The sequence below is a fragment of the Scyliorhinus canicula genome, chromosome 10 (assembly GCF_902713615.1).
Source record: "Scyliorhinus canicula chromosome 10, sScyCan1.1, whole genome shotgun sequence".
NCBI classification, from domain to species: Eukaryota; Metazoa; Chordata; class Chondrichthyes; order Carcharhiniformes; family Scyliorhinidae; genus Scyliorhinus; species Scyliorhinus canicula.
The window spans coordinates 54,577,245-54,692,515 of NC_052155.1; the positions used below are offsets into that span (position 1 = coordinate 54,577,245).

At 46.3% G+C, this 115,271-nt stretch overlaps 1 protein-coding gene across 1 annotated transcript; it reads right to left on the reverse strand.

Annotated features, from left to right (window-relative positions):
- Positions 1 to 15,318: 15,318 nt before the first annotated feature.
- On the reverse strand, positions 15,319 to 83,254 carry LOC119972377 (transmembrane protein 241). Its single transcript, XM_038808964.1, has 9 exons — positions 83,020 to 83,254; positions 73,045 to 73,091; positions 72,862 to 72,942; positions 72,108 to 72,189; positions 49,574 to 49,651; positions 42,755 to 42,780; positions 40,412 to 40,463; positions 33,312 to 33,360; positions 15,319 to 15,498 (listed from the first exon to the last, which is right to left on the reverse strand). The coding sequence occupies exons 1-9, from the start codon at positions 83,083 to 83,085 to the stop codon at positions 15,449 to 15,451; spliced, it is 531 nt and encodes a 176-aa protein (XP_038664892.1). The 5' UTR covers positions 83,086 to 83,254; the 3' UTR covers positions 15,319 to 15,448.
- Positions 83,255 to 115,271: the final 32,017 nt, after the last annotated feature.

Below are 115,271 nucleotides of genomic sequence, written 5' to 3' on the forward strand. Positions count from 1 at the left end.
TGGATGACCTCAAGTTTACGAAGGGTGGAATTTGGAAGATCATCCAGTTGTCCATTAGAATAGTTATGTCGAGAGGTAACAAAGATACGGTTGAAGGTTTCAGCAGCGTAAGAGCTGAGATGGGGGTGGGAGCGGTCCAGCAATATTACGTAGGTGGAAACAGACCGTCTTTGTCATAGCATAAAATTGTGATAGGAAGCTCACCGAGATCAAATATGACACCGCGGTTTTGAACTGACTGGTTTAATCTCAAGACTTGTTGGCAGGGAGAGGAATGGAGTCAATAGCTAGGGAACAGAGGTTGGAACGGGGACAGAAAACAATGGCTTCAGTTTCCCCAATATATAACTGGAGGGAGTTTCTGCTCATCCAGTAGTGATAGAATAGAATAGAACAGTACAGCACAGAACAGGCCCTTCGGCCCTCAATGTTGTGCCGAGCAATGATCACCCTACTCAAACCCACGTATCCACCCTATACCCGTAACCCAACAACCCCCCCTTAACCTTACTTTTATTAGGACACTGCGGGCAATTTAGCATGGCCAATCCACCTAACCCGCACATCTTTGGACTGTGGGAGGAAACCGGAGCACCCGGAGGAAACCCACGCACACAGGGGGAGGACGTGCAGACTCCACACAGACAGTGACCCAGCCGGGAATCGAACCTGGGACCCTGGAGCTGTGAAGCATTTATGCTAACCACCATGCTACCCTGCTGCCCCAGATGCTAGACAAGCAGCTTGACAATATAGAAGAGAGAGTGGACGAGATATGCAAGTATTTGCATACATGTGGAAACTGACATTGTATTTTCAGATGATGTCACCGAGGGGGTAACAGGCAGATGAGAATTAAGATGGGTGCAGGAGACTCTTGGCTTGGTTTTATGAGGTGAAAGCTAATTTGAAGGGGGCAATGACACCGGAGGGGGGTGTCAGTTGTTGAGTGGGAACAAAGTCAGGAGAGCAGGAGATGGGCCCTATGGACAAGGTGAATTGGACGGCCATCGGGGGAGGAAGGACAGAAACTAGAGAAGGAAACAAGTTTCGGGTCGGGCAGAGGGAAGACTTGGAGGAAGTTTGGCCACGTGGGCCATCAAGAAGAGAGAAAGCGACAGAGCAGACTACCGTAGAACATGTCACCAGCAAGGAAAATGCTACATCATTTAAAATGCAATTGGACAAATATTTGAAAAAAGAATGAGAGAGAATATGGTGAAAGAGCAGGAAAACAGGATTAGATATATTTTTAAAATTCATTCTTGGGTCTGCATTTTTTGCCCATCCCTAATTACCCTTGAACTGAGTGACTTGCTAGGCCATTTCAGCGAGGGGCAGTTAAGAGTCAACTGCATCGCTGTGTGGGCCTGGCGTCGCATATAGGCCAGACCGGGTAAGGACGGCAGATTTCCTTGAACCAGATGGGTTTGACGGCAATCAGCAATGGTTCCACATCATTAGACTTAATGCCAGATTTCTTTTATTGAATTCAAATTCACTATCTGCCGCGGGTGGGATATGAACCTGGGACCCCGGAGCATACCCTGGGTCCCTGGATTTCTAATCCACTGACAATAACAATATGCCACCGCCCCTTTACTTCAACTGAGTGGGACAGGGGATACAGGATTAAACTATTTAATAAGTAACTATCTTTGCCAACAGGAAGTTTTTGCAGAGAATAATCAACTTGGAATCTGCTTTGGACAGTGGTGGAGCTGAAAGGTCGTACGTCAGGGGCAGTGTTTTTACGATTGACAACTAGAACAACTTGCATCTATACAGTGGTTAAGCAGTAAAACATCACACAGCGCCCGACCAGAACGCCATCAAGAATTTGACACCAAGTCACAGAATGAGTTATTAGGATAGGTGATCAAGAGCTTTGCAAAAGATATAGACTTCAAGAAGCACCCCAAGGAGGCGAGAGGTGGAGTGTTTAAGGGAGAGATTTCAGGATCTTAAAACCAAGGCGGCTGAAGGTACAACTGTCAAGGATTAAAATAGGGGGTGCAAAAGAGGGCAGAATTAGAGAAGCACAGATATATCAGAGAGTTTTGGGGCTGGAGGAGGTTACAGAGGTAGGGAAGTGCAAGGCCACCAAGAGATTTGAAACAAGGCGCAGAATTTTAAAATGAAATCATCGTCAGATTGGAAGGCACTGTAGGCTAGTGAGCTCAGCGGTGATGAGCGACCGTGACTTGGGGAGATTCAAGAATTTTGGATGAGTGTGTCAAGTATCCAGAGGATGCAAGGTGAATGACCAGATGGGAGAGCATTGGAATAATCATAATAATCTTTATTAGTGTCACAAATAGGCTTACATTAACACTGCAACAGAATTACTGCGAAAATCCCCTAGTTGCCTTACTACGGCGCCCGCTCGGGCACACAGAGGGAGAATTCACGCCCAATTCACCTAACACCACGTTTTTCGGTACTTCTGGGAGGAAACCTGAGCACCCGGAGGAAACCCACGCAGACACGGGGAGAACGTGCCGACTCTGCACAGACAGTGACCAAATCCGGGAATCGAACCCAGTCCCTGGTGCCGTGAAGCAACAGTGCTAACCACTGTCCTACCAATTCCGCCCATATAGTCAACTGTAGAGCTAACAAAAATGTGGATGAGGGTTCCAGTAGCAGATGAACAGAGGTAGAGGAGGATACGGGTAATGTTAAAGAGGTAGAACTTGGTGATAGAGTGAATAGAGGTTGGAAGCTCAGACAGATGGCGAATTAAGATGTACCGAATGACCTTCTGAATGTATTTACTGATCTAAAATTGGCATATTCAATGATCAGAAACTTAACTGGACTAGCCTTATAAATAGTGTAGCTAGTTAATCTATCATTGGGAAAATGGGAGAAACCATGATTGAGGAGATAATACCAGGACACTTAGAAAATTATAATGCCGTCAGGCAGAGACGACAGAATTATCTGAAAAGGAAACAGCATCTGACACATTTACTCGTGTTCTTTGAAGGTGTGCCTTCAAACCGTGGGTAGCATGATAGCACAGTGGTTAGCACTGCTGCCTCAGCGGCAGGGACCCGAGTTCAATTCGAACGTTGGGTGACTGTCTGTGTGCAGTTTGCAAATTCTTCCCGTGTCTATAGTCCAATGATGTGCAGGTTAGCTGGATTGGCCATGATAAATTGTCCCTCAGGTGTCCAGGGATGTGTTGGTTAGGTTAAAGGGTTATAGGAATCATAGATTATCATAGAATTTACAATGCAGAGGGAGGCCACTCGGCCCATCGAGTCTGCACCGGCTCTTGGAGAGAGCACCCTACCCGAGGTCAACACCTCCACCCTATCCCTATAACCCAGTAACCCCACCCAACACTAAGGGCAATTTTGGACAGGGCAATTTATCATGGCCAATCCACCCAACCTGCACATCTTTGGACTGTGGGAGGAAACCGGAGCACCCGGAGGAAACCCACGCACACACGGGGAGGATGTGCAGACTCTGCACACCCCAGTGAATCAGGTGAGGAAGTGGGCTTAGGTGGAGTATTCTTTCATAGGGTCTGTAAAGACCCAATGGGCCGATTGGCCTCTTTCTGCACTGTAGGGATTCTATGATCCAGGGCGTGATTTTCTGGCTGCTTCCCGCTGGAGTTGGTTCGGGATACGGCTGGTAAAGGACTCTCCCGAGATTACCTAAGGTTGCTACATCTCACCCATAATGGGCAGTGGGCAGGATCCAGACCTGCATAGTTAAGCGAGTTTAGAAACTCACTTAATTATGTTTGTGCTGGATGAAACAGCCACCCGGGATCTACAGGCCTCGCTAAGGAAGCACCAGCCGGGCATTATTCAACACTGGCCCCCATAAAGGGGAGCAGGTGGAATGGCACTTGGGGAGGGGTCACCCAGGCAATCGGAGGCCCCCCGAGCGGTCGGCCTCGGGGCAGGGTGGCACCCTGGCACTGGTGTCACCTGGGCACCTTGGCACTGCCAGCCTGCCACGCCAGCAGTGACACAGGCATCAAAGACGGGAAAAAGGTCCCAGTTAAGCTAAAAAGCCGGAAAAGGGCTGCAGTTAGCAGGCCGACCGCTCGGGGGGCCTCCGATTGCCTGGGTGACCCCTCCCCGAGTGCCATTCTACCTACTCCCCTTTATGGGGACCAGTGTTGAATAATGCCCGGCTGGTGCTTCTTTGGCGAGGCCTGAGATTCCGGGTGGCAATGTCGCTGGACTAGTAATCCAGACTTCCAGGGTAAGGCTGTGCGCTCAGGTTTGGTAACTCCATGCTGCAGGATTTGGGGGCAAAAGTACACTTTTGCAACAGTACTGTTCTGCTCAGCATGGCGAAAGAGCTGAAAGTGTGCTTGTGTGTTGATGTTTGAGTGTAGACTTGAAAATTCAGGGGAATGGGATCTTGGGGGATGAGATTGAAGCACTGCGAGGTCAGCATTTGTTTATGCGGTCAGAGTTGGGAGTGATCTGTGGAGAGAAACCCTTGGTGAGAGAGACAGAGTTTCATTGAGATTGGTTGACTCTGTATTTACTAACATCTAGATACGTTTTTGAGACATCTATGGTGTCTGTCTTGATCACAGACCATTTAGTGTGCAGTGTGATGTGTCTTGCTGAGGTCTAGGTCTGAGGCGTTCAAGCCAGGTGACCCTGACCTACACAAGAAAGCCTGATAGGATTTAAAGAAATCCATCAAAGATACCAAAAGACAGTACCGGACCAAGCTTGAGTCCCAGGCTAGCCACGCGGACCACCGCCGTCTATGGCAAGGTCTGCAAGACATAATGGGCTACAAGATGAAGGCATGTAAAATCGGCGGCTCCAATGCACCCCTCCCTGATGAGCTCAAGGCATTCTATGCCCGCTTTGAGCAAGAGCCCTCCACCCCAGAAGCCGTGGATGAACTTGTATCTGAGATCACCACTGCAGACGTCAGAGCAGCCTTCTCGAAGGTCAAACCTTGGAAAGCCACTGGCCCGGATGGGGTACCCAGACGAGCACTCAGGTCTTGTGCGGATCAGCTGGTGGGGGTATTCGCAGACATCTTCAACCTCTCTTTACAACAATCTGAGGTCCCTATCTGCTTCAAGAAGACGACCATCATCCCTGTACCAAAGAAAAGCCAAGCAGCGTGGCTTAATGACTATCGTCCAGTGGCTCTGACATCCATCATCATGAAGTGCTCTAAAACGTTAGTCACGGCACAAATCAACTCCAGTCTCCCGGATTGCCTTGATCCACTACAGTTCGTCTACCGCTGCAACAGGTCCATAGCAGACGCCATCACCATGGCCCTGCACTCTACCCTGGAACACCTAGATAACAGAGACACCTATGTCAGACTCCTATTTAATTGACTACAGTTCAGCCTTCAACACCATCATTGCTACGAAACTCGTCTCCAAACTCCATGGCCTTGGCCTCGGCTCCTCCCTCTGCAACTGGATCCTGAACTTTCTCACCCACAGGCCACAATCAGTAAAGATAGGCAACAACACCTCCTCCATGATCATCCTCAACACCGGTGCCCCACAAGGCTGTGTCCTCAGCCCCCTACTATGCTCCTTATACACCTATGACTGAGTGGCCAAATTCCTCTCCAACTAGATTTTCAAATTTGCTGATGACACCACCGTAGTGGGTCGGATTTCAAACAATGATGAGACAGAATACAGGAATGAGATAGAGAATCTGGTAAACTGGTGCGACGACAATAATCTCTCCCTCAATGTCAACAAAACAAAGGAGATTGTCATCGACTTCAGGAAGCGTAGTGGAGAACATGCCCCTGTCTCCATCAATGGGAACAAAGTAGAAAGGGTTGAGAGCTTCAAGTTTTTAGGTGTACAGATCACCAACAGCCTGTCCTGGTCCACCCCCATGTCGACACAGAAAGTCCACCAACAACTCTACTTTCTCAGAAGACGAAGGAAATTTGGCATGTCAGCTACGACCCTCATCAACTTCTACAGATGCACCACAGAAAGCATTCTTTCTGATTGTATCACAGCTTGGTATGGAGCCTGCTCTGCCCAAGACCGCAGGAAACTACAAAAGGTTGTGAATACAGCCCAGTCCATCACGCAAACCAGCCTCCCATCCATTGACTCTATCAATAATTCCCACTGCCTCAGAAAGGCAGTCAGCATAATTAAGCACCCCAGACATACTCTATTCCACTTTCTTCCATCAGGAAAAAGATACCAAAGTTTGAGGTCACGTACCAACCGACTCAAGAACAGTTTCTTCCCTGCTGCCATCAGACTTTTGAATGGACCTACCTCGTATTAAGTTGATATTTTCTCCACACCTTGATATAACTGTAACATTATATTCTGCAGTCTCTCCTTCCTTCCCTCTGTACGGTATGCATTGTTTGTACAGCATACAAGAAACAATACTTTTCACTGCATACTAATACACGTGACAATAATAAATCAAATCAAAAGTCTGACCATAGTCTTCTGGTTAATTCATATGTATGTCACATTAACCCTGAATGTGAAGATCACAAGATAGATATTGTGAATGGTTTTGTCTTTCTGACCTTGTATAGTAAAGTTTATTTTTGTTTGATGATAACCGTGGATGATTTTAATCTACATACAGATTGAACAAATTGCATTGGCAAAGGGTAGTCTAGATGAAGAACAGAATGTTTTTGGACAGTTTCTTCGAACATCATGTTTTAGCATCAACCAGGCAGCATGCTATACTAGATTTGGTAACGTGCAATGAGACAGGATTTCATCGTGTTGGCGTCCCTTGGAAGCAATGATCATAATATTATTGAATTTCACATTCAGCCCGGGGGAGAGAGGAGTGGATACAAGATTAGTGTCTAAAACTTAAAAAAGAGCGATTATGAGGGCATGAAGCTGGTTAGAATGAACAGGGGAAATCAGGTTATGGGATAGATCAGGAGAGATGCAGTGCCAGACATTTAAGGAGATATTTCAGACTACACAGAAAAAATATATTCCAGTGGCAGACTCTCAGGGAAGGGTGAACTGCCGTGGTTAACTAAGGAAGTTAAAGATTGTATAAATTGAAAGCAAATATTACCACAAAGATGAGTGGCAGGTGAAAAGATGGGAAGGAACATAAGACAAAGAATGACTAAAATATAAATAAGGAAAACAATCAGAGTATGTGAGAAAGCTACGTAGAAGTATAAAACATGGGAGTTTATATAGGTTTATAAAAAAGAAAAATAGTAAACAAAGTGTCATCTGGTCCTCTAGAGAGGAAGTCTGGGAAATTGGTCATAGAAAATAAAGAAATGGCAGATGAATTGAACAGCAATTCTCCATCTCCCTTCACATACAAGGATACAAATAACAACCCAGAAATAATTGTGCATCAGGAGATGGAAGGCAGGGAAGAATTTAAAACAAATTACAATCCCCAGGAAAAGGGTACTGAGAAAACTATTAGAACTAAAAGCTGACAAAGTCGCCGGGTCTTGATGGACTTCATTCAGTAACTGCTGAAATAGTAGATGGATTTGTTTTAATTTTCCAAAACTCCCAACATTCTGGAAAGGAACCCTCAGATTAGAAAATAGCTAATGTGACTCCCTATTTGAGAGAGGAAGGAGACAGAAAGTGGGAAATTACAGACCAGTTAGTTTAACATCTGTCACAAGAAAACCTCTGGAATCTATTATTGAGGGTTCTTAGAAAATCTCAATGCAATCTGTGTCAACATGGTTTTGTGGAAGGGAAATCATGTTTGAGTAATTTATTAGAGTTCTTTGAGGAAGTAACAAGTTCACATGTGAATGTGTATTTGAACCGGGCATTTGACAAGCTACCACTTCAAAGGTTACCACAAAAATTAATAGCTCATGGTGTTGGGGGGGGGGGAAAAACATATTATTAGCATGGGTGGAGGATTGGTTAACGGGAAGCAGAGAATACGGATAAATTAGTCTTTGTCGGTTTGGTAAGATGTGATGACTGAATTGTCGCGGGGTCAGTGCTGCGGCCTCAATTATTTGTATCAATGACTTGGATGCAGGGACCGAATGTCTGCTACTAAATTTGCTGATGACATAAAAGATAGGTAGGAAAGTAAGTTGCGAAGACAGCGCAAGATGTCTGCAAAGAGACACAGATCAGTTAAGTGAGTGAACAAGCATTTGGCAGATAGAAAATGGGGGGGGGGGGGGGGGGGGGGGGGAGATTTGGGTATTGTAGCACGGGAATCAGGAAAAGTTAGTGTGCAGATAAAGCAAGTGATTAGGAAGGCAAATGGAATATTGTCATTCATTGCAAGGGAAATGGAAATGAAGGTAGGGATATTTTCCTACAGTTGCATAGGGCATTGGTAAGACCAGATCTGGAATACTGCGTACAGCTTTGGTCACCCTATTTAAGACAGGACATAATTAACTGTTTAGAGAAGGTTCACCCGATGAAGGGGCTACCTTATGAGGAAAGGTTGGACAAGTTGGACTTTGATTGAGAGGTGATCTTATTGAAACATACAAGATCCTGAGGGGGCTTGACAGGTTAGGTGCAGAAAGGATGCTTCCTCTTGCGGGAGATCAGAACTAGGCAACATAATTTAGAAGGAGTCCCCTATTTAAGGCGGAGATGAGAAGACATGTTTTTCTCTCAACTAGAACATAGAACAGTACAGCACAGAACAGGCCCTTCAGCCCTCAATGTTGTGCCGAGCCATGATCACCCTACTCAAACCCACGTATCCACCCTACACCCTATACCCATAACCCAACAACCCCCCCCCTTAACCTTACTTTTATTAGGACACTACGGGCAATTTAGCATGGCCAATCCACCTAACCCGCACATCTTTGGACTGTGGGAGGAAACCGGAGCACCCGGAGGAAACCCACGCACACAGGGGGAGGACGTGCAGACTCCACACAGACAGTGACCCAGCCGGGAATCGAACCTGGGACCCTGGAGCTGTGAAGCATTTATGCTAACCACCATGCCACCCTGCTGCCCTGCTAACCACCATGCTACCCTGCTGTCGTGAATATTTCAAACTCTTGTCTCCAGAGAGTTGTGGAGTCTAAATCAATAAATATTTTGTCGTGTGAGAGTACCTTTAAGAAATGGGTGTTTATAAAAATATCTGTAGTGGATGTACCTTTAAGAAATAGGTGTTTATCAGTGATGTCAGAGTGTGGGTGGAGCTGGGCTGTCTGTCCTGCTTTTACTTTCGCTTTAGGCTGTTTGCTACAGGGTGTGTTTCGTTTCGTTTTAGATTTGGAAAAGCTGCAATCACAGCAAGATGTGTATGAATCTTTGAAGCTGGGGAATGTTTATTTGGTGATTTTAAAGTGGTAACTATTCTCAGTAGTGAAGTTAAACCTGATGTCTTTCTGTACAAAGGGTTCTGTTTGTCTTATGGATTTGCAAGGAAAGATTAAGAGTTCTTAGAGAGTACTGTATTCTTTGGGGGATTTATTGGTGTTGATAGTTGTTAAGATGTTTACTGTGGATTTATAAAGTGTTAACTGGTTTCATAAATAAACAGTGTTTTAATTTAAAAGTACTGTAAGTCTCTGAAACATCACACCTGCAGAGTAGGGTCGTGTGCTCCCCATAACCACAATCTATTCAAAGTTGTGGGTCAGGTGAACTCCATGATACACTCTGGGGCTCTCTAAACCCTGGCCCATAACAATTTTTAAGGCAGAGGTGGATATGTTCTTGGCTGACAAGAGAGAGTGATAGCTTGTCGTGGGTAGGCTGAATGTGGTGATCACAATCAGATCAGCCATGATCTTTTTGAACGGTGTTGCCTTGCATCATTGACATTGTCTATGTCTACATATGTGTTTCTGGAACCCACCTCTTCATTAACCTGAGGAAGGAGCTGCGCTCCGAAAGCTAGTGATTTGAGACAAACCTGCTGGACTTTAACCTGATGTTGTAAGACTTCTTACTGTGCTCATCCCAGTCCAATGCGGGCATGAGGCATGACCACATTATTCAATGGATGGTGGAGCAGGCTCGAGGACCCAAATGATGTACTCCTGCTTGTAATTCATATGTTTCTATGATTGTTAAATTCAATAATAGGATATGATGAAAGAATAATGCAGCAGCTCATCTTTTACCTTCGCTAAGTTTATTCTACATACAGCACAGTAGAGATTCAAACTCCTTGGTTCTTCCACTCCAACTGTTCCAGCATGCCCATTTTATACTCTTGGTGATTGAGCCAATAACCATCGCCTGCTTAATAACGTAATTGCCAAAGCATGCACTGGCTGGTCCGTTGACAAGCTTGTTCAAAACCCGCGGTATCTTGTGGCTTTATCACTGATTAAATGTATTTGGAGAAATACAGCACAGAACAGGCCCTTCGGCCCACGATGTTGTGCCGAACTTTTGTCCTAGGTTAATCATAGAATTTTGGACACTAAGGGCAATTTTTCATGGCCAATCCACCCAACCTGCACATCTTTGGACTGTGGGAGGAAACCGGAGTACCAGGAGGAAACCCACACACACTCGGGGAGGATGTGCAGACTCCACACAGACAGTGACCCAAGTCGAAATCGAACTTGGGACCCTGGAGCTGTGAAGCAATTGTACTATCCACAATGCTACCGTGCTGCCCTTAAGAAGTTAACCTACACTCCATTATTCTACCCTAATCCAAGTACCTATCCAATAGCCGCTTGAAGGTCCCTAACTTTTCCGACTCAACTACTACCACAGGCAGTGCATTCCATGCCCCCACTACTCTCTGGGTAAAGAACCTACCTCTGACATCCCCTCTATATCTTCCACCATTTACCTTAAATTTATGTCCCCTTGTAATGGTGTGTTCCACCCGGGGAAAAAGTCTCTGACTGTCTACTCTATCTATTCCCCTGATCATCTTATAAACCTCTATCAAGTCGCCCCTCATCCTTCTCCGTTCTAATGAGAAAAGGCCTAGCACCCTCAACCTTTCCTCGTATGACCTACTCTCCATTCCAGGCAACATCCTGGTAAATCTCCTTTGCACCTTTTCCAAAGCTTCCACATCCTTCCTAAAACGAGGCGGCCAGAACTGCACACAGTACTCCAAATGTGGCCTGACCAAGGCTTTGTACAGCTGCATCATCACCTCACGGCTCTTAAATTCAATCCCTCTGCTAATGAACGCTAGCACACCATAGGCCTTCTTCACAGCTCTATCCACTTGAGTGGCAACTTTCAAAGATCTACGAACATAGACCCCAAGATCTCTCTGCTCCTCCACATTGCCAAGAACCCTACCGTTAACCCTGTATTCCGCATTCATATTTGTCCTTCCAAAATGGACAACCTCACACTTGACAGGGTTAAACTCCATCTGCCGCTTCTCAGCCCAGCTCTGCATCCTATCTATGTCTCTTTGAAGCCGACAACAGCCCTCCTCACTATCCACAACTCCACCAATCTTCGTATCATCTGCAAATTTACTGACCCACCCTTCAACTCCCTCATCCAAGTCGTTAATGAAAATCACAAACAGCAGAGGACCCAGAACTGATCCCTGCGGTACGCCACTGATAACTGGGCTCCAGGCTGAATATTTGCCATCCACCACCACTCTCTGTCTTCTATCGGTTAGCCAGTTTGTTATCCAACTGGCCAAATTTCCCACTATCCCATACCTCCTTACTTTCTGCACAAGCCTACAATGGGGAACCTTATCAAATGCCTTACTAAAATCCATGTACACTACATCCACTGCTTTACCTTCATCCACATACTTGGTCACCTCCTCAAAGAAGTCAATAAGACTTGTAACGCAAGACCTACCCCTCACAAATCCGTGCTGACTATCCCTAATCAAGCAATGCCTTTCCAGATGCTCAGAAATCCTATGCCTACCACCGAAGTAAGACTAACTGGCCTGTAATTCCCAGGGTTATCCCGATTCCCTTTTTTGAACAGGGGCACGACATTCGCCACTCTCCAATCCTCTGGTACCACCCCTGTTGACAGCGAGGACGAAAAGATAATTGCCAACGGCTCTGCAATTTCATTTCTTGCTTCCCATAGAATTCTTGGATATATCCCGTCAGGCCCGGGGGACTTGTCTATCCTCAAGTTTTTCAAAACGCGCAACACATCTTCCTTCCTGACAAGTATCTCCTCGAGCTTATCAGTCTGTTTCACACTGTCCTCTCCAACAATATGGCCCCTCTCGTTTGTAAATACTGAAGAAAAATACTCAATTTAATACTCAATACTCAGTATAAATCTCAAACTGTGTCTACTTTAAACAAGAGGTTATTAGTCCCTAACCAAATCTTACAAAAACCAAGGACCATTATTACGCATGCTATACTTGGATTAGTAGACAGTCTTCAATTTTGACCCCAGAGTTACCAGTACTTTATAACTTGGTGCAAGTGATCAAGCAGCTGATACGGGCGAAGGTGTATGGGTGTTTAAGACATGCCCACAGAGCAGAATCTGCATGGTGAAGAACAGGATGGTGACCGTTCATACCCACACTGGTGGTTCTCTTTGGCACTTGCCATACAAGACAACCCCTGCTTTTGGAGGGATGTTAAAAGGTTTCAAAGGTCGACTTAAACACAACATCTACAGTATTTGGATTTCCAAAGGCATTTCCTGAGTTCCAAATAGAGTAACTGCACAGAGTAACAGCTCATGGTGTTGGGGCTGATATATTACCATAGATGAAGGATGACTAACTGGAAACAGAGTCAGAATAAATGGGTCAATTTCAGGTTGACAAACTATAATAATGAGTGGAGTGCTACAGGTTCAGTGCTGGAGCCCCAAGCAATTTGCAGTAAAGACGGCTGAAGGGACTGACTGCATTGCAGTGTCAAAGATTTGGGGCTGGTTTAGCACACTGGGCTAAATAGCTGGCTTTTAAAGCAGACCAAGGCAGGCCAGCAGCACGGTTCAATTCCTGCACCAGCCTCCCCGAACAGGCGCCGGAATGCGGCGACTAGGGGTTTTTCCACAGTAACTCCATTTGAAGTCTACTTGTAACAATAAGCGATTTTCATTTTTTCATTTCAAATAGGTAACAAAGCAAGTTATGAAGAAGGGGTTAAGTCAGTGGGCCAAAATTTGACAAATAGAAAATAATACAGGATAAAGTGAGGCTGTTCACTTTGGCAGGAAGAATAAAATCTAGAAATATTATTTAAAAGGAGCGAGACTGCAGAACGCTGTCGTCCAGAGGGATCTGGATGACCTTGTACATGATTCACAAAGTTGGCACGCAGGTACAGCCAGTAATTAAGGCAGAAAATGGGACGTTAGGTTTTATTGTAAGGCGAATGGAGCACAAAAGTTGCAAGGATTGCTACAACTGTTGGGGGCACAGTTACGACTGAAAGGAGAGTACGGTCTCCGTACTTCGAGAGGGATATACTTGCATTGGAAACAGTTCAAAGAAGGTTCACTAGGCTGATTCCTGGGATGAAGAAGATGTCTCAGGAGGACATGATACAAGATACAAGATTCTTTTTTAAAAATAAAGTTAGAGTACCAAATTTTATTTTTTCCCCAATTAAGGGGCAATTTAGCGTGGCCAATCCACCTATCCTACACATCTTTGGGTTGTGCGGGTGAGACCTACTCCAGACATAGGGAGAATGTGCAAACTCCACATGGACAGTGTCCCAGAGCCGGGATTGAGCCCAGGTCCTCGGCGCTGTGAGGCAGCAGTGCTAATCACTTTGTCACCGTGCCACCCCTGAATGGTTCAGGATTCTTAGGTGGCTTTGCAGAGCAGATGCTGAGAGGGTTTTCTCCTTTGTGGGAGAGACCAGCTCTATTGGACAGTGTCTTAAATAGGAGGCATTTTATTTTAAAATTCTAGAATGAGAGGTCATAGTTTTAGTATAAGGGGTAGCAGGTTTAAGACAGAGATGAGCAAATATTACTCTGAGATTCGTAAATCTGTGGAACTCACTACCCCAGAGTGCAGCGGATGCTGGGACAGAGTAAACTTTGAGGAGACAGACAGATTTTTAATTCGTAATGGGCTGAAGGGTTATGGAGAATGGGCAGGAAAGTGGAGTTGAGGCCGAGAGGAGGAGATCAGCCATCATCATATTGAATTGTGGAGCAGGCTCGATGGGCTGAAATGCTTAATCCTGCTCCTGGTTCTTATGCTCTAATCCGGAGGAATTTCTTCTCCCACAGTGTTGTTAACGTCTGGGAAAGTCTTCCACAAAGAGCACTGGAGGCTGGGGATCACTGAATATATTCAAGGCTGATTTGGACAGATTTTTGATCGACAAGGAAGTCGAGGGTTATGGGTCAGGCAGCGAAGTGGAGTTAAGGCTCGAGTCAGATCAGGTATTATATCTTGGATTATTATGAAGTGCAGTTCAGGGGCTGGGAATTCCCCAAAGTGTGTCCACCATCTGCAAGGCACAAAGGCAGAGGCGCAATGGAGTACTCTCCACTTGTCTGGATGAGTGCAGATCCAGCTCAAGAAGCTCAATACCATGCAGGACAAAGCAGCCTTCCCACCTTAAATATCCACTTGCTCACGATGACTGCAGTGTGTACCATTCTACAGGATGTACTGCAACAACGAGTCTTTGTCAACACCTTCTCAAACCCACGATATTGGCCTCCCAAGGGCAGATAGTGCACCACCACATGCAGATTTCCCTGCCAAGTCTCACACCAACCCGCCTGGGAAAAATATTGTCGCTCCTTTGTTACTGCTGGATCAAAATCCTGGATTTTCCCACCCTACCATAATAGAACTTGAAGAATACCTTCACCACAGGACTGCAAGAAGACAGTCACCATCCCATCACCTTCTCAAGGGAAATTAGAGATGGGCAATAAACTCAAGTGACACCCATAACTGAATGATACAATATTATACATGGTAGACTGGATATTCTCCAATCCTTTAGATAATATGAATTACAGAAGAGGACAGTATTATACGGAATGAAAACTCAAATGTTTAGATTGAACAAGTACACCAGCGATTTATAATGACTGCGTGCATCACCTCAGGAATATCTTGCCACTCATGATTGAAGCTCAGTTTGAAATAGCACTTAGGGTGGAGGGGATCACAGGATATGGGGGGGGAAAGCAGGATTAGGCTATTGAGTTGGATGATCAGCCATGATCATAACGAATGGCTCGAAGGGCCGAATGGCCTTCTCCCACTCCTATTTTCCATGTTTCTATGAAGCCTTTTTTTTTTACAATCTCCACAAAATTTTTTCTACATAAACAAAAACCACAGATCAAAAGCAATTCACTGAAAGGATTTAAAACATTAACAATATAAGCAGCTATATAAATGCAAGTATATAATTGAGTAAATAGGATTTGAAGCGATACAATTACTGTATTATATGTTCTATTTAATATGATTCCCCTTATTTACAAGATTCCTGAATGTTGTTTCATTAGGGGACAAAAGCTGAAATGCTTATCAGATGAACGTGTACTGTAGTCTGAATAAACTTACCTCAGCGAATAAGATTTTGATAATTTCTGAAATACTTTGTATCCACCTGCAGAAAGAACATTTTCAGTAAACTGCACTCATAAATACCACAATATCACATGGGAGCAAAATTGCAATACGTGTTTTGCTGGTAAATAAAGCATTATACTGCTGTGTCCTTCTCGTATCTCAAATAGCAGCTGGATAAAAGTGCACTAATGTAGTACATTCAAAACAAAAATTAGCACATCCACGGTGACAATGTAAATAATCCACTGTCATTAAAGAGTAGGAAACCGTTAATTATTATTTCAAATATAACATCCGTATCATGTTCACAGCTGAACTTTCAGTTAACCATCCAAATAGCGTTCCAATGTCCCACACGTGCAATTTACCAACAGACAATCTAATCCTGTGGAGCACTGAGGTAGTGCTTCATCAGCGGTTCTGTCCTTCACATTAATGATCAAGGTTCCATAGCACAATTTGGAAAAAGCGGTTTTCCTTGAATTTCTGGACAATATTTTGCCTCATCAGCTGTAATAGATATAAAAACAAAGCCATTGTGTGCAAAGAGCTTTGAGAAAGGCGAGAGATCCATAGTATCCTTACAGTGCGGTAGGAGGCCATTCAGCCCATCAACACTGCACAGATCCTCCGAAGGAGCACGCTATCTCGGCCTACTCGTTGCATTATCCTCCAAATATGGGGATTAATCTTGGCCAACCTACCTAATGTGCACATTTTTGGACTCTGGGAGGAAACCGGAGCACCTGGAGAAAACCCACGCAGACATGGGGAGAATGTGCAAACGCCACAGTCACCAAAAGCAGGGATTGAACCTGGTCCCTGGCGCTGTGAGGCAGCAGTGCTAATTACTTAGCCGCCCATGTGATGGGTACTGTATAAATCCCAGACTGTACGTTTATACAAGATGTTTGGATGATATGTATTATAGGTGTCAAAAGTCACACTTAAGCAAGCATTATAAACTAAGATCTTAGCTCCCGAGATAGTCAGTGTGTACCAGTATTGCTTTGTGGCACTGACCCAGACTTGGTAGCTCCCTCTGGTTTGCAAACAGCATAGGGGGCAAAGGGTAAAAACTGCTCGTGTACCACTAGAATCTATTAGCTCAACATTTTCTATGGTCCCACTCTTAATCAGTATTCTTCTTTTTTTTCCTCTCTCTACAATGTTCCTGAATGATTTCAAAATCAGGACACAAATACAATGGCTTAAATTTGCTAAACAGGGTGGGTCAGTGTTGCAAAGAACAGGAAGAGAGTGACCCAATAGGTGACATTCACACAGCTTGGAGGACTTGGCTGACAAAGTAGCAGGTATCTTGGAATTTTGATAAATTCAAGACACTGAAATTGAAGAAGAATAAGCGGTAGGGATATAAAGTAGACACTTAAAAAAAAAAAAACTGAAATGATGTATGTGTGGAGTTTGCATTTTCTCCCCGTGTCTGCGTGGGTTTTTTCCGGGTGCTCCAAGTCCTCCCACAGTCCAAAGATGTTCAGGTTGGTGGATTGACCATGCTAAATTGCCCCTTAGCGTCCAAAAGGTTAGGTTGGGTTACTGGGTTAAGAGTATAGGGTTGGACTTGGGCCTAGGTAGGGTCCTATTTCCAAGAATCGGTGCAGACGTGATGGGCCAAATGACCTCCTTCTCCACTGTGGAGATTCTATGATTGTATGTTTGAGCAATTAAGCAGAGCAGTGGAACATATCATTCTAAGTGTAAAGGTGAACTTCTGTGGGGCAATGGCACATGCCCCTCCGGGATACTGGGGAAAAGATTCATCACCGTAATATGTGAATGCTTCATGGCTTTGGACAGGAGAGAGGAATGGAACTAAACTGTGATTCAAGGTAAAGTCTAAGCTATAAGGGTACAGCAAAGAATCTGGCAATATTTCACCCTAAAAAAAAACACAATTGAGGTTTTAAAAATTCTGAGGATTGTAAATAAACTAATGCGCATAATATTTAACAAGATCAGAAAGTGAGAGATTGGGGAGCATGAGCTCAAATCAAGCGGGAAGATCAACAAATAAACTCCGGCGCCCAGGTTCGATCCCGGCTCTGGGTCACTGCCCGTGTGGAGTTTGCACATTCCCCCCCTTGTTTGCGTGGGTTTCACACCCACAACCCAAAGATGTACAGGGTAAATGGATTGGCGACGCTAAATTGCCCCTTAATTGGGAAAAAAAATGAATTTTGTTCGCTAAATTTATTTTAAAAAACTAAATAAACTCGATGTGTATAGAAGTTGCTGAATGTGTGCAGTTCAGACAGGAAGACAGCAAAGGAAGATAGTGTCAGCAAAGGAGGAAACTGGCAAAAGAAAAATAGGAAACACTCTCCTGAATTGTATTTTATAGTTCTGTACCTGCCCGCACGGGATAAATTCTTACTTACTACTTTCACAAACCTGTGCAAATATAACCAAACTTGCACCAAATTTCAAAATATGTTTCTCCTGCCTGTACAGACATTGATTGCACTGACCAGAACAGCATTATCAGACCCAAGGTTGGTTTTGTTACTGGGAAGTAATTACAATAATTTCTGTCATACAACCTGCTGTGCATTGGCTCTTAGGTCACTGTATTACCTTTACCAATTATAATGGAGCTAGCGCAATCATAGAGCAAAACTAAATCTATTCTTCATCTACAAACTGGGGAAAAGTCTATTCAGAGGTGACAACGACCACAGAGACAGACTTTTCTCTCCCACACGCCAGTGTGGCTTTTCTGAAAGAAAATGGTATTGTGTCTCAAACATCAAATCGAGGTTGTGTCACGACCAAACCTGGCTTAATTATTCTATCTTTACCAACTATTACTGCCTCCATCATCTCAACCCAGCCCACTTAGAAACAACAGCACATCCCAACAGCCTCAAGTGAATTCTATGATAGCTCTTTCCTTCCCTGCAATATCATTACCCCTGCCCGCTCAAATTTTTTTCAGACTGAAATGCAGACAGCGATTCCAAGTACGAATATTTGAAATTGGCGTATTTTTTTCTTCTTGAGTTCACTGTGAACCTGATCCAGTCACAGTCAGATTTCTTGGCAAAGCGGCAGCACCTGTATCAGGTTGCACTGGGACCCTGTTTCGCAAGCAGTTGGGTACAGGCCAGTCACTATGTTGGTTGGATTTACTATTGATTTTATTTTAAATCAAGGTGCTCGCTTTTTAAAATCAAAAATGAGATCTTCAGAAGCAGCTCTGTACGTAAAGGGAGACTTTGAATTTGACATCTATTGGCTGCACCTCAGTTGGCCAGTTCCCAGGACTAGTCCACTTTATCAAAAAAAGATCAAGGTAGATTGTCGAGCAAGCAGCAAGCAGCTGTAGAAAATGAATATATCAATCCAGCCATGGCTTCAGGTTTTGCTTGCAATTAGTCAAGAGTTACTTTGAGTTTTAAATTGCCAATGGAATTTTTTTTCCCCCTTTCCTTTGCTCCCTGCATTAACTCACGACAGCTCTGCAAAACACAGTTTTTGAATAATGACCCTCAGCAAAGAGTAGAAATTGTGCAGCTCAGAACTTGGGCTTTATATTAACCTTGAAGCAATAAAAGGGAATCAGTGTCAGAGACTGGGTGTTGAAAAATTGTGCACATTGAATAAGTGCCTGGAATTTGAAGGTTCCCTTGAAGGTGCTGATGAAACATGATTTTGGAGTGACAATATTTCTTATCGAGACAGCGAGTGCTGACAAATAATTTGATCATGGCCACACATGCACACACTCACTATTCTGGTGGATGCAAAAGATCCCATGGCAATATTTCCAAGTTCAGCATGAGTGTTCTTCCCCGTGTCCTGCTCAAGGTTTATCCCTCAACCGACAGCATTAAAACAGGCTGTCTAATCCTCATCGCAATGTTATTTTTGGGATCTTGCTGCGTACAATTTGGCTGCTGCATTTCTCATGTGACAAATAACAGCTTCACAAGTATTGTTTTGCCTGTGAAGTGTTTCGGGACATATTTGAAATGATGCTGTACAACTGAAAGCCTTCCTTGCTGATTCTTTGGCAGGGATCACTGTCCAACAAGGGCAATTTTTCCAACCTTCGGTGCCAAAGCCAAGTGTGCAGCTCTTCGGCCATCTTGGCTGAGATCATTGACTGAATTTATAGTGAGAAGCTTCCCAGTTTCATCAGCTCAGCATCACGATACGTGGCATGTTTAACCCGAGGTATTAACGCAATGCAATTCAACCAGCTGTAAACTGTATGACATTATCATCAGGCAATAAAAGACCCCAAACCTTGTTTTCCAAATTGGATAAGGATTCCAACCAAGCAGAAGAAATAGTACAGCCCAGGAGTTGGGTTTTATATTATTGTTGAGGCAATAAAAGGATACGAGTAGCAGACTTGATGCTGCAAAATTGTATGTGTAGAATGAGAGTTTGAAATCTGAAGATTTCCTTGAAGGTGCTGATAAAATACGATGGGTGGGGGAGTTCCTGCTGGAACTCGACTTTTCTTGTAATAAAGGCAGAAGATGTGCAGGTTAGGTGTATTAGGAATGCTAAAATTGCCCCTTAGAGTCCAGATATGTGGCCCATTCGGTCCATTATGTCTGCACCGACCCACTTAAGCCCTCACTTACACCCTATCCCCATAACCCACTAACCCCTCGTAACCTTTAATTTGAACACTAAAGGCAATTTAGCATGGCCAATCCACCCAGGCTGCACGTCTTTGGACTGTGGGAAGAAATCGGAGCACCCGGAGGAAACCCACGCAGACACAGGGAGAAGGTGCAGACTCCGCACAGACAGTGACCCAGCGGGAACCAAACCTGGGACCCTGGCGCTGTGAAGCCATAATGCTAGCCACATGTGCTACCGTGCTGGTTGGGTGAGGTTACGGGGACAGGATGGGAAAGTGGGCCTGGGTGGGGTGCTCTTTCAGAGGGTCAGTACGGATTGATGAGCTGAATGGCCTCTTCCTCCAGGAAGCAAAAAAGGCTTGTTCCTAACTTCTGTGTAGCTCCTGCTGCCGAATACACAGGAAAACTTTTTATCGGGTTTATGCCTCTGTGAAGAGGTCTGCGACCTTTTGCTATATTAAACACACTATAGAAGTGAAAGTTGTTGAAGAGTTAAGAACTCATAACTGCCCTCACATGTTCAATGCTGCTGTCCAGTTACGGAGGGTAAAGAATGACTTTAAAAGTGCAAGAACTGCCATAAGGAAAGAAAACAAACTTTCTATTCCATCTTCAATGAAAAAAAATCAATGTTCTTTCAGAGGACTAAAGACGTGACTTTCACCTCTGGCACATAGTCCAAGGCAAACCCAGAACAATGGAATGAATAGACTCTTCTTGTGGTTGCAACGGTTTGATGTGAAATAAGTTGGCAGTTTCGAGTTGACACAGATTTGCCAGTCTCACAGGATGGCAGTGTTAGATGCTCCTGAACATTCTTCCCTCAGATAAGGATAGGGTTTGTTATAAAACATTCCTTTGATCGGGTGTAAGAGTCCTTCCTGTTTATTTTCTTTGTTCCCATTTCTTTTATTTTATTATTTTGGTCTGTGGACCTGTAATTCGGATGTGCCTTCTAAGCAGACGACGCAAAGTTGAAACAGCTTGCCTGCCAAGATATTGTTTTCCCAGGTTTTGTATTTCAGAAAGAAGACTGACTCTTTGGCACCAAGTGGATCTTAGGAACCAGCTTTGGAGGGAGTCGATTTGATTGGTCAACTGGCACGGGTGAGTTGGCTAGGGACAGAGTTCTGCCTGACAATGGTTAGAGATTGGTTCCTGTGTGATGCTTTCGGAGAGAACTGGGAAGAAGTGTTTAGACCTTGGAAGTGAAAGGAACTCTCACTTCAGCGAACAGGAGAGAGATAAAGAAGTGCTCCACTGTTCAAAAATCAGTTGAGTGCCTGGTATATCCTTTGCTGTAATCCTGAGATGATGCAGAGTCTGCAAAGAAGGCAACCTTGCCATGGAAAACAATCTTAAGCCCAGAAGGAAGCAGTACCAAAACCCTTTCCACCAGCCAGTTAGCCTGACTTTGGCTGTTGGTAACATTTTGGAGTAGGGTGAGACGGCGGAGTACTTGGAAATGCATGGTAAAATAGGACTGAGTCAATGGGAGGTCATGCCTGACAAATCTGTTAGAATTCTTTGAGGAAGTGAGACACTATTTAGATTTCCAGAAGGTACTGTATAGGAGATTGCTGAATAAGATAAGAGCCCATAGTATTAGGCGTAAGGTACTGGCACGGACAGAGGTTTGGCTGACTGGCAGAAGGCAGAGAGTGGGGATAAAGGGGCCTTTTTCAAGATGGCAATCGGTGCAAGGGGTGTTCCGTAGGGGTCAGTGTTGGGATCACAGCTATTCACGATATAAATTAATGATCTGGAAGAAGGAACTGAGGGCATTGTTAATAAGATTTCAGGTGGTACAAAGATATGTAGAGGGACAGGATGTGTTGAGGAAGCAGGGAGGCTGCAGAAGTTCTTGGATAGATTAGGAGAATGGGCAAAGAAGTGGTAGATGCATTTTAATGTGGAAAAGTGTGAAGTTATACACTTTGTTAGTAAGAATAGAGGCATAGACTATTTCCTAAATGGGAAAAGGTGGTGAAAATCAGAAGCACAAAGGGATTTCGGAGTCCTAATTCAGGATTCTCTTAAGGTTAACATTCAGGTTCAATGGGCAGTTAGGAAGGCAAAAGAAATGTTAGCATGCATGTCGAGAGGGCCAGAATAAAGAGCAGGGATGCACTGCTGATGCTGTGCAAGTATCCGGTCAGACCCCTCATGGAATAGGGGCTGCCGCTACATTTCCTTGTTCCTTTTCTGGTTGTACAGAGGTTGAAGAAGTAGATATTCAGAGAGAAATTGCCGGGTGCATGCTGGTTCTTTACTCAGTGAACACCGACATGTAGACATGGGCTGAGAAACACTTACACTTGGCTGACATAACACAACCTGACGGAGCGCCAATCCATTTAAAAAAGATTAAGTGAGAGTGAGAATTTGTAAAAAGATTCCCAGAACATTTTTAACAGATGGAACATCACTGTTCTGTTAGATGTGACTGGAATTTTCGGTCAGAGTGTGATTTATTTTCGTAATATTTAGAGCTTGTGGAAATGTTGAGAAATCTGGCACAGTAACTCATCAAATGGGCAACTAGAATTGGTTCGAAGAGGAAGTCTGGAAAAAGCATTCTGCAAAATGCTTTGATCACTAAATGTTGCAGATTAACATCCAAGAATGAACTGCAGCAGATTTATGTAAGCGTAGGCAAGCGTTTTCATTTGTGACTGCCACATCAAACTGGTCCAAAAGGGCAGCAGTGGTTAGCACTGTTGCTTCACAGCTCCAGAGTCCCAGGTTCGATTCCCGGCTTGGGTCACTGTCTGTGCGGAGTCTGCAAGTTCTCCCTGTGTCTGTCGGGTTTCCTCCGGGTGCTCCGGATTCCTCCCACAAGTCCCGAAAGAAAGTAACGTCATAAAACACTTGCATTTTCTTACATAAATCTGCATTAAATGTGAATAGTTGAGGTCCTAGCACAGATCCCTGCGATACTCCACTAGTCACTGCCACCAATCAGAAAATGACCCATTTATTCCAAATGTTTTCTTTTACTAAATAATCTGCTACGTGAGAGCCTGTCGAAAGCCTTCCGAAAGTCTAAATAAACCACATCCACCATCTCCCTGGTCAACTCCACTAGTTGCATCTTCAAAGAACACTAATAGATTAGTCAAGCATGATTTTCCTTTTAAAAATCTATGCTAACTTTGTCTGATTACACCACTGCTTTCCAAATGTTATGCTCTGAAATACTTGATAATGGACTCCAGCTACTTCCCTACTACCGACGTTATGCTCACTGGTCTATAATTCCTTGTTTTCTATCTTCCTGCTTTTTTGTACAGCGGGGTTATATTAGCTACCCCCCAATCTGCAGGAACACATTCCAGAGTCCAAAGAATTTAGAAAAATGAGTACCAATGGATCTACTATTTCTAGAGCCACTTCCTTAAGTACTCTGTGATGAAGATTATCAGGCCCTGCAGATTTGTCTGCCTTCAATCCCACCAATTTCCCCCAAACTGTTTCTTTACAAATACTAATTTCCTTCAGCTCCTCACTAAAACTTGTGCTTCTCAGAACTTCTGCTACATTATTCATGTCTTCCTTTGTGAAGACAGAAGCAAAGTACAAATTTAGTTCCTTAGCCATTTCTTTGATCCCTGTTATGCATTCCCCGTTTCTGACTACGTTTTTATTAATTTATTACTTTTTAATCAATCTTTTTCTCTTCACATTGCTATAGAAACTTTTACAGTCAGTTTTTATGTTCCCCGTTAGCTTACTTTCAAATTGTATTTTCCCCTTCTTAATCTATCCCTTGATCCGTCTTTGCTGGATGTTAAACTGTTCCCAATCCTCAGGTCTATTGCTTTTCTTGCTAACTTGTATGCCTCTTCTTTGAATCTAATACTATCTCTAGTTCGCCTTGTAAGCCATGGTTCAGCCATGATTCCCTTTCTACTCTAAAACAACCTTTAGAGTTCACCTATTCGTTCCCTGAATGGCTGCCATTGCCTGTCCACTGTCCTTCCTTTCAGTAATGTTTCCCAGTCCGTCATAGCCAAGTCATGTCTCATACCATCATAGTTACCTTGATTAAGGCTCAGGACCCATGTCGCAGAATCAACTATCTCACTATCCACCTTGATAAAGAATTCGATTATATTACGGTTACTGACCCCCAAGGGTTCACTCACAACTAGATTGCCAACTAATCCTTTCTCATTGCACAACACCCAGCCCAAGATCACCTGTTCTCTTGTTGGTTCCTCAATATATTGATCCAGAAAACCATCCCGTAAACACTCAAGAAATTCCTCCTTTATTGTACTGTGACTAATTTGACTCACCCAATCTATATCTAGATTAAACTCTCCATAATCACAGCTGTTCCTTTATCACCTGCATCTCTGATTTCCTGTCTAATGCTATTCCCAACAGTACCACTGCAGTTTGCTGGTCAGTATACCACCCCTATAAATGTTTTTTGCCGCTTGATGTTTCTTAACTCGACCCAGACAGATTCCACATCATCTGTACTGATATATTTTCTCAATATTGTATCAATATCTTCTTTAATCAATAATGCAACTCCACCACCTTTTCCTTTCTGTCTGTTCTTCCTAAAAATTGAATAACCCTCAATGTTTAATTCCCATCCTTGGTCACCTTGGAGCCATGTCTCCGTTAATTCCAACTATAGCATATCCCTTTACATCTATCAACACAGCTAATTTATCCATTTTATTTTCAATGCTCCACTCGTTCAGCTACAAAACCTTAAGTCTAAGTCCTTTTAACGTTCCTCGTCCAGTCCCTATTATTTTTCTACAGTGTCATTATCTGGTATCTTTGAGGAGATAACGAGGAATTTAGACAAAGAAGAATCAGTGGACGTAATCTATTTGGATTTCCAGAAGACCTTTGACAAAGTGCCAATCAGGGGCTGCTAAATAAGATAAGGGCCCATGGTGTTACGGCATAGTACTAGCATGGATAAAGGATTGGCTGACTGGCAGAAGGCAGAGAGTGGGGATAAAGGCATCCTTTTCAGGATGGCAGCCGGTGATCAGTGGTGTTCTGCAGGGGTCAGTGTTGGGATCACAGCTACTCACAGTTTCCATTAATTAGGAACTGAGTGCATTGTTGCTAAGTTTGAAGATGATAGAAAGATATGTAGAGGGACAGGTTGTCTTGAGGAAGCATGGAGGCTGCAGAAGAACATGGGCAGCATAAAGCTGTCCCACAGTTTCACCAGCCAACAATCCATCACTCGTCTTTAACTTGTCATACCATTTCCACAGGGCAAACATGCACTCGGGGAGAATGGAAAAAATGGATATTTGAAATAAAGTTGATGATTCTCAAACATTGAAAATACCTTTGACAATGTTACAGTGAAACACTCAAGCCAACCACAAACCTTTTTCTATTACTCCTACATTGGACAAAACCTTTGGCTCAAAAGAGCAAGAGGCAGGTTGCTTGTTTCCTTGCTAACTGCTCAAATGCTCTTGGCTAACATCTGCTGGGTTGTGAAGGCCCAACAAATACTGCTCCACCTGCACCAGGGTAGACTGGGTCATCAGGACAGAAGGCAGCATTACAGGACCCTGACTGAGGGTCAATGGGGGCAAAAAGCTTTGAGCAGAGTTCCAATTGCATCTACCCTTTCTTCATCTTCCCTTACAATGGGGGGAGGGGGGGGGGGGGAAGAGAGAAAGAGACATTGGTACAGTCTGAATGCCACTAGACTCGTAACCGAGGGGCCCAGGCTAATGCCCTGGAGACACTAATTCAAATCCCACTACGGCAGCTGGTGGAATTTAAATTCAATTAATAGGTTAATAAATGAACTCTAGTCTCAATAAAAAAAGTTGCCATGAAACCATTGTCAATGGTTGCAAAAACCTACCTGGTTCTCTCATATTTTGGGGAAGAAAATCTGCCATCCTTACTTGGTCTGGCCTATATGTGACTCCAGATCCACAGCAATGTGGTTGACTCTGAACCGCCCTCTGAAATAGCCTAGCAAGCCACTCCATTCAAGAATGGGTAGCAGATGTAGCAACGGCCACATCCCACGAGAGAAAGTAAAATGGCCCACCTGCATCACTACTAGCTAAGAGCAAGACAGCATTTCACCGCCACATTTCACTGTGTCCAGCTGAGCAAAACTTGGAGGATCCACTGTTGCCTCTTGTTTCCTGCTCGTGTTGTGCGCTCACCATTTGGTAGCCCAACTGCCTGGGCTGAATTTTCGCTTTGGATGTTACGCATTGGTATTTTGACTGGGGAACCCCCTTGTGAGGTTCCCTATCCAATTAAGAAGAGCGAGCAGCCACGCCACTATAGTGGAGGAAGTGGTTGCCGGGGGTGGGGGGTCAGCAGGGTGACTTTTGATTCCACCGATGCCTCAGCAGTCAGACAAAACTTTAGGCTTGTCTGAAGTACTGGCACCCCATGAACTACCACTGGGTCCAGCAGGTCAACTGCTGCTCCTATTGTGTTGGGAACTGGAGGCCAAGAGGAAAACCCTGTCAGCTCCTTTCACTGCCCTTACTGAGCTTAATCGTCTGTCCGCCTTAATGGGTGATGCTGGGTCCGAACCTACCTCAACAAAATGGCTGGTGCCGGGAATAAGGTCAGAAAATCAGCAACCGCTGGGAGGCGTTGTTTCAGGCCACATGCATCCCTGTTAAAACGGCCAGGATCTCACATCCGAGTCTGCTGCAGAGAGCTGCTCAGGAGGGTCCAGGACAGGACAGAGCAGTGCTAGTAGTGCTAGTTAGGGCAGCACGGTAGCATGGTGGTTAGCATAAATGCTTCACAGCTCCAGGGTCCCAGGTTCGATTCCCGGCTGGGTCACTGTCTATGCGGAGTCTGCACGTCCTCCCCGTGTGTGCGTGGGTTTCCTCCCGGTGCTCCGGTTTCCTCCCACAGTCCAAAGATGTGCGGGTTAGGTGGATTGGCCATGCTAAATTGCCCGTAGTGTCCTAATAAAAGTAAGGTTAAGGGGGGGGGGGTTGTTGGGTTACGGGTATAGGGTGGATACGTGGGTTTGAGTAGGGTGATCATTGCTCGGCACAACATCGAGGGCCGAAGGGCCTGTTCTGTGCTGTACTGTTCTATGTTCTATGTTCTAGTGTTAGCTCTTGAGGTATGGTTTCGCCAATTGCGCAAATACAAATAAGGATGTAAAGCCCTATGTGTTATTTGCAGGAAAGTACTGGTAAAGGAGAGGGGACGTTTCAGATTTTGAAAGAGAAGTGGGTGAAAAATTCCTTTTGATTTGAGACCGGACAGCCGACTCCAAAATGAAAAGACTGCACCACTGTACTTAAAAATGAACCAAAAGTCCATGAGGTTGTCATCAATCTGGAGTTGCATCTCCCAGGATTATCCAGGGCTGAGTAAAATGAGCATTGTTGTTATTACCCTTCATGAGGGCCTATATACAAGATCTTGGATTTTCCATTCTCACAAAGATGAAGACAGCACAAAGGAAATGGCTGACATCTGCACCGATATGCTCACTGCTCTCTCCTCATCTGAACCTGATTACACTGAGATTGTGAAGACCAAATAGGCTCCCCTTTTGCATTAAATGTAAGTGAACGTGGCGAGGGCCACGAATGTCGGCCGGCGTGGGTCCCGGAAAAGAGGTTGAAAAACACTGCTCTAGAGTGTGCTACACTACTTTGCCTGAACCACAAATCACAGTGTAAAAGCTCCCAAAGTCTGTGGGAAAGCACAAGTGTAATGACTGACCTCAGGCTAATCCAGACGGAAATCGGTTTTGAAAAACAAACCAGCAGGCAAACGTGGCACCTTTACATTCTGTTTTACCCATTCATATCAACAGCATCTTTACACAATAGGATTTAAAGATAGAAGCAGCAATTACTTCCAAACGCATAAAAATTATAAACACTCACAAAACACGAATGCACTTTAGCAATTACTGGTTCTGATGTAGTGGACAAAAGCTTAATGAGTTTGCGTAGTGTTAACTAGTTTAATTTTAAAAGATTAATGTCTCTGCTAAAATAGCGAGGGGGGGGGGAAATGTTGCACAAACACACCAACTATTTATTGAACATTGCAAACAGAAAATTCTGGGCTGCAACAACTGTGTAATCCCCGCTAAAGATTTATTTAATCTATGCTACTGTCGGGTGGTGGTTACAGTATTAGCAACCCAAATCCATCAAGGCCAATTGAATTCAATAGAGCTCCTAATTTTGTAGGATATCAGCGGTGAAAATAACTTGATGAGCAAGTTTGCTGGATCATCATAAAAAACTAACTGGTTATTTGATGTCCTTCAAGGAAGGGAACCACGACCCCCATCTCTGACTTCAGTTCAACCCAGACTCTGTGCTTGATTCTCCATGCTCTCTGAAGTGGTCCAGCATGTCACTCAGTTTCACAACGCACAGGAGGTCATCATTTGGCCCACAGTGGCTGCGTCAGATCTTTGAGAATGCTACCAATTAGTCCCACGACCCTGCTCCTTCTCCATAATTGTTTCTTTCTCAAGCATACATCAATTATTCCCTTTTGAAATCTACTACTGCACCCTTTAGCACACTGAGGGGCTGGTTTAGCATAGTGGGCTAAACAGCTGGCTTGTAATAGAGAAATACAGCACAGAACAGGCCCTTCGGCCCACGATGTTGCGCCGAACTTTTGTCCTAGGTTAATCATAGAATTTTGGACAATTTTTCATGGCCAATCCACCCAACCTGCACATCTTTGGACTGGGGGGGAAACCGGAGTACCCGGAGGAAACCCATGCAGTCACGGGGAGGATGTGCAGACTCCACACAGACAGTGACCCAAGTCGAAATCGAACTTGGGACCCTGGAGCTGTGAAGCAATTGTGCTATCCACAATGCTACCGTGCTGCCCTTAAGAAGTTAACCTACACTCCATTATTCTACCCTAATCCAAGTACCTATCCAATAGCCGCTTGAAGGTCCCTAACTTTTCCGACTCAACTACTACCACAGGCAGTGCATTCCATGCCCCCACTACTCTCTGGGTAAAGAACCAACCTCTGACATCCCCTCTATATCTTCCACCATTTATCTTAAATTTATAACCCCTTGTAATGGTGTGTTCCACCCGGGGAAAAAGTCTCTGACTGTCTACTCTATCTATTCCCCTGATCATCTTATAAACCTCTATCAAGTCGCCCCTCATCCTTCTCCGTTCTAATGAGAAAAGGCCTAGCACCCTCAACCTTTCCTCGTATGACCTACTCTCCATTCCAGGCAACATCCTGGTAAATCTCCTTTGCACCTTTTCCAAAGCTTCCACATCCTTCCTAAAATGAGGTGACCAGAACTGCACACAGTACTCCAAATGTGGCCTGACCAAGGTTTTGTACAGCTGCATCATCACCTCACGGCTCTTAAATTCAATCCCTCTGCTAATGAACGCTAGCACACCATAGGCCTTCTTCACAGCTCTATCCACTTGAGTGGCAACTTTCAAAGAACTATGAACATAGACCACGATCTCTTCGCTCCTCCACATTGCCAAGAACCCTACCGTTAACCCTGTATTCCGCATTCAGATTTGTCCTTCCAAAATGGACAACCTCACACTTGTCAGGGTTAAACTCCATCTGCCACTTCTCAGCCCAGCTCTGTATTCTATCTATGTCTCTTTGAAGCCGACAACAGCCCTCCTCACTATCCACAACTCCACCAATCTTCGTATCATCTGCAAATTTACTGACCCACCCTTCAACTCCCTCATCCAAGTCGTTAATGAAAATCACAAACAGCAGAGGACCCAGAACTGATCCCTGCGGTACGCCACTGATAACTGGGCTCCAGGCTGAATATTTGCCATCCACCACCACTCTCTGTCTTCTATCGGTTAGCCAGTTTGTTATCCAACTGGCCAAATTTCCCACTATCCCATGCCTCCTTACTTTCTGCATAAGCCTACCATGGGGAACCTTATCAAATGCCTTACTAAAATCCATGTACACTACATCCACTGCTTTACCTTCATCCACATGCTTGGTCACCTCCTCAAAGAATTCAATAAGACTTGTAAGGCAAGACCTACCCCTCACAAATCCGTGCTGACTATCCCTAATCAAGCAATGCCTTTCCAGATGCTCAGAAATCCTATCCCTCAGTACCCTTTCCATTACTTTGCCGACCACCGAAGTAAGACTAACTGGCCTGTAATTCCCAGGGTTATCCCTATTCCCTTTTTTGAACAGGGGCACGACATTCGCCCCTCTCCAATCCTCTGGTACCACCCCTGTTGACAGCGAGGACGAAAAGATCATTGCCAACGGCTCTGCAATTTCATTTCTTGCTTCCCATAGAATCCTTGGATATATCCCGTCAGGCCCGGGGGACTTGTCTATCCTCAAGTTTTTCAAAACGCGCAACACATCTTCCTTCCTGACAAGTATCTCCTCAAGCTTATCAGTCTGCTTCACGCTGTCCTCTCCAACAATATGGCCCCTCTCGTTTGTAAATACTGAAGAAAAATACTTGTTCAAGACCTCTCCTATCTCTTCAGACTCAATACACAATCTCCCGCTACTGTCCTTAATCGGACCTACCCTCGCTCTCGTCATTCTCATATTTCTCACATATGTGTAAAAGGCCTTGGGGTTTTCCTTGATCCTACCCGCCAAAGATTTTTCATGCCCTCTCTTAGCTCTCCTAATCCCTTTCTTCAGTTCCCTCCTGGCTATCTTGTATCCCTCCAGCGCCCTGTCTGAACCTTGTTTCTTCAGCCTTACATAAGTCTCCTTCTTCCTCTTAACAAGACATTCAACCTCTCTTGTCAACCATGGTTCCCTCACTCGACCATCTCTTCCCTGCCTGACAGGGACATACATATCAAAGACACGCAGTACCTGTTCCTTGAACAAGTTCCACATTTCACTTGTGTCCTTCCCTGACAGCCTATGTTCCCAACTTCTGCACATCAATTCTTGTCTGACAGCATTGTATTTACCCTTCCCCCAATTATAAACCTTGCCCTGTTGCTCGCACCTATCCCTCTCCATTACTAAAGTGAAAGTCACAGAATTGTGGTCACTACCTCCAAAATGCTCCCCCACTAACAAATCTATCACCTGCCCTGGTTCATTACCAAGTACTAAATCCAATATGGCCTCCCCTCTGGTCGGACAATCTACATACTGTGTTAGAAAAGCTTCCTGGACACACTGCACAAACACTACCCCATCCAAACTATTTGATCTAAAGAGTTTCCACTCAATGTTTGGGAAGTTGAAGTCGCCCATGACTACTACCCTGCGACTTCTGCACCTTTCCAAAATCTGTTTCCCAATCTGTTCCTCCACATCTCTGCTGCTATTGGGGGGCCTATAGAAAACTCCCAACAAGGTGACTGCTCCTTTCCTATTTCTAACTTCAACCCATATTACCTCAGTAGGCAGATCCCCCTCGAACTGCCTTTCTGCAGCTGTTATACTATCTCTAATTAACAATGCCACCCTAATTAAGAGCCGTGAGGTGATGATGCAGAACAAGGCCAGCAGCGTGGATTCAATTCCCATACCTGCCTCCCCGAACAGGCACCGGAATGTGGCGACTGGGGACTTTTTCCACAGTAACTTCAATGAAGCTTACTTGCGACAATATGCGATTATTAGTTAAATTATTTCCACCACCCTTTCAGAAAGAGTGTGCATTGAAAGAAAAATGTCTCATTTTCTCTCCTGAACTCTTGCCAATGATCTTAAAGCTGTGTCCTCTGCTCCCTGGCTCTCCCGCTAGTGGAAACAGTTTCTCCCTCAGCAGTTAGGCAAAACAAAAAGACAAATGATACAGAAGGCATCCCTCATCCTTCTCAGGATCACCATGATGAACAATATGCCAACAATGCTTACAACCTAAACAGAAATAAGCATAAAAGCAAAACAAAAGATTTAAATGCAACTTTAGATTGTGACCTTTCTCCTCCCTTCCCCCTTTTTAAAATATTCAGCACATGCAAATTCCCCCTCCTTTCTCATATCAGGCTATCAGTCATTTGTTCTTAAAGTTGCTACTTTTTGTTGTAGTTTCTGCAGCTCCAACACACTCTCCCTCCGTTCGGTTCTAATGAAGAGTCAAATGACTCAAAACGCAAACTCTTGCTTCTCTGCTGATAGATGCTGGCAGTCCTGATGGGGTTTTCTGGCGTCTTCTATTCTTACATGCAGTATGGATAATGGGGTGTTATTGTAGCAAATATGCAACAATACTGCAATATTAATTCTAAACTCAGGTGGCAAAGTGACCCAGATTAATTTTGCTGGTTGTGTGAGTTTCAATAGTAAGATTTTATGCAAGCTTTCAAAATAAAACATTCAAATCGATCGAGCACTTCAATATCATTGTTCACGCACCACGGTTATTTAAAATGTGCAACACTCATATTACAGGTTTAATCATATAGTTTAGTAATACTATGGTCTACTGCAATACCAACCAATATGTTCTAAAACAAGACTGTTTTTGTGTAAAGCCACTGTGATTAAGACAGTCTTCTTTGAACAGGGCATGTTAAATGATTTGACCGGAAACATTATTGCCCTTAGCTCCTTCTTCAAGGGGTCAGATGAAAGTGCTCCACTCATTCACTGTCTTACAGTAAAAATAGCTTTTCAGTGTGGATTGATCTGTGTATTTTCTTTCGGTGGGTTCATCGTTCAAAGCATTCAATAATTTCATGAAACAAAAATCAAATGCAAGTAGCTATCCGGCAGATTTAACAGGTAAAATCATAATCTGATAAATTGGGTTAGCCGGTTGCAGTGAGGATAGAAACTGGGACAACACAATAGCCAGCCAGTGTTCCTGATCTCAGGGGGAGGAGCTGGTGAGAGAAGGGAGAGGAGAAAATCAAGACAGGTTAAAACTTCTCAAAGCCATTCAGTGGCTTCAGCTGGAGAGTGCATCTGTATGGATATTAAGTGGGAGCAGGGCTATGCTTGGCTCCAATGTTGCCCCTCCTCTCTCTCTCTCTCTGGTAAAATAGCTTTCCGACAGCTGACAGCAACTTGGACAGCAACCTGTGGAACTGTCTGCGACAATAACATTGATGGCTTTACAAGGGTAGGAAATCAGCAAAACTAAACATACCAAACTTAAACTAAGATATAGAATAGCATAATGCAAGTATACATTTCTCCTAAAAAAAATACAGAATGCCTGGACTATAATATGGATCTCAACTCCGGTAAAGGTGCACTGCAAGGACATGGTAAAATCATTCAACTCACCAACACACACACAGTGTATCGTTGCCCAAAAATAGCCTCCTGGGTCAAACTGAAAGAGAGGAAGTACATTTTATTTTGTTTGTGAAAATTCACTCATTGCTCTGTAGCTCCCTCACATGGGGATTTAGAGAAACTGCAGTAGAAACAAACTACAAAATAACAAACTAAAAAAAGGTTAGCGTCTTATGAAAAGGTCACAGAACTGAAATGTTAATGCTTTCTCTCTCTCTCTCTACACAGACACTGCTTAACCCGAGCTTTTTTGTCTTTGTTTCAGACTTTCAGCATCCTTGGATTGTGCTTTTAGATGCCCAGTCTGCACTTTGCTCTCAAAATACTGCACATAAATTTTAAGGATAAGAATAAGCCATTAGGGCCAACAAACCCATCCCTTTCTTAATAAATCAGTCCTACTTGGCGTCTTGCCACAACTTAGCAATACCACATTAACTGCATCAAAACTCTTCCGCTAATGTGCGGATTCATCAGAGAGACCAGAGGCCAATAAAAAATTAATTACTTTCTCTACAAGGAACAATGAACACTTTGGAGGAGGGGGTGATTAGAGGGAAAATAATCTACAGAAATTTGTTATACTGGTCAGAGCATAAGTGAGCATACTTTCTTCATGCAAGGATCTCCAGAACATTTAAACCCAAAATACACTGTCGTGGCTTCAATTTAAATATCCCAACCATATCAGCTAACAAATCTAAAATCAATAGATACTGCTAAGCCACTGCCTGAAATAAGGAAGAGAACACTTCAAACATTAACTCATCCCTCCTGGGCACAGTAACTGGCTGTATACATTATTACATCATGTATACTTGTAACCAGTGATCAGAGGCCCTGGAGATTAAACATTCCTCAATTTCCCCAGTAAGGTTACCAGTGCTTGACCTTGTGCAATTAGAACGAATCCTAACCAGGATCAGGTTTTCACAAACACCAATAAAAAGAAAAGAATAACATGGTGCTGAAACACCCAAAACCTGAACATCTGTGGACCCAAGTTAACCTGGGACCTGCCATAGCAACCCCATTCAAAATAATTAGGCAATTAAAAGAGACGGGTACATTGGCTTGCCAAATGGTCTCAGGCTTCAAAGCAGTCAACTCGAGACAGTGGCAGTCTGCATCCCAGAGTCAAGGGGTGGCAAAGCCAAGGGGGCAAGTCTCTCACTCCCATCCAGGAATGTTCGTCAGAAAAAGAAGCCGAGGCTCGGAATCAGCTCATACTCACACAGGAAGTGGACTGGGGCATAGGGAGACATGAATTGATGGTATTCGAATGTCACATTATACATGAATAATTATATATCCAGTGGTATTCTCAAGGCTGGATTAGAATAATTTTGGCTGTGTAATTAGTACTTTGGGTGTATGGGTTTAGCAAGGTCTGAAGTAATAAGATGCTGCTTCTTTAATGTAATTGCCGACACAAGGTGCTCCTGTTCTCAGCTGAGGTCACATTGGGGGCTTGAGGGGAGGGGAAATTGGGGGGGCTGGAGATTAGGATTAGCTCTTGTGTCAGAAATCAGTTCAAATCGACAGTGCAATTAATTTAGATAGCACGGAAATGAATATTAATGCATTGCCAACTCGGCTCAACTTTTCTCAACTCTGCTCCTGCGGGCATGAGTCAAGTTCATTCAAGGAGCTTGTCTCCTACTGAAATATCATCGTTAATAAGGTTTGGTGCCAATCTGGGCATAATTTATATCTCCATAACAAATTGAGCACAAAGCATGCTTAACCCTTCCAGTGCTGGAAACAAGATTATTCTGGATGTTGTGAGCAGCCTTTGCCAAAGGTACTCGGTGGTAGATATCTATTCCCTGTTCTGCAAGGTGAGAAAACCTCAAACTTTTAATTCGGTGCGTTTTGAGTTTTCTAATGGGTGATAAAAAGTTTGAATATTTTTTAAACAAAAAAGTTGATTCCACCTCAGTAATTGAATAGTGGGGGAAAAATTGCATTATTCTTGGAGATAAGATAGTTTCACATTGCAATGACACTGCAAAAAAAGGATCAGCAAAATAAAAATATGGCAAACAGTCGGGGAACGAATGAAGGAGCAAGCTGAATTAGTGCTGCGAGTACTTAATGGCATTTTAAAATGTTTCTTTCAGATTGGAAGGATTGATGTTATGGAAATAAAGCCACTCGTGGTGCTAGTGGAGCCACTTTATTTTTAAAAAAAATATTTTTATTCTCCGTTTTCCACATTTTCTCCCGAATTTACACCCACCAACAATAAACAATAATCAGCAACAGATATGTCAATCCCCATATCGATCCCATCTTCCCACCAACCTCCAAACATCAGCCTGCATGTTTACATAAACAAATGACAAAAAGGAATCAGGGATTACCCGTAGTCATCCTTACTAAACACAACCCCCCTCCCCCCAACCCTCTCACCATCCCCCCAACTAATGTTCGATGTTATCCAGTTCTTGAAAGTGCATAATGAATAATACCCATGACTTGTAGAACCCCACCGTCCTTCCCCTTAGTTCAAACGTAACCTTCTCAAGGGTCTAGTATTCCAACAGGTCCCCCCACTACGCCAGGGCACAGGGTGGAGAGGCTGCTCTCCAACCTATCAGGATTCGCCTTCAGGCGATCAATGAAGCGAAGGCTACAACATCTGCCTCCGCACCCGTTTCCAACCCTGGCTGGTCCGACACCCCGAATATGGCCTCCCGGGGACCCAGGTCCAGTTTCACATGCACCATCTTGGAAATTACCCTAAAAATCTCCTACCAGTAATCCTCTAGCTTTGGACAGGACCAAAACGCATGAACGTGATTAGCGGGGGGCCCCCCGCAACGTTCACACACACATCTTCTACTCCTTCAAAGAATCAGCTCATTCTTGCCCTCGTGAGGTGTGCTCTGTCTACCACTTTCAGCTGTATCAGCCCCAATCTCGCACACGAGGTGGAGGCATTTATTCTCCGGAGCACCTCACACCAGACCCCCTCCTCTATAACCTCTCCCAACTCTTCCTCCCACTTTGCTTTGATCCCTTCCAGTTGTGCCTTATCCTCTTCAAAAATAGCTACGTACACCGCTGACACTACCCCCTTCTCTAGTCCCCTTGTCGTCAGCACCTCCTCCAGCAATGTGGAGGCCGGCTCTACCAGCAAGCTCTGTATCTCCTTTCTGGCAAAGTCTCGAACCTGCATGTATCTAAACATTTCTCCCTGCTCCAGCCCATACTTCGCTTCCAGCTCCCTCAATCCTGCAAACCGACCCCAAAGAAACAAATCTTTTAGCGTCTTAATCCCCATCTCTTCCCATTTCCGAAAACTTCCATCCCACTTCTCTGGCTCAAATCGGTGGTTCCCCCGAATCGGCATTTCCCTTGACCCTGCCCCCAGCCCGAAGTGTTGGCGAAACTGCCTCCAGATTTTCAATGAAGCTATTATTACCGGACTCCCTGAGTATTTCCCCGGAGCTATCGGGAGCGGCGCTGTTGCTAGTGCTTTCAGTCCCGACCCCCTGCATAAACTCTCCTCCATTCTGACCCACTGGGAATCAACCCCTCTGACCCAGCTCCGCACCTTCTCCACATTCGCCGCTCAGTAGTAGTACATCAGGTTCGGGAGACCCAAACCCCCTGCCTGCCTTCCCCTCTGTAGCAGCACCTTCCTCACTCTGGCTAAATTCCCCTCCCCATATGAACGAGGTAATCCTTCCCTCAATCTCCCTGAAAAAAGCCTTTGGCAGGAAAATTGGTAGGGATTGACAAATAAACAGAAATCGCGGCAACACATTCATTTTAACCGCCTGTACCCGACCTGCCACTGACAGAGGGAGACCATCCCACCTTGCCAGATCGGCTTTCTGGAGCCGCTTTATAACTATGATCTTAAGCACTTATCACAGATGCTGGCGGGGCGGGGGAGGAGGGTCATTTGCTTTATTCTGCCAATAGGATCAGAATGAACAAAGTTTCAGATTAAAAAGCAATACAGTGCAGAATGTGGAAAGCTGAAGAGGAAACAGAAAAGGCTGCAAAAACTCAGCAGATCAGGCAGCATCCGTGGAGATCAGGAGAGTCAATTTTTCAGGTTGATGATCTTTCCTCAGAACATTGGGCTGCATTTCCGCCCCAAGTTCTCAGTGGCAGATTAGAATTTTAGGCTGCGAGTCCGGAGACGTCGGTAATTTTGGAGGTGGTCGCCAATAAAGTGGTCGCCTCAGGAACCCTGTCCAAGTTAGGTGAAAGACTTCCCTATTTTTATATTCCATTCCCTTTGAATTAAAGGCCACCGTTCCATTTGCCTTTCCAACTGAACGTGCATACTAGCTTTTTGTGATTTATGCACGAGGGCCCAGATTTCCCTCTGGGCTGCAGTTTTTTTGCAGTCTTTTGACAGGTAAATAATATTCAGCTCCTTTATTCTTCCTACCAAAGTGCATGACTTCACATTTTCCTGCATTATACTCCATCTGCCAGCTTTTACCCATTTGCTTATCCAGTCTATATCCCTCTGTAAACTCGGTCTTCCTCACCATTTGCCTTCCTACCTTAAGTGACAGCCGTAAACTTGGCAATAGTGCACTCACTTCCCCCGTCCAAGTCATTAAAATACATTTCATATTTTAAACAATTGTGGCCCAAGCATTGATCTCTGTGGCACTCCACTAGTTCCAGGTTGCCATTCTGAAAATGTCCCTCTTATCCCAACTTCTATCAGTTAGGCAATCCTCTGCCCATACTAATATACTGCACCCAACATCATGGGCTCATCTTATTTCGTAGCCTTTTGTGCAGTACCTTACCAAATGCTTTTTGGAAACGTTACATTTGGAATGGCCTAATCAGCAGCCTGTTACTTGTAACCGGGCAAGTTGTCATCCTGTACCTGCTCCAGCCCAGCCCGTTTCAAAATGGCACGGAGGCAGGTGGCAAAATGTTGGTAACCTGGCATGGCAACCAGTAAAGGGAATCGTCAGGCCTGCCCGCTCTTACAGCCGAAAAGAAATTTCAGCTCATTAGCTCGCCACAGGTGCTGCCAGATCTGCTGAGTATGTCGCGTATTTTCTGTTGTTATTTATCCTGGTTTAGAAAGTGTTGCCCTGTATTGAATTCCACAAATGAAGCAAATTCAATTTACTGCACCGGCAGTTAGTGAAGCTCCAGGGAGAACTGTACATCTTGCTGCCCTTCTAATCCCTGAAGCATGAGTCCAGCAGACACAAAGGGCAATTTATCATGGCCAATCCATCTAACCCTCACATCTTTGGACTGTGGGAGGAAACCGGAGCACCCGCAGGAAACCCACGCTGACACGGAGATAACGTGCAGACTCCACACAGACAGTGATCCAAGCTGGGAATTGAACCTGGGACCCTGGAGCTGTGAAGCAATTGTGCTAACCACTATGCTACCCTGCTGCCCACTGCAATTCATCCCACGTTACTCAGTCCCGTACTCTTGATATTAAACAATTCATTGACTTATTTGAAAAATGAAATGAAAATCGCTTATTGTCACGAGTAGGCTTCAATGAAGTTACTGTGAAAAGCCCCTAGCTGCCACATTCCAGCGCCTGTCCGGGGAGGCTGGTACAGGAATCGAACCGTGCTGCTGACCTGCTTGGTCTTCTTTAAAAGTCAGCGATTTAGCTGAGTGAGCTAAACCAGCGGAAAATAAAGCTTTACGGCTTGCACGCTCACAATAGCTCACAAGAAATTATCAACAGGGACAGGGGAACAACAATTTACACTGCTTTTTAAAATGCTTTAATGGGTGTGGACAACATTGGCAAGGCCTGTATTTGTTGCCAAACCTGTCAAAGCGATTTTCATTTCATTTCACTTGAACTGAGCGGCTTGCTAGCCCATTTCAGCGGGCAGTTAAGAGTCAACCACATTGGTGTGGGTCTGGAGTCACATGCAGGCCAGACTGTGTAAGGATGTTGGATTTCCTTCCCTAAAAGGGCAGACATGACCCAGATGGTCACCATTACCAAGACTAGCTTTACATTCCAGATTTATTGAATTGAATTCAAATTCCACCAGCTGCCAGACTGGGATTTGAACGCATGCTCCCAGAGTTTTAGCCTGGGCCTCTGGATTACTAGCCCATTTTCATTTCGTTCAGTGATATTACCATCTCCCCATGAGAAGAGCACTGAATGGTTGGCAAACGGGGTGGTTGGGTGCCGTCAACACTTTCTTTGCCTGTTGCAAACAGCCAAAGGACGAGATGTTTGATATATAATCCTCCAATCATTGGAACATACATCCCAACCAGCCCGTGCTTGCAAAAACCCAAATCGTATTATCCAACATTAGATGCGATTCCTCGATAGGGCAACACCTGCTAAACAATCCTGACTGCAAAGAATTACACTGAAAACCAATTTAAGATATGATGTGGAGATGCCGGCATTGGACTGGGGTGAGCACAGTAAGAAGTCTTACAACACCAGATTATAGTCCAACAGGTTTGTTTCTAATTACTAGCTTTCGGAGCACTGCTCCTTCCTCAGGTGAATTTAAGATTGTCAGTCAAGCTTGCATTTATACACATATTAGAAGCCACATAGAATCCACTCAGGGCCTTGTCATTTGAAGCCATGTCTGCAACTGCACAAAAATGTAAGGAACAGTCATTCCCTGGTTCATTCCCCAGTTTTGAACAAAACTGGGCCATTAACTGGGTACATGCTGCAGTCGCTACTGTAATATCTCCATCAATCATAGTCTTCTTGCCAATTAATCAGCACTCTCTACTCATGCAGTATAAATTGTTGTTCCCTGTTTTTTCTTGCACGCTATCCTGATGAGTGCAAGACAAAAGCTTTGATTGCATGTCTCTTTTTTCAGCAATTTTACTATTTAAAATCCACTTTAAGCAAACATCTTTGGTTAATTGACAACCAATAGGTATAAAGATATCACAAATTGTTTTCATAAGAATTATTGTATTGCAGCACAACGTAAAGCAGACCCTTAAATGTTAACAGCAGTACGTACATGATATATGATAGAAAACCTATTCCCCATGAACATTTGAAAGGTGATAAACATGAAGACAGAGGCAAATAGTGCATGAGGCAGAGGCTACTGACTTACCTGAGGGTCACTCAATGGCAAAATGACAGCAGCTAAGAAAATCATCAACGCACTGTAAAAAAAGGAGTCAGTTAGAAGAAATTAGCAAACTCCAGTTATGGTTATACCGCGTGTCACTGAGATCAGGAGCTAATAACGCTTTATCAATGGCATTCAGCACAATTTTAATGGTAGATGTTAGTTAAAAGGTTGCTTTCACAATATCGGCCATTTTGTCCCGCAACCCTGTCATCTTGTCACCTTGGCAGGCTTTAACTTTTTAGTCTTGAAGGGTCGATGGACTCAAAACAATTAACACTGTTCCTCTCTCCATAGATGCTGCCTAACCTGCTGAGTTTATACAGCATTTTCTGCTTTTACTTTTTGCGTGCTAATTCCATTCCAATTTTTGGCGCAAGCACCGAACCTCAAAACCATTTGTTACAACTTTCTCTGAATTCACTTTTAACCGGTACTGACTCCTGCTATGGTGCAGTTTCAAGCAGCCCTCCAGATATTGTGCTTTGGTCGGTACTGCTCGTGTTGGAATCATGCTAAGAGTGCACGCTTTAAGTTTGTAATTAAGACCAGCTGCCACCAATTGGGAAAAGAACAAAGAAAATTACAGCACAGGAACAGGCCCTTCGGCCCTCCCAGCCTGCGCCGATCCAGATCCTTTATCTAAACCTGTCTCCTATTTTCCAGGTGATGGATTTATTGCAAGCGTATAAAAACCAGTTCACATTGGGTGTTTTGGGGGAAGAAGAGGAATCTGCGGCGCCACTACACTGTTGTTTTTAAAATAAACTTGGATTAAAGGAAAAAGAACGGCCTCAGATTCATCCTTTCCTCAAAGGTATGAGCAGTGAGATTAACAGGTACACCATGCAAACCTGGGAAATGACCAATGACGCTATTGTATTTTGTATTAATGAGGAGTCCACTATATTCACCTCATCCATCCATATGTACACAAAATTTCCCAGCAACAGTTACTGTAATCAAGAGTGGAGATCCTGGGGATATTTTCTTATCCCCTGTCCATTGGCACCCATGACAACAGCACTGGGATGAATTGTAGCCGCCACAGCTGTAATCGGAGGTCAGCTAACTCAGCACTCTGAGTTATGTAGTTCAACTGCACGCCCAATATGGATTCACCCACTGACCAAGGGGAAGCCTGATCAAATTGAATTCAACAAATATGCTGCTGAACACAGTGTGGAGAAATAGGACAATGGCGGCGATATAAAACCTTGGTTAGGCTGCATTTGGAGTATTGCGTGCAGTTTTGGTGACCACATTATCAGAAGGATGTGGAAGCTTTGGAGACTGCAAGAAAGGTTTGCCAGGATGTTGCTTGGTCTCGAGGGTGTTGGCTATGAAGAGAAGTTAAATAAACTATGATTGTTTTCACTGGAAAGATGGTTGCCGAGGGGGGGACCTGATCAAGGTCTACAAAATTATGAGAGGCATAGAAAGGGTGGACAGTCAGAGGCTTTTTCCAAGGGTGGAAATGCCAATTTCAAGTGGGCTCAGGTTCAAGGTCGGGGGGGGGGGGGGGGGGGGGGGGGGGGGGTGTTTCGGGGAGACGTGCGGGATAAGTTTTCCACACAGAGTGGTGGCTGCCTGGAACACACTGCCAGAGGATGTGGTAGATGTAGGCACATTAGCAACATTTAAGAACGGTAGCACATATGGATAGCACTGTGGCTTCACCGCGCCAGGGTTCCAGGTTCGATTCCTCGCTGGGTCACTGTCTGTGCGGAGTCTGCACGTTCTCCCAGTGTCTGCGTGGGTTTCCTGCAGGTGCGCCGGGTTCCTCCCACAATCCAAAGATGTGCAGGTTAGGTGGATTGGCCATGCTAAATTGCCCTTAGTGTCCAAAAAAGGTTTAGGAGGGGCTATTGGGTTATGGGGATAGGGCGGAAGTGAGGGCTTAAGTGGGTCGGTGCAGACTCGATGGGCCGAATGGCCTCCTTCTGCACTGTATGTTCTGTGTATCTATGTAAGAGGCATCTGGATGGGGATACATGAATAAGGAGGAATTAGAGGAATATGGACTGAGTAAGGGCAGAAGGTTTTTTTTTGTCAGGGCATCATGATCAGAACAGGTTTGGAAGGCCTGGGGTTTGTTCCTTTTCTTTGTTCTAAAAAGGGCACAGATTGCACCCATATTTTAATTGCCGGTTCCAAAATCCCTTTAGCCATCAATTTGAACTTGTACCTAGAGGTCGCTCAGTTAGTTTTTCCTCACCTCTGGCATTTTCCTGGGTTTAAACTCAGTTTCAAACTAATAATATATATATATATATATATATATATATTATATGTGTGAAAAGCAATAGTAGTGAACAAACTTACCTGAAGAATTTCGTCAAAGACAATTTCTGTGCAAAATGAAATAAAAATCACAATTAAAACTGTAGAATGTCAGTATTTTTTTTATATTTAGGAAGCACACGGTCAACATTCCAGATGGAATATGTCCAAATGTGAAACATTGAAATCAATACACAAAGAGAACACCTGGCCGGTCGAGCTGGTGGGGATGCTGACCATATAGCAAATCCGCCTGGTCCAAACATACTCCCTTAACTCCTCTCAAACAGCTTAACCATTTTCTTGAAGTAATCCCCTGTCATAATTCACCCCCTTTAAAAGCCACTTGCAGTAATGTATTCCATACTTCAATAACCCTCTGCCAGAATGATTTATTCTATCCATCCCCACAGCTTCATGACATCCGGGGTTCACTGGGGAAAGGAATGTTAGTAGAGAAAGCAACGTTGCTCTAAATTTGGGATTTGTCATCACAACGTAAGCAGCTCAACAAGATGAAGAGCAAAGTATCTTCTGGGCTTTGCAACATCTTCTGACCCCACTCACAGGGAAACACCTAGAGTCATACAGCACAGAAACAGGTCCTTCAGCCAACCATCAGATACCAATCTATACTAATCCAACCTACCAGCTCTTGGTCCTTAGCCTACTATGCCATGGTGATTTAAGTGCACGTCCAGATGCTTCTTAAATGTTGCAAGAGTACCTGCCACCACTATCCTCTTAGGCTGCACGTTCACTTTTTCTACCATCCTCTGGGTGAAAAAAAAATGTTTCCTCAGGTGTAAACCATCTACTATTCACCGTTTAACCTATGCCCTCTGGTCTGGGTCACCTCTGCCATCTCGTACAATTCAATCCTGGCCTCTTGCGTTATTTTGTGCAGTTGATTGGTGGAAACTAAATTGAGGCGGTTTCATTTTAATTTGATCCTAAAAGTCCTGAGTGAGAGAAAATGCTGAGTAAACAAGTGGAGCAGATTCAAAACCATGCCCTATAATCATAATGGTGCATTCATTTCCTGTACACTTTAACAATGGGCAACAAAGTGTACAATTCTGTTATTGGCATATGAATGGTGTTGGGGAGAGCATTCTTTCCTGTCCTCTCTAGCCTCTCCAAAGGCAGTGATCGTGATGACTGCTGTCCTGGTGATCTTGTGAGCATTGTGATATTAGATAAGAAACTTCAAGCATTGGACCCAGTAACAAAGGAATGGCAGTATATCTCCAAGTTAAAATGACGTGTAACTTGCAAGGGAGTGGAGGTGTTCCTATTATATTGCTTCTTCTATCATTTTTGGTGGGACTGTAATGTGTCGTTGAATTAAGCTTGGCGAGTTGCTGCAGTGAGTAATGCAGTACATGGTGCAGCCTTATGTTCAGGGGGAGGGCGGGGAGAAAGTGAGTTGGCAATCAATTACTTCTTTGACCTATACAGTGCTGAGTTTCTCAAATTTTGTTGCAGCTAGACTAATCCAGGTAAGTGGTGAATACTAATCATACTCCTGTGTTGAGCCTTGCAGATTGTTTAGAAACTGTGAAGATTAGTAAGCAGTAATTTGCTCATTGCAGAGTACCCAAGTTCTGTGCTGCCCTTACATAGAAGATAGGAGCCGGAGGAGGCCTTTTGGCCCTTCGAGCCTGCTCCTCCACTCATCACGATCATGGCTGATCATCCAACTCAATAGCCTAATCCTGCTTTCTCCCCATAGCCTTTGATCCCATTCTCCCCAAGTGCTATATCTAGCCGCCTCTTGAATACATTCAATGATTTAGCATCAACTACTTCCTGTGGTAATGAATTCCACAGGCTTACCACTCTGGGTGAAGAAATGTCTCCTCATCTCTGTCCCAAATGGTTTACCCTGAATCCTCAAACTGTGACCCCTGGTTCTGGACACACCCATCATTGGTAACATCTTCCCTGCATCTACCATGTATAGTTCTGTTAGAATTTTATACGTCTCTATGAGATTCCCCCCTTATTCTTCTGAACTCCAGGGAGAGCAATCCCAGCCTAGTCAATCTCTCCTCAACTGACAGTCCCGCCATCCTTGAAATCAGTCTGGTAAACCTTCGCTGCACTCCCTCGAGAGCAAGAACATCCTTCCTCAGAGATGGAGACAAAACTGCACACAATACTCTAGGTAGGGCCTCACCAAGGCACTGTACAATTGCAGCAACACATCCCAGCCTCTATACTCGAAACCTCTCGCAACGAAGGCCAACATACATCAGCCTTCTTTACCGTCCGCTGTACCTGCATGCTTAAGCATTGATATGGCTGGTCCAATTAACCTGGACAATGGTGGTTGCAGGATATTAATGACAGGTGATTCAGAGATGGTAGTACCACTGAAATTCAAACAAAAGGTGGTTTGGTCTTTAGTTGTTGAAAATGGTTATTGCTTGGCATTTGTGCTATAACTGTTACTAATCACTCGTCCGCCTGTGTGTGTTACTAGCTGCTGTAGACTGGCATTGGTTACTTCATTATTGATGGAGATGTGAATGGAATGATGAGTGAATAGCTCAACTTCTCACCTCAGCTCGGACTTTCCCACAAATCCCAACACAGCAATCATTCTGCACATTTTACATTTTAAACTTTCTCATGGGAAATGCCTCATTTTAGCTAATTGCTTTTGGGATTCTTAATGATTATCATGGCTTAGTAGTAAATAATAGCTTTGCTGAAAATGGCATTTTACTCTCAACAATTTTGATCCTTCGCTCAGCTTTCTATAGTTTACACCCATCCCTTTTTGAAAATAAATTTAAAGTACCCAATTCATTTTATTTTCCAATTAAGGGGCAATTTAGCATGGCCATTTCACCTGCCCTGCATATCTTTGGGTTGTGGGGGTAAGACCCATGCAGTCACGGGGAGAATGTTCAAACTCCACACAGACAGATACCTGGAGCTGGGATCGAACTGGGGTCCTCGGTGCCGTGAGGCAGCAGTGCTAACCACTGCGCCACCGTGCCACCCTACTGTCCCTTTCTTTCATGTGCTGGACTTCTTTGGCAGTGGACTGCCTGCAAACATTTGACAAGCATACAGACATGAACAATTGTCAAGATCATACAACCATCATATTTCCTGCAATAGCAGACACCTGGGAACACCATCACCTTTTTAAAAACTCCACATTCTTTGCCCAGCTGCTATTTCCATGTTGTATCTATTCATATAACCTCACTGTCTGCTACAAAGCAAAAGAAATGTTGTTTTACCAGGACTGGATTTATCCTGGTCATTAGTGTCTTCACCATTTCACAATGGTTTGCTTTTACTTCGCTCTCTCTCCTCACCTTCCACATATCCAACCTCCACATTTGTCTGAACATTGTCGAAATTTCCACCAATATGATCAGCCATCCTGTCATTGTCGGCTGTCCCTCAGTTTGAGGATGATGTCTGTTCACGGTCGCGAGTTTCTGCCACGGGTTTTAATGTGACGGAGCAGGGCAATTTTTGACACACACATCTTAAGGCACATGGGATCTAAAGTGCAGGATTTGCTTTTTGTTCCTTCTCTGCCGCCGCTCTGCCTCATCGTTTAAACATTGTGACTCCAAGCACGGTGCAGCTTGATGGCCAGTTGTTGCATTTCTGAATGATTGGTAGCAAGCTTCTGCCAGTCATCACCACCAATGCTGCCCTGCTACAAGGAGAGCTTCAGAGTGTCTTCGAAACATTTTATTTTATCCTCCCCTGCAACACTGGCCGTTCAAAAGTTGATAAAACAGGACGCGACAGGGGACACAGTTTTCAGCTATCCAGACAGAGTAACGAGACCATCAAAGTTAGTTTTGTAGGAGCTGTACCTGAACGCTTGTGGTGCCGGCTTCAAGGACACGAGCATTTGTTCGATGGTCTTTTCATTGAATCTGGAGGATGCGGCAGAGGCATTGCTGACGGAATTTCTCTAGCGCTATGTGTTGTTGATACACAGTCCAAATCTCACTGCAGTACAGGAACATGGTGACAGCAATGTCTCTGTACATAAGGACCTCTGCTGACTTACGGAGGTCGCTGTTGCCACGACAATTATTTGTGGAAGGTTGAGCTGATGTAGTTGATTCATCGTTGGGATTTCCTCCTCAATGATGGTCTTTTCAGAGAGGTAGGCCGTCAAATTAGTAGAACTGCTTCACATATTCCAGAGTCTCTCTTTCAACACATATGGGTGGCGGAATATTTGATTGACCAGGTGTAGGTTTATACTCATTGTGGACCAGTAGTTTTGTTTTATCAATGTTCAAGGACAGGCAAAGTCCCTTGCATGCAGAATTTAAGAAAGCAAGGGCGGCTTCCAACTCTGGTGGAGAGTGGGCATCGAAATTGCAGTCATCTGTAAACTGTTGAACATGTTATCCATGGTGATCGGTTTAGTTTTCTTATGGAGGCGATTGAGGTTAGAGTATTTCATCAACTCAGTATTTATTACTGGCAGCAGAGTTGATCTTTAATGAGACTACCAAGTAGATCCTATCCACTCTCATTTCTGTATTTGTGCTCCCTGCACAATATACTTATTGAATCTTCTATGACCCCAATTTTTAACTGTCATCAGGAAAATCAGGTAATTTTAAGTAATCTACATTTGCATTTGTGGGTATTAGAAATAGGTAAAGCTTTAAGTAAGTTTAATTTTGTGTTTCTGGGTAAGAAAGAGTTGAACATTTAGTTTGAATCCTGTTAAACAAAATGCCTGCAGATCTGCGGGAGGTGTCCACATATCTGCAAGGTTAGGTTTGATCACTTTGAACTGTGCCTGCATTGTAATTAAAGGGTTAATGATGTGAAAGCAAACAAGATTGAAAGGAAAACTAGGCTGTTGCTTAGCAACCAGGGAATGTTCTAGGTTAAAAAGAGCTTCTGAGTTTATTTTGAAGCTAGACCAGAAGAAACTGGACAGGACAAGGGAGCAGACTTCCCAAAGGAACAAAATAAAGTCCAAAAACCAGGGAGTTGGGACAAAAGATATGTCTCAGGAAGACAGTTAAATTAAAGCAACAAAGAACAAGTTGAACGAGGTCCGACTGGGCGAAGTTCCAAGCATGTTTTTTTGAGAGTGGAGTTTGGGAATACTTGCGTGGCAGTTAGAGTTCCAGTGAGACCAGTTGTCTCTCAGTGAGATAAACATAGAACATTACAGCGCAGTACAGGCCCTTCTGGGAGGATTTGATGAGAAATCTACAGAAGCTATATTGGGTGGTATCTGTCGCTTGGTTTCAGAGTGTTATGTATCTGGTTTGCCTATTGGTTTTCATGGAGCGTGTACTTACTGAGAACATTATAGTACAAGTTATACTTTGTAACTTATTCTATCCTTAAAAAAACAGTGTGCGTCAGTGAAGATATAGGTGGGGTGAAGGACTATTGTATTACAGTCAATCTTTTCATGTTTAATAACTCTTTTATCCTTTGGTTAAAAGTTAACCGGCAGTGTTGCGACTCTGTTCATCAACGTCCCTGAACAAAATATAAAAGTTATGACCTATCGAACCAGGGTTCTGCTTGGGGATTTGATTGCCTAGTAATAACATCAGCTGAGATTATGACACTGTCCGTGTCCTCGGATTTTCCCCAACAATAGCAAGTACTTAATATTTGCCCACTTACGTATTTCGATACTATAGTTCACGGTCCCCAAACTGCTCAAGTCTACGGCATCAAATTGCATGGATTTCCTTCAATCTGATATATTTTATTTGATAGTCACAGTGCTGGTCATCTCTAACCTGGCCAGGTCAAGCATAGGCTCATGTTCCATTCACCTCAGTTTTGAATATTTTGCATGCGTGAGCCAACCTTTAGTTATCTTATGTGAGCTAATTTCATGCCCTTTTGTTCTTCAAATACCTTTCACTCCTATAGGTACTTGTATAGTACCTATCAGTTTTAATGTCATTAGAAAAGCTGCTTATCATTCAAACTAATCATCCACTTGCTGACCGGGGACATCACTCCCAATTCTTAATTTCTACTTCGCTTACTCTCTCTCCCTTCCCCTTTTAATTTTGTTCAGCACTAATAAGGATGTCAACTACTTACCGGTTCACGTTCTTTCAAACATTCTAAACTTAAAATACTAACTTGTCTTTTTTCTTCACGGCCGTGGCCAAACTTGCTGCGTCTATCTGCAGTGTTTCCAGTTGGGATTTGTCTTTTCAGTGCCACAGCGTTGGGTCATTAAATATGAAATGGCATTTAAAGCTGGCAAATTATATTGACCCACTTTGAATATTGGATCGGATTAATACTTGCAATGGGTTGGAGTCACCTTCCCCAGTGCACTTACATCAATTTATGACCAGCATCGGTCTAGCAGCCCAAGGGTGGCAGATTACACTTGTACTTTTAGTGAGCTTCATGAGACTCCATTCACGTGTTAGCAACAGCTGTTACGGTGGAGCTGGCATTACACAAAAGGATTTCAAGCTATTATTTGCCGAGGATGGGACAGAAACTTTAACCACGGACAAAATTGTCAGCAGGCGGGTACAGCTAGCTATACCAAATTAGATGTTCGATCTATGCCGACACGGGGGTCAATGTGGTGACAAATTGTTAGCGCATCACCACTTTGGATATTTAGACCATCAAAGCATCATTCTCTAAAAGCACTCAATGTATTCAGGAATTTAAATTTGGTCAGTAAAAAATTACCTCATGTATGTTGGGGGAAATGGCAAGCGCTGAGATAGCACTGCCTATCATGGTGTGGGGTAACTGGTCTTTTCCTGCCCAATCTCATTAAATGTTTAAAACAAAACATATCCCAATATAGTTCAAAATATCGAAAGGAAAAACACCATCAGTCCATACCTCTTTCCTGGTAATTTTCATCAACATAGCAACAATAACCACTGATGTATTCTGAAGCAGCAAGAAGAATGGAATAGGCTGGAAGACACAAATAGAAGTTAATGAACAGATCAAGGTCATCATATTCCAAACTAACAGTAGCCTGCTGGAATTCTACCGCACGCTCAAATCTCAAAGAGAGCAGCTGAATGGTTTCTGAAGAGAGAGATTGAAAAAGGATTCATAACCTAACAGGAAGCTACACTTGCTCTTTGAATCACGGAAAGGGAAGTTGGAAGAAAGAGCTATAATCGCACTTTGATATGTACATGCATGCACAATTAAGCGACCTTACATAAACCCAAGCTATTTTCATTAGAGTATCAGCATTAAGGAGGCCTCTTGAATTGAGAGGAAGTTAAGCAGTCAGGAGTACTTGGCACTCCATCTTATGGCGCTTCGAAGAACTGAAAGACCAAAATAAGGTATTTGTAAAATGGGATTGGAACTGGGGCTCTCTTGTCTGCATGGTTTCTACATTTGTATTACTGGTCATTCCTTCTCAGTTTTCTACCTTTTTTAAATTCAGAAGGCAAATGGTAGATATCCAGCAACAGTCAAGGCAAACAGAGACATTTATAGTGCTGACAGCCAACAAGAGGGACAGCCTATCCAGACACAGAGTAACTGCAACTGGCAACAAGAAACTGGCTGCATGTGCAATGTGAGAAACATGGCCAGGGACACTTTAATAACCGCTAGCTCAGAAGGAGTATAATAGAATTAGAACAACAGAAGTATGAAACGTGAAGTATTATTACAAGGAGGTTAAAAATGGAAAATGCAAGTACTCCATGAATAGTGCTGACATAGCTCAACACATCCAAATAACAATCTACAAAACTAATAGGATCTCAAATAACAAAGAAACTGCAGAGTACAAGTCAGAGAAAGTCTGTGCAGATCTCTGGTCAATCTGCACCTCAAATATTGCTTCTTGTTCTGGTCATAGAGGTATAAATGAGAGCAGTACGGAGGTGGATTGGCAATATCAACAGTCTGAGATATGTGGAAACTTGTACTTTTCTGTCTGACAAGGAGCCATCCCAGCGCAACTTAATCCACAATGTTTTAAAAAAAATTTAGAGTACCCAATTTATTTTTCCAATTAAGGGGCAATTTAGCGTGGCCAATCCCCCTACTCTGCACATTTTTGGGTTGTGGGGGCAAAACCGTGCAAACACGGGGAGAATGTGCAAACTCCACACAGAGGGGCTGGTTTAGCACACAGCTAAATCGCTGGCTTTTAAAGCAGACCAAGGCAGGCCAGCAGCACGGTTCAATTCCCATACCAGCTTTCCCAAACAGGCGCCGGAATGTGGTGACTAGGGGCTTTTCACAGTACCTTCATTTGAAGCCTACTTGTGACAATAAGCGATTTTCATTTTCATTTTCACCGACCCAGAGCCGGGATCGAACCTGGGACCATGCGCGTGAGGCCGCAGTGCTAACCCACTGCGCCACTGTGCTGCCCCTTAATCCACAATGTAAAGGATGGTTAAGGGACATGAAACTAACTCCGGCATATTAAGAAACACAGGATCGGTCCAGTAAAAAAAAGTTAATTCAGGACTGACCAGGATATGCTCCTGCACACCAGAGATATCAATGTATGGAAAGATCATAAATTACTGGAATCATTGAACAAATCCGTGACCTTTTGCCTTCATCTTTACCTTTTTTTTATATCCCTAACATTTTTTGTTCCTATGCAAAAACCCTCCCTCCACGCCTGGGCCATTTGCCACTTGTTCTTCAGTTTTGCTACATCTTCATTGCAATCTCTCCCAACTCCCACTAATTACTCTTCCAGCTGTCCTACCTCCTCTTATGCAGTATATAATCCAACACAGGCTTGAAATTTTAACTCTTTTCTCTCCACAGATGCTGCCAGACCCTCTGTTTTTTCCAAAGTTTGCTATTTTTGTTGGAAGAAATGTATCGTTACATTGGGAGATTTTAAGGTCACCTTGGCTGGGTGCATTACGATGGGCTGAATGGCCTCACTCACCTACAATAATCTTGTGAGATCAATTGTGAGAGGAGATGCTGTCTTTACATTTGTAGCTAAACAAGTCTGCTGTTCTTACCAGGTTCCTGCTAAGTGACGCACTTAAACACATATTTCAAAGTGAAGCTGTTCCACTTGTGACTGCAGATGGGCATCTTTAATATTCATCTTTGAAGTGGGGTATATAATATGAACAGTTTAAACAAAGAGTTCTTTCCTACCTTTCAAAAGCAGACCTTCAGACTGTCAAACAATTCAAATTTATAAGGCTACTATAAAAGGAGCTTTCCAGAACAACCCTTGCGTTAGAGAAACAAGAAGCATGGAGTAATTCAGCACAATGTTTGACTCAAGAGTTTGGCTGATTGGATAGAGGATGTGATAGAAACACTGGGCGGAATCTTACCAGAATTTGGCAAAGTGCCAGGCTCAGGTTGAAAACTACCGTGCAACACTTCTGTTCCAGGGTGGCTTGGTGGTGCAGTGGTTAGCACTGCTGCCTCACAGCGCCGAGGACTCAGATTAGATCCCGGCCCTGGGGACATTCGTGCACATTCTTCCCGTGTCTGCGTGGGTCTCACCCTTACAACCCAAAGATGTGCAGGGTAGGTGCACTGGCCACGCCAAATTTCCCCTCAATTGGAAAAAAATAATTGGGTACTCTAAGGAGAAAAAAAAACACTCTCCAGTTGCACAGACCAGTTTTCACTCCAAATCTTGAGCCTCTGAAGATAACAAAAATGAGTGGCCGTGGTTTCTGCCATCACTGTGGCAGGGTGGGGCCTGATAGAGCCGGCAGCGTTCCTCATAGAAATCTGGGCACCATCTTTAAGGGCGCCCCGACCAGCACTGAAACCCAACAGCCCCAGCTTTCCACCACAAAGGTATCGGAGGCTCTCCTCTCAGTCCCCTGACAATGATTGCTGGCGTTCCCCATCCCAGCCCCGACAATGGTCATCCCCACCCCACCCTGCAGAGGCCTCCACACATGGCCTGCTCTCTCCCCCCCCCCCCCACTCTGTAAAAATGGGTGTTCGCTAGAGCCTACCGCTGGCACTGTGTTGGCACATTGTTGGCACTGTGCCAGGGCAGCATCTCCTGCACTCTGAGAGCAGTCAGTCGGTGGGGCTTAAAGGAATGGAACCAGGTCAGCAGGAGCCTGCCATGGCCAATCAGGATTGGCTGGACGGAAACATGACATGGAAAAAAGATGCGCTGTCAGTTCACAAGATGCTTATGGATTAGGAAGGCCATTTTGCCCATTTTAATAAATTCATTCGCAACAACTTATTGCCTCCTCTTTGCTACATCTAATTGATTCTTAATGATTCCGTTTTGTTCAAAATCCAGATTGCATGTTTCATCTCACTCCACATAAAGAAGCATCTCTTAATGCCTCTGCTTTTACCAACTTGAAGCTGCATCCTTTGACCTAATAGAATCATAGCATTTGTTACAACACCCTGGGAAAGTGCACCGTCAGTTCCAGCTCCACTCATCCCGGAGTCACCACACAAGTGAATTAACCAATAATTCTTATAAAAAGACCTGATGTCTTTGGCCCTTGGTTACCCAATGATTACAGTGACCAGGTTTGTAAATTTTTATTTTTTTCTATAAATTTAGAGTACCCAATTCCTTTTTTCCAATTAAGGGGCAATTTAGTGTGGCTGATCCACCTACCCTGCACATCTTTTTGGGTTGTGGGGATAAAACCCACACAAACACGGGGAGAATGTGCAAACTCCACGCGGACAGTGACCCGGGGCTAGGATCGAACCTCGGTCCTCAGCGCCGTGAGGCAACAGTGCTAACCACTGTGCCACCGTGCTGCCCCCACCAGGTTTGTAAATTGAAACACATTTACTGTTTATTTATACCAGGAACTGGGGTGAAATGTGCAGTAAATGCAACTGGACAAGCTAAATACTAACTATCCCCTTTATCTGTCCCATCCCGCCCACCCACACACACACCACACACCAACACAGGCGGGGGGGGGGGGGGGGGGGGGGGGGGGCTGAAAAATAATAAAGGATGAAAGTCAAAAGATAAGAGCCTTTGCTTCGATGGTGGTGCTTTAGCACTCTTTCTCCACAGCACGCTTGCTGATTAAAGTTTCTGCTCACAGCCAATCATTGGTGCCAGTCAGTCTACAGCTCCAGTTTGAACCAGCAGTGATTTCTCTTGCTACTGAATTCCTGTGCTTGAATTAAAGGCACAGCCCACTTGTCTTAAAGACATATGACCTTTAATCATCCACAAATCAAAAATGTAATGACAAAAATAAAAGAAGTGAAGAAATAACCTAGAAAGACCCTTACACATCACAGAAGGTGGTTATTTGGCCTATCGTGTCCATGATGTCACTCCCCTGCTCGCTCTCAACGCATGCTGCCTTTTCTGATATATTTTTTGAAAAATAATTTTATTCAAATTATCAACATTTTTTACAACACAGAACCCAGAATATGGCCTCCAGGGGCGCTGGTTCCACATCCACATGCAGAACCTCGGACATGGTGCTGAAGAACTACCCCCAATATTTCTCCAACTTCAGGCAGGACCAGAACATGATTGGCTGGGCCCCTCCCACAGGGTTTGCAGCTCTCCGCCACCCCCCTCAAACAGCCGGCTCATCCTTTCCTTCGTTAAGTGCGCCCTAAACACCAATTTTTAGTTGAATCAATCCCAGGCTCATGCACAAGGTTGAGGCATTGACCCGTTGCAGCACTTTGCACCATAATCCTTCTTCCAGTCCCATCCACACCTTTTCCTTCTACTTGGCCGTAATCCCTTCCATGGGCTCCTTCTCCATGATCCTACTGTAGATCGACAAAACGAGTCCACGCTCCAGCTCCAGCCACTCCTCTCTCTCCCCCCCCCCAACCCCCCACCGACAGCTGCTCCTCCAGTAACGAGGATGACGGAGCCACCGGAAAGCTCATGAAGACTTTTCTTGTGAAATTCCACACCTGCAAATACCTGAAGCACTCCTCATGCTGGAGCCCATACTTCACCCCCAACTCCTCCAAAGCCACCCATCCAGCAACAGATCTGTTCGATCCCTTTCTCCTCCCATCCTCGGAACCTTGCATCCACCTTTCCTGGCTCGAAAATGATTCCCTCTTATTGGCATCACCCTCGAACCTGCTCTCAGTTTGAAGACCTGTCGGAATTGCCCCTAAAGTCCGACTAGATTACAGCTTAACAGCGAGGAGTTCTAGAGAAGAACAGGGCCATTAACAGTGAGAGGAGTCTGAAAATAGCACGAGGAGAGAGTAATGATCAAAGTGTGAAATTGCAGGGAAACAGGTGAATGATTGGTTGGTGAGCTGTTTACTTCCATATCTTTCAGAAAGGTGTTGTTTATTCATAGAAACATAGACATAGGAAATAGGAGCAGGTGGTGGTAATTCCCTGCTCCGCCAATCATCATCATCCAATGCAATAGTGTAATCCCGCCTCCCCTCCCCCAATATCCTTTGATCCCCTTCACCCAAGTGTTATATTTAACTATTTCTTGAAAATATACAGGGTGGGATTCTCTGTCCCCCGCACCCGTCTCCCGGTATGGCGCTCCTCGCCGGCAGCGGGATTCTCCATCCTGGCAGCCAGCAAATGGGGTTTCCCATTGTGGGCACCCCAATCCATTGGGAAATTTGCGGGCACGAGTGCACTCCTGGCGACAGCCCACAGTGTTTTGGCCACAACAACTTCCTGTGGAAACAAATTCCACAGGCTCACCACACTGCTCATCTCAGTCCTAAATGGTCTACCCTGTATCCTCAGTCTGTGATCCCTGGTTTTGGACACCCCCCAACATCGGGAACATCCTTCTTGCTTCTACCCTGTCTAGTCCGGTTAGAATTTTGTAGGTTTAAAATGAGATCCCCCCCCCCCCCCCCCCCCCCCCCCCCCTCATCCTTCTGAACTCCAGCGACTACAACCAACACAATCTGTCCTCATCCACCCATCCTGCCACCTCAAGAATCAGTCTGGTAAACATTTGCTCTACTTCCTCTGTAGCAAGATTATCCTTCCTCAGATAAGGAGACCAAAACTGCACACAATATTCCACATGTGGACCCACCAAGGCCCTGTATAATGGCAGCAAGACCCCGCTCCTGTACTCAAATCCTTTCGCCATGAAGGCCAGCATACCATTTTCCTTTTTTAAAAAAATATATTTTTATTCTCCCCCTTTTTCACATTTTCTCCCAAATTTACACCCACCAATAAACAATAATCAGCAACAGATATGTCAATCCCCATATCAATAACAACGATGCCATCCTCCCACAAAACCCCACACATCAGCCCGCATGTTCACACAAACAAATGACAAAAAGGAATTAGGGATTACCCATAGTCACCATTAACACACACAGCCCCCCTCCCCCCAAATCCCCCCTACCCAGACATCCCAACTAATGTTCGATGTTATCCGGTTCTTGAAAGTGCACAATGAATAATACCCATGACTTGAAGAACCCCTCCGTCCTTCCCCTCAGTTCAAACTTAACCTTCTCAAGAGTGAAGAATTCCAACAGGTCCCTCCGCCACGCCAGGGCACAGGGTGGAAAGGTTGCTCTCCATCCCAGCAGGATCCGCCTTCGGGCGATCAACGAAGCGAAGGCTACAACATCTGCTTCCGCACCAGTTTCCAACCATGGCTGGTCCGACACCCCGAGTATGGTCTCCCGGGGGCCCGGGTACACTTTCACATGCACCACTTTAAAAATTACGCTAAAAACCTCCTTCCAGTAATCCTCTAGCTTTGGACAGGACCAAAACATATGAAAGTGATTAGCGGGCCCTCCCCCTGCAATGTTCACACTCATCTTCTACCCCTTCAAAGATTCGTCTCATCCTCGCCCCCGTGAGGTGAGCTCTGTCTACCACCTTCAGCTGTATCAGCCCCAACCTCGCACATGAGGTGGAGGCATTTACTCTCCGGAGCACCTCACACCAGACCCCCTCCTCTATAACCTCTCCCAACTCTTCCTCCCATTTTGCTTTGATCCCTTCCAGTGGAGCCTTATCCTCTTCCAAAATAGCTCAGTACACCGCTGACACTACCCCCTTCACCAGTCTCCCTGTCGTCAGCACCTCCTCCAGCAATGTGGAGGCCGGCTCCACCGGGAAGCTCTGTAGCTCCTTTCTGGCAAAATCCACATGTATCTAAACATTTCCCCCTGCTCCATCCATATTTCGCTTCCAGCTCCTTCAATCCTGCAAACCGACCCCTTAGAAACAAATCTTTCAGTGTCTTAATCCCCTTCTCCTCCCATTTCTGAAAATTTCCATCCCACCTCCCTGGCTCAAATCTGTGGTTCCCCCGAATCGGCATTTCCCTTGACCCTGCCTCTAACTTCACACTAAAGCTATTATTACCGGACTCCCTGAGTATTTCCCCGGGGCTACCATTTTCCATCTTTACCGCCTACTGCACCTGCACGCTTACCTTCAGCAACCAGTGTACGAGGACTCCCAGGCCTTGTTGCACATTCCCCTCTCCTAATTAATGACCATTCAGGTAATAGTCAGCCTTCCCACTTTTCTACCAAAGTGGATAACCTTGAAGTTATCCAATAATACTGCATATACCGTTCATTTGCCCACTCACTCAACCTGTCCAAATCACATTGAAGGATCTCTGCATCATCCACACAGCTCACCCACTCACCCAATTTTGTGTAATCCACAAATTTGGAGCTATTACATTTTGTTCCCTCATAAAAATCAGTAATATATATTGTGAATACCTGGAGTCCTAGCACCCATCCCTGCATAACCCACTGCCAGTTTGAAAAAGACCCATTAATTCCTACTCTTTTGTTTCCCGTCTACCTCAATACACTACCCCTGATCCCGTGCGCTTTAATTTTCATGCTAATCTTGAATGTAGGTCTTTGTCGAAAGCCTTCTGAAAGTCCAAGTAAACCATAGTGTTATGGGCCAGGGTTTAGAGAACCCCAAAGTGTACCATGGAGTTCACCTGACCCACAACTTTTAATAGATTGTGGTATGGAGAGCACACGGCCCACTCTACAGATGCGGTACAGCAGAAATGTAAAAGTATGATTTAAAAGCAAAACAATGCTTATTCTATGAACTCAAGTTAACCTTTTTGAAACATAGTGAACATCTTAGCAACCATGAATTCAAATACAACCCCCAAAGAATACAATACTAAGTAATCCTTAATAACTTCCCAAACAACATCCAGAAGACAGAAGAAACACCTTTCAACAGAAGCACATTAGGTTTACTTTCACTACTGACAACATTTATAATTCTGAATTCACCAAATGATCAAGAGATGGTCTTTTCATGGCAGAGAGAACAGCAGTACACCTGCTTGGCCTGGCTTCAGCTCCAACACTGAAAACGAAACTAAAACACACCCTGCAGCAAACAGCCTAAAACAAAAGTAAAAAGCCGACAGACAGCCCAGCTCCACCCACTCTCCGACGTCACTGCAGTAATAAACACACATTTCTTAAAAGTACTCTCACATGACACCTCCGCCAAGAAAAAAAAATAGCCATCAACTTCAAGATGGAATCATTTTTCACCTTTTCACTATCCTTAGTAAAAGTAAATATACTTGTTGTTTAAAAAACAACACATGCAAACAGGTAGAATAATATAGTCAATTTTTTTTTCCTTCTTCCTCCAACTGGAATCCTTCTCGATTGACAGTCTCTTTGAACAAGAAGGTCTCTACATGACCCGTCCATTTCTCTACGCCTTGGCATTTCTCTTTAAAGTCAGATACTTTAGTTCAATCTGATCAGAGTCCCTTGTAATTCTCCAAAACACGAGCTTTCAGGCCGTCCAATGCCTGTTGAAATTCCGCTGTCCACTGGAATTTGTTATGCTTCTTGAGCAAGTTCGTCAGGGGACCAACCACGCTACAAAATATTTGCACAAATGTTCGATCAAATCCACTCATGCCAAGAAATCGCATTACTTCTCTTGGTCTTGAGGGTATCGGAAACTCCTCAATAACAATTGTATGGCCAAGGAAAGTGACTAGGGCTTTGCAAAATTCACTTTTGGCTAGGTTTATCACCAAACCCACCTCCTGAAGTCGATTGAATAACTCCATCAGACGTTTGATAGTTCTTTCCATGTCTGGCTGAAAATGACCAGATCATCAATGTATACGAAGTTAGTTAACTGTTGAAATGTGCCCACGATGTTGTGCCGAACGTTTGTCCTAGGTTAAGAACAAATTAATCTACACCCCATCATTCTACCGTAATACATGTACCTATCGAATGTCGCTTGAAGGTCCCTAATGTTTCCGACTCAACTACTTCCACAGGCAGTGCATTCCAGGCCCCCACTACTCTCTGGGTAAAGAACCTACCTCTGACATCCCCCCCTATATCTTCCACCATTCACCTTAAATTTATGTCCCCTTGTAATGGTGTGTTCCACCCGGGGAAAAAGTCTCTGACTGTCTACTCTATCTATTCCCCTGATCATCTTATAAACCTCTATCAAGTCGCCCCTCATCCTCCTCCGTTCTAATGAGAAAAGGCCGAGCACCCTCAACCTTTCCTCGTAAGACCTACTCTCCGTTCCAGGCAACATCCTAGTAAATCTCCTTTGCACCTTTTCCAAAGCTTCCACATCCTTCCTAAAATGAGGCGACCAGAACGGCACATAGTACTCCAAATGTGGCCTTACCAAGGTTTTGTACAGCTGCATCATCACCTCACGACTCTTAAATTCAATCCCTCTGCTAATGAACGCTAGCACACTATAGGCCTTCTTCACACCTCTATCCACTTGAGTGGCAACTTTCAAAGATCTATGAACATAGACCAAGATCTCTTCGCTCCTCCACATTGCCAAGAACCTTACCGTTAACCCTGTATTCCGCATTCATATTTGCCCTTCTAAAATGGACAACCTCACACTTTTCGTGGTTAAACTCCATCTGCCACTTCTCAGCCTGGCTCTGCATCTTATCTATGTCTCTTTGTAGCCGACAACAGCCCTCCTCACGATCCACAACTCCACCAATCTTCGTAACGTCTGCAAATTTACTGACCCACGTTTCAACTCCCTCATCCAAGTCATTAATGAAAATCACAAACAGCAGAGGACCCAGAACTGATCCCTGTGGTACGCCACTGGTAACTGGGCTCCAGGCTGAATATTTGCCATTCACCACCACTCTCTGACTTCTATCGGTTAGCCAGTTCGTTATCCAACTGGCCAAATCTCTCACTATCCCATGCCTCCTTACTTTCTGCATAAGCCTACCATGGGGAACCTTATCAAATGCCTTACTAAAATCCAAGTACACCACATCCACTGCTTTATCTTCATCCACGTGCTTGGTCACATCCTCAAAGAATTCAATAAGACTTGAGGCAAGACCTACCCGTCACAAATCCGTGCTGACTATCCCTAATCAAGCAGTGTCTTTCCAGATCCTATCCCTCAGTACCCTTTCCATTACTTTGCCTACCACCGAAGTAAGACTAACTGGCCTGTAATTCCCAGGGTTATCCCTATTCCCTTTTTTGAACAGGGGCACGACATTCGCCACTCCCCAATCCCCTGGTACCACCCCTGTTGACAGGGAGGATGAAAAGATCATTGCCAATGGCTCTGCAATTTCATCTCTTGCTTCCCATAGAATCCTTGGATATATCCCGTCAGACCTGGGGGACTTGTCTATCCTCATGTTTTTCAAAATGCCCAACACATCTTCCTTCCTAACAAGTATCTCCTTGAGCTTACCAGACTATTTCACACTGTCCTCTCAACAATATGGCCCCTTACTTAACCTTTAAGTAAATGCAGTTTGGAAATAAAAGCTGATTGTCCCACTTTCTCAATGCAATCCTCCAAACGTGGGTAGGATAAGAGTCCGTTCTTATAACTGCATTAACCTTTCTATAGTCCACACACAACCATTGGGTACCGTCTGGTTTAGGTACCATCACTATGGGTGAGCTCCATTGGCTGCAACCCATTTCAATTATGCCATTTTTAAGCATACTCTCAATCTCTTTGTTAACCTGTGCCAATTTTAAAGGGTTATGTCTGTATGGATGTTGTTTAATTGAAACAGCATTTCCCACATCTACATCATTTATAGCCATTTTAGTACTTCCCAATTTATCTCTACAAACTTGCCCATGTGATATCAATAACTCTTTCAGTCAGTCCGTTTTTCCTCTGGAAGGTAACTCAACAATTTATCCTAATTTTTAAGAACATCCTCATTTTCCAATTTAATTTAAGGTATGTCAAATTCCGTCATCTGGATTTGGTTCTTCACTTTGAGTTAGAATCATTAAAAACTCCTCCTTTTCCTCTCCTTCCCTTTCAAAGTACCTTTCAAGCATATTCACATGACACACTCAGTGAGTCTTCCTTCTATCTGGTGTTTTTACCACATAATTCACTTCACTTAATTTCCTTTCAATCTGATAAGGTCCACAAAACCTTGCTTTTAAAGGTTCACCTGCCACTGGTAACAACACTAAAACTTTATCTCCAATGGAAAAACTATGAACTTTGGATTTCTTGTCCGCTACCCGTTTCATCACATTTTGTGCAACTTTTAAATGTTGTCTAGCCAAGTCACCTGCTCTATTTAATCGTTTCCTAAAATTTGACACGCAATCCAATAATGTAATTTCCGATTTCGCACTCATCAATTTTTCCTTAATCAATTTAAGTGGTTCGCTTACATCATGACCAAAAATTAGTTCAAAAGGACTGAATTTGGTTAACTCGTTAAGTGTATCCCTAATTGCAAACAGTACGAATGGAATTCCTTTATCCCAATCCTCTAAATAATCTTGACAATAAACCCTCAACATTGTCTTTAATGTTTGATGCCACCTTTCTAATGCCCCCTGCGATTCTAGATGGTACGCAGTTGATTTAAATTGTTTTATTCCTAAGCTATCCATAACTACTTTGAATAACCTGGAGGTAAAATTCGATCCTTGATCCGATTGTATTTCTGTGGGTAGTCCATATTTAGTAAAGAATTTAAGTAGCTCCTCCACAATCGTTTTAGCTGTAATATTACGTACTGGAATGGCCTCTGGAAACCTAGTAGACACATCCATTATAGTCAAAAGATATTGATTCCCACTTTTTGTTTTAGGAAGCGGTCCTACGCAATCAATTAGGACCTGTGTGGAAGGTTCCTCAAATGCTGGAATGGGTATCAAGGGCGTTGGTTTTATCAACTGCTTGAGGTTTCCCTATAACTTGACATCTGTGACAGGATTGACAAAATGTAACTACATCTTTATGTAGTCCAGGCCAATAAAAATGTTTCTGGATTTTAGCTCTAGTTTTTCTTATTCCCAAATGACCTGACATTGGTACCTCATGTGCAACTCACAACACCTCCTTTCTATACCCGATCGGCAATACTATTTGATGAACTTCTGCCTATTTTTCATCCGCCTGCATATGTTAAGGTCTCCATTTTCTCATCAAGACATCACTTTTACGGTAATAACACTGGTATACACGCAGATTCCTCTTCCATGTATGCTTTCTGATACATCCGTTTTATTTCTACATCTTTTTGTTGTAACTCCGCCAATTTTCCTGAACTAAAATTTTCCTGAGCCTCATCCTCCACCTGTTCTCATTCTTTTTCAACAATCCGATCAAAAATTGTTCCTGATAATTGCACTTCAACTTCATTTTCACTCTGATTTCTCCTCGTCTTAACATGTGACTTTGCGACCTTGTTACGCCACAATCTGTAAAATCCCAGGATATTCGTCAACACTTCAGTTGTCCGATTTTCCACTGTTTTAGCAACCACAGTAGGCATCACTCCCACCTGCGATGCAGGTATCCCATTACCCAAGATAAACTGTATTCCTGGACAAGATAGTTTCTCTCACCCTGAATTCCATATATTACCACCTTTTCTGGCAACTCCTCATCTCTTACCATTAAAGACTGACTAGCTCCCGTATCTCTTAAAATTGCGACTTCTTTACCTGCTCCTCCTGATACACGAGTAGACTTTACCCACACAAGTAAATTCTTTAAAAGAGATCTGGCATCTTCTTATCAATCACCTCTTGATCAGGCTGTACAATATTTCGCACCTCCTTTGTTTCACTTGGGCTTTCCTTTCCCACTTTAACAAATCCCACTGTCATATCCTGTTTTACCACATCAGCCTTCCCAGTGCTTTTCTTCAACCACCTACACTGTGGCTTCACATTATTACAGTGAAAACATTTGAAACTTTTCATTTCCTTTCCACCCTCCTGGATTTCTTTTTTAATCGGAGGTACACTCTCCTTATTATCTCCCATCAGATCACCTTTGCCTCTACCACCCGAGTATTTCTCATGTCCCCAGTTTCTCACAGGCTGAAACTGATGTCGGAAACCAAGCTTTGATTTATGAACTAATTCATAATCATCTGCCATTTCTGCTGCTAATCTTGCAGTTTTAACCCTCTGCTCTTCCACATGAGTTCTCACTACATCAGGAATTGAACTTTAAACTCCTCCAAAAGTATAATTTCTCTGAGAGCTTCATACGTTTGGTCTATTTTCAAAGTCCATATCCACCTATCAAAATGACTTTCTTTCACTCTTTCAAACTCCATGACCTCCCTTTTTAAAAAGTGGGGTTATGTTAGCTACCTTCCAATCTGTAGGAACTGTTCCAGAGTCTATAGAATCCTGGAAGATGACCACCAATGCATCCACTATTTCTAGAGCCACTTCCTTATGTACTCTGGGGATGTAGATTATCAGACCCTGGGGATTTATTGTCCTTCAATCCCATCAATTTCCCCAACACCATTCATCTACTAATATTGATCTTCTTCAGTTCCTCCCTCCAACTAAACCCTGCATTCCCCAACATTTCTGGTATCTTACTTGTGTCCTAATTTGTGAAGACAGGACCAAAGTATGTATTTAGTTGCTCAGCCATTTCTTTGTCCATTATAAATTCCCCTGTTTCTGACTGTAAGGGAGCTACATTTGTCTTCACCAATCTTTTTCTCTTCATGTACCTATGGAAACTTTTACAGTCAGTTTTTATGTTCCCTGAAAACTTATTCTCGTTCTCTAATTTCACCTTCGTAATCAATCCCTTGGTCCTCCTTTGCTGAATTCTAAACTGCCCCCAATGCTCAAGCCCATTGTTTTTACTGGCCAATTTATATGCTTCTGTCTTGGATTAAATACAATCTCTAATTTCCCTTGTATGCCAGATTAAAATTCATCCATAATTACAGATGTTCCTTTATCGCATGTGTCTCTAATTTCCTGTTTAATGTCATTACCAACATCATCGCTACAGATTGGGGGTCTACACACAATGCTCACTAATGGTTTTCACCCCTTGGTGTTTCAGAATTATAAAGTTTTATTGGTAGTAGAACTTTTCAAAAGCAGTAGTACAGGTGATTAGGAGTTAATTAGTTATAAATTAATTAGGGAAAAGTAATCAGTGAATTAATTAACACATAATAAAGATGGAAAAGCAGGTAACACATCACCACTGCAGAACGTGGAATCCTTAAGACACCAGTGCAGATCCAAAGCAAACAGGTCTGCAGTTAAGTGTCTGAGAGTTGAGGACCTTCAATTCAGAGTAATTGAGCTGGAAGCTAAGCTACGGGCATTGCAATGCATCAGGGAGGGGTAAATACGTTTGGACATTTTATTCCAGGAGGCAGGCATACCTCTTAGGATAGGAACTTTTGAGTTTGTCAATGGTCAGGGACAGGAGTATGTGACTATGAGTCAAGCAGGTATAGGGCCCAGTATGTAGTGATGGAGGAGCAGCATCTCCTAAATTAAACATTTTTTTTTTTTTAATTGTCACAAGTAGGCTTACATTAACACTGCAATGAAGATATTGTGAAATGCCCCTAGTTGCCACATTCTGGCACCTACTCGGGTACACTGAGGGAGAATTCAGAATGTCCAAATTACCGAACAGCACATCTTTGGGGACTTGTGGTACTTGAGAGGAAACCGGAGCACCCGGAGGAAACCCACGCAGACATGGGGAGAACGTGCAGACTCCACACACCCAAGTTGGCAATCAAACCTGGGACACTGGCGCTGTGAAGCAAAAGTGCCAACCACCGTGTTACCGTGCCACCCAGATATCCAATGTTTTCAAGGTACTTGCTACCTGTGTGGATGAGGAGAAGGACTACAACATGGATGAGTGGACTGACCATGGCACTGTAGAGAAGGATGCCATTCAAGTGGGTGAAGTGCAGTGGAATATGGTCGTGATAAGAGAAACTTATCACTGTTACTATTCTTTGTACTCATGACAGGTTGTGCTGCCTGCCCCCATCTCCAGTTTAAGGACATCTTCTAATGGTTGGAGGGGAACTTGGAATAGGAGGGGGAGGCTCCAGTTGCTGCTATCCATACAGGAACCAACGACGTGGGTAGAACCAGGAATGACATTCTGCTACGGGAATTTGGGATTCGAATTGAGAGACAGAACATTAAAGGTAATCATCGCTGCATTACTACCCGAGCCCGAATGCCAATTGACAGATTAAAGAGTTAAAGACATGCCACAAAGAATGGTATGGGAAGCAGGGGTTTCAATTCATGGGACACTACTCTGGAACAAGAGGTCATAGTCTTAGGATAAGTGGTAGCAAATTTAAACTAGAGCTGAGGAGAAACTACTTCTCTCAAAGGGTTATGAATTTGTGGAATTCACGACCCCAGAGTACGGTGGCTACTGGGACAGGGAATAAATTTAAGGAGGACTTAGGCAAATTTTTGATGGGTTGAAGGGTTATGGAGAACGGGCAGGACGGTGGAGTTAAGGCCAGGATGAGATCAGCCATAATCGAATGGGTCAAATGACCCAATTCTGCTCCTATACCTTATGAACTTCTGAACTTAAGAGGCAGCTATTCCGTTGGGATCGGCTCCATTTGAATTGGAACAATGATGTGGGTAAAGACAAACAGAGCGGAACAGATTTTCATAAAAACTGTACATCATTGTAGTGAATAGAAGTTAAAAATACTAAATAAAAATACTAAATCATAGGTTCTTTATATGCAATAAGATAGATGAATTAGTGACACAAATAGAGGTAAATAACTTGGATCTAATCATGATTACAGAAACATAGTTATAAGGTGATTCAACATTGGTGAATACATTTTCCATGGTTCACAATATTTCAGAAAGACAGACAGAATGGCAAAGGAGGTAGGGTAACCCTGATAGTGAAGGATGACATAAGGACATTAGTGAAAAGCATCTGGCCTCTGAAGGTCATGAATTAGAATCAATATAGGTGGAAATTAGGAACAGCAAGCCAGAAAACACTGGTGGGAGTAGTGCTTAGGCTCACGAACAGTAGTTATACCTTTGAGCAGAGCAATACGCAATAAATAATTGGAGCCTTTAACAAAGGAAATATAATAATTGTAGGGGACTATAATCTTCATATGGCCTGGGATAATCAAATTGGCAAGAATGGTCCAAAAGATAAGTCTGTAGAATATTTTTGTGACAGTTTCTTGGAGCAGTACATAGTGGAGCTGACCAGGGACAAAGCTATCTTAGATCTATTATTGTGCAATGACGCAGGATTAATTAGAAATGTCATAGCAATAGATCCACTGGGAAAGAGTGACCATAATACCATTCCATTCTGCATTAAGTTTAAAAATGACATATTCCAATCGCGAACAAAAATCTTAAACATAAAAAAGCCCATGGCATAGGTATGGAGAACTAGCTAAGGCTAATTGGCAAATAGACTAAAAGGTATGGAGGTAAATGAACAGTGAGAAATATTTAAGGAAACTACTCAAAATGTTCAATTCTATTGAAGAAGAAAAACTCAGCAAGAGGGAGCCGTCCATAGCTCACTCAGGAATCGTTAAAGAGGCTTGCAATGTTGTGAAAGAAAAGTAGCAAGTCTGAAAGTTGTAGGTGTTTTAGAAACCAAGACCATCAAAGGCTGATAGAAAGGGGAAAAAATAGAATATGTAAGCAAGTAAACTAGCCAGAAAGATTAAAACAGATACAAATTGTAAGTCCATAAAAAAGGAAGAGTAGATGTAGAGAACGGAACAATTATCATGGGGAATGAGGGAATGGCACAGACGTTGAACAAATGTTTACTGTCTATCTTCACAGTAGAAGATAATTTCCATACCTGAAATAGGGGATAACCTAGGAACTAAAAGTGGGGAAATTAGGAAAATTAATATCAGCAGAGATAAAGCTTAAAGAACGAAATCTCCAAAACCTGATCACCTATATCCTAGGATGAGGCGGTGGCATAGTGGTATTGTTGCTGGACTAGTGAACAAGAGACCCAGGATAATGATCTGGGGACTCAGGTTCGAATCCCACCATGGCAGGTGATGGAATTACAACTCAATAGGATATCTAGAATTAAATGATGACCATGAAACAATTGTCGATTGTAGTAAAAATCCATCTGATTCACTAATGCCCTTTAGGGGAGGAAATCTGCTGTCCTTACCTGGTCTGGCCGACATGTGACTCCAGACCCACAGCAATGTGGTTGACTCTTAAATAGCCTAGCAAGCCGCTTAGTTACGAAAACACACAAAAACAAGGAACTAACAAGGACGGACTGCAGCGGTTCAAGGCAGCAACTCACCACCACCTTCTGAAGGGCAACTAGGGTTGGGCAATAATAGCTGGCCTCACCAACAAAGCCCACATCCCATAAATTATTATTTTTTTTTTTTAAATGAAGGGGCAGACAATATGCATCTAAATTTTGTTAACAATACCAAGCTAAGAAGCTGCATAGAGATACAGATAAGTTAGGTGAGTGGGAAACAAGATGGCTGATGGAGGATAGCGTAGGGAAGTGTGAAGTTATTCACTTGGTCATAAGAATAGAAAATATGTTTCGCACCTTTAAAAAAATCTTTAAGTGTTGATATTCAAAGAGATTTGGGTTTGCTTGAACAAGGAACGCAGAATGTTAGCAGGCAGGTTCAGTAAGAAATTAGGAAGGCAAATGGCATTTTTTGGTCTTTATTGCAAGGGGATGGAGTACTGGTATAAATAAGTCTTGCTACAGTTGTACAGTTTTGATGAGGCCACATCTGAAATACTGTGTGCAGTTTTTGTCTCCACATTTAAGAAGGGATGTACTTGCTTTGGACGTGGTACAGCAAATGTTCATTTAATTGGCTCCTTGGATGAGGGGTTGTCCAATGATGAAAGGCTGAGTAAATTGGGCTTATATTCTCTGGGGTTTAGGGGAATAAGAATGATCACATTGAAATGTCTAAAATTCTAAAGGAGTTTGACTCACCTCCTGCCTCTCCAAAGCCTGTCCACCATCTACAAGGGACAAGTCAGGAGTGTAATGGAATACATCCCAGTTTTCTAGATCAGTGCAGTTCTACCAACACTCAAAAAGCTTGACACCAGAGGAGCTGAAAACGAAGTGGGAGGGGGAACTGGGGGAACAGATCGAAGACGGGACATGGGCTGATGCCCTGGAGAGGGTTAATTCTTCCTCCTCGTGTGCGCGGCTTAGCCTCATCCAATTCAAGGTGCTGCACCGGGCCCACATGACTGGGACGAGGATGAGTAGGTTCTTTGGGGGTGAGGACAGGTGTGTCAGGTGCTCGGGGAGTCCAGCGAACCATGCCCATATGTTCTGGGCATGCCCGGCACTGGAGGAGTTCTGGAAGGGGGTGGCGAGGACGGTGTCGAGGGTGGTGGGATCCAGGGTCAAGCCAGGATGGGGACTCGCGATTTTTGGGGTTGGGTGGAGCCGGGAGTGCAGGAGGCGAAAGAGGCCGGTGTGCTGGCCTTTGTGTCCCTAGTAGCCCGGCGAAGGATCTTGCTACAATGGAAGGATGCGAGGCCCCCAAGCGTGGAGACCTGGATCAATGACATGGCGGGTTTCATTAAGCTAGAGAAGGTCAAATTCGCCCTGAGAGGGTCGGTACAAGGGTTCTTTAGGCGGTGGCAGCCTTTTCTCGACTTTCTGGCTCAACGATAGGGTACGGGGACAGCAGCAGCAGCAACCCGGGGAGGGAAAAGGGGAGGGAAAAGGGGGGGGGGCCGACAATGACTATGTTTGTTTATTTAATTTTAATATTTTTTAAGTTCTTTTGTTGTTCATTAGGGTTGGGGGGGTGGGGGGATGTGATACATGCGCCGATACGGTCTGGGGGTGTCACAGTTATTATGGGTTATTTTGTTGCATTTCATTGTTTGTCGTTATGTTTTATATTTTCTGTAAAAAATTCCAATAAAAATTATATTAAAAAAAAGCTTGACACCACCCAGAACAAGGCAACCCGCCCGATCAGCGTCCATCCAACTACCTTAAACATTCACTCCCTCCACCACCAGCACACAGTGGAGGAATATACAAGATACACTTTGACAAAGTACCACGTAGAAGGCTGGTTAACAAAATGGAGGTTCGTGCAGTAGGAGGATCAGTGTCAGCGAGGATAAAACAAATGGCCAAAGGGCAGGAAGAAAACACTGGGTCGTGGTAAATAGTTGTCTTTCCAGATTGGAGGACAGTAAATGGATGTGTTCCCCAAACTTCAAAGCGAAGATCGCTGTTTTTCAAAACAGCGAAATGATGCTGAACCTTTATAAAGTTCAGTTTAGGGTATAATCAAGACAATTACTTCCTCTTCCAGTCACCATAATTTTAAGAAGGGTGTGAGAATCTTTTAAGTGTGCAGGGGAAAGATTGATCAGAATGGTTCCAGGAAAGAGGAGTTTTAACTACACGGTTAGATTGGAGAAACTGGGACTGTTCTCCTTGGGTCAAAGGAGGTCATCGGGAAATATGATAGAGGTGTACAAAATCATGACAGGTTTAGATAATAAGGTAGACAAAGAAAAGCTGTTAGGACGGGGACTGAGAGATTTAAAGTTTTGGGCAAGAAAGAGGATGCGAGAAACTTACTTATGGAAGCAAAATTGATCGACGATTTTAAAAGGAAATTGGCACTTAAAGGAAATAAACTTGCAGGGCTATGGAGATAGAGTGGGGCAATAGAATGGACTGGATTGCTCAGATTGGCACAGACTTGATGGGCCAAATGGTCTCCTTCAGTGTCATAATGGCTCTGTGGGCATGTTTAAATGGCTTTGTCGTGCCCGACTTGGTGATGTGACCAGGCCATTAAATCTCACAAGGTTAGCAACGCTCAGAACGCCTCGCGAGATCTCATTAGATCTCACCAGACGTCGTGATCTGGATCTCACCGTTGCTAGGTGTGATCCAGATTTACATATTTAAGTGAGCAGTTCGGCTGACATAAATATTTCAGCGCCCAATGCTCCCGAGGCCTGGGCACGAATGCTCATGCCTGGGAGACCACACCATGGTGCTGTTTAGCACTGGTCCACACAAACGTGGACCAGACTTAATGGTACCTGGGGCTCTTCCAGGCCTTTGGGGGACCCGGGTGGTTGGGCTCTGGGCAGAGTGGTACCCTAGCTCTCCCACTGCCCAGACGGCACTGTCAGGCTGATGGAGGCACTGCCAGGGTGCTAGGTTGGCAGTGCCAAGGTGCCCAGGTTGCCAGTGATCAAGCCTGGGAGTGCCCTGACCTTGTGGGGCAAGGGGGGTTGGGGGGGGGTAGCCCTTGGGGCCTCCAAGCAGATAAATTGGGGACGTCCAGAGACTGTGGTAGGGGGTCGAGAGAGCAGAGCAGCATTTAGAAATGGTGCCCGATCTCTTCTTGCACTGACGAGCTGAGCCAGAGTTCCATTTGATAGCAGGGTCATTCAGCACCAAGACCCACCCCGCTGAAAGCGGCCAAATTGGACTTGTTTTTCCCATTAATTCACGCTCTATATCTCTAGTACTTAAATGATTAAATGGAAACGCACTTCAGTGGCTGTAAGGTACAAATGGAGTTTTGGTTTGCAATTCTAATATAATTTAAATTCAATATTACCTTAGTGTCATCGAATTTACAGTGTAGATGGAGGCCATTCAGCCCATCGAGTCTGCACCAGCACGTGGAAAGAGCACTCCACTCAAGTCTCATGCCTCCACCTCTATCCCCTTTATCCCCGTAACCTAACCTAACCTTCTTGGACACCAAGGGCAATTTAGAATGGCCAATCCACCTAACTTTTGGACTGTGGGAGGAAACTGGAGCACACAGAGGAAACCTACGCGCACACGGGGAGAACATGCAGACTCCACAGAGTGTGACCCAAATCGAACCTGGGACCTTAGAGCTGAGAAGCAACTGTGCTAACCACTATGCTACCATGCTGCCCAACTTCATTTTTATATTTTGTCCACAACTTTCCTGTATATGAAATTTTCAATGCAAGTTACACTGCAATTCAGCCTTCAGGCGGTGAACATGTTTCCTGAATAAAATACCAGTGTTGTATTATTATTGTCATTGGACTGGTTTAACACGACGGGTTGCTATGCTGAAAATGTTGCTGCACCCAGTTTCGGAGTTAACTCCGAATATGTTGAATCTAATATTACAGAAAATACAATTAGAAATTAGAGCACAGCAACTCTGAAAAATTCCAATTTACCACAGCTTAAATTCAAAGCCACTCGCAAAACATTACGTTTGTGCCACTTGACTATATTGAGAGAGAAAACAAAACGAGTGAATTGTGCAATACTTCCAAATTCACACCTGCACAAAACTGACAGCTGAAGAGCTGGTTTCTAGTGTTTCCAGCGACCAAACGTTTGTTCAATCTACAAGTGAATCAGCAACGGACACACTCCAGAAAATTTAATTGCTGATTTTTCAAGTTTCTGCTGCTGGTGAGGGGTTCACCCAGAAATGCGCGCGCCGGGAATCGCTGGTGTGACGCTTACAATTTTGGTGTGCAGAAATTCATGGCCAGTAGCCCTTGATTTTCTTATAAAATGTTGGGGAGCAAAGCTTCCTGCTGACAGCGCCAATTCCACAATTCTATCAATACCAAACCTAGTGACTGGCATTCTTCCATCTGTGAGGTACGGTGGGAATGCCGCCTCAGAACCTGGGTTAGATCAGAGGAGATCATCTGCTGCCCTTCTTTTGACCAATAATCAGAATCATTTTTGTGTTTATGTAGTGTCTTTAACCTGATAAAACAGCAGGTGAACCGCTGGACCTGGCCACTCTGATGCAGCTAGCTTCAGAAGAGGTTACAAGATGATTTTAAGTCACAATGTTTGAAACATAAACACTCCATTTAGCATTCAATTTTCATGTGCGCAAATTGGCTGTCTCATTTATGACTTTACAACAGAGATTACATTTACTTAGTGGATCATCCAGAGGCCTTAAAAGGCCTTGTAGAAATGCAAGATTTAAAAAAAACTACAGCATGTATAAATATAATTAAACTGCCTAAATATGGTTTTCAAATGCCCAATACAAAACTTCATTGAAGTCATCCTCCTTATCCCAAAGCTCCCCTTCCTAAACCAAAGAAAAGTCCTTACCAGTTTAGATAATGCCCGGGAACCTGCATAAATATTACCCACAAACAGTAATGCACCAGGGATCCAGGAAACCTTGGCAGACCTATCAAAGTTTAAATAACAAGGTTAGCTACAAAATCAAATGTTATTGCTGTAATGCAACTAGATGTGTCATTCCTTGGATTTAATGTCACTCACCTAACAATGTTATTGAGAAGTCAATTTCTCAGTAATATTTTGCTAACAACATTGCACTTTCTATATTCACTGGGGTAAAGGCAAAGAATTTCCTCAAAGCTCTTCCAATCAGCCACCAGAACCTCAGCAGATTGGCCAACTCCCATCATGGGAGTCAATCTGGGCTTTCAACCCTGTCAGATTCACGGTGGGAGACTCGGAAGAAATCCCCAATGAAAATCCATCTTCCTCTTGACTATCTAAAATAATAGATGGGCTGCTAGTGATGGATCCCAAATATGCACAAAATGTGCTACACCAGACATGACTTTAATTAACTTGCAGGGTGTTCAGAGACTCTGGCATTTATTGCCCATCACTAACTGTCCTGAGGAGGTAGTGGCGGGACTGCCTTCTTCAAAGCGGTTCGATACAACTGAGTGGCTTGCTCGGAATTGGAAATTTATGCTTAAATTTGTAATTATATATAGGCTTAATCCTAAACAATGAAGTTGAAAGGTGTGTAATTGCTGGACTCAAAGCCTGAACCCAGAATGGTCTTTATCTGGAGCGAATAGTATTGGCAAAGTTTCCTTACCATAGGACATTACTGCTCATCTCCACCCTTCCTAATTTCCAGGCTATCTGAAGAAATACACTTCCCACAAACGTCTGCCAACTGTAAAAAAAAAGGGAGTGAAGAGGTAATTACAATTCAATCTAAATTATGGACAATTCAAAAATTCTAAATTCTACAAAATTACCTGTGGAACATACTCACCCTTGGAAAATTGTGGGATAGGTAAACTTCAGGAGTGAAAGGACATACTGGAAAATAAATGAAGGATCAATAAGATACTTGTGTGCCGCAGTAAGATCAACATTTGAAATCAAAATATTTACGTGGTGTAGGCCAGGAAACATGACAGCCAATTGGGTGTGGTTTATTAACTGGAGTAGTGTTATCGAAAAAGGTAAAATCGCCATAGTCCCTGATGACCATAGGCTGCTTTCCCCTTTTGAGGGGGAGAGCTGACTGGTGGTGGTTTAACCTGAGGATCACCACACCTCAGGGGAGGGGTAATGTTGATAAGGCAGAGCCTTCATGAATGACCTCAGTCGGTACGGGAATTGAACCTGTGCTGTTGGCCTTGCTCTGCATCACAAACCAGCTGGTTAGCCAACTGAGCTAAACCGGCCTCCGAATGCTATCGACTGCCCCGAATTTAGCACAGGAATTAACCACTAGATTTACTCAGTGCTGCATAAGAGATTATCCAGAAATTATCAGTAGCACATGCTTGAGCGTACAAACACAATTATCAGTTTTCAGTGGCCCAACTAACGATATAGTGCTTTTAATGTCGGGAAACGTTCCAAGGCACTCCACAGGAAAAACTGACACCGAGCCGAAGGAATTATTAGGCCTGGTGACTGGAAGCTTGGTCAAACCACAAGTTCCAAGTGCAGAGGGAATGTGGAGAGATTTAGGGAGGGAGGTCCAGAGTATAGGGCCGAGACGATAGGAGTGAGAATGACGCATTCATAGAAAGACAGATTTGAAGAAAAGCATTGCCCCTCAAGAGCTTTGGAGTGTCAAAGCCATGGAAAGATTTGAACAGGAGGCAGAGAATTTTAAAATTGAGACATTACTTAACCGAGAGTCTGATGGGGAAAACGGGACTTGGTGTGAGTTAGGGAATGGGCAGCCCTGTTCTGGGCAAGTCAGGATTACAGAGAGTGGAAGATATGGAGACCAACCAGGAATACATTGTTTAGCTCCAACAATATCGTAGCATTGTACGATGAGGCTAAGTCTAGAGGCTTGGGTTAATGATCCGGGGAAGCAAGTTCAAATCCCACCACGGGGAATTTGAATTCAATTAATGAAATACATATGGAATACAACACTAATGGTGACAATTAAATTACCGGTACAGTGTCTGAAATCCAGTTGTTCAAAACTTGGAGTTAATGTTCTGCATATCAATTTTGATTAAGTAAAATTTAAAGACAAACCTTACTCGGACAATCCAGCTAGATTCTGCACTGGCAGAGTGTGGCTCCAGTTAGTTACCTGGCCAAATACAAAATCCAGCATGGCCTCAGTCCCGAAGCTGCTGGGTTTAAAGTACTGTGCCTGTACCAGGTTTTTGTCAAAATCCATCTATCTCACGAATATCCTTTAGGGAAAGAAATCTACTGTTCTGGCCTAAATGTGATTTCAGACCCACAGGAATGTGGTTTACTCCCTCAACTGCCCTCTGAACAGCCCAGTTAAGCCACTCAGTTGTATTCACAAAGGCAGCTCTCTAGCAGCTTCTCAAGGACAAGAAACAATGCTAATAAATAAGAACTACAGTAAGAAGTCTTACAACACCAGGTTAAAGTCCAACAGGTTTGTTTCAAACACGAGCTTTCGGAGCACGGCTCCTTCTTCAGGTGAACACCTGGTGTTGTAAGACTTCTTACTGTGCTCACCCCAGTCCAACGCCGGCATCTCCACATCAAATAAGAACTAGGAACAGGAGTGGGTCAGCTGGCCCCTCGAGCTTGCTCCACCATTCAGTAAGATCATGGTTGATCTTTTTGTGGACTCAGTTCCACTTACTCACCTGCTTACTGTGGTGAATTATACTGTATTGTAATTCACACTGTATTGCATTGCATTATATTATGTCCTTCTGGTCTCTGTATGTGAGCCGTTGCGCGGCTCTGCCCATAGGGGGAGATGAGGAACTTGCACAGGGCTCCACCCTTGGCTCCTCCCATGGCCCCTCCCACTACCGGAAGTATAAAGTGATGCAGCCGTAAGCCTGCTCACAGTTCCTCTGGTCGCAGGCAGGCTCAGTGTAAGACTATTAAAACCACAGTTTACTTCCAATCGTGTCTCTAGTGAATTGATGGTCACATCAATTTAATAGTCTTGAAGAAAACTACTATGGAATCAACCCTCAAACCTGACCGACTAGAACTCGACCCGCAGGCTGCAGAGGCGAAGGAAATCTTCCTACACTGGCTTCGATGTTTCAAGGCCTATCTGGCTGAATCAAGCACTTCCGAGACTACAGAGGAGCAGAAACTCAGCCTGCTGCACGCAAGGGTGAACCATCGTATCTCTACGCAACTCAATTGTACCACCTCATATACTGAGGCTCTAGCCATGCTCGACCGACTGTACGTGCGGCCGTTTAACGAGGTCTGTGCGCGGCACATTTTCACGACCCACCGCTAGCGCCCCGCAGAGTCGCTACAAGACTTCCTGCGCAATTTAAAAGCCCTTGCTCGGGACTGCAATTTTCAGGCTGTAACAGCCTCACAGCATATGGAACTCGCTGTACGTGATGTATACGTTGCAGGGCTCAGGTCTAACTATGTGCGCCAGCGATTGCTTGAAAAAGGGGCCTAGAACTTGGAGGACACTTCGAGTTAGCCACGACTATGGAGGTCGCGTTCCGCAGTTTGAACTCATTCCCCGCGGACCAAGCGACCCCATCGTGGGCCCCCGACCAGCGACTGCCCCAGGCCTGTGCCGCGCGCCCACCCACCCACTTTGGAGCACCAGCGTGCCATTTTTGTGGCCAGCCCCAACACCCACGGCAGCACTGCCCGGCCCGCAACGTGACCTGCAGCAGCTGCGGGCGCAAAGGACACTATGCCCGAGTATGTCTGGCAAGATCGAAAACTCCAAACTCCCCCGCAGTCGAGAGCATCTGCCTCCCAAACTCACAGGCCCGCAGGCCCCGTAATGCTGCAGGGTGTCTGCCGACTCCGCCCCCACCCGACATGTGCGACTCATGGGGGCTGCTATCTTGGCAACCCTCCTCCACGCGGCCGGCCACGTGCGAGTCATGGGGGGGGGGCGCCATCTTGGACGCCATCTTCTCCAGCACCCGCCACGTGCGATCAACGGGGGCCGCCATCTTGGCCATCAACCGAACCTCACCTCGACGATCACGACCTCAGCGGACAGTCATCACGGGGCCACTCCAGCACAGCTGATAAAGCCGCCGACGACCCGCAACTCAACGCAGTCACGTTGGACCAGTCGCGTCCAAAGCACCTCCAGAGCTCGATGATATCCGTTAAAATCAACGGGTACAGGACACCATGCCTCTTCGACTCCGGGAGCACCGAGAGCTTTGTACATCCTGACCTGGTAAGACGCTGTTCGCTCCCTATCTTCCCTGCACGGCAAACTATCTCCCTCGCCTCGGGCTCACACTCAGTCCAAATACAAGGGCGCACCGTCGCGACCCTAACGATTCAGGGCGCCAGCTATTCTAATTTCCAGCTCAACATACTCCCCGAACTCTGCGCCCCACTCTTACTTGGACTCGATTTCCAATGTAACCTCAAGAGCCTCACACTCAGCTTCAGCAGACCCCTACCTCCACTCACTATCTGCAGTTTAGCGACACTAAAAATCGATCCCCCTCCACTCTTCGCTAACCTCACCTCAAACTGCAAACCCGTAGCCACTCGCAGCAGGCGATATAGCCTGAAGGACAGGGTATTTATTAGAGCCGAAGTCCAGCGGCTCCTACACGAGGGAGTCATAGAGGCCAGTAACAGCCCCTGGAGAGCCCAGGTGGTGGTCGTCAAGACCGGGGAAACGTTCCGGATGGTGGTTGATTACAGCCAAACCATTAACCGGTTCACGCACCTTGATGCGTACCCCCTCTCCAGAATTGCAGACATGGTTAATCAGATCGCCCAGTACCGCATATTCTCCACGGTGGATCTGAAGTCTGCTTATCACCAGATCCCAATCCACCCAGAGGACCGCCATGACACGGCGTTCGAGACAGATGGCCACCTCTTCCATTTCCTCCGGGTCCCCTTTGGCCTCACGAATGGGGTCTTGGTTTTCCAACGAACAATGGACCGAATGGTGGACCAGTACGGGCTGCGGGCCACGTTTCCGTACTTGGATAATGTCACCATCTGCGGCCATGATTAGCAAGACCACGATGCCAATCTCCATCGATTTCTCCAAACCGCTCAGAAACGGAGAAATGCGTTTTCCGCACTACCAGACTAGCCATCCTTGGCTATGTCGTAGAAAACGGAGTCCTGGCCCCGACCCAGACCGTATGCTTCCCTCCCTCTCCTTCACTGTCCCAGGGCTCTCAAGAGGTGCCTGGGATTTTTCTCTTATTATGCCCAGTGGGTCCCCCAGTATGCGGACAAAGCCCACCCACTATTTAAGGCCACACTCTTTCCTCTGTCAGCCAAGGCCCGCCAGGCCTTCAACTGCATGAAGGAGGACATCGCCAAAGCCGCCATGCGGGCGGTGGATGAATCCGTCCCCTTTTCAGGTGGAGAGCGATGCCTCAGAGGTCGCTCTCGCAGCCACTCTGAATCAGGCAGGGAGACCAGTTGCCTTCTTCTGCCGAACCCTCTCCGCTTCGGAACTTCGGCACTCCTCAGTCGAAAAGGAAACTCAAGCCATTGTGGAAGCCGTAAGGCACTGGAGGCACTACCTCGCAGGTAGGAGGTTTACCCTCATCACCGACCAAAGATCGGTTGCCTTCATGTTTGACAACTCGCAAAGGGGCAAAATTAAAAATGATAAAATCTTGCGGTGGAGGATCGAACTCTCCACCTATAATTACAATATCATATATCGACCGGGGAAGCTCAACGAGCCCCCAGATGCCCTGTCCCACGGCACGTGCGCCAACGCGCAAGGCGACTGCCTGAAGGCTATCCACAATGACCTCTGCCACCCAGGAGATCACCCGGCTCGCCCACTAGACAAAGCCCGAAATCTGCCTTTCTCCACCGAGGAGGTAAAAGCCATCACCAGGGACTGCCCGATCTGCGCGGAGTGCAAACCGCACTTCTATAGACCAGACAAGGCCCACCTTGTAAATTCATCCCGGCCCTTTGAACGCCTGAGCATCGATTTCAAAGGGCCACTCCCCTCGACCAATCGAAATGTGTACTTTCTGAACGTCATCGATGAGTTCTCCCGCTTCCCCTTTGCCATCCTGTGCCCCGATATGACCTCCCACACAGTCATCAGAGCCCTGCACAGTGTCTTCACCCTGTTCGGTTTCCCCAGCTATGTACACAGCGACAGGGGTTCGTCCTTCATGAGCGACGAGCTGCGTCAGTACCTGCTCGACATGGGCATCGCCTCGAGCAGGACTACCAGCTACAACCCCAGGGGGAATGGGCAGGTGGAGAGGGAGAACGCGACGGTCTGGAAGACCGTCCTACTGACCCTCCCGTCCAGGAATCTCCCGACCTCCCATTGGCAGGAGGTCCTCCCCGACACGCTCCTATGGACCGCCACCAACCAGACCCCTCACGAACGACTATTTGTTTTCTCTAGGGGCACTACCATGGGGACTTTGCTCCCATCCTGGTTGAGGACACCAGGCCCGGTTCTCCTCCGGAAGCACATCCGGACACACATAACAGACCCGCTAGTGGAGAGAGTGCTACTGCTTCATTTGAACCCCCAACACGCCTTCATTGAACACCCCGACGGCCATCAGGACACCGTTTCCCTCTGGGACCTGGCGCCTGCAGGATCCACCACTACCACCACCACCGCCGAGGTACCCCTCACACTACACCCCACCCAACCCCCTACGCACTGCACCCCTGTGCCCATAGGTTCCCTGCCCACGCTCGGCGCCCCCGCACCTGTACATCTCCTGTCCCGCCCGTCGCCCGGGTCAGATACGAAGCTCAGATCGAAACACCCCCCGAGTCCGCCCCCATACCCACACCGGTCGTCACCACCCAGCCACTCAAAGAGGCTGCAACCCCGGTGCTCCGCCGATCCCAAAGAACGACTCGGCCACCAGACCGGCTCAACTTGTAGACTCGTCACCCCTGCCGGACTTGATATTTTTACAGGGGGTGATTGTGGTGAATTATACTGTATTGTAATTCACACTGTATTGCATTGCATTATATTATGTCCTTGTGGATTCTGTATGTGAGCCGTTGCGCGGCTCTGCCCATAGGGGGAGATGAGGAGCTTGTACAGGGCTCCACCCTTGGCCCCTCCCACTAACGGAAGTATAAAGTGCTGCAGCCATAAGCCTGCTCACAGTTCCTCTGGTCGCAGGCAGGCTCAGTTGTAAGACTATTAAAACCACAGTTTACTTCCAATCGTGTCTCTAGTGAATTGATGGTCACATCACTCACCTTAACCCTCAATTCCTTTTACTGTTCAAAAATCTATCTTTGCCTTAATAACATTTAACGAGGTAGCCTCAACTGCTTCACTGGGCAGGGAATTCCACAGATTTACAACACTTTGGGTGAAGACTTTCCACCTCAACTCAGTCCTAAATCTGCTCCTTATTTTGAGGCTATGTCCCCTAGTTCTAGTTGAACCGCCAGTGGAAACAACCTCCCTGCTTCTATCTTAGCTATTCCCTTCATAATTTATGTTTCCATCAGATCCTGCCTCATTCTTCTAAATTCTGTGAGTATAGTCCCTGTCTGCTCAGTCTCTAGCATAAACCAATCCTCTCAACTCCGGAATCAACCTAGTGAATTTCCTCTGCACCCCCTCCAGTGCCAGTACATCCTTTCTCAAGCAAGGAGACCAGGTGTGGCCTCACCAGCATCCTATACAGCTGCAACATAGCTTCCCTGTTTTTCAACTCCATCCTTCTAGCAAAGAAGGACAACATTCCATCTGCCTTCCTAATTACCTGCTGCACGAGGACGGCACAGTGACTATGGGCCACTGTCCGGGTGGAGTTTGCACATTCTCCCAGTGTCTGCGTGGGTTTCACCCCCACAACCCAAAAATGTGCAGATTAGGTGGATTGGCCACGCTAAACTGCCCCTTAATTGGAAAAAAAATAAAATAATTGGGTAGTCTAAATTTATGAAAGCCAAAATTACCTGCAAACCAACTTTTTTGCGATTCGTGAACAAGGACACCTAGGTCCTTCTGCATAGCAGCATACTGCTGGCCTTGCACACAAAATGTTTTTTTCCTATGAATGAGACTGTGGCTGAGGAAGGGAAATCAAATCGCCAGTGACAATAATAATAATAATAATAATCACTTATTGAACCCACACTGCTGGTGGTGTTCTTCATTGCAAGCCAAATTGGGAGTTCGGGGCAGGAACTGAAGGAAATGGCTTTGGTCTTCTCAATATTTCATTGACGGAAACAGTGGTTCATCCAGGACTGAAAGTCAAACACTCTGGAAACATCGATTTGACAAAGAAAGGTCCTGCCTGCCTTAAGGAAGTAACAAGGAAGACCACAATCGGGGCTGGTTTAGCTCACCAGGCTAAATCGCTGGCTTTTAAAGCAGACCAAGCAGCCCAGCAGCACGGTTCAATTCCCGTACCAGCCCCCCCCGGACAGGCGCCGGAATGTGGCGACTAGGGGCTTTTCACAGTAACTTCATTGAAGCCTACTCGTGACAATAAGCGATTTTCATTTCATTTTCACAAGTGTAGTGAATTTGCTGTAGTTGACATGGGTTTTATCAAGGCTTTTGATAAGATTAAGCATGGTAGATTGATCTGAAAATTAAAGACAGTGGGATCAAAATCAGAGTGACATATCGGATCCAAAATCGATTCAGTGGCTGAAAACAAAGGCTTATGATCAATCTCCATTTTTGGGTCTGGAAGGCCGTTTCCAGTTTTACTGTAATAAAAGCAAATTATTGCCGATGCTGGAATCTGGAACAAAAACAGAAAATGCAGGACAATCTCAGGAGGTCTGACAGAATGTGTGGCGAGAGAACAGAGGTAACGGCTCGAGTCTGGATGACTCTTTGTCAATGTGACAGAGAATTGGAAATAGGATCAGATTTATACTGTTGTGAGGGGGTGGTGGTGTGGAGCAATGGGGCTGCATAGAGGTCCAGTGAAAGCTGGAGATTGACAAAGATTTCATGGACGAAAAGGCAAAGGGAATGTAAATGGAAGTGATAATGACTAAGGGCACAGAGGCATTATCAGCATTTCCAAAACAGTATAAATCTCATCCCATTTCCAATTCTCTCCAGCTTTGACAAGGGTCATCCAGATCGAGACGTTAACTCCATTTTCTCTCTACATAAGCTATCAGACCTGCTGAGACTGTGCAGCAGTTTCTGTTTTTGTTTGGGCTCACTATATGGTGTTACTTGCTGTTTATAGAACATACCGTGCAGAAAGAGGCCATTCGGCCCATCGGGTCTGCACCGACCCACTTAAACCCTCATTTCCACCCTATCCCCATAACCCAAGAACCCCTCCTAACCTTTTTGGACACCAAGGGCAATTTAGCATGGCCAATCCACCTAACCTGCACGACTTTGGGAGGAAACCGGAATACCCGGAGAACGTGCTGACTCCGCAGACAGTAACCCAGCGAGTAATCGAACTTGGGACCCTGGCGCTGTGAAGCCACAGTGCGAACCACTTATGCTACCGTGCTGCCCATGGTAAGTCAATAATAATATTTTATATAGTTGTTGCCATTTGTATCACTGCTTTTTCTTTAAGGTACTCTGCAATTTTCAGGCCACAGAAGAAATTGTCCCACTTCCATCACAACATGTCAATTTTTCCCTCCCTCCACTTTGACACAATTCACAGTGTTTCCCAAACATTCAGCTAGCAGCACACATTAGAAACAAAACCTCACAATCCCAGCACCATTCTCTCACCCCCCCACACAAAGACTTGGCTCAACATTGTCCACCTTGTTGGATTATTCTGCCTTGCTGAGGAACACATGGCAGATTTCAGTTGGGGGTTGGGGGAGGGGGGCTGCTCCCACTTTTTTGCTAAATGCTGAGGCAGATTTGGCAGGACAACTGACGGGTGAACTGGACTGAGCTTAAAGCTCAGGGTGAAGGTGGGCTTGGCTGGGCCGGGGGATGACTCCGGGGTTCGGTGGGGCTAGAGGTGACTCGGGGGCAGCAGTGACTGTGGGGTTGGGCTGGGGGTGTCTGGGGGCTGGGCTGGGGGTGTCTGAGGGAGGTGTCTGTGGAGCTGGGCTGGGCGGGGGGTCTGTGGGGCTGGGCTGGGGGGGGGGTTATCTTTTGGGCTGGGCTGGGGGGGGGGGGCGTCTGTGGGGCTGGGGTCTGTTGAGCTGGGCTGGGAGGGGTGTCTGTTGGGCTGGGCTGTCTGTTGAGCTGGGCTGGGGGGGGTCTGTGGGGTTGGGCTGGGAGGGGGGTGGTTGTCTGTGAGGCTGGACTGGGGGGGTGGTTGTCTGTGAGGCTGGGCTGGGGGGGTGGCTGTGTGGCTGGCTGGGGGGGGGGGGGGTGTCTGTGGGGCTGGGCTGTCTGTTGAGCTGGGCTGGGGGGGTCTGTGGGGTTGGGCTGGGAGGGGGGTGGTTGTCTGTGAGGCTGGACTGGGGGGTGGTTGTCTGTGAGGCTGGGCTGGGGGGGTGGCTGTGTGGCTGGGCTGGGGGGGGTGTCTGTGGGGCTTGGGGTGTCTGTGGGGCTTGGGGGGTCTGTGAGGCTGGGGGGTGGTGGTCTGTGGGGCTGGGCTGAGGGTGTCTGTGGGGCTGGGCTGGGGGTGGGGGTGTCTGTGGGGCATGTCTGTGTGGCTGGGCTAGGGGGGGGGGTGTCTGTGGGGCTGGATTGGGGTGGGGGTGTCTGTGGGGCTGGGGTGGGGGGGTCTGTGGGACTGGGCTGGGCTGGGGGTGTCTGCTGGGCTGGGGGTGACTGTGGGGCTGGGGGTGTCTGCTGGGCTGGGCGTTTCTGTGGGGCTGGGGTCTGGGCTGAATGACTCCGACTCGAATCCTGCTCGCAGCCTCTCACCTTGTTGGTAAAATAAGAAGCGAGGAAGAGGAGCGAGAAGCAAAGTGCGGGTCCCTTTAACCACATCTGGTTGTTGCATTGGCCCGGGCGAGCCCAGCCTGAGTGTCAGGCCGGATCCCGGAGCTCCTGATCGGCTGTGAATCGCATCCTTTACACCGAGTATAAACTCTCTGAAGCCATTTTTACAGACACGTCGCTCCCTGATGAACCAATAAGCATCACATCCTACTCCGGGCCGAGAGCTCTTAAAGGGACAGCACGACTGCAGGCAACAAGCTACGGAGAGCAGTCACCCTGGGCCAGCACTGTCAAAACCAGCAGAGCCCTCTAAACCAACACCATCAAAACCAGCAGAGCCCTCTACACCAACACCATCAAAACCAGCAGAGCCCTCCACACCAACACCAGAATTATCAAAACCAGCAGAGCCCTCTACACCAGCACTATAAAAACCAGCAGAGCCCTCCACACCAACACCATCAAAACCAGCAGAGCCCTCCACACCAACACCATCAAAACCAGCAGAGCCCTCCACACCAACACCATCAAAACCAGCAGAGCCCTCCACACCAACACCATCAAAACCAGCAGAGACCGCTACACCAACACCAGCACTATCAAAACCAGCAGAGCCCTCTGAACCAACACCAACGCTATCAAAACCAGCAGAACCTTCTGCACCTGTACTGCCAAAACCAGCAGAACCCTCTACACCAAGACCAACACAGGCAAAACCAGCAGTGCCCTCTACACCAGCACCATCAAAACCAGCAAAGCCCTCTACATCAACACCAACCCTCTAAAAACCAGCAGAACCCTCTACACCTGTACTGCCAAAACCAGCAGAGCCCTCTACACACGACCAACACAGTCAAAACCACCAGAGCCCTCTACACCAGCACCATAAAAACCAGCAGAGGCCTCTACACCAACACTCTAAAAACCAGCAGAACCCTCATTACCAACTCTGTCAAAACCAGCAAAGCCCTCTGCACCAACATGAAAACTGTCAAAACCAGAAGACCGTGAGGAACTCAGTAATAGTGCATCATTGAGCAACAGGAGAGTTGGCTGGGGTGTCTGTTGTCCAAGAGGATCATTACTTCAAAGTTAATTGCTGTGAATGTTATATGCCAGTTGACAATTTAAAGAAGGAGGTTGCCTAGATCCTGCTGAAAGTTGCCTCTGGTGGAACTATCAATTCACTAGACACGTGCTTTAAGATATGAACAGTGGTTTTAATCTACTTACAACAGAGCCAGCCTGTTCCACGTTGAACTCTCGATGAACTGAACGACTGGCTCTGAGCATTGGTATTTATACAGCAGTCCAGGGGGAAGAGTCGTGGGCGGAGCCAAGGGTGGAGCCCCGTACAAACTCCTAAGCATTCCCAGCGCTACTCCCCCTAGTGGTCGGGCAACGCAACTGTGCTTACAAATGCATGGTCTCATGTATATACAATACAGTGTGAATTACGGAGTTACATTCACCACAGTCTCATCAATAATGGAGCGTGTATGGAACTGAACACAGAAGCGCTAGAGCTGAAGTCTTCTGAAATAATCTTGTGGGCCTGTGATGGTGGTTTTTGCTAACCAGCTCCATGTTTTAATTTCAGGTCTGACCTCAGCCACCCCTTTCATAGACTCCAGTTTTGCCAGGTCCTTGGTACTACTGTCTTGATGTCAAGGGGGCCTCTCACCATGCTTCACATTTATTTCCCCCCTCGCTCTTGTCTTGATGAAGGCCAGGAGCTGAATGGTAATTATGAAAGCTGAACTGAGAATCAGTTAGCAGCATTTTGGTGAGCAGTCATTTCCCCATGGCACTAACCTTTGACAAACTGTAAGAAAGAAGCATGACTATCACAAAAAAACTTTGATTACCTCATCATTGTTTGGATAGAAACAATATAAAAGACTGAAATTCTTATCTTTCATTTTAACAAATTATGTTGACAAGCAAACTGTATGTTGAACTTCAAATCTCAATTAATTGAGTCCATAATTCCCTCAAGATAACGCAGGCTCACAGGGGCCGACCATCACTTGCAATTCAAACCACGCTCTCAAAATTAGTGACAGTAAGAATTTCAGCTTCCTAGGAAAGATGTACACATAAAACAATGGCAGGTATTTGAAACCCATAGGTACACACAACAGGAGTAATGTCACATAAACAAGAATATTCGTGCTTTCATCTTATATAGGTGAAACCTTAATTAAATAGTTTACTAGAAGGTAAGGTAGACTGCCATCTAGTGTTAAGGATGGAACAAATCTTAACCCAATTCATTCTAAAGATGAATCAAAGATATGTTTACCATAAGATTTAATTCCATTTTCATTCGTCCTTGTACTTCGGGATTAGTATCATGCTAATCGTATGATCATATTGTGGGTTTGCTTTTTCTTTGCAGTATTGACCTGGATTTTCTAAGTGGTAGCTATGATGGCTGTCGGGCTCTGCACTTCACCGACTCGATGTAGCATTTCTTCAGGGCTCTGGTCTTTGGACCTCTGGCTCCAGCCCGAATCCAACCCCCAGCAATGACAATCTGGCCTGTGTGAGCGCTTTTCACAACACGCTCTACCTTCCTCGAGGATGAAAATACAGCTTACATCTGTGCTGTACTGTTCTATGTTCTATGTTCTATCGCTGTTAAATTCACTATTGCTGGATCAATAATCGCTGACGCAGTGATGCTTACATGCCATGAATGAATTTTAAAAGTCTAGGTGTTTCTTAAGTATTTTATTAAACAAAATTTGACACCGAACCTTATAAGGACATGTTAGGAAAATGACCAAAAGTGCATGAATCGCAAAAAGCTATCAGGCAGGTGCAACAAATAGATAAAAGGCAAACAGCATTTTGGCCTTTTTTGCAAAGGGGATGAAGTTTAAAAATAGGGAGGTTTTGTTGCAGTTGTCCAGGGTGTTGGTGAGACCTCACCTGGAATATTGCACACAGTTTTGGTCCCCTTAACTAAAAAATGATACTGTAACTTTGGAGGCAGTCCAAAGGAGATTCACCAGGTTAATTCCTCGGATGAACACAGCGATTCCTTGGAGGAACACAGCGATCCTAGAGAGTTGTAGGGCTGAAAAAATTACAGAGATAGAGAGGAGGAAGGCCATAACCAGATCTGAATACAAGTATGCGAATTTTAAAATTGAGGTACTGCTGGGCAGGGAGCCAATGCAGGTCAGAGAGCACAGCAATGATGGATGAATGCAGGTCAGAGAGCACAGCAATGATGGGTGAATGCAGGTCAGAGAGCACAGCAATGATGGGTGAATGCAGGTCAGAGAGCACAGCAATGATGGATGAATGCAGGTCAGAGAGCACAGCAATGATGGGTGAATGCAGGTCAGAGAGCACAGCAATGATGGGTGAATGGAGCTCAGTGAGCTATTTTGTCAGCTTTGGAGTTATGGATCGTCTCAAGTTTATTTAGGGTGGAAGATGGGAGATGGACCAAGAGGACATTTCAAATAACCATGTTTGGAGGCAATAAAGGGTTAACAAAGGCATGAATGAAGGGTTCAGCTGCTGATGAGCTGATACAGGAGCAGAGCTCAGCATTGTTATAAGGGTGAAAATTGGTGGTTCTCAGTGACTGAGCTCACTCTGGTGATTTTCTCCTACCCAGATCCATGCCGCGGCACCCGATAGGCCCAGGTTTGCACGCCCCGTTCCATACGTTCTGCATTGGTCACATGGCCTGTCAAGGATCGCCGCCTTAAAGGGGCCACGCTATCACAAGAGGCAAGCTGAATAGTATTAGAGGGAAGGTTCTCACCCATGGCTGTCATCACCCCAGTCAAAGAGCAATGTCTCCACTCACAATTATGTGTGAACAGATCAGCACATATCGCTGGTCATCCAAAATGTCCTTCACCTGAAAGGGGTGGGATGGAGATGCCATGTCCAGATAGAAGCACAGTCTTGGTGGCTCTCATATGGAGGCAGACCTGTAAAGAATATGTTCACTAGATTTATTACTTCAATCTGGTTGCAGATCAACTGAGGCCTAGACGATGCAGGCTCCAGGCTACCCTGCCTTTCTACTGCCTCTCATCCAGGTGAGGAGAATGAGGACCTGTTGCAGGTTGGCACAGGGCCAGGAGGAGCAACAGCTTGAGCAGCAAGAGGCAGCGTAGCCTCTGCCCACATTCAAAGTTATGACTATCTTTGCTGCTCAGTACAGACAGAGTCGGATGCACCAAGCACAATCTAACGGGGCAAAAGGGGATGAGTTGGCTGAGGGGAAAATGGGGACTGAGATGTGTCCTCTAATGATGCCAACAGTGTCCATTACAATGGAAAGCATAGGTATATCATAGGCAGTGCAGCTATCGACAAATGAGCGAAGGGGAATGCTGGAGGTGATTTGGAACGTGATTGCTGACATTTGTAAGCATCTCCACGGCATCCTATGGCCACAGGTCTTGGAGGGAATCCAATGCCAGTGACATCAAAGGTCACTGCTGCCTTAAACCCTTTTACTATTGGCTCCTTCCAGAGCTCCAGTGGGGAACTGTGTGGCATCTCCCTGTCTCTCCTGTTGTGGAAAGTGCACCAATTTGTCCAATTTCACCAATTCCTTGTTCCCAAATGCCAGACCGCAGGAGTGTTGGGATTGTCCCTCAAGTGCAAGGGACTAGTGGCTGCACACATGTGGCCCTGAGAGCTCCCTGGCAACAGCCAGCAACATTCATCAAGAGAAAGGATTTCCACTCTTCGAACATGCAGCTTATATGTAAATGCTTGTGCTCAGTTCGCAAGGATCTCTCAATGCCTACATTCTGACCCACTCACCAAGGACCTCAACGATTGCAGGGTTTGTTCCTCAGGGCCAAGGGATACCTCCAGAAGACCTGGCTGATGATGTCAGTTTGCCACCCTCGGAACACTGCTGAGGAGAAGTACAATGTTGCACATGTCTCCACAAGGTCCACGGCTGAGAAGACGATAGGCCTCCAAACATTGAGGTTCAGATGTTTGGACCACCCAGATGGGGCTGTCCAATACTCACCACAGAGTGTCCTGGATAATCCTTGTCAGCTGCGCCCAGCACATTCTAACACTACAAAGGGGGATGTGTTGGCTGAGGGAGACATGGAGGACCGAGATGTCTCCTCCGATGATCTGGACGCTGAAGGGGATGGAGATGGCGAGGGGCAAGATTGTTACCGAGCCACATGCAGAGGCCATTACAGGGCTATGACACGGCAGACAGACTCGAGCCAATCTGATAGCTAGCAGATTCCAGGCAGAGTAAGCGGCTGGCACATTTCTTTAAGTTTTTGGTTTTCTATCTTCTGCTGGCTGGGAGACCCCAGCTCCTTTTTGGTGACAGATATTATAGTTTTCTCCAATATACCTTGATTTATGATAGTTGAATTAAATTTCAATAGTTACCATATGCTGTGCTGATGGTTTGATCCTGCACCAGTCTGTGCTGATATACAGAGCCCCAGCACTAAATGTGCACATTCGAACCTGCACAGCTCTCCATTTTCCCACAACCTCAGCTACCTAAGTAGAATTGTTATTTTACCTGTTCCCTCAAAGGGTCTGTGAGCATGGTCACTGGGGAGCAATATCAAAACTTACCTCAGCAGGGGTACACACATGTCACTCCCACACCTGCTCCCAATGGGGGATAGACCTTGCAGAGAGCTCTTCCGTGCAGAAACAGATATATGAGGGAACAGAGAGAAGCAACATGAGAACACCATTAGGCCCTTCAGCATCACTCCTCCCTGCAGATTGACCGGGGAAGATTGTGATTCTGCACACCTTCCTTCAGAGATCGCCACTTGCCCAGAATAAACCCATAATCCCTTGATACCTTTATCATGCTGAAACATTTCAGGGTAACTTTGTAGCCCATTCACAAAGAGTGCATTACCTGCATAAGGGGTTGCTGAGTAGCATTCATTCCGGACACTCCAATCACAAATAGTCCTACATATCCCAGTCCTAGGTGGCCTTAGCATTAGTGCAAAACTGTGATCCATCTTTGTGGACACCCCAGACAAGGTAACCATCTTTTCTGCATGGACCCTGCAGAGTCCTGTTGGAGCTGCTGATGCTTCACATGTTTAGACTCACATTTCTTGGCCCTGTCCAGCACACAGGCCCGGGTGAAACCTGACAAAGGCTTCAATCAACTGCAAACGTACCTCTCAAATCCTACACTCAATTCCTCTTGCAGTCTAGGCTAACTTGCCTATTGCCCCCTTACTTGCAGCCTCCACCTGCATGTTACTTCAATGAAGGCCATTAACGATTGGACATATCAATCTCAGCTTTCTATAGAGATGTAGTGCTACCTTTAGTTTTCTATTGTTAAGAAGATAGTGTCGAGCTTCACTCACTCAGCCCTGAAACTGCATCTACGGTATTCCTTGCCGTTTAAGTAGTAGGTTTAAAACTCCTCAAGAACTCGAGACATCCACTCACATCTCATATCAGGGTCATAGCAGCAAGAGGTGAAATATTATGCAACATTTTTAGAGGTCAGAACATAGTGGGCTGCAAATAATAGCTTAGAACATAGAACAGTAGAACAGTACAGCACAGAACAGGCCCTTCGGCCCTCGATGTTGTGCCGAGCAATGATCACCCTACTCAAACCCACGTATCCACCCTATACCCGTAACCCAACAATCCCCCCATTAACCTTACTTTTTAGGACACTACGGGCAATTTAGCATGGCCAATCCACCTAACCCGCACATCTTTGGACTGTGGGAGGAAACCGGAGCACCCGGAGGAAACCCACGCACACACGGGGAGGACGTGCAGACTCCACACAAACAGTGACCCAGCCGGGAATCGAACCTGGGACCCTGGAGCTGTGAAGCATTTATGCTAACCACCATGCTACCGTGCTGCCCCTGCTACCGTGCTGCATGATGTTTGGCCAGGCAGAACACTTACTAACAATGGTCAGTGCTTAATCATGCACATGTAGGATTATATGTTGATAATGTGAGAGAAGTGAATCTATAGGAGTTCATTATCAGACTCTGATGGGGGTGCATTCCACACCCTTAAACGTTTGTGATCTCTGAAACAATTCGAAGCAAGATGGAATACAGAAACATCCAATCAGTGCAAGTGAACAACTGCCAAAACTATGGCTGTACACCTGTGACACCTGTGTGCCTTCGTGGTGGCATGAGCGCATGCTGGCACAGTGGTTAGCACTGCTGCCACACAGCACCAGGGACGCTGGTTCAATTTCGGCCTTGAGTGACTGTGCAGAGTTTGCACGTTCGCCCTGTGTCGTCAAGTGCTCCAGTTTACTCTCACAGTCCAAAAATGTGCCGGTTAGGTGGATTGGCCATGCTAAACTACCCCTTAGCGTCCAAAGATCTGCAGGTTAGGTGGGGTTACCTGGCTAGGGTGCGGCAATGGGTCTAGGTAGGGTGCTCTTTCGGAGGGTCGGTGCAGACTTGATGGGCCAAATGACCTCCTTCTGTACTGTAGGAATTCTATAGATTCTATGGAATACTTATTAATCTTTTCCTCTGGAAGCCTGAGGCCTAGAGAAGCCGGCCTGCTAAGGGTCTCTTGCTCTCAGGTGCCGGTTACCCCTCCTCAGCTTGACCTGCTGGATGCAATGAGGTCACTGGCAGGGATGGAGTGGCAGAGAACACTTGGAGTGTCCTTGGATCAAGCTCCCAGGGTGCTTTGCTGGCACTCCTCCTCCCAATGGGTGACCAATTGCAACTCCATGATTCTTGAGGAGGAAGACCACTTCAAGGCAGGTCGAGGTGCCCTGTCCCCCTCTTTACCTAGCCTCTGTGGCACAACACCTGTTGTGTTATCTAATTTGGACACGAGAGGTGGCGGAGGGGACAATGCATCAGCGATAATGAACTCCTTGCCAGGTGTGTACACCAAGTTGAAGTCATACCTCCCAAGTTTAAGCAGGATTCTCTGCAACCAAAGCGTCATGTCGTTCAGGTCCTTGTGGATGATGTGGACCAGAGGCCTATGATCCGTCTCGACAGTGAATGTCGGCAGGCCGTATACATAATCATGAATTTTGAGGATGCCGGTGAGAAGACCCAAGCACTCCTTCTCAATCTGTGCATATCTGGTTTCAGTGGGCGTCATCGCTCTTGATGAGTAGGCTATTGGTGCCCAGGATGATGTGTCATCTCGTTGAAGCAACACTGCATCGATGCCATCCTGACTCGTGTCTGTGGATATCTTTGTCTCCCGGTCCGGGTCGAAGAATGCCAGGACTGGTGCAGTGGTGAGCTTGGATTTCAGCTCCAGCCACTCTGTCTGGTGTGCCGCCTTACACTCAAAGGCAGTTGCCTTTTTCACCAGGTTGCGTAGGGCCATGGTGTGTGTGGCCATGTTTGGAATGAACTTACCCAGAAAACTGACCATACCCAAGAAACGCAGCACCGCCTTTTTGTCCTTAGGGACCTTCATCGCCTCGATGGCCTTGATTTTGTCTGTGTCCGGGCGCACACCATGCTGTGAGATCTGGTCGCCTAGGAACTTGAGCGTCGAAGAGCCAAAACAACATTTGGACCTGTTTAACTTTAGGCCGTTGGCATGTACACGGCGGAATACCTTCTGGAGACGGGACACATGTTCTTCAGGGGTCGTGGACCATATGATGATGTTGTCCACGTGCACACGAACCCTTTCAATGCCTTCCGTCATCTGCTCTATGATGCGATGGAATATCTCTGATGCCAAGATGATGCCAAATGGCATGCGATTGTAGCAGTATCTGCCAAAAGGCGTGTTGAAGGTGCAGAGTGTTCTGCTGGACTCTTCCAACTGGATTTGCCAAAATCCCTGTGATGCATCCAATTTTGTGAAGAAGCGTGCGTGTGCCATCTCACTCGTGAGTTCCTCCCGCTTTGGGATGGGGTAGTGTTCCCGCATGATATTCTTAGTGAGATTCTTGGGGTCAATGCAGATGCGCAGGTCCCCCGTATTTTCTTCTATCTGGGGATCAATTCCTGGCCACCGAAAGTAGCTTTGTGCTAATTCTTTCTTTCAAACGATACCTGGAAGTCCTTCATGTAACTGTTCCAATAATCTTTGTTGTAGTAATTACATTTGGAGTAATTATTACTCAGCCTCCACGACAGACATCCGCACTGTGCTGCTAATTCAAATCTCCTGGAAATGAATAGTTTTAATTCAGTATGTTTCCCTTCCCTTTAATACTGTACCATTCCCGGTATCTTCCCCATCACAGGATCATTTCTGGTATGCCTTTGGACTTGAGCTGCAGTCACTGGAATATTCTCGATCACAATAAAAAATATTATCCTGACTAGGCAGTATCTGACCAGCTGGTAAAGGGAGATGTGACAATGTATCTGCATTTGCATGATTTTCAGACTGATGGTATTTGATCTCGTAGCAATGTGCAGATGGTATTCAAGACCATCGTTGGATACCTTTGTGTGGCCCAGAAATAGCTGTAAAGGGCCTGTCGTCCACCAGCAACATGAGGTGACAACCATACAGCTATTAGTGAAATTTCCAGACACTAAACTCAGTGCCTCCTTCTCCAACTGAGCACAGTTAGATCCTTCACTTGTTAAAGGACGAGCTGCAAAAGCTACTGGTCTTTTTTCCCTTGAAGGTTGCATATGTGACTCCACCGCTCTGTCGAAGCACCACAGGCAAGTTGTAATGGTAACCAACATTTCTGACTTTTCCACAGTTTTTACAGATTGATTTACCTTTTCACCTTCTGAAGCCCAATGCCATGCCTGTTTCGTGCACAACAAGGTATGTAAGGGTTTTGGTCGGGCTTCTAGATTCTGGACGGGTTTTCCATAGTAGTTGATTAACTCTGGCAATGACCTATGTTGAGTGACATTCATGGAGCCTCCCTACTAGCTTCCATCTTTTTAGGTGCTTTGTGCAGACCCTTACTGACAATTACATATCCTAGATATTATATGGATTCCTAAAAGAAGTCACATTTACCTTTCCTCACATGAAGCCCTTGTGTCTGAAAGTTTTTCAGTGTCACTGCTAAATGTCGTAAGTGTTCTTGTTCATTGTGCCTATATGTCATCTAGGTAGCACTGTAAGGCACTAAGGATTTGGTCCATTGATTATTGAAGAAAAGCTGGTGCTGACGTTATTCCAGAAGGTAATATCTTGTAGAAGAAGACACCTTTGTGAGTGCTGATGATGAGCAGGTGTTGAGATTTAGATGCCACATTCATTTGCAGGTAGGCCTGCGATAGGTCATCTTGCTGAACTTCTGTCCACCTGTTCGGCCTGCGAACAAATCTTCAATCAATGGTCGGTGGTATTGGTCTGTACCTAGTCATTGCTGTCTTAATATCTCCACAGATGTGAATCGTGCCATCCTATTTCATGATAGGTACAATAATAATAATAATCTTTATTATAGTCACAACTAGGCTTACATTAACACTGCAATGAAGTTACTGTGAAAAGCCTCTAGTCGCCACATTCCGGCGCCTGTTCGGGAACACCGAGGGAGAATTCAGAATGTCCACTTCACCTCACAAGCACTTCTTTCGGGACTTGTGGGAGGAAACCGGAGCACCCGGAGGAAACACATGCAGACATGCTACAGTGCTAACCACTGTGCTACCATGCCGCTGCAACAGAAGTTGTCTGGTCACTAGTAGTGACAGGTTCTAAGACTCCTGTTCCCGCAAGTCTCAGTAGTTCAGGTTCTACCTAACATAGAGCACTACTGTAGCCTTGAGACATTTCGGCTGGTTATTTTCCTGAATCTTCCGGGATACCTGTACTCCTTTCACGGACCCCGGTGTAGCTTCAAAAACACTGCTGTATTTTTCCATTATGGTCTGTAAGTTGGAATTTCAATCAACAAAGCTGTTTACTAAGCTCCAGTTCAGTTTAATAATTTCCAGCCAAGAGTGGCCAAAGAGAGTTGGAAACCTTCCTTGGACCACATGGAATGGTAGCTCTGCAGGTTGTCCACTTGGCTCAACCTTGACTGTGATGTAACCTCTCAGAGGCACCATGTCCTCAGTATAGGTCACATCTGCTGGCTTCAAAGGCAGGTGATTAAGTTTCCATTTGTAGATGGTCTCAGGAGTTAGGGAGACAGCAACCCTCCCCCGTATTGACATTCATTTTGATCATTTGTCCATTCCAGTTTTTGGACTACCCAAAAACGGTGTGAACTACCCTGGACTGAGAGTAGGTTCAGCTTCAGTTCTTCATCAGAATAAAGTGTTACTGCTTCACTGTGGTTGTTGTTCTTTTCTCCCGCATTGTGACGTTTCTTAGTTGAATTTGTTTTGTTTCTTCCTTTGAATGAGTTCTGTATCTTCCTTTGAGAGTTCTTCTCTGCAGAAGTTATTTTACTCCAGCAAGGTCTTGCTGTGTGGCCAATTCAGCCACAATTGTTACATTGGCTGCCCTTGCTCCAGCAATCATCCTGTGAATGGCCTGTTTTTGCACAGCGATGACACGCACATTAGCGGGTAGACTTCTTCTGGGTGATAGCCAACTTATGGATCCCCACGCTCCCTTTGAGCTGAGAAGCCTCGTTAGCCATGAACTACTTGGATTTCATTACGTTAATAATCTTCTCTGAATGGCCTAATTTTTCAAACCACACACCAAACGATCTCTATTTGTGTCATCAAATGAGTCACCGAATTTGCAAAACTCTGCAAGTTACTTGAGGGTTGTGACGAACTGTGCAATAATTTACCTTTCTAACCGGTTCCTTTGATGAAATCAAAACCTCAATGCAATAATTAACAGCCTATTGTAACAAATTCTTGATATGTCTTATCTTTGCCTTGCTCGGGCTGAACCAAACATTTTAACAAATTGAACCTTTTGCTTCCAATTTTACAATTGACCTTAATATTTTGCAAAACCTTATTGGCTAGAATATAATGAATCTTTTAGAGAGTGATTTCCAATTCTCGGAGTTTTCATAAAATCAGCCCATTGCACCAAATTACCTGCCATTTATAATGGTATTGGAATGTTCTCCCAACTGCCCCAAAATTAATCGCGAAATACAAAGTCTTCTCCACTGTGGACCTCAAGTCCGCTTACCACCAGCTCCCCATCCGCGCGAGTGACCGCAAGTACACCGCGTTCGAGGCAGATGGGCGCCTCTACCACTTCCTTAGGGTTCCATTCGGTGTCACAAATGGGGTCTCGGTCTTCCAACGGGAGATGGACCGAATGGTCGACAAGTACAGATTACGCGCTACCTTCCCGTACCTCGATAATGTCACCATCTGCGGCCACGACCAGCAGGACCATGACACCAACCTCCGAAAATTTCTCCAAACCGCAAAACTCCTTAACCTCACATACAATAAGGATAAGTGCGTGTTTAGCACCGACTGTCTAGCCATCCTTGGCTACGTAGTGCGTAACGGAGTGATAGGCCCCGACCCTGAACGCATGCGCCCCCTGATGGAACTCCCTCTCCCTAATACCCTCAAACGCTGCCTGGGTTTCTTCGCTTACTAGGCCCAATGGGTTCCCAATTACGCGGACAAGGCCCGTCCCCTCATTCAGTCCACGACCTTCCCGCCATCGACAGAGGCCTGCCAGGCCTTTAGCCGCATCAAAGCAGACAACGCAAAGGTCACGATGCGCGCCATCGACGAGTCCCTCCCCTTCCAGGTCAAGAGCGACGCATCAGAAGTAGCTCTAGCGGCCACCCTGAACCAAGCGGGCAGACCAGTGGCCTTCTTCTCCAGAACCCTCCAGGCTTCCGAACTCCGCCACCCCTCTGTGGAAAAGGAAGCCCAGGCCATAGTCGAAGCTGTGCGACATTGGAGGCACTATTTGGCCAGCAGGAAGTTTACCCTCCTCACAGACCAACGGTCAGTGGCCTTCATATTCGATAATGCACAGAGGGGCAAGATTAAGAATGACAAGATCTTACGGTGGCGGATCGAGTTGTCCACGTACAACTATGATATCTTGTATCGTCCTGGGAAGCTCAATGAGCCTCCTGATGCCCTGTCCCGTGGTACCTGCGCCAGCGCGCAGATAGACCATCTCCACTCCCTACACGTGGACCTCTGCCATCCAGGGGTGACCCGTTGCTACCATTTCATAAAGGCCCGCAACCTGCCCTTCTCCATCGAGGAAGTCAGGACAGTAACCCGTGACTGCCACATCTGCGCAGAGTGCAAACCGCACTTCTACCGCCCCGAGCGTGCGCATCTGATCAAAGCATCCCGCCCCTTCGAACATCTCAGCATTGACTTCAAGGGGCCCCTTCCCTCTAGCAACCGCAACATTTACTTCCTGACGGTAATCGACGAATACTCCTGCTTCCCTTTCGCCATTCCCTGCCCTGACATGACCACATCGACCGTCGTTAAGGCCCTCCTCTCCATCTTCTCCCTGTTCGGCTACCCCGCGTACATACATAGCGATCGGGGGTCCTCATTTATGAGCGACGAGCTGCGTCAATTCCTGCTCAACAGGGCCATTGCCTCTAGCAGGACGACCAGCTATAACCCCCGGGGTAATGGACAGGTCGAGCGGGAGAATGGTACCACCTGGAAGACCATACTACTGGGCCTCCGGTCCAGAGATCTCCCTATTTCCCGATGGCAAGAGGTTATCCCCGATGCCCTACATTCTATCCGCTCACTCCTCTGTACCGCAACTAATCAGACACCTCATGAACGTCTTCTTGTTTCCCCCAGGAAGTCGTCCTCCGGATCCCCTCTCCTGACGTGGCTGGTCACCCCCGGACCCATCTTGCTCCGGAAGCATGTGCGGGTGCACAAGTCCGACCCGTTGGTGGAACAAGTCCAGTTACTCCATGCTAACCCGCAGTATGCGTATGTGGAGTACCCCGACGGTCGGCAGGACACGGTCTCCCTCCAGGACCTGGCACCCGCCGGCGTGCGGCCTTCCCCCCCTTCACCACAGACCCCCCTCTGTTCTTTTTCCCAGTGTCCCACCCAGGCCACCCCTCCCCCATCCATGGCGTCTCCACCACCAGCCCGGGTTACGGAGACAGTTCAAGGACCATCGCTCCCGGACATCAGCGGAACCACCACCATCAGCTGAACCAGTGTCACCAACTCCACTGCGGCGGTCTTCCAGGATGTCATGGGCAACAAAAAGGCTGATCGAGTCTATATAACCTTCAACAACACCATGGACCTTGTATGGACAGTATGTACTGTTGTTAAATGTCTGGGCCAGTGGGAAGCCAAGGATACATTTTTTTCTTTCTCTCGCTACTACTCATATCACCAGTTCTCCCCTCCCAGCTCTCGTTGACACCCCCCTCCCCCCCCCCCCCCCCCCGGCTTCTTTCTCTGCAAGGGGTGAATGTGGTGGTATGATTAACATAGCTGCCTGCCATTGGTGCAGAACACCGGCTTACCATTGGCCCCGGTTGGTCATGTGCCTCTTGACCGATTGGTTGAGACCAGTCATGTGACGGCCCCCCGATTGGTCGAGAGGCTGAGTTAACCCCGCCTCCAGGGTGGGGTATAAATACCCAGTAGTCCCGGCGGTCGTCCATTTACTGTAGTGGACCGCAGGGCTAACATCTAGCTGATTAAAGCCATACTTTTGTGCAGCAGCTCGTCTCGCGTTCAATTGATGGTACATCACAGACACGGGGAGAATGTGCAAACTCCACACGGACAGTGACACAGGGTTGGGATTCGAAGCAGGGTCCTCAGCACTGAAGCCCTAGTGCTAACCACTGTGCCACGTTGCCGCCCAACCACATCGACTTTGACCTTGATCAAGCCCAGCAAGATGCCCGGGCAGCAGGTTTCTCCTCCATCGGCGGGATGCATCAGGTCCAGGGGGTAATAAATGCCACGCATGTCGCCCCGCACTCACTGGGCCATCTGGGGTGTCCTACATTAACAGGAAGGAGTTCCACTCCCTGAACATACAACTCGTGTGTGACCACTTCCCGCACGGCAGCTACATCCTGGGGAGTCGGTCATCGCCGGCCACTTCGAAGACCACCCGGTATGGGCGGCTGGCTCTTGGGGGATAAGGGGTACCCAATGAGGACCTAGATAATGGCGTTAGTACGGAGGCTGGAGACCGAAGCAGAGACCTGGTACAATGGAGCCCATGTGGCCACGTGGGCTGTCACTGAGCGGTACATCGGACTCCTCAAGGTGCAGTTTTGATGCCTCGACCACTCCCGAGGTGCCCTCCAGTACACCGCCCAGAAGTTCGCCCATTTTGGTGGTCTGCCTCGCCCTTCTCAACCTTACACAGCAGCAGGGCGGCAAGCTAGAGGTTGGTGATGAGGAACATGTGGCCACCTCCGAGGAGGAGGAGAAAGAGGACAAAGGTGAGGATGATGAGGAGGAGTCAGATCAGCTGAGGCGAAGGAGGAACCTGAGGACCATTTCCCCCCCTCCCAGGGTATGTGTGACATCACTCCAGGGTGCTGGGACTGTACCAGCACTGTCAGCGGGTCACTGTGGAGGGCAAGGGGGCGGCGATGATAACCCGCAGAGAGCTGGGCGCTGGTGCTCCTGAATCTATGCCATAGTCTGACCCCTGCCTGTCTGCTGAGTGCTCGCTCACACCCATCGCCTGCACATGGTGTGCCGGGAAAAGGGAAGATGCCTGGAGAGATGGGCCAAGGGTTTGAAGGTCGGCCAGCATTGTGGAAGAAAGTGACAGAGGCATCATGCTGGTTGTGCACAAGGGTATTTATGGTGTGTAACAATTCCTCTCTCCTGTTGGTACCGCCCCCTCCCTTCACCCCCCTCACCCCCTACCTAACCCGCACCCCCCACCCCCTACTTACCATGCCCCCATTCCATCCCCCCATCCCCGGTGCCCTCAGTGATCTTCGATGTGCTTTGCCTTCCTAGCTCTACCACTACGTCTAGGTGTGTCCCCAGGATGCACATCAGAGGTGGAGGCTGCCAGCTGCCTACCGTGTCGAATGGCCTTCGATGCCATTGGCGGGCATCCTCTGGGGGCTCTGGGGCCGGAGGGCCCTGGCTCACTTGTCGGCGGCACATGCCCAGCTGTGTCGCCATGTCGAGGCATCTGGATAGAAATTGTCCCATTGGGCAGACGCAGCATGGGTTCGTAAAAGGCAGGTCATGCCTAACTAATTTAGTGGAATTCTTTGAGGACATTACCAGTGCAGTAGATAACGGGGAGCCGATGGATGTGGTATATCTGGATTTCCAGAAAGCCTTTGACAAGGTGCCACACAAAAGGTTGCTGCATAAGATAAAGATGCATGGCATTAAGGGTAAAGTAGTAGCATGGATAGAGGGGTGCTATGTCTTTTCGTCCGACGTCATTTCGTCCAACGACACTTCGTCCACGTCTTTTGGTCCAACGTCTTTTTGTCCGCACGTCTTTTGGTCCAACGTCTTTTTGTCCGATGATTTTTTTCGTCAAAGACTTTTTGTAACTTGACTTTTTGTAACTTGATTTCTTGAGGAATGTTGCTTACAATTTACATCAATTTTAAGTAACTTCGGGAATTTTAAGTAATTAGTAAACTTTTAGATTTTTTAACTGCACTCCACTCCACTCCCCACATTAACTTTTTGTAAATAGAAATCTTCTCTAATGCACATAGCAAGGTATAATATGCAATAAAGGATTTTTATTACCGGTCTCTTTCCTTTAACGAGCCTCGTTAAAGGATAGATATTATCGTTCTCTTTCTTAATTCGCCCATCCCGAAATGGCAAAGTTCATTGTATCAACGAAGAGCAAAAGGAAGGTAGCTGATGGAAATAACTACATCTACGATTTTCATTCGAGCAGTCCAAACCTAGGAAAAGAATACTGGAGATGTGAGAAAAGAAGGCTGTGTTCAGTGCGGATTCACACGGTAACGGAAAACAATGAGCCGAAAATTATTTATTTCTCTAATGAGCACCTTCATCCAGCTGATGTTGATTCGTTAAATGCTAGAAAAGCAGTTGCAGAAATAAAGCATGAAGCTTCAAATTCTTCGGGGAGATCAGTCGACTTCATGTACGCGATATAAGAAAATAACTGAACGCCTCAAAAGATTGGTCGTTGAATATGATTCTACAACAAAAATTGATTTCTTGAGGAATGTTGCTTACAATTTACATCAATTTTAAGTAACTTCGGGAATTTTAAGTAATTAGTAAACTTTTAGATTTTTTAACTGCATTTTTAGATTTTTTAACTGCATTTTTCAACTTGCATTTTACTTGCATTTTATCAATTACTTGCATTTTAGCAATTAAATTCACTTGCTGTATTGTACTTGCATTTTATCAATTAAATGGTTTTAATTTAATTTGTAATTGGATAATTGGACAAAAAGACGTTGGACCAAAAGACGTGCGGACAAAAAGACGTTGGACCACAAAACGTGGACGAAGTGTCGTTGGACGAAGTAACGTCGGACGAAAAGACGCGACACGGGATAGAGGATTGGTTAATTAATAGAAAGCAAAGAGTGGGGATTAATGGGTGTTTCTCTGGTTGGCAATCAGTAGCTAGTGGTGTCCCTCAGGGATCCGTGTTGGGCCCACAATTGTTCACAATTTACATAGATGATTTGGAGTTGGGGACCAAGGGCAATGTGTCCAAGTTTGCAGATGACACTAAGATGAGTGGTGAAGCGAAAAGTGCAGAGGATACTGGAAGTCTGCAGAGGGATTTGGATAGGTTAAGTGAATGGGCTAGGGTCTGGCAGATGGAATACAATGTTGACAAATGTGAGGTTATCCATTTTGGTAGGAATAACAGCAAACAGGATTATTATTTAAACAATAAAATATTAAAGCATGCCGCTGTGCAGAGAGACTTGGGTGTGCTAGTGCATGAGTCACAGAAGGTTGGTTTACAGGTGCAACAGGTGATTAAGAAGGCAAATGGAATTTTGTCCTTCATTGCTAGAGGAATGGAGTTTAAGACTAGGGAGGTTATGTTGCAATTGTATAGGGTGTTAGTGAGGCCACAAATGGAGTATTGTGTTCAGTTTTGGTCTCCTTACTTGAGAAAGGACGTACTGGCACTGGAGGGTGTGCAGAGGAGATTCACTAGGTTAATCCCAGAGCTGAAGGGGTTGGATTATGAGGAGAGGTTGAGTAGACTGTGACTGTACTTGTTGGAATTTAGAAGGATGAGGGGGGATCTTATAGAAACATTTAAAATTATGACGGGAATAGATAGGATAGATGCGGGCAGGTTGTTTCCACTGGCGGGTGAAAGCAGAACTAGGGGACATAGCCTCAAAATAAGGGGAAGTAGATTTAGGACTGTGTTTAGGAGGAACTTCTTCACCCAAAGGGTTGTGAATCTATGGAATTCCTTGCACAGTGATGCAGTTGAGGCTCCTTCTTTGCATGTTTTTAAGGTAAAGATAGATAGTTTTTTGAAGAATAAAGGGATTAAGGGTTATGGTGTTCGGGCCGGAAAGTGGAGCTGAGTCCACAAAAGATCAGCCATGATCTCATTGAATGGCGGAGCAGGCTCGAGGGGCCAGATGGCCTACTCCTGCTCCTAGTTCTTATGTTTATGTTCTTATATGCTGACTGTGTAATGCGGCCTCATCAGAGGGTGGAACAAGGGAGCTGGTGGTCACCATCTCCACTCCACAGGACGGGTCCTGGTTGGCACCCAGCGCCCCCTCCTCCCAGCCAGTGCCCATAGGGCCCCCTGTTTCACCTTGGGATGGAGGGGCTGCCCCTACATCATCTGGCTCTGCCAGCCCTGGTGGTTCCCCATGGTATTGATGCCCTCGGCAATGCTCCACAGTGACTGGGACAAGCTCCCAGCTGGGCCCAGGGATCCAGCAGACCTCCCTCCGACTGCTGTCTCATCTGGCTTTCTGCCATCCTGCCTCCACCTGATGTACATCAGCAGCTGTACATTGTTCGCCAGGTTGTGTCCCAGAAGCCTGGCCACTAATATATCCCACTGAGGTGCGTGTATGTGCGCTGGTGGAGGGTGGGGATGACAGCTGTGCCTCGACTATTTTGGTGGCATCTTTGGAGCTCTCCTCCGAGGTGTTCTCATGAGAGGCTGGAGAGGGGTCAACCTGCTCTGTCCTCAGTCACTCCAGTCACCTCCAGGCCCGCTTTTCAAAAGTATCCGGCATCCCTCCGCCAGTCATGGCCCTCTCCCAGTGATTTTAGGAGAGCTTTTGCTGTGGAGACACAGAGAGGACATTGTTAGCCACACGCAGTGTGTGTGTGTGTGTGTGGGGGGGGGGGGGGGGGGGGGGCGGTGACGGAAGGGTTGGGGGGTGGTTGAGGGAATGGGGGTCGGAGGGAGGGTGGGGGTTGCATGGAGAGTTGGGGCATGGATGCTCGCGTAGGGGCAGGGAGGTCTTGGGGTGCAGGGTCCGGGGGATTTGGTGTCTACCCACACGTGCTGCCCGGTGTAGGCCGTTAACCTTTTGCTGGCACAGGAGTCCAGTCCTCCTGGTCACACTCCCCAAGCCTACAGCCATGCTACCTTGTTCCAGGCAGCACTGGCTGCCCTATGGCTGACCCTCTGGGACCCTGGGGGGGGGGGGGGGGGGGGGGAGCCGGACATCCCTCATGGCCTCGACTGCATCTCGGAGTCTCCCCAGGTCAGCGCCCCTGAATCTTGGGGCCGGTCTCCTTGGTGCCATTGTTGTGAGCTGGCTGGGGTTGGCTGAGCAAGTGCAGCTTAAATGGTGCTTGACCTTGTTAGCGGGGTGTGGCGTGCGGAGGGGGGGGGGGGGGGGGGGGGGGGGGGGGGCTGGCGAGCACGGCGCTGGTGAATCGGCTGCCGAGCCTTCATTTGCGGCGAGAAGCCCACGGGACCTCATTCAGGGACCAATTAACTTTGATTAGTGTTGCCGGTCTGGCTGGCCGAGCGCCGGGAAGCCACGACAGTTCCTGGTCGCTACCACACTGAGAAATCTTACCAGAGAATCGCGCCCTTTGTCATTCTTCCAGCCATATTGTTGCCAACTCCAAATGGTTCATTTCCTAGTCATATTATAATCCAATAGTTTTTGAATAGCATTTTCTCACTATCGTTGTGCTCTTGCTTTTGAAGATTATTCCTGCCAAGAATCTTCCCTTGAGAACTTCAACTCAAAATTGTGAATGGTGGGCCACCACAATATTTTACATAGTCCGTGATTATCCTGCAACACATTTCAACCAGAATGTCCTGCAATTTTACTCAGCAGCATTTGGAAGTATCTATGAATGGATGTGTACAAGTTGTGGAAGTGTAAAAGATGCAGTTTTGCTGACCGGGGCTGCCACCATTACTAACATCACATGGCTCGTTGCATGTAAGATATGTCTTCTGTGGATTCAATTTACAATTATTGCAACTGCACATTTCTCAGGTGGGAAGCTGATTAGAGGGGATAAACTAAAGAAAAATTAGTAGCAACTTTTCCAATCAATTTTTGTAGGCCATTTGTTGCCTGTTCAATTCAGGCTGAATTGTTGGTGATCTGCAGTTTTAGTTGCAAACAGCAGATGGCAGCAGAATGCTATCCTCTCAGGTTAGAGCTTCAGGACGGATAATTTGGACAGCCCCAAGACTGGATACCATCTTTGTGCTGTCAGTGTCCAGCCAATGCTAACTCTGCTGTTGATTCGTTGGATGTACTAACAGGGGTCCAATATTGTCAATGACAAGCACCACTTAAAGCTAGCTTACCCTGGTCAACGCTAACATTGCCAACTGTGACCAAATGTATTCCTGGAGGTTCTATCGCAGAAATTGCACCTCTTTCCAGCCATTAGTCAGCTAACACATCCATCTTGGTGAAATGCTGCCGTCCTCCGCCAATGTGGATGATGCTTGGCTGTCTGTCAAACAGCCTTTTCTTTTCCCAATTTCAATATTTTTGCATCTGATAAAAAAGAAAAGTTCAACGAAAATGACAAAAACGTTTCTTTCAATGTCCCGACGATTTTTTATCAGGCTGGGCAGAGCCTGTCCTGGAGATTGATCTTCAGTTCCTGGAGACTCCAACCCTGGAGGGTTGGTAAGCCAATCACGGCTAAACAGCCTCGGAAAGCACCGTGGCTGCAGAAAGGGATGGCTGTCATGGGGAGAGTGTGTCTGACCTGGGAAACATCAAAGAACAACACAGCCTGGCAGAGAGCTCCAAAGCTTCAGCTGCTGCCCTGGAGGTGGAATGTAGGAGCGATGTCCTGTGTCTGCAACGAGCCAGGAAGCCCAAAAGACACATTGTCAAAAGGCAGTGAGAGGGGATGGATTATAGAATCCATACAGTGGAGAAGGCTACCATTCGGCCCATCGAATCGGAAACAGCACCCCATCCAGGCCTACTCACTCCCCTGTTACCCTACCTAACATTTTGGACACTCAGGGGCAATTTAGAGCAGACTTGATGGGCTGAATGGCCTAATTCTGCTCCTATGTCTTAAGGTCCTATAAATCAGAGCACCCGGAGGAAACCCACGCAAACACTGGGAGAACGTGCAGACTCCACACAGTCACCTGAAGTCGGAATTGAATCCAGCTCCCTGGTGCTGTGCTACCATGCCGTCCATCAGCAGGCCGATGCTAGAAATCATGCCACCTGTAGCTAAAACCGATGCCTCAAGAGGTTCAATGGCCTCACACGAGTGGTCAAGGCCAGTGAATGCATCTTCAAATGTCATATTCCACGAACTGTACTCACATCCTGACACACAGCTCAAGTCACCCAGAGGCGGATTTACAAACACACAGTGCCTAGGTACAGGACCCTGACCAATGGGAGGGACGGGCCCAGCGGCAGCCTAGCGCCAGCCGGTGTTGCCTGATTGGATGAGGTGAGGTCAGCCGCCGAGTGGAGCAGGCGAGGCGAGTAGGTTTGTGGATCAACCAGAGCAGGCCGCCAACAACGAGGCGTGAGGTGCGACACCCTGAATCAATCCTTAGCCACGAGCAGACGATGAGTGAGACAGGAGGCTGCCTTAAAGACCCCGGGCGAGTGAGGTGAGTGAGGTTGTGAGAACAGGAGTGTGTGAGGGGTGGGTGGAGACTGTGCAGGGATGGGGGGGATGGGGGAAGAAGGGTATGAAGGTGTGGGGGGAGGACAGTATGTGAGAGGTTAGCCAGGGTTGCAGACGTGCAGGGAGGGAGTGGGTGGGAGGGTCGGGTTGTATATTTTAGACTCTGTGAAACATACTGAATGGCAGCGTATGCATCCTGCTGATCAGAGTAATTGTTCCTGCTCTGGACTGGCTCATTCTGTCCTGCACTGGCTGATCGGAGTAATTGTTCCTGCTCTGGACCGGCTCATTCTGTCCTGCACTGGCTGATCGGAGTAATTGTTCCTGCTCTGGACCGGCTCATTCTGTCCTGCACTGGCTGATCAGAGTAATTGTTCCTGCTCTGGACCAGCTCATTCTGTCCTGCACTGGCTGATCAGAGTAATTGTTCCTGCTCTGGACCGGCTCATTCTGTCCTGCACTGGCTGATCAGAGTAATTGTTCCTGCTCTGGACCAGCTCATTCTGTCCTGCACTGGCTGATCAGAGTAATTGTTCCTGCTCTGGACCGGCTCATTCTGTCCTGCACTGGCTGATCAGAGTAATTGTTCCTGCTCTGGACCGGCTCATTCTGTCCTGCACTGGCTGATCGGAGTAATTGTTCCTGCTCTGGACCGGCTCATTCTGTCCTGCACTGGCTGATCGGAGTAATTGTTCCTGCTCTGGACCGGCTCATTCTGTCCTGCACTGGCTGATCAGAGTAATTGTTCCTGCTCTGGACCGGCTCATTCTGTCCTGCACTGGCTGATCGGAGTAATTGTTCCTGCTCTGGACCAGCTCATTCTGTCCTGCACTGGCTGATCAGAGTAATTGTTCCTGCTCTGGACCAGCTCATTCTGTCCTGCACTGGCTGATCGGAGTAATTGTTCCTGCTCTGGACCAGCTCATTCTGTCCTGCACTGGCTGATCGGAGTAATTGTTCCTGCTCTGGACCGGCTCATTCTGTCCTGCACTGGCTGATCAGAGTAATTGTTCCTGCTCTGGACCGGCTCATTCTGTCCTGCACTGGCTGATCGGAGTAATTGTTCCTGCTCTGGACCAGCTCATTCTGTCCTGCACTGGCTGATCAGAGTAATTGTTCCTGCTCTGGACCAGCTCATTCTGTCCTGCACTGGCTGATCGGAGTAATTGTTCCTGCTCTGGACCGGCTCATTCTGTCCTGCACTGGCTGATTTTTCCATATTATTGCTCATCAGCAAGTTCCACGTTTGCTCGCCTCAAGACACGCATCACAATATTGACCATCTTTACCGTCATTCTGACAAGAGCTAAGCCTGGGTTTCAACTGAGCAATTTTTCAGGCAGGTGCATTTTTAATGAGTTAAAAAGCAGAGATCAATTTGTGTTTCTCTGTGGCTTCCACCTTTGCCCTCTGTGGGGTGAGGGTAGATGAGGTCGAGAGGGGTGTGAGGTTGGTGGTGGGGTCAGGGTCCAGAAATGAAGGTGAGCACGTTGTCCCACAAACTGTAAATCCACTTTGGCCCACACGTCTATCACTCAACTGCTGACAATCACTGCCAGTGTCCTGTAGAGAAAACCTTGACATAAATAGTGTGTGCGGTGTGTGTCTGTGTGGGGAGCGGGGAGGATGGGTCGCATGACGTGTGATTTGGAAAGTTAAAGAGTAAGGAGACAGCCACAGCCGACCGGGTCAGGAAATGTGTAATGATATCCAGAGTGTGTCAGGAAGGGACAGAGTGTACAAACATACATGTGTACCAACAAACAAGGCCAAAGTAGGGAAAAATAACTTGAAACTAACAGAGAGGGAGGAGGGTTTGGGCAAAGGGAGATTTAGAAACACAACGTCAAAAGCTGTATCGCTGATGTGGGTGAAGAACAAGCTGAGCTGAACTGGAAGGGTCAGAGTTTAACATCAATAGTTCACCAGACAGTAAGGTCCATGCAGGAACAGTATTAAAAAAATGAAATTGAAGTCACTTGATCAGAATAAGATGGATGAACTTTTGACAAAAATAGCGATGAATGGATTAGATCTAATTGCTATTACAGAGACACACGGCTGGATTTGAAACTTCATTTGCTGGCAGGTTTGATGGTGAGGTGCACATTAAATACAGCTGCCCACCACACGTCCAGCAGCCACTGCCCCACCGCAATTATACACGTGGTGGGGGTCGCTTCCAGTGGCCCAATTGAGCCCCTTAAGTGGTGAGGGAATCGACAAGAGGGAAAAAACATACTTGACCTCTTCCTCATCAATCCGCCTGCTGCAGATGCATCTGTCCATGACAGTATCGGTAGGAGTGATCATCACACAGTCCTTGTGGAGGCAAAGTCCCATCTTCACATTGAGGATACCCTCCATCGTGTTGTGTGGCACTACCACTGTTCTAAATGGGATAGACTTCAAACAGATCCACCAACTGAAGACTAGGCACCCATGAGGCACTGTGGGCCATCAGCAGCAGCAGAATTGTATTCAACCAGAATCTGCAACCTCATGACCCAGCATATCCCCTTTCTACCACTGCCACCAAGCCAGGGAATGAACCCTGGTTCAATTCAGAGCGCAGGACTGCATGCCAGGAGCAACACCAGGCATACTGAAAAGTGAGGCATCAACCTGGTGAAGCTACAACACAGGACTACTTGTGCCAAACGGCATAAGCAGCAAATAATAGACAGAGCTGAGCGATTTTCCAACCAGCGCATCAGATCTAAGGTCTCCAGTCCTGCCACATCCAGCCGTGATAGGTGGGGGACAAGTAAACAACTCACTGGAGGAGGAGACTCCACAAATATCCCCACCCTCAATGATGGAGGAGCCCAGCACATATATGCAAAAGACAAGGCTGAGGAATTTGCAACGATCTTCAGCCAGAAGTGCCGAGTGGGTGATCCATCACAGTCTCCCCAGAGATCCCCAGCATCACAGATGTCAGTCTTCAGCCAATATGATTTACTCCACATGATATCAAGAAACAGCTGAAGGCACTGGATACTGTAAAAGGCTCTGGGCCTTGACAATATTCTGGAAATGATACCGAAGACTTGTGCTCCAGAGCTGGCCGCACCCCTAGCCAAGCTGTTCCAGTACAGCTACAACACTGGGATCTACCCAGCAATGTGGAAAATTGCCCAGGTATGTCCTGCACACAAGAAATAGGACAAATCCAACCCAGCCAATTACTGCCCTCTCAGCCTACTCTCCATTATCAGCAACGTGATGGAAGGAATCATCAACTGTGCTATCAAGCGGCAATAACCTGCTCATGGATGCTCAGTTTGTAACATTAGCTTTTTTCTCCCCCTACAGATGCTGCCAGACCTACTGAGATCTTCCAGCATTTTCTCTTTTGTTTCAAAACTATAAATTTATTGACACTACTAACTAAGATTCATTCTCATTCCTAAAGTAGAAGGTTATTGTATAAAATGATGCTACCTCTAACTTACAGAACTCTCAAATATACAACTACTCTCTCACACACCTCACTATCTAATCCTCTCACTATCTACAGTAAGAAGTCTTACAACACCAGGTTAAAGTCCAACATGTTTGTTTCAAACACTAGCTTTCGGAGCGCTGCTCCTTCCTCAGGTGAATCATTCACCTGAGGAAGGAGCAGTGCTCCAAAAGCTAGTGTTTGAAACAAACCTGTTGGACTTTAACCTGGTGTTGTAAGACTTCTTACTGTACTCACCCCAGTCCAACGCCGGCATCTCTACATCTCACTATCTAGTCTTCTTAATCTAATCGCCAAATCCCCAAGTCGCATGATATATATATCACTGGTCTGCGGTTCCCCCTCCTGGTATGAATCATTATCATTAACTTGTTAACCCGTTACATCCCAGTCAATATACATATCATGACAACGGTGATACACATGAGGACCCTTCCTTGTGCCATGCGATATTGCCACTGAGCTGCCTCAATGGCCTGCAGGTGCAAGGGAGCTGGACCCATTCCCAGAGCATTATTTCAGATGGAACTTCTGAAAGTCTCGCTGAATGGCCGTTCATGGCACATTTTTGCCCAAGCCCTGAATTGCCCGTCTCTTTCCCACTCCTTTGTGCCATTCCAGCGCCTTCCTTGGACCTTTCCCCTCTCCCGAATGGCCTCATGACTGGACTGTGCTTCTAAAATTCGTCCATCTTCTTGAAAATCCTGGAACTTCTATTTCAACGTCCAGCATAATGTGGCCGCCTTTGTGGCAACAGGTGGGGTTCCCGCTGCATCCCCTTTCCCAAGCCGCTGAAAATGGGCCCACTGGAAATGGGGGAGGAACTTTTAAATCCAAGCCCCGCCCACTTTCCTTTCCTGCTCTTCAGAGTCTAAATGGAGTTGAGGATCAAATGAATCCAAGTGTTCACATTCACAAATCATTAAAGTGGCAAGTCTATTAAAGTATACACAAAGCACTATGCTTCATGTCTAAAGGAATTGAATTGAAAAGCAGGTTATTATGTAACAACTGTATACAGCTTTGGTTAAATCATGATGTGGAGATGCTGGTGTTGGACTGGGGTTGGGCACAGTAAGAAGTCTGACAACACCAGGTTAAAGTCCAACAGGTTTGTTTGGAGTCACTAGCTTTCGGAGCACAGCTCCTTCCTCAGGTGAGTCCTGATGTGGTTCAATCAGACTTAGAACTCTGTGCACAGTTCTAGTCATCATGGCACAAAAACATTCAGAGACGTATCTGACTGAGAGGGTGGAACTATTTGGAAATATTGGCTACGCTGAGTTAGGAAAGACGAAGGCTGAGGGGTGACCTCATAGAGCCAAAGAGAAAGTGTTTCCATTTGTGGGCAATCAAAAACTAAAGGCCTTCGAAATAAAATAGTTGCTACTAAATCCAATGAAGAATTTAGAAGAGACTTCTTTGTCCAGAGAGTGGGTAAATGTTGATCTTTCGATCAGATGGAGTGGGTGAGACTTCAAAAGAGGCGTGAGAGGGGAGAGACTGGTGAGAGGGGAGAGACTGGCGAGAGGGGAGAGACTGGTGAGGGGGGAGAGACTGGTGAGAGGGGAGTGACTGGTGAGGGGGGAGAGACGGGTGAGAGGGGAGAGACGGGTGTGGGGGGAGACACCAGCGAGAGGGGAGAGACTGAGACTGGTGAGAGGGGAGAGACTGGTGAGGGGGAGAGACCAGCGAGAGGGGAGAGACTGGTGAGAGGGGAGAGACTGGTGAGGGGGAGAGACCAGCGAGAGGGGAGAGACTGGTGAGGGGGGAGAGACTGGTGAGAGGGGAGAGACTGGTGAGAGGGGAGAGACTGGTGAGAGGGGAGAGACTGGTGAGGGGGGAGAGACTGGTGAGGGGGGAGAGACTGGTGAGGGGGAGAGACTGGTGAGGGGGGAGAGACTGGTGGGGGGGAGAGATGTGAGGGGGGGAGAGACTGGTGAGGGGGGAGAGACTGGTGAGGGGGGGAGAGACGGGTGAGGGGGGGGAGAGACGGGTGAGGGGGAGAGACCGGTGAGAGGGGAGAGACGGGCGAGAGGGGAGAGACGGGCGAGAGGGGAGAGGGGAGAGGAGAGACTGGTGAGAGGGGAAAGACTGGCGAGAGGGGAGAGACGGGTGAGAGGGAGAGACGGGTGAGAGGGGAGAGACGGGTGAGAGGGGAGAGACTGGTGAGGGGGGGAGAGACTGGTGAGGGGGGGAGAGACTGGTGAGAGGGGAGAGACTGAGACTGGCGAGAGGGGAGAGACTGGTGAGGGGGGAGAGACTGGTGAGGGGGGGAGAGACTGGTGAGGGGGGAGAGACTGGTGAGAGGGAAGGGGGAGAGACTGGTGAGAGGGGAGAGACTGGTGAGGGGGGAGAGACTGGTGAGGGGGAGAGACTGGTGAGGGGGGAGAGACTGGTGAGGGGGATGAAGGGTGAGAGGGGAGAGACTGGTGAGGAGGGAGAGACGGGTGAGAGGGGAGAGACTGGCGAGAGGGAAGGTGGAGAGACTGGTGAGAGGGGGAGATGGTGAGGGGGGGGGGGGAGAGACGGGTGAGAGGGGAGAGACTGGTGAGGGGGGAGAGACCGGGAGGGGGAGAGACCGGTGAGAGGGGAGAGAGGGGCGAGAGGGGAGAGACGGGTGAGAGGGGAGAGACTGGTGAGGGGGGAGAGACTGGTGAGGGGGAGAGACTGGTGGGGGGAGAGACTGGTGAGGGGGGAGAGACTGGTGAGGGGGGAGAGACTGGTGAGGGGGGAGAGACTGGTGAGGGGGAGAGACCGGTGAGAGGGGAGAGACGGGCGAGAGGGGAGAGACGGGTGAGAGGGGAGAGACTGGTGAGAGGGGAGAGACTGACGAGAGGGGAGAGACGGGTGAGAGGGGAGAGACTGGTGGGAGGGGGGGAGAGACGGGCGAGAGGGGGAGAGACTGGTGAGGGGGGAGAGACTGGTGAGGGAAGGGGGAGAGACTGGTGAGAGGGGAGAGACTGGTGAGGGGGGAGAGACTGGTGAGGGGGAGAGAGACTGGTGAGGGGGGGGAGACTGGTGAGAGGGAAGGAGGGAGAGACTGGTGAGGGGGGAGAGACTGGTGAGGGGGGAGAGACTGGTGAGGGGGGGGAGACTGGAGAGAGGGAAGGGGGAGAGACTGGTGAGAGGGGAGAGACTGGTGAGGGGGGAGAGAACGGTGAGAGGGAAGGGGGAGAGACTGGTGAGGGGGGAGAGACTGGTGAGGGGGGAGAGACGGTGAGGGGGGGGGAGACTGGGGAGAGGGAAGGGGGAGAGACTGGTGAGAGGGGAGAGACTGGTGAGGGGAGAGAGACGGGTGAGGGGGAGAGACTGGTGAGGGGGGAGAGACTGGTGAGGGGGGGAGAGACTGGTGAGGGGGGAGAGACGGGTGAGAGGGGAGAGACTGGTGAGGGGGAGAGACGGGTGAGAGGGGAGAGACTGGCGAGAGGGAAGGGGGAGAGACTGGTGAGAGGGGAGAGACTGGTGAGGGGGGAGAGAGGTGAGAGGGGAGAGACTGGTGAGGGGGGAGAGACTGGTGAGGGGGGAGAGACTGGTGAGAGGGGAGAGACTGGTGAGGGGGGGGAGACTGGTGAGGGGGGAGAGACTGGTGAGGGAAGAGAGACTGGTGAGGGGGGGAGAGGACTGGTGAGGGGGGAGAGATGGTGAGGGGGGAGAGACTGGTGGGGGGGAGAGACTGGTGAGGGGCAGAGACTAGTGAGGGGGGAGAGATGGGTGAGAGGGGAGAGACTGGTGAGGGGGAGAGACGGGTGAGGGGGGAGAGACGGGTGAGGGGGAGAGACAGGTGGGAGGGGAGAGACTGACGAGAGGAGGGAGAGACTGGTGAGGGGGAGAGACGGGTGAGGGGGAGAGACTGGTGAGGGGGGAGAGACGGGTGAGGGGGAGAGACTGGACGGGGGAGAGACTGGTGAGGGGGGAGAGACTGGCGAGGGGGAGAGACTGGCGAGAGGGGAGAGACTGGCAAGAGGGGAGAGACTGGTGAGGGGGGAGAGACTGGCAAGAGGGGAGAGACTGGTGGGGGGGAGAGACGGGTGAGAGGGGAGAGACTGGTGAGGGGGGAGAGACGGGTAAGGGGGGAGAGACTGGTGAGGGGGAGAGACACTGGTGAGGGGGGAGAGACGGGTGAGGGGGGAGAGACTGGCGAGAGGGGAGAGACTGGCGAGGGGGAGAGACTGGGGGGGGGAGAGACGGGTGAGAGGGGAGAGATTGGTGAGGGGGGAGAGACGGGTGAGAGGGGAGAGACTGGTGAGGGGGAGAGACTGGTGAGAGGGGAGAGACGGGGAGAGGGGAGAGATGGGTGAGGGGGGAGAGACTGGTGAGAGGGGAGAGACGGGTGAGGGGGGAGAGACTGGCGAGAGGGGAGAGACTGGCGAGGGGGAGAGACGGGTGGAAGGGGGGAGAGACTGGTGAGGGGGAGAGACTGGTGAGAGGGGAGAGACTGGTGAGGGGGGGAGAGACTGGTGAGGGGGGAGAGACTGGTGAGGGGAGAGACTGATGAGGGGGAGAGACGGGTGAGGGGGAGAGATGGTGAGAGGGGAACTGGTGAGGGGGGAGAGATTGGTGAGAGGGGAGTGACTGGTGAGGGGGAGAGATGGGTGAGAGGGGAGAGACTGGGGAGAGGGGAGAGATGGGTGAGGGGGGAGAGACTGGCAAGAGGGGGGAGACTGGCGAGAGGGGAGAGACTGGTGAGGGGGGAGAGACTGGTGAGGGGGAGAGACTGGTGATAGGGGAGAGACTAATGAGGGGGAGAGACGGGTGAGGGGGGAGAGACTGGTGAGAGGGGAGACACTGGTGAGGGGGAGAGACTGGTGAGAGGGGAGAGACTGGGGAGGGGGAGAGACTGGTGGAAGGGGAGAGACTGGTGAGGGGGGAGAGACGGGTGAGAGGGGAGAGACTGGGGAGGGGGGAGAGACTGGTGGAAGGGGAGAGACTGGTGAGGGGGGAGAGACGGGGTGAGATGGGAGAGACTGGTGAGGGGGAGAGACTGGTAAGGGGGAGAGACTGGTGAGAGGGGAGAGACTGGTGAGAGGTGAGATACTGGTGAGAGGGGAGAGACTGGTGGAAGGGGAGAGACTGACAAGAGTTGGGTAGACTGTCGAGAGGGGAGACAGACAAGAAGGGAGAGACCGTTGAGAGTTGAAAAGAGGTTGTGTCAAACCTGTTGACTGACCATTCTGAAAAATGAATCAAAGTCTGGTGTCACTGGGTAACAGGTAAATGATTGGTTGGTGAGCATTTGATTGTTTTTTTTTGACAATTTGTGTAATTTATCCGTAATTGTAAGATTTCATTAGTAAGATTTACCAGCAGTAGTATAGCTTATTGGGAGCAGTAGGGATTATTAATCATAAACAAATTTAGAAAATAATAAATTAACTAACACATAATAATAAAGTTGGAAGGACAGGTGATGTGTTGCGACTGCAGTTTGTGGGAGTTCCTAGACACCAGTGTGATCCAGGACAAACATGTCTGCACTATGTGTCTGCTGTTTGAGGAGCTTCGGCTCAGAGACATTCAGCTGGGGACTGAGCTGCAGACACTGCAATGCATCATGGAGGAAGAAAGGTACCTGAACACTTTATTCTAGGTGACGGTCACATCCCTTAGGGTAGGGTCATCTGATTTGGTCAGTGGTCAGGGACAGGAGAGCGTGACTGCGAGTGAAGCCGCTATGAGGACTCAGCAGATAAAAGCGGAAGAGCCTCTGCTCTTGTAATAGTCCATCAGTTTCGATGTGCTCGCAGTTTGTAAGGATGAAAGTCAGAGCTGCAAGGTGGTGAGCAAACTGACCATTGCACCATGCTACAGAAAGATATTTAAGCAGGGGGTGATTAATAGGAATGTATGAGGGGACAATATAGTCCGAGGCATAGACTTAGTTGTATGCAACCAAGAATTTGAGTCGAGACGGTTGTGTTGTCTGCCCGACGCCTGGGTTTGGTCTCCGTATTTGAGAAAAAAATGTAATTGCATTAGAGGCATTTCAGAGAAGGTTCATTCGACTCATTCCTGGGGCGAGGGCATATCTTAAGAAAGCTTGAACAGGTTAGGCTGAAATTAATTGGAACTTAGAAAAATTGGACATGATCTTATTGAAATGTTTCACACCCTGAGGGAATTTGATAGGGTGGATACCAGGAGGACCTTTCCAATTGTGGGACAGACTAGAATGAGAGTTTGAGAATAAGGGATGGGCCATTTAAGATAGAGATGAAAGGTTTTTCTCTCAGAAGGTCTTTAGTTTGTGGAATTCTCTTCCCCAGAAAGTGGGGAAGTGGCACCTTGGTCATTGAATTGATTCAAGTTAGAGTTAGACATATTTTTGATTAATAAAGGAGACAAGGGTTATGGGAGGCAAATGGAAAAGTGGAATTCAGACAACAACCAGAGTAACTTTTATCATATTGTGTAGCGGAGCAGACTCAAAGGACTTAACCATCTGTTCCTGCGCATATGTCCTAAGTTCCTATGCTAATGGAAATAGTACAGATGCCCTTAAGTGGAAACTAGGTAGGCACTTGAGAAAGAAAGGAATAGATGGATAGAGTTAAATGAAGTATGGTGGAAAGAAGGCGCATGTGGAGCATAAACAATGGTGCAGGGTGATGGTCTTATCTTTGTTGTAAATGCTCTGTAGTGGTTTACAATTTAAGCAAATTGTTTACTTTGGTGAAGGATTCAGTCACTTTGGGGTGAAATTTAAAAATTAGCAGCAAGTCGGTGGATGAGTAATGGAAATGAAAATTGGGAGAGATGTAAAATAGACTGCTGATTCATTATTAATCAAATTAAGAGTAGGGTGCAAT

Excerpts from the sequence above, each read along its gene's own strand:
- LOC119972377 (XM_038808964.1), bottom strand. The coding sequence starts at position 83,085 with ATGTGGTTAAAGGGACCCGCACTTTGCTTCTCGCTCCTCTTCCTCGCT. Across the intron at positions 72,190-72,861 it reads ATGAGCAGTAATGTCCTATG|GTCTGCCAAGGTTTCCTGGA; the intron begins GTAAGGAAACTT and ends AAACTTTGATAG. Across the intron at positions 15,499-33,311 it reads GATACACTGTGTGTGTGTTG|GTGGATACAAAGTATTTCAG; the intron begins GTGAGTTGAATG and ends TTCTTTCTGCAG.